This window comes from Lissotriton vulgaris, chromosome 9, assembly GCF_964263255.1.
Source record: "Lissotriton vulgaris chromosome 9, aLisVul1.2, whole genome shotgun sequence".
In the NCBI taxonomy this organism is placed as follows: domain Eukaryota; kingdom Metazoa; phylum Chordata; class Amphibia; order Caudata; family Salamandridae; genus Lissotriton; species Lissotriton vulgaris.
The window spans coordinates 938,501,902-938,646,080 of NC_141697.1; the positions used below are offsets into that span (position 1 = coordinate 938,501,902).

Consider the following 144,179-nt stretch of genomic DNA (forward strand, 5'->3'; position numbering starts at 1 on the left):
AGGCTGTCGGCAGCCCCTCACCCAGGCAATAGGCCCAACAGGAGAGTGACCAGACCCCCTAGGCATTTTGATCAATATGTTATGATGTAACCTATGCCTGTCTGCCTACAGTGAGTCGTTACTTCTACCAGGTCCGGGTCCTATGTTGTCATACATCCCTGATCTGGTTTCCTTTGGTCACCCTGTGCTTTTCGCGGTTCATGTTGTATTTAATACTTTCTTTCCGCAGGGAAGGGGGATGTGTGGTATCTCCCCTTTCATTTCCCCCCGGCGTCTCAGCGTGTGATGGAGCTGCTCGCGGTGACATCACTTAGAATGTCACCGCGACCAGCGTTCCAAGGCGAGCGCCGGGGACAGTGTGGGAAGAGGCTGTTGAAGCGTTAGGCTGTGGCTGAGGTCGCAGTAGTTATATCTTGAAAATAAAGACTCCTGTTTAAACCACCGTGACGTCTTTGTCATCTCTAACCGTCACTACAGGTGCCATTTAGAAGACCCCAGTGCCTGCCTTAGTACTGGAGTGGCCCCGGTTCCTGTTCTCTGCGGGGAGAACACGTCTTGAGAGCGGAGGTCCCGTGGCCTACAGGATGGCGCCGGCATCAGAGCTTAGACCCCGCTGCTGACTGTCCCTGCTGCCATTGCTTTGTGCGGGACCGGGATCAAGTGGCAGACCCTGCTGCGCTGCACCGGAGCCCAGCGGGTGACTTCCCTGACTGCCAAAACTGCTCCGCTGGCTCTCTGCACAAGCTGTGTTGCACTGGGGGAACTATATCCAGCCGCTACGCTGTTGGAGTGCCGCCTACGCGACACCCCGGCTTTTGGGCCTGTGGTTACCTACACTAATAGACTCTCCCCCACTCGCTCCTTTTTCGCCGTTAACCTGCCGCAATAGACCTGTGGAGCCGGGGCTGAGCCACGCTGATCTTCTCTCCTAGCCGACGGACTTCGGACCGCCTCGACTTCGGCCCGTTGCGGTCCACTCCCATCTGCAGTGGCGGCCGGATCGTCACGTCCAGAGGGCCCAATTCTTCTTTAGAGGTGCGTTGGCTGCCGGGACGGCGCTGCACCTGCCGGACACTCTGGCGCTGCTGCGGCGCCCGCATACCGTCCCAAATCGGATATCGCCCACACAGAAGCCTCTGCCGATATTGTTTTGCACCTCCCACGCAACTCCTCGGCTTCTGGGCCCGTGCCGGCCGGCACTCCGTGACTTCCCCGCTCGCTTCCCACCTCAGCCACGACTCTACTGCAGCGTGCCCGGGGGGACTGACTGCAGGGACTACATTGAGCTGCTTCCATTCTCTGTCCCCTGCCGGCGGGCCCCCGTACCTTCGCCACTTCGTCCCGCTGCGGCTCACCTTCACCGGAAGCAGGGGCCTGAAAACCACTGCCTTGAGGCCCAATCTATCACCGGACTTGCGCTGGATACAGGGACGGCACTGTAGATGTGGGCTGCATTAACGCTACTGAAGTGCCTGCGTGGTTCAAGTACTGAATATCGCCAGCAGAGTGATCCCTGCCGCTACTATTCCACCCAGAGCCCTGGCCTGCGGCCTAGTCCTCCTGTACACCTCGAGAGCCCGCTGCTGCCCTAGCTGGCGTCGGGTCCGCCCTTCTGCTGCCGGACCTATCTTGGACGTGGTGATCCTGGGCCATTGTTGACTCGCAGTAAGTCCTGGTGTTCACCTAGACCTCACATACGATCCTTGCACCTCTGTGACCCTCCTGACTCCCAAGATTCGCCAACGCACGTTGTGTCCTCCACTACTTGCTGTCCCCTGAGCGCTGCTCTGCCGGCTGTGTTTGGTTGGACCTGACGAGTCTGTACTGCCCGTTTCAACGACATAGGCCACTTCTGCTGTCACATTTCGCTTTCCCTTGAGCCCTGCACGCCTCCACCCTTGCAGCACTGTTTCTCATGGCGTCGAACAAAGGAACCAGGCCCTCCAGCCAGAGACAGCTTAATAAGCATTCCTGGGGCACTACAGGGGGAAATAAGACAGTGGCCTCCCCTGATACCCCGAACCTTGCATCCCCCTCGCCGGGAGCGAACACCCCTACCCTAGAGGACGTCATGCAGGCGATTGCTGGGGTGAGATCCTCCCTAGAGACACGGATAGACTCAGTCAATATAGAGGTGACACTGCTGCGGGCAGACCTGAGGAAAATGGACTCCAAAGTCAAGGACGTAGAAGTTAAAACTGCGGCTCTTATTGATGACACCTCTACTCTCCAGCAGCAGGTGGCGCAGCTCCAGCAGCAACAAAAACAAATGAGCGACCTCCTGGACGACTATGAAGGGAGGGCACGACGCAACAACCTTCGTATTTTGGGTGTTCCAGAACGCATGGAGGATCCGGCGGCGGACCTCTTTGTGGAAAAACTGATTACGACCCATCTCCAGCCGAAACAACTCTCAGGCTACTTTTCAATTGAGCGGGCGCACAGGATCCCGGGAGGTAAATCCAAGCCGGGGGCTCCCCCCGACCTATCATCGCAAGGATCTTCAACTTCCGGGACCGCGATGCCATCCTCCAGGCTGCTCGGGCTCCTCCTGGACAATGCTCGCGTTACGCTGTTCCCAGACTTCACCATGAAGGTACAGGCCAGGAGACGCAGCTTTCTGGAGGTCAAGAAAGCCCTACGCGATAAACACATCAAATATTCAATGCTCTTCCCAGCTAAATTGCGCGTGGAACATGATGGCAAGGCTTGGTTCTTCCTGTCGCCGGATGAGGTGTGGGACTGGCTTGAAGGCTGGCGCCGGGCTGAGAGATCTCCGAGAAACCGCGACGCCCGCGACGGCCAGGACGAACACCTGCGAGATGATCAACTGCCGGGCAGTCAGGAACTCTTTACAGGCCCGACCCAGTAGGTGAATGAAGACCCTTTGCCGTTACAAGTTCGTCATTCACCGACCTTGGCTACTACTCTGCGGATCTGCTCCTCTTATTGGGAGCTGTTTGTGAGGACAGCTCTGTGAGAAGGTGGCCTGATATGCAGTGCTCACTATTCTAGTGAACACTATGTATCAGTCCAGCAACCCTTATTGATGATTGGTTGTAAGTCAACCTTATAGACCAGCTATCCTAGTAGCATGGATACGAGCAGTCTAAGGCTAAAGACTCGAGAGTGTGTGTTAAGCCAGCTGTTTACCACACATATACCCCTTGAATACCCAGTGAAAGGACACCACACAAGTGTTATGAAAATAAACAAGATATTTATTAAGAATCACAACAACCCTGTACTAAGCACAAAACAAAACTCTTACGAAAATACTTAAGTTAGCACAGTATATACGAATGCCCGAGGGGCACGGAAAACCATATACTCTGAAAGTGAAATGCGAAATTACTAGCAGGTAAGTACAGTACTAATAGGCTTAGGAATCGCTAGGACTTGACTATAGAATCTTCAGATTACTTCTAGGAGGCCTAGGGGACTCGGGTGCAGAGTGTGCACTCTCACGCGTGATGCGGGACAAAGTCTATGGTAGCTAGTAATGACAAAGTTAGTGTTCTCGGGCGAACCCGACCTGGTAGGAGGAAAACGAAAGTGGATCCTGACCCTTGGATAGTGAGGCTATGCTGGGGCACCGAAATGCCGAAGTTACCTAGCCCAGGGGCTGCAGCTGCATATGTCTCAAAAGACGTCGGAAATCCTCGTAGACGGACCAGGAGCCTGGAAGAAAGAAGTTGCTGGCAGGCGACCAGTGAAGAAAGTTCGATGGATCCAAGCCTGGATCGAAGGAAGATGACACCTGAAAGCAGAGGGGACCAAGTTCGAGACTACTAGCCAGTAGTCAGTGGGCACCAGGAGGGCACCGGATGGTAGCCACCTCGACTAGGTGAGTGGGTGACGCTGTGCTCGCAGATCTCACGGACCAGGAGGCGTTGTTGGCGACCAGGATGGAGGAGCGAGCTGTCCCACGATGGATGAAGCTGTCGGCGTCGCTGGACCCAGGATTGAGCAACAAAGCCTTGGCAAATTCAAGCCCACGCGGTGGACTCAAAATGGCGTCTGGAGTGGACCAGGAGGGTCCGGGGTGCCTCTCTTGAAGAAGGAAGCAAGGGCCAGTCTGGAGCAACCAGACCAGCAGCAGTGATGTCGTCGGGCGTCGTGAAGAAGGCCACAAGCCAGCCGGCTAGTAGCCACACAGCGCGGTGAGCACGCAAAAGCAGAAGGGCCCCACGCAGATCGTGGAGATGCTGGAGGGCTGATCTTCGGTGCTGGAGCTGCTCAGGGTTGGGGCTTCTCGGACCCCAAAGCACTCACCAGTGGAGCACACGGTGGGCTTGTTGCAAAGAAGTCGTGCAGTCTTGGCGATCGTCGGTCCCTCGAGGTCTCGTCGCACTCACGGTTCTCAGCTTCGCTGTAGAGGTGAGTAGAGGTCAGAGGTGCCAGGGAAGCTGGGTCTCGTCGAGCTGGGTCGTCGGATTCGTGAAGAAGGACTTGCAGCAGACCGCAGTGTTCTTAGGATGGTGCCTGCGGATGCAGGGTGACTACTCCTTAGCCACAAGGGAGAATCTTGAAGAAGAAATCTTGATGTCCTTTCGCAGAAAGTCGTGTCTTGATTCCAAAGATGATCTAATTTTAACAGGGGGCCCGCTCCCATCTTTATACTAAAAAAGGGGGCTGACCCGGTGACTAGGTCCTGCCTATGGGTGGGACTAGGAGGGGGGTGGTTACACCCCTCTGCCATGCCGGACTTTCCCCAGGCCAGGGGCTGGTGTGCCCCTGGAACTGGTTCTGACCGGCCTATGCATAGTGAGCACCGGGGTGCCACTCAGCAGTCACCTTCCTGAAAAGCCCTGCCTACCCAGGATACACAAAACCATGTCTGGGACGGTGCTAGCACCGCCCCTGACAGGAAACCCTTTGTCCAGGCTCCCCTCGCTGGAAGGACTCCCAGCTGCAGGGGGTCAGACTCGTGTCTGTGGTGGCAGCATCCATTTTGTGGAGCTGAGGCTTCGTTTAACTTTAACCGGGGTTCACAGTTACATACATGTCGTGTCCCTCTAGAAGGGTGGAATGCTAACCCCGTCGCCAGAATTGGCGAGGGGTTAGTATTCCAATTCGTATGACACCTTACTCGACATGTTTTGATAAAGCAATACCAAAGATAGCATTTAACCGCGAGGATTATAATGCACTTAAGAGTATATGGTATGCGATATCATGGAACAGCTATTAGGACTTGGTTCCGCAAGCTGTAGACAGGCTCAGCTCATGCCAGAGCACCATCTCACACGATTCCAAGCACTCTGCCTTCAGGATTGTCAAGGCCTGCCATAGGAGTGACTGATAGGAATCTGTGTGTCCATTTTAGGGTTAGGTATAGGTATACTACACCTACAGCAAAGGGTGATTACACGACTTTGCCCCAGCTGTCATGCAGCCAGTTGTGTCAAATTTAGGAGGCCAGCCAGGGGTGGCATAATACATGCTGCAGCCCCTGGCAGCCCTGGGTACACCTATGCCCTGAGTTACAGGGTCTGATAAGGTGGCCCAGTACCAATTGGTAAATGCACCTAGGGTACATGTTGTAATTTAGAGAGAGAACAGCCAGGCTGTGGGTCTGATTGGCAGGCCCACAGCCAGAGAAAGTCGTAAACCAGTGAAACAAAAGCAAAAAATCTGGGTGATCATAGGATTGCAGACCCTACTCTCCTACATGACCCCCCCCCCCCCCAAACTTTGGGACAATAAGCTAACCTTGACCAGGTGAGTCTTCTTGTTCTAAGTGGAAATATCTGGAGAGCCCATTGGCATTGCCATGATCAGTACCAGGTCTATGTTCCACTGTAAAGTCCATCCCCTGTAGGGAAATGGACCACCTAAGCAGTTTGGGGTTTTCACCCTTCATCTGATTTAGCCACAAGAGGGGCTTATGGTCGGTCTGAATCTTGAAGTGAGTGCCAAACAAGTATGGCCTCAGCTTCTTCAGGGCCCAAACCACAGCAAAGGCCTCCTCTCAATAGCTGACCAATTCTTCTCTCTGGGGGTCAGCCTTCTGCTTATAAAAGCAATGGGCTGGTCTTGACCATCAAAATTCAGTTGAGATAGAACAGCTCCCACACCCAACTCAGAAGCATCTGTTTGGACAATGAATGGTTTGGAGTAGTCTGGACTCTTAAGGATAGGTGCTGTGCACATGGCCTGCTTTAGGTCATCGAATGCTTTTTGACAGCCTGCTGTCCACTGAACCTTTTTTGGCATTTTCTTACTTGTCAGTTCATTTAATGGAGTCACAATTGATCCATAGTTCCTGACAAACTTTCTGTAGTAACCAGTCAGGCCCAAGAAAGCTCGAACCTGAGTCTGGGTGGTTGGAGGAGCCCAGTCCCTGATTGACTGTATTTTGCTCTCCAGTGGCTGAACCTGGCCTCCACCTACAAGGTGGCCCAGGTATACAACCTGTGTCTGCACTATCTGGCACTTGGTGGCCTTGATAGTGAGGCCTGCTGCTTGCAGAGCCTCTAACACTTTCCTCAGGTGGACCAGGTGATCCTCCCAGGTGGAGCTAAAGACAGCAATATCATCTAGATACGCTGCACAGAAGTCATCCAGCCCAGTGAGGACTTGATTCACCAACCTTTGGAAGGTGGCTGGTGCATTTTTCAGACCAAAGGGCATTACCACAAATTGATAATGTCCACCAGGGGTTGAAAATGCTGTCTTGGGCTTGGCATCATCAGCTAACCTGATCTGCCAATACCCAGCTGTCAGGTCAAATGTACTTAAGTAGTTGGCAGAAGCCAATCTATCTATAAGTTCATCCGCCCTTGGTATTGGGTGGGCATCAGTCTTAGTGACTGCATTGAGACCCCTGTAGTCTACGCAGAACCTCATCTCTCTCTTACCATCCTGGGTGTGAGGTTTTGGCACTAGAACTACTGGACTAGCCCAAGGGCTATCTGAGGGTTCAATGACTCCCAACTCCAACATTTTCTGCACTTCAGTTTTTATGCAGTCTCTAACATGATCAGGCTGCCTGTAGATTTTACTCTTAACTGGCAGGCTGTCACTAGTGTCAACCTCATGGGTACACCAATTGGTCTGACTAGGTGTCAGAGAAAACATATGTCTGAAAGACTGAAGAACCTGTTTACAGTCTTTCTGTTGATGCTCAGAGAGGCTGCCACAAAAGACAACACCATCTACTGACCCATCATCAGGATTCTGAGTGAGCAGGTCTGGGAGAGGGTCACTCTCTTCCTCCTGTCCCTCATCTATGGCCATGAGCCAGCTCATGTCCTTCCTGCGACATATGCTTTGAGCCTGTTGACATGGAGCACCCTGTGGGGGCTCCTGGGAGTTCAAAGGTCCACCAGGTAGGTGACCTCTCCCTTTTGCTCAAGAATTGTGTGGGGCCCAGACCATTTGTCTTTGAGTGCTGCTGGGGCCACTGGCTCCAACACCCACACCTTCTGTCCAGGCTGATAAACAGTCAGGACAGCCTTTTGGTCATGCCAAGCTTTTTGAAGTTCTTGACTGGCCTTAAGGTTTTCAGATGCCTTCTCCATATACTCAGCCATCCTGGAGCGGAGACCAAGTACATAGTCCACTATGCTGGTTGCAGGCTTTTTGAGAGGTCTCTCCCATCCTTCCTTCACCAAACACAGCGGGCCCCTCACAGGATGCCCATACAAAAGTTCAAAAGGGCTGTAGCCAACCCCCTTTTGTGGGACCTCTCTGTAAGCAAACAGAAGGCAGGGAATCAGGACATCCCATCTACGCCTGAGCTTTTCAGGTAGTCCATGAATCATCCCTTTTAGGGTCCTGTTGAACCTTTCAACAAGCCCATTGCATTGTGGATGATAGGGTGTAGTGAACTTGTAGTTGACACCACATTCCTTCCACGTAGCAGTTAAGTAGCTTGACATGAAGTTTGCACCTCTGTCAGAGACAACCTCCTTAGGGAAGCCCACTCTGGAGAACACTCCAACTAGGGCCCTTGCCACTACAGGTGCTGTAGTGGTCCTAAGTGGAATAGCTTCAGGATACCTGGTGGCATGATCCACTACCACCAGTATAAACTTGTGCCCTGATGCTGTCTGGGGTTCCATTGGACCAACAATGTCAATCCCCACTCTTTCAAAGGGCACCCCACCACAGGCATTGGTATAAGGGGGCCTTTGTTGTGCCACCTGACTTACCACTGGCTTGGCAAGTGACACAGGAGCGACAAAACTCCTTGGTATCCTCATTCATGTGAGGCCAGTGAAAGTGTGAGACAAGCCTGTCCCAAGTCTTTGTCTGGCATAAGTGACCTGCTAAGGGAATCTCATGGGCCAAGGTAAGGAGGAAACCTCTCTGAAACAAGGGTACAACCAGCCTCCTGGTCATGCCAGGCTTGGGGTCTCTTGACTCAGTGTACAGGAGTCCATCTTCCCAGTATACCTTGTGGGTACCTGTGGCGTTTCCAGCAGCCTCAGCAGCAGCCTGCTGTCTGAGGGGTTCAAGAGAAGGGCAGCCTAACTGGTCCTTCCCCAGATCTTCCCTTGAGGGTCCCCCTGAACCCAAGAATTCAACTTGATCAAGTTCAAACTCTCTGGGCTTAGTTTCCCTCAATTCCTGTAGGTCAGCCTCCTCTGAGACTTGATCCTCAACCTGGGGCAAGGGGGAAGGCACAGCCTTAGCCCTACTGCTCTTCTTCTTGGGAGGTGTCTGGTCCATTGTTCCAGGATCCAGCACCTGTTCAGTGGGGCATTTCCTGACCTGTGACCTGGTCACAGCAAACACATGTGCTGGCAAGCCTAACATTTCCATGTGAGTCCTCTGCTCCACTTCTGACCATTGTGATGACTCCAAATCATTGCCCAACAAACAATCCATTGGGAGGTCTGAACTAACTACAACCTTCTTTTGGCCAGTTACCCCTCCCCAGGAGAAAGCTACAATTGCCATACTGTTATTGGTAGTGACATTGCTTGCATTGGTCACCAGGAATTCTGTACCTGGCATGATCTGTCCAGGGTCCACAAAGTTAGGTGTCACCATTGTGACACTGGCACAAGTGTCCCTATAGGCCTGAGCCATTTTTCCATTAATGAAAGGTGTCTGTCTGTATTTGCCCAAAGTATTGGGACTTATATCAGGGGACATATCCACATCCCCTGTACAAACAAGGACAGCCTGAGTGAGTGTACCAACTAAGTTGTCACACCCCTCAGAACCCAGGGTTAACCCTACTAAACCCTTGGGAGGTGCACTACCACTGCTGACTGTACTAGGGGGCACAGGTGCCTTAGGGGCTGCAGTGGCAGGAGTCTGCCCTCCTCCTTTCTTGGTGCACTCACTAAACCAGTGAGTCTTACTTTTGCAGTATTGGCACCACCTTTTAGATTGGCCTTCTTGGTTTTTCTTCTTCTGGGAGCCTGACCCCCACCCTCTTTGGGTTGTTGGGGACCTGTCGAAGACTTCTGGTCATTTTGTTCCCCCTTAGAATCTTTACCCTTCTGGTCTGCTTTCTTCTGACCACCTTGATTCTGTCCCTGGTTCTGTTTAACTCTTGTTCTGACCCATCTGTCTGCCTTCGTTCCCAATTCTTGGGGAGAGGTCAGATCTGAGTCAACAAGATGCTGATGCAACAACTGGTTCTGACAATTGTTTAAAATTTGTTTTCTCATGATCAAATTGTACAATACTGTATAATCAGTAACCTTACTGCCCAGCAACCAGCCCTCCAAAGCCTTAGTGGCACAATCTACAAAGTCAGACCAATCTTGAGACTGAGTTTTCTGGGTATCCCTGAACAGCAACCTGTACTGCTCAGTGGTTAGGCCAAACCCATCAATCAGTGTGTTTTTCAAGATTTGGTAATTGTTAGCATCCTCCACTCTAGTAGTGAGGAGCTTGTCTCTTCCTTTACCTTCAAAGGAGAGCCACAAGATAGCTGCCCACTGACTCTGGGGAACACCTTGCACAGTGCAGGCCCTCTCCAAAGCAGTAATCCATTTGTGGATGTCATCCCCTTGTTTAAAGGGGGGCACTATCTTACCCAGGTGTTTTGTATCAAAACTCCTTTCCCTATTGCTAGGTACAATGCTGCCACCAGTGGAGACTACCCCACTTAACTGTTGCTCTCTAGCAAAGGCAAGCCTCTCTTTGGCCAGGGCAAGTTCTTCCCTTTCAATCCTCAGATTGGCTGCCCTTTCTTTAGCTTCATACACTCTCCTCTGAGGGGAAGTCATCCCTCTTTGAGAAGAGTTGTGAGAGCCATTGGTTTGAAGGGATCTGCCATAGCCTCTGGATAGAGATCTGGCTCGTCCATTCCCAATGTTAAGCTGACCTGAGAGTGGCCCCAGGGGTCCCCCAGTACCACTGTCATGCCTGCTTAAGTTGGACCTGGTTAGTCTGCTGACTTCTACCTGTCCCTTGTCTGCCTCATCCCCAGAGGGATCCTCATCCTCCTCCCCCTCTTCAGTCTCAGCTGAGAGGTGGATTAGGTCAGGGTCTCCTCTGGTTCCCTCAAGGGGAGGCATACCTCCATCTGGATTAGAAGAGCTAAGAAGTTTCTCAGCTTTTCTGGCATCATAAGTCTCTAAGAGACCAATCAGAAAGGAAGTTGTGGGGTTAGACCCCTGCTTAATCTTCCTAGAGGTACACACTTGTCGTAACTCATGGAAGCTAAGCACAGTATATCTGGAAGGGAGGACCTGTGGAGGGTCCACTGACACAAGGGGAGACTCAGAGTTTCCTCCTTTGTCTGACATACTGTTTCTAGTGTGGTGTAAGTGATGCACCTACCTACACTATGTGTTTGCCCACTGATCCCTTGCTAAGAGTTGCAGCCAAGGTGTGCTAAGCCTTGAGGAGCTGCAACAGCTGGTTCAGTAGAACTCAGAGTATTCTAAGCTTGGTTATATGTACTAACAGTACTTATGTGATCTTTCAACAAGATATTCTTAGGATACGTGTGGTAAAACAACAGCAAGCTCAAATCCCAACCGCTGCTCACCAATGTGAGAAGGTGGCCTGATATGCAGTGCTCACTATTCTAGTGAACACTATGTATCAGTCCAGCAACCCTTATTGATGATTGGTTGTAAGTCAACCTTATAGACCAGCTATCCTAGTAGCATGGATACGAGCAGTCTAAGGCTAAAGACTCGAGAGGGCGTGTTAAGCCAGCTGTTTACCACACATATACCCCTTGAATACCCAGTGAAAGGACACCACACAAGTGTTATGAAAATAAACAAGATATTTATTAAGAATCACAACAGCCCTGTACTCTTTATGAGGACAGGGTACTAAGCACAAAACAAAACTCTTACGAAAATACTTAAGTTAGCACAGTATATACGAATGCCCGAGGGGCACGGAAAACCATATACTCTGAAAGTGAAATGCGAAATTACTAGCAGGTAAGTACAGTACTAATAGGCTTAGGAATCGCTAGGACTTGACTATAGAATCTTCAGATTACTTCTAGGAGGCCTAGGGGACTCGGGTGCAGAGTGTGCACTCTCACGCGTGATGCGGGACAAAGTCTATGGTAGCTAGTAATGACAAAGTTAGTGTTCTCGGGCGAACCCGACCTGGTAGGAGGAAAACGAAAGTGGATCCTGACCCTTGGATAGTGAGGCTATGCTGGGGCACCGAAATGCCGAAGTTACCTAGCCCAGGGGCTGCAGCTGCATATGTCTCAAAAGACGTCGGGAATCCTCGTAGACGGACCAGGAGCCTGGAAGAAAGAAGTTGCTGGCAGGCGACCAGTGAAGAAAGTTCGATGGATCCAAGCCTGGATCGAAGGAAGATGACACCTGAAAGCAGAGGGGACCAAGTTCGAGACTACTAGCTAGTAGTCAGTGGGCACCAGGAGGGCACCGGATGGTAGCCACCTCGACTAGGTGAGTGGGTGACGCTGTGCTCGCAGATCTCACGGACCAGGAGGCGTTGTCGGCGACCAGGATGGAGGAGCGAGCTGTCCCACGATGGATGAAGCTGTCGGCGTCGCTGGACCCAGGATTGGGCAACAAAGCCTTGGCAAATTCAAGCCCACGCGGTGGACTCAAAATGGCGTCTGGAGTGGACCAGGAGGGTCCGGGGTGCCTCTCTTGAAGAAGGAAGCAAGGGCCAGTCTGGAGCAACCAGACCAGCAGCAGTGATGTCGTCGGGCGTCGTGAAGAAGGCCACAAGCCAGCCGGCTAGTAGCCACACAGCGCGGTGAGCACGCAAAAGCAGAAGGGCCCCACGCAGATCGTGGAGATGCTGGAGGGCTGATCTTCGGTGCTGGAGCTGCTCAGGGTTGGGGCTTCTCGGACCCCAAAGCACTCACCAGAGGAGCACACGGTGGGCTTGTTGCAAAGAAGTCGTGCAGTCTTGGCGATCGTCGGTCCCTCGAGGTCTCGTCGCACTCACGGTTCTCAGCTTTGCTGTAGAGGTGAGTCGAGGTCAGAGGTGCCAGGGAAGCCGGGTCTCGTCGAGCTGGGTCGTCGGATTCGTGAAGAAGGACTTGCAGCAGACCGCAGTGTTCTTAGGATGGTGCCTGCGGATGCAGGGTGACTACTCCTTAGCCACAAGGGAGAATCTTGAAGAAGAAATCTTGATGTCCTTTCGCAGAAAGTCGTTACACCCCTCTGCCATGCCGGACTTTCCCCAGGCCAGGGGCTGGTGTGCCCCTGGAACTGGTTCTGACCGGCCTATGCGTAGTGAGCACCGGGGTGCCACTCAGCAGTCACCTTCCTGAAAAGCCCTGCCTACCCAGGATACACAAAACCATGTCTGGGACGGTGCTAGCACCGCCCCTGACAGGAAGCCCTTTGTCCAGGCTCCCCTCGCTGGAAGGACTCCCAGCTGCAGGGGGTCAGACTCGTGTCTGTGGTGGCAGCATCCATTTTGTGGAGCTGAGGCTTCGTTTAACTTTAACCGGGGTTCACAGTTACATACATGTCGTGTCCCTCTAGAAGGGTGGAATGCTAACCCCATCGCCAGAATTGGCGAGGGGTTAGTATTCCAATTCGTATGACACCTTACTCGACATGTTTTGATAAATCAATACCAAAGATAGCATTTAACCGCGAGGATTATAATGCACTTAAGAGTATATGGTATGCGATATCATGGAACAGCTATTAGGACTTGGTTCCGCAAGCTGTAGACAGGCTCAGCTCATGCCAGAGCACCATCTCACACGATTCCAAGCACTCTGCCTTCAGGATTGTCAAGGCCTGCCATAGGAGTGACTGATAGGAATCTGTGTGTCCATTTTAGGGTTAGGTATAGGTATACTACACCTACAGCAAAGGGTGATTACACGACTTTGCCCCAGCTGTCATGCAGCCAGTTGTGTCAAATTTAGGAGGCCAGCCAGGGGTGGCATAATACATGCTGCAGCCCCTGGCAGCCCTGGGTACACCTATGCCCTGAGTTACAGGGTCTGATAAGGTGGCCCAGTACCAATTGGTAAATGCACCTAGGGTACATGTTGTAATTTAGAGAGAGAACAGCCAGGCTGTGGGTCTGATTGGCAGGCCCACAGCCAGAGAAAGTCGTAAACCAGTGAAACAAAAGCAAAAAATCTGAGTGATCATAGGATTGCAGACCCTACTCTCCTACAAGCTCTGTATAGCGGATCTCCACGACTTGTTAGTTCCTGATTTCAGATGGTGCACCCCTCGGTCCTAGCCGGGGCCACATTAACTGCCTACCAGGTACTCTTTCTACCATGAGGATATAGCACTGGGAACTGTTTTATATTTTACGTATTCATATGCATGTTGGTCACTTCACAGGCGGGGGGCGGCACCGGGTACCCCTACCGTGGTTGGGAGGGCGACAGGCACTCTGCCTAGTTGGGGTGTGGATAGTTTGAAGTCCGTGGGCAGGGAAGCAGGGAGGCAGGCTGGAATGGGGGGTGGGGAAATGTGGGTCTATTCTGTTGTCATTGCATTGTTCTTTTTGTTTATTTTTTTACTTTCACGCAGATTCTTTTCTTGTCACATTGCCTATAGCTCTCGGCCCATTTTGGGTCCTATGCTGCCGAGCTGTTCACCCCGGAGTTTGCCTGGTCTCCTAGAGCTTGGTGGGCTTCCTGCTCCAGTTCGTTGTTATGATCTGCTGTCCTAGCGCCTTGGCTGGCCTTACTTCCATTTCTCCTTCCACATACTCCACTTAGTTTATCACTATGACACGTCCTCTCTCTAGAACCCTCACGATCCTGTATTGGAATGTAAATGGCCTGGGGCACAAAATTAAGAGAAGTGTGGTCCTCCAATATCTCTGGCGTCACTCCCCTGACATCGTCCTGTTACAGGAAACACACCTAGTGGGTAACTCTTGTCGACCTCTTCAACGCAGCGGCTATACACTATTGGTACACGCCGGTTTCACCTCTGAGTCCCGCGGCACCGGGATCCTGGTCAAAAAGAACCTCGCATTTATTCCCTCCAAGACATGGGCTGACCCCTTGGGTCGCTTTGCGCCTGTTGAGGCCTCCTGGGAGGGCCGCCCGCTAAACATACTCACAGTGTACATTCCACCGGCATTAGTCCAAGACTCCCTTAAGGAGCTAGGCGCTCACATGTTGGGCCTCCCCGTTGGTACACTTCTGATTGGCAGAGACTTTAACAGCACGATGTGCGATGACTTCGATCGCAGTCCCAAGCACAGCTCTCGTCGGTTGCGCTCCGACCTCTCCGACTTTACGCATGCCATGGGGCTAGAAGACATCTGGCGCCACCATTATCCGACCACGTCATATTACACACATTATTCAAACGCGCATAAAAGCATGCCCCGCATTGATTATTTATTCTGCCCCACTGCTGACCTCGGCTACTTCGTTCGCCCGTCGGGTCTTCCACGAGGCATTTCTGATCACTCACCCCTCAGCGTGGACTTGACCTATCATCGCCCATACACGCGCGGCCCTATTGTTATTAGCCCCTGGCTTATGCAAATCCCTGATATCAAAGACGGCCTCCTCGAGCGCACCGAATATTACTTCACTGAAAACGCCGGCTCGGTTGCTTCGACGGTAACGCTCTGGGAGGCGTACCTAGCAGTCGTAAAGGGTGAGGCATTGACACTAAAAATGGGCTATGTGCGTGCCCATAGAGAACAGATCCTTCAGGCAGAAACAGACCTCATCCATCTCGAAACGGTACACAACACCGCCCCCACCGACGACACTGCTCACCGCCTCCGTACTCAGCAATTGATATACAAAGCATTGACTCAGGAGAAAGCAGGGGCCCGTTTGCTCCACACACGCCACCGTGTGTATGAATTCGGAGATGCTGCAGGCAAAATGCTTGCGTGGTTGGAGCGGCGAGACCAAGGATCCCGATGGGTTCCCTTCATCCTTAGACCGGACGGCTCCACAGTTGTGGACCCGCAAGATATTGCGGAGGCCTTTGCCGACCATTTGGAGCGCGTGTACACCGCTGGTTCCTGCTATACGCCTGAAGAATCTAGGCAACTCCTGAAGGAAATGCGCCTCCCTGCCATCTCAGACACTGATCGGGCGACCCTGGACGCTGACATCAAGGTGGACGAGCTGACTACAGCACTTTTCGCCGTCAACTCTGGGAAAGCTATGGGCCCGAATGGAGTCCCTATTGAATTCCTCAAGGGCATGGCCAGAGAGATTGTCCCTCATCTATGCAATATGTTTATACAAAGCCGCGAAGACGGTATACTCCCACTTGCCCAGCGGCTGGCCTCCATTGCGGTAATCCTCAAGCCGACAAAACCACCCACTGATTGCGGCTCTTATCGGCCGATCTCCCTGATCAGTGCGGAGGCAAAGGTCCTAGCTAAACTGCTGGTCAACCGCCTTCTTCTCGTCCTCCCCTCCCTAATACAGGACGACCAATCCGGTTTCCTTCCGGGCCGCAACACGGCTTTGAATTTGCGAAGGGTCCACAATGTCATGAGCCGCCAATCCACTATCCAGCAGGATGCAGCTATCCTATCTCTTGACGCTACAATGGCGTTTGATTCGATCGAATGGCCTTACCTCTTCAAGGTTCTGGCCCGTTTAGGTTTTGGACCCCAATTCATTGGCTGGGTACGACTCCTGTATACGGACCTCTTTGCCCAAGTCAGGGTCAACAACCACACATCCCGGCGGTTTCGCCTCCACCGGGGTACCAGACAGGGCTGCCCCCTGTCCCCGCTACTCTTTGCCCTTACCCTCGAGCCCCTCGCCCACTGGATCCGAACTGATGTCTCGATCAGGGGTCTCCAATGGAAGGAAGCTGTGACAGACAAGATCTCCCTTTACGCCGATGACATCCTCATTTATGTCTCTTCCCCTCAGTCCTCCATTAACAGTTTGTTTCATGTCCTCACCAATGTCGGCAAATACTCGGGCTATTCGATCAATTGGAATAAATCTACGCTTTACATGTTGCACGGCCCCCCTCCCCGGCTGCCTTGAGGGTTCTCCATCGCGATTGCTACTGATGGCTTCCAATACCTCGGTATCTATGTCACTCCGGATGTGAAGACCATTCACGACCGTAATTTATTGGGCCCCCTGCGCAGACTCCGTAGCGACGTCACCCACTGGCGCTCCCTCCCGCTCTCCCTTCTGGGCAGGGTGGCGCTCTTCAAAATGCTAGCTGTTCCGCGCTTTCTATATGCTTTGCAAAACTGTCCCTTCTTAATCCCGGACTCCTATTTTCGAACGGTGGAGGGCGAGCTCCGTCTCCTATTGTGGGTTGGAGGGTCCGCTCGGATTGCCCTGTGTAAGCTCTTTCAAGGCTGGTACGACGGAGGCATTGCTCTGCCCAACCTCCACCTCTATTATTGGGCGTCGCAATTAGTGGCTGTTAACCACTGGATACATGGTTTGCCCCTTAACTCGGCCTTTCTCCTTGACAGAAGCCAGACCGGGCGGGAGGGGTATCTGGGGGCCCTCTACCACACACCCACTAAACACCGATACTTTGGTCCTATGGCTCACACGGTTACACTGTGGCACAGAGCCAACAAGAGTTTGGGATGGGCAGACAAGCTCACTATATCTACCCCCCTGTGGTCGTCACAACGCTTGGGCTCCCTCTGCTTCTCCCAGGGTTTCGACAAGTGGGACACGATCGGCATTTCGGAGTTGGGAGACCTAGTCCAAAAGGGTGCTAATTTGACTTTCACTGCTCTCCAGGCTAAATATTCCCTTGCATCCACGGAATCCTTCCGCTACTTACAGATTGCACACGCCATCCGGACCGCCATTCCAGACCTCTCCTCCATTCCTGCTATCTCCCCCTTAGAAGATAGATTACTTTCTGAGCCACTTCCTGAGAAAGCCATCTCCTTTACCTACCGCAAACTATGTAATAATCTTCCAAACTCCTTCCAGTCATTACGGACCAAATGGGAAATGGACTTGGGCCCATTAGATGAGGAGGATTGTCGCTCGGCCCTCATGTCCTCTAGACAATCGGCTATCTGCCACAGATTCCGACTGATACAATTGAAGGTTTTACATAGGACGTATATGTCCGCTATTACTCTGGCAAAAATTGGGCGATGCCCTGATGCACTATGCTTGCGGGGCTGTGGTTTACCAGGCACCTTTTTTCACATATTGTGGGACTGCCCGAAAGTGCAACAGTTTTGGGGTAGCGTTGTTGGGAAAATGAGTGCCTCACTGGGTAAATCGCTCTCCTCCTTGCCCAAGCCGTGTATCCTTGACATATGGGGTGCGAATGACCTTAATGATCACGAATTGTAATGGGCTGCACTAGGATTCCTGCTAGCCAAATGCTCCATCGCGATGAAATGGGGTTCCCAAGACAGACCGCTGGTGGTGGGCTGGGTGGCCGAGATGGACCGATGCATGATCACAGAGAAGACAGTGTATAAGGTGTGTGGCTGTCCTAAGATATGGGACAAAAAGGGGGGGCACTGGAATGCTTACAGGGGTGAACTTTGTGATTCTCCTACGGCTGAACTAGCTATGTCACATAATGGTCCTGTAAGACGGCACCGGCGCTAACTTATGTTTTATTTGAACTGGACACTGACTTCTATATGCAGCACTGAATGTGACTATTGTTTGACTCTGCTTTCTTTTAGTTTTTATGTTCTTGTTCTTTTGTTTACAAAAACGGAAAAATACCAAACAGTCTGCTTACATTTACCGTGATCAGATACCTGGTTATAGCACTGCATCATGATATGTAATCGCCGCCGAACCCCCGGGATGTCGGCATCTAGGCTGTGTACCATTTTCATATCTTACAACTGTTGAACTCTGCCAGCCTCAGGGTTGTAGGCACTGATCAGCTGTGTATGCTAGACCACCGGCAATAAACTGTTTTATTAAAATAAAAAAAATTAAAAAGAATGTAGCATCAGGGTAAAGATCTCCACCCTTCATCAACCCGTGTGCTTTTGCCCGCAAGGCAGTAGCCTTATCTGTCAGAGGGGTCAGCAACGGGTTGCCACCCAGAGGCATAGATGGTGCGTACAGCTTTTTTACTCCCGCTCGCCTCGCTATGCCACTCGATGCCCATCTTGTCGCCTCAACCGTGTCAATTTCACCATGGGGTCTTTTATAGCTCCGATATACTGCCGCATTTAGTGGAATCAGTGCAGTTTTATCCATTTCTATTGCTACGTGTGGTTGGAATGGTGTCGGGTCTTGCCAAAAGTGAAGGAATTGCGCCTGCGCACTGTATGCGTATAACTCAAAGTCAGGGGCTCCCAACCAGCCTTGTTCAAAAGGGAGCGTCAACAAGTTCCAGGAAACGCGGGGCTGTCTACCTGCCCATACTAGCTCGAGAACGGCCATTCTGAGTCGTCTAAAGGAATGCATCGTAAGCGGCATTGGTATATTAACAAAGAGATAGAGCAGTTTAGAAAGCAGGACCATTTTTGCAATTGCTATGCGCCCCAGTAGCGAAAGGGGAAGGTTCTTCCATCTCTGCACCTTGGTGTCGATCCAGTCCATAACCCTTCCGTAGTTAGCCAACCACAGGTCCTGCGTGGACCTACTTATGACAATACCCAAGTATCGTGTCTCTGACTCCACCCTCTGAATGGGGTAGTCTTTGTCAAATTGAGTGTTCCCTTTCGTTAGTGATTGCAAGAATTTAACATTGTAATTGTCCTGAAATGCTGTGATGTATTTTATGTGCTTTTATGATTGTTTTTTTTAATGATCGAATAAAGCTTTTTGAAATGAAATAAAATGAATGGGGTAGTCCGTGTCGCATGGGTCACTCTCGTCTGGGAGTGCAAGTATTGTGGATTTAGATCAGCTGATTTGGATCCCAGTGAGACCTCCATATCTGATCACTTCTCTCATGAGTGCTTTGAAATTGTCCTTAGGGTCAATCATATAGATAGTCATGAGAGGTTCAGTAGCGATGGCGAAAATTAGCAGCGACAAAGGGCACCCTTGCCTCGTACCGCGTGTTATGGCGAAGGAGTCTGACACCTGTCCATTTACCCTCACTCTCGCCATCGGATTAGAATATAAAATTTGGATTTGCTGTATGAAAGTGGGGCTAAGGCCCATACGAGCCAATAATACAAATAGAAATTTCCATTCTAGTGAGTCGAAGGCCTTGGTGGCGTCTAAAAGTGCCACCACTGCCTGTACGTGAGGTGCCAAATAATGTAGGACTCCGAACAACGTGCGTAGATTGTGTGACGTCGCTCTTCCAGGTATAAATCTGGACTGGTCCGGGAGCACTGTTTGCGGGAGCATTGGTTGCAATCTATTCGCTTAAAGTTTTGCATATATTTTTGCATCAAGATTTATAAGTGACAAAGGTCGATAGGAGTCGGGGGAAGTTGGATCCTTGTCTGGTTTTAGCAATGCTAAAATAGTAGCCTCTCTTAGGGTGGGGGGGTAACGTGCCCGTTTCCATTGCTTCCAAATACACTTGTAACAAACGAGGGGCCAATAAGTCTACATATTCCTTATAAAATGCAGCTGTCAAGCCATCCGCCCCTGGGGCTTTATCCGACGGCATACTACTGACCACTTGATGTACGCCTTCAACTGCAATTGGTAGATTGGTAGATTCATATATTCCCGTGCCCCATCATTAAACCATGCAAGCACAACTGTGTCTAAGTAAGCCACTATATCTTCTTCCGATGGGCACGTGGTAGTCGAATATAGGCTCTGATAGTAGCGGGCCATTGTAGACAAGATATCCCGTGGTGACCTAGCTACATCCCCATCAACTGTCTGCAGCTCCGTAATATAGTCAGCTCATTTCGGTACGCGCAGCAGTCCCACTAGCGTCTTCCCCGCCCTGTCTCCTTCACCATAGCGCCTTGCCTGTGTGTATTTATGCAAATAGGCCGTTTCCCTCTCCGCTTCTTCCTGAAACTCTGTCAGTCTTGACCTAATCAATGCAGCAGTGTTAGGGGAGTGGAGCGTCTGGAAGTCTCTCTCCAGTGTACCAATTTCCTTCTCCAGCCTCCCCAATGTATTACGTATATCCTTCAGCAGCCCAGATTTTAGGGCTATGCAGCTTCTTCTTATGACTACCTTAAAGGCCTCCCATAGCACCCCAGGCGAATCAACAGATCCATCATTTAGCGGAAAGTAATCTTCTACTTTTTCTCTCAAGCCTTCTCGAAAGACCTGATCCAGCAAGGCACCCGACAGGAACCTCCAAGCAATTAGCTGCATATATGGTTCAGGGATGCGCAATTTTACCACCACAGGTGCATGATTCGAGAAAGTGCATGGGTAATGCTCTGCGTCAGTGATCTGTGTTTGCATATCTTTCAATACCAGCCAATAGTCCAACCTCAACCACGAGTTTCTGTGGTGTGCAATGCATGTGCCTTCCCTCACTGTGGGATGTAATGTCCTCCATGAGTCAATCAGGTGGAGGTCATGTATGAGGTCTAATAAAGTCTGTGCCGCTTTGGGGTGATGCTCACCGCACACTCCCTCCCTATCAAGTGCTGGGGACAATACTACATTGAAATCTCCTCCCCAAAGAATTGCCACTGGTCCCAGTGTTAGTATCTGTTGACAAATATTTTGAAAGAATTCTGGACTATTCGTGTTCGGACCGTATACGTTCACAATCAGTGTTGGGGTATCATAGAGCATACCGTGTAGTAAAATAAACCTACCCTCCCGATCTACGATCGTCTGGTGTGTTTTCAAGTGAATCCCTTTCCGTATAAGGACGGCAACACCCCTAGAGTAGGACGAATAGCCCGCCGTCACTATCTCACCCCATCTGGCATTTCTGAGGGTACCTGCCGCTGTGTCCCGTAAGTGTGTTTTTTGGAGTAAGCATATATCCACCTCCCTCCTCAAAAGATAGGATTGGACCAGTCTCACCTTCCTCAGATCGCTTAAACCCCTTATATTCCAGGACATACATGTAAACGGAGTCATACAAGCATTGTGTCCATTAGAACCCACGTTATCAGGCATCTGTATCTTTCTTTTGGTACCTTTGTATGGTCGTACCAGTGTCCCATGTTCGTATTGATGTAAACATATCGATGCAGTATGTGGTAGATCAAATTTGAAAAACTGAACTCGCCTCCCTCCCCCACCCACACCAACCCCGCAAATAGATTGCGTTTTCGCCCTCCCCATTTCAACTACCCAAATTTCATCGGTCCACTGTTGTGAACTAGTGGGAATCATCCCTTAGGGGTATACACAGGTCTGCCAGCGGTATTCCCCTGCGCTTTTGGCAGGGTGGCCGACTGTGTGACATGCGGCCCAGGTCCAGCATCTCCCATGTGTGCACATCTCAGCCAACCCAGCTATAGCATATATTTCAGCTAACCTTACATGCAAATCTGTAACTTAGTTATTGACACATTTAGACCTGTAATCCGCCCAAGCCTCCTCTGACCACAGCATGTATAATCGTGTGTACACTTATCTGTGTGTACAGCATACATGACCTGCACCTCATTCAATATCACTGAGAGTCTTTTCAGTTTGGGAGTATGACAATGTCGCTTGCTGTTTGTGTTCTTTCGCCATCTGCTTTGCATATGCAAGTGCAGCTTTAGCGTCTGTGAAAAACATAGGTTTCCCATGGCCTTGTACTCTCAATTTGGCAGGATATATTAAGGCATAGCGGGTTCCAATCTGCTGAAAGATTTTCTTCGCTGGGAGGAACTCCCTTAGGGCGACTTATACTTGCATCGTGAAGTCCAGATATAGGTCTTTGTTGTTGCTCTTGTATTGGATATCGCCCTTCTCTCTGGCAAGCCGTAATATCGTATCTCTGTCCCTATAGTTTAACACTCTCGCCAGTATCGGTAGTGCTGGAGCACCCGGTTTCGGCCGTGGACCCAGCGACCGATGTGCACGTTCTATCAGGAACATCGCCGACAGATCTTGTCCAAATAGGTCCTGCATCATCTCCTCAATATGCTTCTCCATATTCTGCATGTCTGTGGATTCCGCAATCCCTGTGATACGGATGTTGTTCCTCCTTGATCTCGCTTCCAAATCTGTTCTTTTGCTTTACGAGTTGGAGCACGCCATCCATCCCCGCAGTTTGTCTAATTCCGTATGGCCTTCCTCAGTTTCCATGATCCTCGTTTCTAGCACGCTCACTCGTCCTTCCTGTTTCTCCATACGTTGAGTGACCCTGTCCATTTTGTTATCTATTCCTTGAAGGCTTGTTTTCAATTCTTGAAACATTGACCTTATGTCATCTTCAGGTGGTGGTGGCGTCGCTGATCCCGTGGGCTGTTCCTGCTGTCCGCCATCAGTGTCACCGGCCTGGTTTGATTTTTTATCAAAATTGATCTTTGGCTGACGCGTTTCCGGTTTCCCCATACTTTTACTACGTTCTTGTCATGTAGTAAGTAATACAGCTGCAGCAAAGGGCACCGTGACGCGTGATCCTGTACCAAACCGTTTCTGTCGTGAGCCGGGTGGCGACGGGGCAGCTCTTCCTACTAGTCGACCACCGCCCACAGCGTCAGTCGCCAGCCCTCTGGACCGCTTTCCAGACTTGCACGCTGGTTTAGACACGGCTAAGAAGGATGGCCAATTTGAGCTGTTCCTACCGACCCCCCGTTGTTTCTTCAGTCTATGCCCTCCACGACCAAGTGATCAAGTAATTATTGGTGCACTATAGAACACTTCCAGGGCATGGGGCTCCGGCCAACCGTGTTCAGAAGCAGGGTGTGTCACAGCTGGTCTAGATATTCTCCAGCTCAGTAGTCACCTTTACAAAGTGATGCGGCAAGTTCCGGTTCTCTATGTTACTTGCTGTCTCAGGCAATGTACTGCACTCAATTCAAACAGCCTATGCTGGAAATCATGTCTCTAATCGCTGGGCTGAGTAACCTCTTAGTGCTGTTATGCTGCCCGCAGTAAGCGCTGTCAGGCTGCACGATCTGCGGGTTTCCCCCCTCGTCATCATGTCTCAGCAGGGGAGGTCCCAAAATACCTGCTTCCCAGGGCTCCCGCTGCCCACTTATGTCCAGCCCGCAACGTGCAGCTCTTCACCCCGGAAAATAGGGGCACAGGGTGGAAAACGAATCACCTCCAATGATGATCTAGTACCTCAGGAACCCCGCGGGCCATAAGCCGCACCCTCTGCTACTTATCACTAGCCAATGCATTGGGCTGTTGCTTGGCTGCCTGCTGAATTTGCCAACTCCACTTACAAGCCGCAGTGTGTCCGTCCCGTGTACCCGCAGCGTGCATCAATTCTGGCCCCAACAGCAGGAAGGCTCAGAGTCCCAGCCGAGCGCGCCACAAAATGGCGGCCGCTCAAGTCAGTCCCAGGTCCTCCACCGTCACAGGGCAAGGGAGCAGGCAGCGTCCCGCACCGCAGCCTGTACCCGGAGATCGGAGTCAATGTCCCTGGTCTCCTCGACTCCGGAATCGGCTTGCAGCTCTGCGACCTCCCCCGCCTCGCGCTGACTGCGCCCTCCGGCTCCCGTGTTTCACAGCAGCCCCGCAGGGCTGTCCCGCCCACCGCTTCTCGCTGTGTTCTCAGTGGGGGCAGCTCCCGGTCCTCCGCTCTCAACTCCGCTTTCCACCGCAATGTCCTGTTCGATTACAGCGGCCACTTGTTGCCACCATTGACACGTCTCCAGTATAGTAAGGGTGCCCGCGAGCCCCCGGATGTTCACCAAACTCAAGGTCCTGGCTTCGCAAGAACCCACTAGGCCGCAGGTCTTGTCAGTGCAATAGCGTATCTCGCCTCATTACACACAGTTTTTGTGGCAGATTACCGTCAGTGTTTCCCCGGGCCACGCTCCTCAGCACACCCGCTGTGCTGGACCCCGGTCTCGCATGCCATATGCCAGATTTTTAACGGATTTTCGTTGTTGGCCGGCGGAACTGCTCTAGCAAGCAGCCATCCTGCAGCTCGGCAAAGCCACGCCCCAGCAACTTAAACTTAAAACTACACAGTCACTATCCAGGCCTTTGTCGGAATGTCCAACCTAAGCAACCCTTCTCACCTTCGTGAACTCTGTGGAGAGATGGTTCCCAAGCCCTGCTTTAGTGTTAACAAAATGGAGGGCCTTATTCTTAAGTGAGGACCAATGTTCCTGTTCTCGAAGTTGGAGTTTCGGGACATTTGCCAGTATTATGGTGTGTGATGTTGCCTCAGATGGAAGATGGAGAAAATCAACCGCCGACAAGTCCCCTCCCAAACCCTGTTATCGCCCCACTGGGCCCTTTGGCCCTTCCCTGCTAATCAATGCGTGTTGTATGGATGGTTTCTGAGGGATTCCCGAGGAAGGGGATGGGCGGACCACATCATAACGGGATGATCTAGATAAATTTCCCGTCTGACCAGTAGCTATGTCTTCACCCATGCTCTGCCACACCATCAACTGCTCCCTGGCGACCGCCTCGTTCCCCGACGACTGGATACATGCGGAGGTCAACCTCTTCCTGAAGAAACCCTCAGTGGACACCACCGACCTCAAAAACTACAGACCCATCTCCCTGCTCCCGTTCCCAGCGAAAGTCATCGAGAAAGCCATCAACAGCCAACTCGCCACATTCATTGAAGAACACAACATCCTCGACTCCGCCCAATCCGGCTTCAGAAAAAACCACAGTACGGAAACCGCCCTCCTCGCCGCAACAGACGACATCCGCACCTTACTGGACAAAGGAGAAACAGTAGCCCTCATCCTCCTCGACCTATCAGCGGCGTTCGACACAGTCTCCCACCGTACCCTAATACGCAGACTCTACAATGCAGGAATCCAGGACAAGGCTCTTGACTGGATCTGCTCTTTCGTCTCCGGCAGGACGCAGCGGGTCAGACTCCCCCCTTTCCTCTCGGACCCCACACCTACCACTTGCGGAGTCCCCCAGGGCTCCTCCCTCAGCCCGACGCTCTTCAACGTCTACATGGCTCCACTCGCCCCCATCGTCAGAACCTACGGACTCAACATCGTGTCATACGCAGACGACACCCAGCTCATCCTCTCCCTATCCAACCAGCCCAACCCCGCCAGAAGCAACTTTCGAGAAGGCATGGAAGCCGTCGCCAAATGGATGAAAAACAGCTGCCTACAACTAAACACCAACAAACCAGAAGTACTCATCATGGGCCCAAACCCCGACGCCTGGAGCGACACCTGGTGGCCCACCGCCCTCGGAAACCCGCCAACCCCCACAGACCAGGCACGCAACCTGGGAATCATCCTGGACTCCGACCTCAAAATGGACCGCCAGATCAACTCTGTCTCATCTTCCTGCTTCCACACCCTCCGCCTCCTTCGTAAGACCTTCAAATGGATCCCCCTCGAACACCGAAAGACAGTCACTCACGCCCTGGTCACCAGCAGACTCGACTACGGCAACGCACTCTACGCCGGAATAAACAAAAACCTCATCCGCAAGCTAAAGAACATCCAGAACGCCGCCGCAAGACTGGTCCTCAACCTGCCAAAACACTGCCACATCTCCCAGCACCTGCGCACACTCCACTGGCTCCCCGTCGAGGCGAGAATCACCTTTAAGATGCTCACCCACGCACACAAGGCCCTCCACGGCACCGGACCAGCATACCTGAACAACCGACTCAAATTCCACGCACCCCAAAGGACCCTACGATCAGCCCAGCTTTCCTACGCCGTGGTCCCTCGCACCAGAAAGACCAGATCGGGAGGCCGCTCCTTCTCCTTCCTCGCAGCCAAAGCATGGAACGCCCTTCCGCTCCACCTCAGACAGACAGCATCGCTCCCCATCTTCGCAAGAAACCTCAAAACCTGGCTCTTCGACAGACCCCCTCCTTGATGGAATGGAACCTGCACCCCCCCCCCCCCCCCCCCCCCCCCCAACCCCTAGCGCCTTGAGACCCTCACGGATGAGTAGTCGCGCTTTAACAAACTCCTGATTGAGACTGTCTATTCCCAGGGCAGGCAGGCAGGCAGGTTGGACCTCAAATATATGCTGCTCAATCTTGATCAATCTCTGGTTGATGGCTTCTAGTTCGGACATAACTGGTTTAATCAAGGCTAAGAGCTTTACTTCCAGTAATTTTAAAAGATCATCCTGAGCCCTTGGGGGGGTCAGGATGTCCGAGCACCGATACGGGTGGATCAAGGCTAGCATCACCCACCTTAGTGTCTTCAATCTCGGTGGGTGGAGCTTCAAACCCTCCCGTCCCAGATGCTACACTCTTATTCTTAGCCTGCTTTGAAACCGGATGACTAGCTTTAGGGGCGCTTCGAGCTTTCCTTTTCTTTGTTTGGTCATTTCCTTTAAAGGCTTGTGATAAATTTTGCTGCCGAGTACGCATATTGGAGGGGGGAGGAGGGGGTTGAGCAGGACGTTTTAACCACTGGGCAAGAATGGAGGGTTACCAGCTGTGGGCTGCCTACAATCCCAGGAGACGTTTGGGGGCTCATGGCTAAAGTAGCTCATAACTCTGGGACTGGATCGTGCCCCGTGGATGGGTATAATGGATCCAATGAACACCTCCGTTCTGTTAACTGGATCTTGTGTATTAACACGGATTCAGCCCGTAAGAGGAAGGCAACTAGGGTCCCCACCACTCCGGGCCCTGCCCCCCCTTGCGGGTAGCTTTACTCATATCCACAAATTGATAATCTAAGCAGTTTCCAATGTAAATGATTAGCGTTAATGTCAGCACAGTCCCTCAAACAGTCAATCCTTATAACATAGGTGAAAAGCCCCCCTTCTTTCCAAGTCCAATTGTGCAGGCTTACTTGGGGTTCGGATGAAAATATTGGAGGAGTGGCCCAGCCCAGCCTGTTCCGGCCACAGACGGGCCCGCGCGCGTCCCGCGCTGCGGGAGCCCTACAACGTTTTTAAGCACCTCCTGGCGCTTAGGTGTGACACTGGCGGTAGGCGCCAGTGGGGACACTGGGATTTGAAGTCCCCGGCACCCCGCGTCTTGTCAGGATCGTTGAGGAAGGTGCGAGGCAGCGGGAGCAGCAAAGGCAACGTTGCAGCCCCCAAGGACTGATTCAAACAGCAGGTGAGAACCAAAAGAAAGGCAGCCAGCAAGTTGAGCAAGGGATCGGCCTACTCATTTACCAGGAAACGCAAAGTAAGCACCCAGTGATGTCATTGCAATGTTTTTTCACTGGAAAACATTGGTTCACACCAAACCACACAGCGTCCGGAGACCAAACACATGGTCCAATGCGCTATATATTGTTGCATGTTTGCATGTTCCATGGCAAAGATGTACAGTTGGTAATTGGCGTGCTAATGGCCAGAAAATAATTAACCTTGACAAACACTCAGGTATTCAGATCTTACTGGAAGATAAAACAGCCTGTGAACGCCACTGCATGCGTAACTTACAAAGTGTTGTGAAGGTGCCCCCTGACCTAACTAGGACGTAAACATAACAAGCATTGGCCGTGAAAGTGATCGCGCACAGTAAGGGTGCCCGCAAGCGATTTGCTTAATGAGCCAGGACAAGAGAGGAAAGCCAGATGGCGCCTGGGCGCGTAATCGCAAGCTTTAGGGCAAAAGCGTGTGGTGAACTTTTTAAAGTCCCCTTACTAAAAGCCTCGCCAGAGCAGCGCATGCACTGGCTCGTGCGAGACCTAAAAAGAATGGGCAGTCGTGCACCTCCGATCCCACCCACTTTTACCACTGATTTAGGGGGACTTTAGGCTAGCCCTCCACATCCATCCGTCTGGTCAATCATCATTCACATTTGGCTCTGGTAATTAGAGCATATACCAGGTGGCAACCGATCAGCCAATCTCAGCATTTTCCTCTCTTTTGCACGGTCAGTGAAAGCCTCCTATCAAATGTGCACATCCACTTAGAAAGAGGTACACTTCAGTGCCAGTATTGGAGCCAATCGCTCTTTTCTTCCATGAGTTATCCTTTATTAGTTATCTTTGTTTAAACTATGTCTTTAGATTACAGTACTTAAAAGCAGACAGTACCTTTTCTTTGCACCAGTAAGAATCTTAATTTCCTGTGACATGCAATATTATTGAAAAGGGTTTGTATATCTGTACTTATATCACCTGCCTGCTATGAAGCACTCGTACTCTTATATTAATATATGCAATGATTAATTATCTTTTCAAATAACATTTTTATTTACAAGCAAATGGGCACCTCCTTTAGGCTGTGGCCCTTTTTATCTTTCTTTTTATTTTTGCAACATATACTTACCTTAAAAAATAACCACTATCAAATTAGCTTTTCAAGGCCAACCCATTGGCTTTGCAAATTCTAGTCCCCGTTGGGCTTTATCCTGCGAGAAGTTCTTACACACTCTGGACGTGTAAAGATAATTATATTTTTACCTCGACTGCGGTGAATAAACAATTGAAAATATCTAAAAAATGGTTTGAGGATTATAGTGTAAATTGAAATGGCTATCTCAAAGTGGCCCACGTCTATGTGAACAATCTTATTTATAAGGTTATGCTACTTAATGGCAAATTGTCTTTGACTGGTCTTCCTGCTTGACTAAAGTTGCAATGGCAGCACTCTTGGTGAACATGCCTCTGGGAGCATTTTTAAAGTAACAACTTGGAGGATTGCTCGATCGATACCTGTAGATCTTATCCCAGGTAGGTCAGGTCATCCAGGGACACAAGGTACCTTCTGCCAAACTTTATAGTGATACTAAGTATTCTATTCAAAACGTTTAGGAATGCAACGGGTATCCCATGATTGGAAGGGAAACAAAATCAATTACCCTTAATGATAGGTTTGTTTCATCGGTATCTTGCTCATCTTCCACTAGACCCACCCTACCCATTCAATTTAAGAGAAAGGTGTATAGCGAAGAATAAATTATAGCACAACCAACAGTACTTCTGAGAACATCATTATACTTTATGTAAAATGCACTTCTAGTAAGGTTTTCTGCATGCTAAAAAAGATTTACTTTCTTTTTCCATGAGTTCTGGTTATCGACAGAAGGACGATAGCTACGATGGAGAACTACCATTTCAGGTAAGTAACTTTCTTCGTCCTGGAAGCAGAATTTAAAGATCACCTTTCACCACAGTATGAATGAAGGTTTACTCGGTATTACACTAGGAGGTTTCAGGAGTATGGCTAAGTAGATTAGTGCTGTTTACTTGCACCTGGGTGGAATTCAAAGTTGGTTTATAATGCAGTCTTTTGCCATCAATGTGGTACTAACTGGAGGTATATATATGATCTCTCCACTTCATGCGACAACACATTTATTTAGAACAGGGGGGACTGATATTGACACAAGAGATTTTCATACACACAACCATCTTACTTTTATTGAATGAGAATGTATCATCTAGGGATGAACATGAAGCTTCAAATTAACGACACTCAGGACGCTGCATTTACAATAGCATTTAATAGATTACAATCTACATCAAAACTATACATACAATCCTTCTGACTCGCACTTCGTAGTAAACGAGGGGACAGACACGGTCTATAAGGCAGATCCAAAGGCACACGTTCAAATGAGGGATCCACATGGAGTAGTAAAGCAGCCTGTTAATGGGGGGGCCACCATGTTTTTTTAACAGGGTCTACAAAATAATTAATTGAAGTGGGGCAACAAATTGTGAACAATTTTCATTCTAAGCGGCTACCAGCAACCTTGTGGTAACAATGTGGGGCAAAGTGAAATCTGAGCTCCCTTCTGAACAGTCACTCTTTTGGATTGGGTGAAAGAGACCAACTCAGTAATTGATTACCCTCATGTTGTGGGATGTAGGAATCTTTTATCAAGTGAGAACTTTAGAACAATGTGTATTTACACCAATATGTTGCAGTCCTTTTGTAGTTATCCTCAAGCCTGTGCTTTACTCATACATTCTAGAGTTAGAGGTGGGGATTAAAGTCCCATGCACTGTGCACTATAGCAGCTATGCAAAACACTAAGTGCCTGGAGATTTGCACAAACATTCAATTTAAAAACAGATTTTACTGCTCAAAAACTTTGGAAAAGTTAGCCAGAGCAAGCTCTGTTCATTTAAAGGTACATAGCTCAATTGTTAAACAGAACTGTGGTTGTTGAGGGAGTGTACAGTGAGAAATGGGATGGTAAGTAATGCAAAATTTGTTTAAGATGATTTTTTTGTATTACTTTTACACTAAAGAGTAAATGGATTCTTTTTTAGGATCTTGCTAATGCTCAAACTACTATACGCTGTTTGACATCGTTTTTTAAACTATTTTCTTCAATAACCCTTATCACCCTTATGAAGTATAACATTTGATTGGAATCCTGAAAAGGCGCTTAATATTATCCACCTACTCTGGTAAGCACAAACCTGTAAGGTCTCAAAATTAGCTACATGGACGGATTGCAAAGTAAAAAAAACAAAAAACATTTTAATGCGGAATCTTGCATACAGTGGAGGTGAAGAGAGTGTTTTGGGGCCCACCGCCCAAAGGCAAACTTGCTGGGCGTCAGCATTACTTGCTCTGACAGATCTATTCATAAGACAGCAATGAGGGCTGGTTATCAAGCTGGCTGGGTGGGTCTCAGGGGAACAGGCAATTCATTTCAGGAAACTGCATCTCTGTTAGAAACCATGTGGACATTGTAACATTTATTATTAAGTCTAGTAAAGAGTTACAAGAATTTATATAAGTGAACTAAAGGCAATTATTTTCCAAATATTGTGACTAGCCTGTATTTTTCTTTCTTTAAATCAAGCAGCCTGTTTTTTGATCCAATCAGAAGTACTGAGACTAACTTTAGTGTCGCTAGGCACTGTACACCTCCATCATTCACACAAAGTCTAACATGTGGTAAGTGAAGTAATTGTATTGTAGACTGTGCTCCAACTATGCTGGACTTCCAGACTGGATAATTGTGAAATCTCCATGGGAAGCCTGAAGGGATTCCCAATTCTTCTTTGGATCCGTTTCTTGCAACATGTCGGTCTCCATTGAGACATTACCTGTCTTCTTCTGGTTCCTATATCCAGTCCTACTTTGAAGCAGCAACTAAAGAGGGTGACAGGATACTGCCCTCTAAGCATGCACAAAATACCGCATCTGAGGCTCCAAGCCTATTTCGCCTGTCCAACCATACACAAAAAGTATCTCTGAACATAAACAAGGCCGGTCGCATGTCCTCTGCAGTGCTCATGTCTTGGCCTCATGTCATGGGTTGTAGAGGCGATGAAGATGGTGAAGAGACCACCTTCCAGTGTAGTGTAGCCCAATAGGAGTCGGTTGACCACCAGCGGCTCATTCTCGATGGCGTTTTGAAGAATCAGTGCTTGAAGTTTCCCTGTTGAAATAGAAAAACAAATCAGCAGTTAGTCGTGTTTTCAATCAACAACCTTGAAAGGGAGACTGCAAAGATCTACTGGTCCCACAACAAGCTAGAAGTCTGAATGAAATGCAGGGTAAGAGTGACACTCTGAAGGAGAGTTCTAGAGTGGAGGCTAGCAAGTGCATTCTCATGAATACACAGTGCTGTACCTGAAAACAACTAGAGACTAATTTAAGTTCATTAGATTGAAAATAATTTAGTATTATGTTTTGTTTTTAATACTTATATTGAACTAAGCACTACACATCAGAGATAGCTTACAAGTAGAGTCAGCAAAGAAATACAATACACTCAATGGTCAAACAAATACAGGATGATAAATGTATTTATTTTTAAAGTTTTATATAGCGCTAATAAGAACCCAAGGGATATCAGAGCGCTTTACAATATGATGGAAGGAAGGACATAAATACAAAATTGTCATCAAGTAGGAGTAAAAGGGAAAAAAACAGGATTAATCGCAGATTCACAGACAATTTCACCATGGAGGGTAATACAATAAAACAGGTATAAGCGGGTAATGAAGGGGGTCACAGACGGAGGTAAAGAGGAGCAGAAACAAATGCTGGCACAATGGACGTAAGAAACAGTGTCTTCGAAAAGATGAACCTAGCCCAACTATAGATATTATAAATAAATATTATAGAACGACTACATCAAAAGAATGTTGAAATATATAGTAGCCAAGAAGGCGTCTCTGAATGGCAGAAGCAGCTGCCTGCCTATACATAATCATTCAGAATGTGGGAAATTCAGCCAGGCAGAGAATTTGCCCAAAGCCAGAGCCTTCACCTCTCCTCAGCAGAACACTCCAGATCGTGGACTGGTGGCATTGACTCGGGGGAGGAACTGCATCAGGGTGCAGCTTTTTCCCCTAGGTGCAGATTCTGCCTATTTACAATAACCTTTGACGGAAAAGAGAACAAAGGGCAATCATGCACTTTTGCTTTAACCAACACTGGAGGGCTTGTTTCTGGCTGTGTGTGTGTGTGGCGGATGCACTGGAAAGTGAGGGAGAACGGAGCATGTGCACAGTGTTGGCACCCCTAGAAAGCTTGGACGATGTTACGAAGACAAATGCTGGCATACAGCAGCTATTTCGGGCCTCCTTGCCATGCTGGTGCCCACTTTCCGCATAACGTTGGCCATGTCACTATGAGGTTTATTGTGGGTACCATTAACAAAATGGTGGCCTTTCTCGTCATACCATGGATATCCATGGCACAATAATTTTTTTTTGCATTTTGTGGTCCTTCATGTAATGGCAGTAGACACGTCATTATTGTTGGCTGTCTTTAGCATGATGGTGACCACCAGGGCTTTAAGTGGGATGAAAAAACTGGGGAAGGGGGTTTGATGTATTTAAGGGCGTGGACTAAAACACTTACAGTAAAAAATCTGTACTTAACATCGTGTGCTGCCCCACTAGTATTTAGCTGTTTCTGTCCATTTATCCAGCTATTTAACACAAGTAACATTACACCTACAACAAGCCAGGACTACTGGCTTGGTCAATTGTTGTAAATTGCATAAGATAAATAGGCAACAACTATCACTTCGTTGTATATAATATTGAAAATGCTTCCGATCTTGGGGCAGGGTTGTGGTGTAAGGCAGGGGCAGCCCACCTTCGAAACAGTTCGAACCTCAGATCGGCTCAACATTCTGTTATTCTAAACATGAATATGTGCTTGTGTTTTGTAACTGGTGCTCAGGTTTGCGCTATATATTACTGAAAACTGAGTCTTTGAAGCTACATCCAAAGCAGTGACGAAAGAGTTAAGCTTTTTTTTCCACCCTGAAGGTGAAAATGGAGAGCCTGATAGGGACCCTTCGGCACCTGCTTTAAAGAACTGCCGGTGCTGAGCATCGGCAGGACCCGGCCCACTTAAGGCTGGTGACCACCCATGATGCTGGCCATACACTGTGATGCGGAGCTCAACTCTGGCATAAGGACAGCGATGGTATAACGGTGGCCATTCTAGGCATTAATGGTACACTCCCCCAGCAAATAATTAGCCCTATGGCGCCCATCCCTGATGAAATGATTTCAACTGGCATAACAGAAGTCTGGCTTGGCACAGTATGGGCATCCTTTACATTGTGGACCCAAACCTGGACATAAGGGCATCCTTAGAATGGTGTTACCCAAGACTTGCATGCTTTAGGCATGGTTGTGATATTTGGGGCCAGAATGCATGTGATGGATGTCTCAGGTATGTAACTGCAATGTAATACACGGACTCCTGCTATCCCAGTACAACAAATTGTCTCATTAAAGTCGAGTTGTGACATCTCTAGGTACACGTCGTAAGAAACTTAAGTGGCAGTTCATTATTTTTTTAAGTTGAATTGTAACATTACAGTGCATGCATGCTACTAAAGTCACCAGCCAAAGTGAAAGGCTGGTCGCAGAGCATTGCAACTGCAATTTAAATGACAAAAACAAGAACTGTCCTTTCGTTCTTATGATCTTCTTTTCTAAAATGAACCTTGATCAGTAGAAAAGCCAGATTTATGGCAACGTATCCATTTTTGCACTTAGTTTATTAAAGGAACGAGATTAACTCAGCATGTTATTGCTCATTCTGGGCTAGATGTTTAATCTGATTTACATTAAACTAATTTTGATGTTTTTGCAAACAATTACCAACTGCTTTTTGGTGTGTTAAATTTCACACTTGCAATTCCGCTTTTATTCTTCAAATCTGCAAGTATACTGTCTTTTTCATATGAAGGAGCAAGACCCCAAGACTATGTGGGCATGCATTATAAGTAATAAAAAAATACCCTCTACCTTACATTAAAAGGTTTCTACTAGTCGCCTTGGCTTCAGCCTCATATCACAGGGGTGTGTATGAATTCATACAGGACAAAATTCATTCCTGTTTGCGTTAGTACATCAGACCTTTTAATAAAAATGTATAAGCTGACTTCTGCGAACATTTGAGTATTTACTGAACAATAACCAGCCTTAAAGGAACGAACAGCTCAGCTGCTGCACATCCCAGTTTCAAATCAGCTATTTTCAAAGGTGCTGTAGGTTAAAGGTCTGCTCTGGGTGAGAATGTCCCTCTGTATAATGCTACCAAGACAGTCAATTGTGCCGCCTTTTATAGTGGAGTATTTGAGCACTATAGAAACACTGTGGGAAATAGCAGCGCTCGGTCTATTGTGATTGAATCGCAGCTAAACTTACAGGAGCAAAACAATTTATTTTTATCCATAGGGGCTCCTCCACATAGTGTGGGAAGGAGGAGAAGAGAACCAATGCAGCCAGGGCTGGCCTTCCTCGATGAGCCATCAGTAGCTGCTCCTATTTGAGCTCTTTATGAGGTCAGAGGGCTAAGCACATGACAATACTCAAAAGGAAATACGCGTTCGCACAATATTTACAAGTGCGCCCTAGGGGCGCGGCAAACCATATACTCAAAACAATGGAATGCGAGGAAGGAAAGTACTGTAAGGAGATCCAGAGGCTGGAAGATCGCTGGGACTACGCTACCAACTAGGTAAGTAAGGGGCAGGAGGCCCACGGGACTCACGTGCAGAGTGGAAACTCTCACGCGGGATTCGTACCAACGTCTATGGATCGTACAGTTTAGAAAGTTACGGATTCCGGACGAACCAGACTGGATGGAGGGAAAACAACAGTGAACCTGAACACTAGGATAGGGTACACAGGCTTCAGCACCTAGCAGCTTTAGTTACCTAACCCACACGCTGCGGGTGCATAGGGCTGAAGTTGCGTCGGGTTTGCTGCGTTGACCCTGATGATGCCTGAAACAAGGAGTTGCTGGCAGGCAGCCAGATGGAGGAGTCCGGTGGTTCCAAGGATGGAACTAGGAAGAAGGAGTCCTGAAAGGGAAGGGGACAGAGTCTCGGTCACTAGGCAGTGACTGTGCTGGAACCAGGAGGGAACCACATACTGTCACCGCAGTCAGGTGAAGGAAGGGTCGATTCTCTCTGTAGCTGCGCGGACCAGGAGCTGCTCTTCACGACCAGGCTGGAGGCACGAGCTGTCCCACGTAGTCTGCTGCTGTTGGCGGTGTCGGATCGTTGATCGGGACAACAGGCCTTGGCTAATGCAAGCCACGCGGTGGAACAAAGATGGCGTCTGGTGCAGGCCAGGAGGGTCCGGGGTGCTTCTCCTTTACAAGGAAGCAAGGGCCAGTCTGGGGGACCAGACCAGCAGTGGTGAAATCTTCGGGTCGTCGTCTCAGAGGTCACGAGCCAGCCGGCAAGTGACCAGACAACAGGATAAGAAGCAACCAGGCAAAATGGCCCCACGCAGATCTCGTGGATACTGGGGGGCTGGTCTTTGGTGCAGGAGCTGCGTCGGTGTGGGGCTTCTCAGTCCCCAAGGCACTCACTCGAGGATCCCTCGGCAGTCGTGCTGGAAGCGCTGTGCAGGTTTTCACAAGATGGCCGTCTCCACGTTGCTCGTCGCACCCACGGGTCCAAGCTGTGCTGTGGATGTGGGTAGAGGTCAGAGGGGTGTGGAGGTCCGGGTCTTGTCGAGCTGGGTCGTCGGATTCCGGGATGGAAGGACTCTGCAGCAAACCGCACAGGAGCTTGATGGTGCCTGCGAAGCAGGATGGTCACTCCTTGACCATAGGGGAGATTCTTCAGTCTTCTGGATTCAGGAGGTCGAAGGTCAAGAGTTCTTCGTGGAAGTTGTCAAGATTAATCTGATTTGGAATGGGTTCAGCTCCTACCTTTATTCAGCTAAAGGGGGCTGCACTACGACTAGGTCCCTCCTCTGGGTGGGACCAGGAAGGGGGGTGGTTACACCCCCTTTCCTTTGTCCGGTCCTGCGCCAGCTCTGGGGCTGGAGTGCCCCAGGAACTGGTTTGGACCGGCATATGCACAGGGACACCTTGTGTGCCCCAGGCATGTCTCATTCCTTTCAGCCCTGTCTGGGGTGGTGCTAGCACCTGCCAAGGCAGGAAACCCTTTGTCCAAGCTCTCCTCGCTGGAAGGACTCCCAGCAGCAGGAGGTCAGACTTGTGTCTGTGGTGGCAGCATCCATTTTGTGATGCTGAGGCTCGAGTTAACTTTAACCGGGGTTCACAGTTACATCCATGTCGTGTCCCTCTAGAAGGGTGGAATGCGAACCCCGTCGCCAGAATTGGCGAGGGGTTAGTATTCCAATTCGTATGACACCTTATTCGACATGTTTTGATAATGCGATACCAAAGTTAGCAAATAACCGCGAGGATTATAATGCACTTAAGAGTATATGGTACGCGTTATCATGGAACAGCTATTAGGACTTGGTTCCGCAAGCTGCAAACGGGCTCAGCTCATGCCAGAGCACCATCTCACATAATTCCAAGCACTCTGCCTTCAGGATTGTTAAGGCCTGCCATAGGAGTGACTGATAGGAATATATGTGTCCATTTTAGGGTTAGATATAGAGATACTATATTTAAAGCAAAGGGTGATTACACCACCTTGCCCCAGCTGTCGTGCAGCCAGTTTTGTCAGATTTGGGTGGCCAGCCAGGGGTGGCATAATACATGCTTCAGCCCCTGGTAGGTCCTGGGTGCACCTATGCCCTGGATACCCAAGGTATGCTGTACAGGGACTGATAAGGTGGCCCAGTACCAATCGGTAAATGCACCTAAGGTACATGCTTGTCAATTCAGAGAGAGAGAGAGAGCAGCTAGGCTGTGGGTCTGATTAGCAGGCCCACAGCCAGGGAAAGTCGTAAACGAGTGAAGCAAAAAGCAAAAATCGGGGGTGACCATAGGATTGCAGACCCTACTCTCCTACACCCTCTACCTTACATTAAAAGGTTTCTACTAGTCACCCTGGCTTCAGCCTCATATCACAGGGGTGTGTATGAATTCATGCAGGACAAAAATCATTCCTGTTTGGCGTTAGTGCATCAGAGCTTTTAATAAAAATGTATAAGCTGACTTCTGCGAACATTTGAGTATTTACTGAACAACAACCAGCCTTAAAGGAACGAACAGCTCAGCTGCTGCACATCCCAGTTTCAAATCAGCTATTTTCAAAGGTGCTGTAGGTTAAAGGTCTGCTCTGGGTGAGAATGTCCCTCTGTATAATGCTACCAAGACAGTCAATTGTGCCGCCTTTTATAGTGGAGTATTTGAGCACTATAGAAACACTGTGGGAAATAGCAGCGCTCGGTCTATTGTGATTGAATCGCAGCTAAACTTACAGGAGCAAAACAATTTATTTTTATCCAAAGGGGCTCCTCCACATAGTGTGGGAAGGACGAGAAGAGAACCAGTGCAGCCAGGGCTGGCATTTCTCGATGAGCCATCAGTAGCGGCTGCTACCGGAGAGTAATGGTGAGCCTGGCAGGGGACGGAAGGGGTTTTAAAAAAAACAAAAGAAAAGGGGGAAAAAATAAATATTAATAAAACTTACCTTCTAGGCGGCCAGCTCTCCTGCGTCCTCTTCGTCCACGTTACGGCGCCAGGCTCCCTCCCCAAAGCCAATTGCAATGTAGAGTTTGGTCTGAGCGCTGTGGTTTGGCGCTCAGACGGGGAATGGGAGCCTCGGCATGTTCCTCACCAGACTGTGTAGCACCCTGGTGAGGAGCACGCAAAGTGCGCATGGCTGTTTGGCTGTCGCAAGACGACTGGCTAAACAGTCTGCACACTTTAGAGCATGCTCTTCACTCCTCCCCCTGCTCTGTGGCCAGCACAGCCCCACCAGCACCATTAAAGCGCATGACAATAGAGACAAATAAAATGATTATAGCATTGTTATTAGTGTGTTCTTTTTCTTGTGGTGCGACGCTCCTCCGCCTTAGCGGAGGAGCCGCCACCGTGAACCATATGTTCCTGGATGCCCGTGTTCTCTGCTGTGGTGAAAAATAACTCTGATTCCAGATGTATTGGTTTGCTGGTCTTTGGCTAGAAGATGTAGTTTTCTGTAGGGTTTTTTACCTCTGTTGAACAGATGCAAGTTGTACTAAAGCCAAAGGTGTACTGTTCCAGGAAATACAAGCAATGTGAAATCACAATCCACTCGGATTCCCGCAGCGTCCAGCTGTACTTCACCTGATCAAGAGTCCCTGCCATTTTTATTATTCAAGCAAAATGTGCAGCAAAAGAATGAGAATGCCATAGAGAGTAAGGCCTGCAATTCCTGTTCTGCGCATTACTGGTGAGTGATAGACGAAATCTGAGCCTGTACCAAAGAGCTGGAGTCTGAGTGTGTAATCGAGATTTCGGATTGATGGTGCAAATCAAGTCATGCACCCCTTACTTCTAAATGATGGTGCAAATCTGGGTTTTTGAGAATTAGGGAAGGTGAATACAAAAACAGGCACCAAACATTACAAAGTAATGAGGCAAATAGCATGTACTAAGGACAATCCAGGGCACTGCAAATCTAAGCATGCATGTAGGATGAGTGATGGTGCAAATCCAACATGCACAAAGGAATACAGAGCTGCTGGTGCAAATGTGAACATGGACTAAATGATTGATTGATGGGCAATTTAAGCACATATTGAAAATTAGCGAGTAATGGGACCATCGATTTACGCAATGAATACTATTACAAATGGGGCAGCATCTTCCGCCCTTCAATTCCAAGCTGGCAAAATCACCCTGGCAGGCCTTACTGATATCATTGTGACGATAAGCGTCCCTGGACCACCACTGGTGGGTAGGTAGATCAGTCTGGTTCTGTGTGTCATTCACTAATGGATTCACTCGCCGGGCTGTGGATCTAACCACCCACTAAATCCCTCTCTCGCATTCACACATCCAAAAATCCACCAACAAAGACCTTCATGCAGGGCCGGCCTGTAGCGTGGGCGAGCTGGGCCCAAGCCGCCAATTTTCTGGGGGTGCATGGAGCTGTGTGCATTAAGGTTATGCCAACAGCAGCTCCCTTCTCCTCTTACTCCAGCCTTGTGCTCGTCCATATCGGTTTGTTACTGATTCGCCAGTCTAAAGTGGATTCAGTCCTTCATTATCCTACTGCAGCGATGTTTTTAACACCCCTTTAGCCCCTTTTCTTGCCCTCCCTTCACCTTCTGACCCCTGCTGGCACACTACAAAACCTGTGACCACAAAAGGGACCAAACCCCTGCTACCTCATTTAATTCATAACCATCAGCAAGGGGCGCTAAGTAATCTCCGCCCACACCCAGGGCGCCATCTGAGCAATGGTCGGCTCTGCCTTCATGTATATATTAAACAAGCATTTACAATGCAATGGTCTCGGCATTATTAAAGGTAGAGCTATTAGCATTGCTCATGTCATTTTTTTTAAAATCTTAAATAAATGGCATTGTCATTTACATTGCCCCCCACACACACCCAGAGCCCCACACACACACACCCAGAGCCCCCCACACACACACCCAGAGCCCCGCACACACACACCCAGAGCCCCGCACACACACACCCAGAGCCCCGCACACACACACCCAGAGCCCCGCACACACACGCCCAGAGCCCCACACACACACGCCCAGAGCCCCACACACACGCCCAGAGCCCCACACATACACGCCCAGAGCCCCACACACACACGCATACACGTGTTACCATCCTTGTGGGGACTATGTGTTTTCACCAGCCTTGTGGGGACTAACCCTTCCCAATGTTTTAAAAATATACCAATAACAGAAAAATGTTAAGAAAAAATTCATATTACAGGATCCTGCTTCAATTTTACAAATATGTTGTTATTTAGTCACGCGCACAGAACCATCATTGTGGGGACTTGGACATGTGTTACCATCCTTGTGGGGACCTACTCCATAATTCTCATTTCTGATTGAATACACTCATTATCTAATAGATAAATGCTATTTTTCAGTGCCATACATACATAACATGATACTTTAGTCAAATTTGAATAGGTCACTATGTCTTAGGTGCACCTAGAACAGAGATGTGTCTAATAATGCATTTTACAGTAGAAAATGATCATATATATAAAGTGCATTGACAGGGATTCACGGATGTTTAGCCTATTACTGAGTGCACACAAACATTAAGGAATATGAAAACTACACATAGTTAAATTAATCTAGAGGCTTAAGATCCTGCAATGGGGTCAGATGGCAAAACCAAGTTGCCATCTGACCACCTAGTTGTTTTTCATCAACCTCACCAATTGGCACCATGTACGTATGGCTGTGCATTAATAGTCCCCAAAGAGATGGCATGATATTATAATAATATTCTAGAGCTGACAGAGTAAGTGCATGATGATGATAATTTTCAAGCCCCCACAGAGATATTGCATGATTAGATTGATGCCCAAGTCCCTACAGATATTGTGGTTTTGGTGTACGATGATAGTCATGCTGCAGTTCATGCAGAAATAACACCATTACAGTAATGCACAGGTACCACAGAGATAGTTTGTGATTATAGGAATGCCCAGGTCTCCACAGAGATAGTGTGGTATTATAGCCATGTTCAAGTCCCCACAGAGATATTGTGTGATCATATTCAAGTTCAAGTCCCCACAGAGATAGTGTGTGATCATAGTAATGTTCAAGTCCCCACAGAGATAGTGTGTGATCATAGTAATGTTCAAGTCCCCACAGAGATAGTGTGTGATCATAGTAATGTTCAAGTCCCCGCAGAGATAGTGTGTGATCATAGTAATGTTCAAGTCCCCACAGAGATAGTGTGTGGTCATAGTAATGTTCAAGTCCCCACAGAGATAGTGTGTGATAATAGTCATGTTCCAGTCCCCACAGAGATAGTGTGTGATAATAGTCATGTTCCAGTCCCCACTGAGATAGTGTGTTACTAAAGGAATGCCCGGACCCCCACAGAGATAGTGTGTGATTATAACCATATTAAAGTCCCACATAGAGAGTATTATGATAGTGTTGTTCAAGTGTTGTAGAGAAAGTGTACGATGAGTCATTCTGATATTCATTCAGAATTCGTATAGCGCTTAATTATAGTCACTCTCAAGACCCCGTTGACAAAATGTGTGATTATATTCATGTTCAAGTCCCCTCAGAGATAGTGTATGATTATTGTTATGGTACATCTCCGCAGAGATAGTATGTGATTACAGTCATGTTCAGGGCCCCACATAGAGAGTGTTATAACAATGATGCTGAGGTGCTTGCTGTTATAACAGTCATGCCGAGGCTCCTGCAGAGGTAGTATGTGATTATAATGATGCCTAGGTGCCTGCTCAGGTAGTGTGTAGTTACAGTCATGTTCAAGTGATGTTGAGATATGTTGTGATTATACTGAAGCTTAGGTCCCCAAAGCGATAGTGCATTATTAGGGAGGCCCACTAAGATGGTGATTATTGACCTATAGAGAAAGTGTGTGATACATGTAAAGTTCCAGTCCCTCTAAAGACAGTCTGTTATGTATACATGTTGATGTCCCTGAAGAGATAGTATGTGATGACAGTCATATTCAAGTCCCACAAAGTTAAAGTATATTGAACCCACGTCCCCACAGAGGTAGAGTGTAATTATAGACATGCCAGGTCCCCATAGAGATATGTGTGATGAAATTCATGTTCAATTACTAAAAGATAGCGCTTGATTGATTATATTGATGCCCAGGTCCCCACAGATATAGTGTGTGATTATAGTGATGTCCAGGTCCCCACAGAGATAGTGTGTGATTATAGGGATGCCCAGGTCCTCACAGAGATAGTGTGTGACTACAGGGAAACCGGGTCCCCACAGAGATAGTGTGTGTTTATATGGATGGCAGGTCCCCACAGAGATAGTGTCTGTTTATGGGGATGACAGGTCCCCATAGAAATACTGTGTGTTTATAGGGATGGCATATCCCCATAAAGATATGTTTGATGATAGTTATGTTCAATTACTCAAATATAGCGTTTGATTGGTTATAGTGATGCCCAGGTCCCCACAGAGATAGTGTGTGTTTATGGGGATGGCAGGTCCCCACAGAGATAGTGTGTGATTATAGGGGTGCTAGGTCCCCACAGAGATAGTCTATAATTATAGAGATGTCAAGCTCCCTACAGTGATAGTGTGCAATTATAGAAATATCCAGGTCCTCACAGAGTTGGTGTGTGATTATAGCGTTGCCACAGTCCCCGCAGAAATAGTGTGTGATGACAGTCTTGTTCAATTCCCCACAAAGGTAGTGTTTGATTGATTATATCGATATCCATGACCCCACTGAGATAGTGTGTGATTATAGACTTGTTAAAGTCCCCACAGAGATAGTATGTCTCCACAGTGATGTCTGTGATTATAGGTTTTATGAAGACTTAAACCGCTAGTCATAATCTAGTGGTTTAGCAAACTAATGTAGCCACTTCAACAGTGGCAGCTGCTCCACTAAGGTGGAAGAGCGTCGCCCCACTGCTTTAAAGCAGGGCAATGGAAAAAAGGAAATGATAATAATGGACCGTATTATCATTTTATTTTTAGTATTCCAGTTGACATGGTGTTTCTGGTTGGCTAGGGTATGCAGGTATGGTAGGGCAGAACCCATCAGTCTAGTAAGGGTACGATAGTAACACATCAAAGACAACCCCTGGCAGAGCAGTCAGGCTTATCCCAGAGGCAATGTCTAAAGCGTTTGCACAACGCACTCACACAACAGTGACACTTTAGGCACACCATAAAAGCGACTCCACACAAGGTTACATAAAAATATCTTTTGTATTATTTATTTTAAAAAAGTTAGACGACAATCACATAAATCACTGTGCCACTAGGCACTTTGTCATGACATCACATAAAGTCATACGTCACTTTTGCCAATTGGATAATTGTCATAATTAACAATGTTAGTGAACTTTAGTAAATACTTATAAGTGAACACCACACTGAAAACATAAGGCCTAACATTACAGTTAGTGTAATCAAGACAATAACGATTAGTTGAACATGTTTCCGCTTGAGCCGGTGTCACCAGTCTGACAGGGCAATCTTTTAAGATAGTTGCTTCCAGCTTTGTTAACACCCAACTACATCCCCTCTACATCCCCTGCCTCCTTCTACATGAAAATGCTCCACTGGTTCCCGTAGAAACAGGGAAAATGCCAGGAATTACAGAGACGGCCTACGGGGCAAGAAAACGCCAAAAGATCTCCTGCCTGCACAACGGGGGGAGAGCACAGTATGGGTGCTTGTGCTCTCCAGCGTGATAGGGCCACTGGCCTGCACTCTCTGCAGGGAAACACTACCGGTTTCCATGGAAGCAGGGGAATGACGGAAGTACAGGGGTGATCTGCGGGGTAAGGAAACACCAAAGGATCTTACTCCTGGAGATCAGCTCAGTGGGAGGTCTGTTTGTTGGTGCGAGCACACTATCCCTGGGTGCTCGCACTATCTAGCGTGATGGGTCCACCTGCCCCCACCATTCACAACGGGGCCAGAAGCCAAGGGGAGCCAAATGCCTCCGGTACAGCTCCATAGTGTGGCATGGGTACGAATCTCCATGTTTCGCTGCAAGCGGCCTGGTGCAGCTGGGAGGCTCTTGCCTGCCTTAGTAATGCCCGCACCCAGGGGCTCATGTCGGCCACCTAGGGTCTCACATCGGCTCCGTGTGGAAGCCTCTGAATGGACACGTGAGGCTCTGGTCACTTCCGGGTGCGGCTGGGCCACATCTTCTGACATCCAAGGGAACTCCCGGGCCGATATTCCATGCTGCTTGGGCATGGCCTCGCAGCCATGTAGCAGAGCCCCAGCTGCTGGCCCACATAAACAAAGGCAAGCAATACGAGAGGGAGAGCGTTTTGTTCCGTTCACCTCCTCCTTCTCAATGTTCAGGCCCTAGATGAGGGAGCTGTGCTGCCCATGCTGCAGGGTAAAAGCGCTCCTGTATGGGGTTAGCACAAATTGAGCCAACTCCTTGGGCAACAGAATGGAAAACGCTTACCACGCGCTATTATCAAACAGGGAGGCAAGCGCTACCTCATCCCTGGAGACACTGGGGCAGAGAACAGGGCACAGGCTGGCTAGCACGGAAGGTCCCTTAGCAGAAAGGCAGTCACTTCAGCCACCCAGCAGGCAGCAGGTTAGTTTCACAAGAAGGTATTCACAAACGGCGGTTCCTCCTGGCACACAGCAGTCATTGGGTACGTGACCCACATAGTGTCTTTTTATTTTCATGGGGTCATAGCCCCTGTATTTATAGTGCCAACGTCTTTGTTCTGAGGGAACTTCAACCACATATTAGAAGTGCACAACACTGCCGTTCATATGTCCTGGCAAAAGAACCACAATGATAAGGGTATTACTATAGACAATCAAGAGCCCTCAGCGAAGAGTAAACTATGCGTAAGAGCTCCAACTAATGTTCAAGCTTGGGCCCTTCATCGGTCGGGGGCAATAGCGCAGAGAGAAAAAGCACAGAATGCAACAGAAATGTTCACAAAGTGAATCAGGTAGTTGACCGAGAGAATGCAAAAGGCTACGTAAAAGAAGGAATGGTCAGCCTAGAACAGCTGCCCAACTACTTGGGCCATCAAAAAACAGCTATTCACAATATCCACTAAGAACCAGGTGTGGCAAGATAGGACAGGCAAGCTCAGAACAATTTCTCTCCAAATAAATCCGGAGAAAGGCTGGACGTAGTGGGTTACTAAGGCTTACCAGACCACTTAGTTTTTGGTGGCAGTCACCCAACACTGTCAAACAGCTCACTCACCCATGGACTGCAAAAGTGGTAAAGATAGAGCTTTTCTGAACTGCAAAATGGGTTTAAGGTCTCGCAAAAAAGAGTGGGTACAAAATGAGCGTTACTACATATTTTCTATTTGCTTTGTTGTTAAGGCATTAATGGCTTGCAATTACAATGTACAGCCACTTTATGGCATTTAATTATTCTCATTCTCCTGGCCTTGTAGACATAGTGTATGATTATATTGATGTTCAAGTACCTGCAGAGATAGTGTGTGATTATTGTAATATTACAGTTATTGCATACATTGTGTGTGATGATAGTTACATTGGATCCATGTGTGATAGTATGTCTTGAGAATGATGCTGTTTGCCCCCCATTTTAGTGTGTTATTATAGTCATGTTCAACGTCTCTAAGAGATAGTGACTTAAAGTCATGCAAAGGTCCCCACAGATAAATTGTTTGATATTAGTCATGTCCAAGACCCCTATGAAATAGAGTATTATGATAGTCATGTTAAATTCCAGGTAGAAATAGTGTGTTAGTACACTAAGTCCACACAAATATACCATTAAGTAAAGTTACTCTCAGGTCCCACTAGAGATCGTGTGGGGTTATATTCATGATCAAGTACCCCGAGAGGTAGTATGTGATTATAATTATGTTCAAATGCCCACAGAGATGGTGTGTGATTATAGGCTGGTTCAAGTCCTCACATAGAGAGTGTTGTGCTAGTCGTATTCAAGTCCTCGTAGAGACACTGTATTAAAATAGTTAAACTCAAGTCCCTGCAGAGATACTACGTTTTTATAATGATGGCCAGATCTCAGCACAGATAGTGTGTCATTATATTCATGCGTAGGTCCTGTAGAGATATTGTGTGATTATAGTGAAACTCAGGTTCCCATAGTGATAGTGAGGATTAGAAGGATGTCACATCCTCATAGAATTAATTATTATAGACCTCTGGAGAATTAGTGTGATGACTGTCAAATTCAAGCCTGTGTTTGGATAATCTTTTTTGAATGACATGTTGAAGACCTTGTAGAGATGGTGCATGATGATAGCCATGCTTAAGTCCCCACAAAGATAGTGTGTGATTATATTGATGCCAAGGTCCCACAGAGATAGTGTGGGATTATAGGGAGGCCCATTTCCCCACAGAGAGAGTGTGTGATTATAGGGATGCCAGGCCCCCACAGAGACAGCGATCTGATTATAGGGATATCCAGGTCCCACAAAGATGGTAGATGCAAGTCCAAACTTGCTGAACAATCTTTGGCCATCATACGGCAAATCAAACAATTGCTAATGAACATCTTCTGAAAAACATGCCATCAGAGAATGTCTAGGCAAACTTACAGCAGATCTAGTCTTATCTTGTCACATTTGCGCTGCATTCAAAGACAGAGGTCAAATTTCATTCTCTGTCTTACGAGGGAGCTTGGTGTTTACTTTTCTTTTTCTGACATAAAAGTCGTAGGATTTATGTGACAATCATGCTGGATACTAGATGTAAGAAAGTTTTTTTCTAGCACACAACAACATTTAAACTAAAGTTGCAAGTATTACTGACTATTGCAGAATTAACTACATACAAATGAAGGACATTTTATGTTAATTCTAAAGTGTTTTGGAAACAAATACTTTAATATGACCAAAACAAATCAATACACTAGGTCAGGGGTACTCATAGTACGGCCCGCGGGCCGCCCGCGGCCCGGCAAGCCTTCCTTGGAGGCCCGCGGACCTTACAGACATGTACCAGTTTAAAAAAAAAAAATCTCGAGTGTCAGTAAACACCACCGGCTGCAGCAGCCTGGACTCGGAGAGGCTCTGCTCTCTGGGGGCCGAGAGATTCCAGCCATAGAGTGGAGCTGCAGGGGCCTCAGAAGAGGTGAAACAGAACAAAGCCTCATTAAAAAGTTAATGGTCTTTAAAGACCTGTGAAATGCTCCGGCGCGGCTGTGCGCGCCAGGCAAGCTGACTCATCTCGGGCTGACAAGGGGGTGGGGGCGATTTTAAACTCAATGGGTGTTGCACGCCTGTATGTGACACATATATTTCCTTCAGGGCTTTGACCTGGCACACAGGTTTCTGGTGGTCACATACATAAGCTTGCTTGCCCCTGGCTGATGGCAGGGCTGTCCTTCACAACCTACTTTTAACAGTGTGCAAAGGGGAGGAAGAGGGAGGGAAAGTCAGGGGAGGGAGAGAGAGGGAGTGTCAGGGGAGGCCGATGGAGGGAGAGAGAGGGAGAGTCAGGGGAGGGAGAGAGAGGGAGTGTCAGGGGAGAACGATGGAGGGAGAGAGAGGGAGTGTCAGGGGAGGGCGATGGAGGGAGAGAGAGGGAGAGTCAGGGGAGGGAGAGAGAGGGACAGTCAGGGGAGGGCGATGTAGGGAGAGAGAGGGAGTTTCAGGGGAGGGAGAGAGAGGGAGTGTCAGGGGAGGGAGAGAGAGGGAGAGACAGAGGGAGTGTCAGGGGAGGGAGAGAGAGGGAGTGTCAGGGGAGGGCGATGGAGGGAGAGAGGGGGTGTCAGGGGAGGGCGATGGAGGGAGAGAGAGGGAGAGTCAGGGGAGGGAGAGAGGGATAGTCAGGGGAGGGCGATGGAGGCGGAGAGGGAGTGTCAGGGGAGGGAGAGAGAGGGAGTGTCAGGGGAGGGAGAGAGAGGGAGTGTCAGGGGAGGGAGAGAGTGTGTCAGGGGAGGGAGAGAGAGGGAGTGTCAGGGGAAGGTGATGGAGGGAGAGAGAGGGAGAGTCAGGGGAGGGAGAGAGAGGGAGTGTCATGGGAGGGAGACAGAGGGAGAGGAAGGGCGACAGAGGGAGGGAGGGCAACAGAGGGCGGGAGGGTGCCCTAGGGAGGGAGGAAGAGAAAGAGAGAGAGGGAGGGAGACAGAGAGAGGGAGGGAGACAGAGAGAGGGAGGGAGACAGAGAGAGGGAGGGAGACAGAGAGGGAGGGAAACCGAGAGGGAGGGAGACGGAGAGGGAGGGAGACGGAGAGGGAGGGAATCAGAGAGGGAGGGAGGGAAACAGAGAGGGAGGGAAACAGAGAGGGAGGGAAACAGGGAGGGAAACAGAGAGGGAGGGAAACAGAGGGAGGGAGACAGGGAGGGAGGTATGGAGGGAGGGAGGTATGGAGGGAGGGAGACGGGGAGGGAGACAGGGAGGGAGACAGAGAGGGAGGGAGACGGGGAGGGAGGGAGACAGAGAGGGAGGGAGACAGAGAGAGGGAGGGAGACAGAGAGAGGGAGGGAGACAGAGAGAGAGGGAGGGAGACAGAGGGAGGGAGAGGGAGGGAGGGAGAGGGGGGGAGGGAGAGGGGGAGGGAGACAGAGAGAGGGAGGGAGACAGAGAGAGGGAGGGATACAGAGAGAGGGAGGGAGACAGAGAGAGGGAGGGAGACAGAGGGAGGGAGGGAGTGAGACAGAGGGAGGGAGACAGAGAGAGGGAGGGAGACAGAGAGAGGGAGGGAGACAGAGGGAGGGAGGGAGACAGAGGGAGGGAGGGAGACAGAGGGAGGGAGGGAGACAGAGAGAGGGAGGGAGACAGAGGGAGGGAGACAGAGAGGGGGGAGGCAGAGAGGGAGGGAGACAGAGAGAGGGAGGGAGACAGAGAGTAAGGGAGGGAGGGAGACAGAGAGGGAGGGAGACAGACAGAGAGAGGGAGGGAGACAGAGAGAGGGAGACAGAGAGAGAGGGAGACAGAGAGTGGGGGGAGACAGAGAGTGGGGGGAGACAGAGAGTGGGGGGAGACAGAGAGTGGGGGGAGACAGAGAGAGGGAGGGAGACAGAGAGAGGGAGGGAGACAGACAGAGGGAGGGAGACAGGGAGGGAGGAAGACAGAGAGAGGGAGGGAGACAGAGGGAGGGAGACAGAGAGAGGGAGAGAGGGGGAGGGAGGGAAAGATAGGGAGAGGAAGAGAGAGGAAGAGAGAGAGAGAGAGAGAGAGAGAGAGGGAGAGGGAGAGAGAGATATGTGTGTATGCTGGATCTGGTGGGTCAGTGGACAAAGACGTCCGCTGCAGGGGCCTTTGTTCAACCTCATGGTAACAGGTTTTTTTTGGGCTCTAGCCCTGCCCCCTCTCTCACTGACCCCGCCCCCACCGGTGCAGCCCTCGGCCACAAACCACACTGCGAATTAGGCCCCTGAGAGAAAGTTTGTGAGTACCCATGCACTAGGTGATGGCATTTCCAAACAACATTGTTTGTGCACTGCCTAGCTCTATTTGTAAAATGTCTGTGAAAATGTAATGGACATTTCAATAGAAATTTTGTTGTCTGTAATGGCAGGGCGCTACCATACCATGCAGTCTCCATTCTGTTCTTTACCACTCCATGTCAATGCACTTTACTGTGCACCACTCCACTTTACACAACTCCATGCCTCTGCACTCTGTGCCACTGCACTCTACTCCACTTTGCACCCCTTCACTTTATGCCACTGCACTCAATGCCACTTCACTCTACGCCTCTCTACACTATTATGCACAACTGTTCTCTATACAGATGCACTCAACGCCACTCTGCTCAACACCACAGCAGTCTTCACCACTGCCCTCTACACCACTCCAGTCTAGCTCACTCCAATCTACTCTTCACAGCTCCACTCTATGCCACTCCACTCTACACCACTCTGCTATAATGCACTGTGCCACTGCACATAATGCTAATATAATTCATGCCAATGCACTTTACTCTGTAACACTCAACTCAACGCTCTATGCACTCTACACCAGTCCACTGCACTTTACGCTGCTGCACTTTACCCTGCACCACTTCACTCTACGCAACTTTACTCTGAAATAATCTATTCTATGCCACTGCACTCTAGTACTTTACTCCAGGCCACTCCACTATGCCACTCTACTCAAAGCCATTGCACTCTACACCACTGCACTCTTTGCCAATGTACTCCATGCTGCACCACTGTACTCTATGCCAATGCACTGTACGCCACTCTACACCACTGCACTCTATGACACTACTCTGCACTACGGCACTCTATGCCAATGAACTCTATGACACTTTACTTTGCATGTCAGGAATTTATGCCACTGCACTCTACGCCACTGCACTTTGCACCACTCTATGCAACTGCACTCTCTGCCACTCTACTCTTCACCACTACATTACACTCTGCTCTGCACCACTGCACTCTACTATGCACCACTCTAATGTACGCTACTGCATTGTATGATGTTGCATTGCACTCCAGTAAATTCTATGCTGCTGCACTCTATGCCACTGCACCGTACCCTACACAACTCCACTCTATATATCTTCAATCTGCTCTACCCCGCTGCCCGATATGCCACTGCACTATACGCCACTCAACTTCACTCTGTGCCTCTACACTCTATGGCACTTCACTTTACTCTGAAACAATCTAGTCGACATCACTTTACTCTATGCCACTGCACTTTACATCACCCTACTCCACTCTTTCCCACTGCACTCTATGCCAATGCACTCTATGTCACTGCAGTCTAAACCACTGCACTATATTCTACCCCATTGTCCTCTATGCCACTCTACTCTATGCCACTGCACTATATGCCACTCTACACCACTGCACTCTACGACTTTCTACCCTGCACCACTCCACTCAATGTCACTTCACTCTATTCTGAAACAATCTACTCTATGCCACTGCAATCTATGCCACTTAACTCCACTCTGCACCACTATACTCTATGCCACTTCACTTTACTAAATAAATCTACTCTATGCCACTGAACTCTATACCACTGCAATCTATGCCTCTTTACTCCACTCAGTGCCACTCTGCCACTGCACCACTTCACTCAATGTCACTTCACTCTATTCTGAAACAAACTACTCTACGCCACTGGACTATATGCCACTGCAATCTATGCCACTTTACTCCACTCTGCACCACTATACTCTATGCCACTTCACTTTACTCAAAAAAACTACTCTATGCCACTGAACTCTATACCACTGCAAGCTATGCCACTTTACTCCACTCATTGCCACTCTGCCACTGCACATTATGCCATTCTACTCTAAACCATTGAACTCTATGCTACTATATTCTATGCCAATGAACTCTACATCACTGTAGACTAAACCACTGCACTCTACTCTGTCCCACTGTACTCTATGCCACTCTACTCTATGTCACTGCACTCTATGCAAATGCACTCTGAGACACTCTACACCATTGCACTCTACGGCAGTCTACTCTGCAACACTGCACTCTCTGCCACTAAACTCAACTACAATCTACTCTGCACTACTGCACAACTGCCAATGCACTCTACATTTCTCTTCTCTGCATCCCTGAATTCTGCACCACTGAACTCTGCATCACTACACTGCACAGCACTTTCTGCCACTCTAATCTATGTCACTCTAATCTACACCACTGCACTCTATGCCATTGCACTCCATGCCACATTGGTCCACTCCTCCATGCACCAATAGATGCTTCTATGCATCAGTCTAATCTATGCCACTGCATTGCATGACACTGCATTGTATGCCGCTAAATTATAAACTGGTGAAGTCTACACCACTGCACTATATGTCACTGCATTCGAGGCCCCTCCACACTCCTCTGCACCACTCGGCTATGCGCCACTGTGCTCAATGCCACTGCACTATTCACCACTCTACTCAACATTCTTTGCCACTGCATTCTCCACCATTCTACACCACCGCACTCTACTCCACTGAACTCTATGCCTCTATTCTACACTACTGCATTTTAGGCCAATGCACTATACACCACTCAATTCTAACATAACGTAATGTATATTTGTAAAGCGCACATTCACCCAGAAGGGCCTCTTGGTGCTGAATAACAGATGTTTATTGTTACCCAACTCAATGGTACTCATTTTATCGACCTAAGGATGAAAGTCTGAATAGACCTGCAAGGATTTGAACCTGTGACCATGTGGTCAAACACAAGCCCCTACAGTAGACGCATCAGTCAGACACGGTCACTCTATTTTACTCCACTCTATGCCACTGCACTCTGCAACACTCGACTCTACGCTACTGCACTCTATGCCACTGCACTCTACAGCCCTATATTGTACTCTGCAACACTCCACCCTGCACCACTCCACCATGCACCACTGCATTCTACTGTTCAACACTCTACTGAAAACCATGCCTCTGCACTCTATGCCACTATACCCTGCAACATTCTATACCTATGCATTCCAGACCACCTCACTCTACGCTACGCCTCTAGTGTACACCACTCTGTGACTCCACTCTGCTGCTCCAATTCATGACACTATGCCACAACCCTCTACTCCACTGTTAACCATTCCACTCTACGACCCTTCAGTCCACTCTTTCTATATCACTAACTTTTAGCCATGATAAACAGCAGCCACGCTTGTGTACAACATGGTTAAAATACATAGGCAAATCCAATCACTCTTGCATAGGTAAGACCTATTGGCTTTGCTAATGCTTGGTTTGTGCTGTCTTACTTTTCCCACATATGTCTTTCCATGTCAACCTTCCCTTATCTCCTTCTCGGGACTCCTCATGTTTTTTCCAGGGTTTGAATGCAACTAATCAGAAAAAAGTTCTGTTGCTTTTTTTAAATTTGTAGTTGCATATAGCGCAAACTCTACCCAAAAGCATTTAAATGCTTTGTTTGAGCACCAATTCTATTACACAAAGTCACGTTCGCACAGGGAGGTTAGGTTATTTGCCCAGAATCATAAGAAGCTGAGCCGATACCAAGAGACCTCTAACATGGTTTCCCAGCTCCAAAGTCAGTAGATTTGCTAATAATAACACCACCGCCAATCTCCTTATACTTTCCTCTCCCCTTATCATGTTGCCACATAATTATTTTGCATTTGCTGAAGCTCGGACATATAATTCCAGAAATAGTGTTAAGGTGTTTAAAGAATGATTTTATGTGATAGGGACTTGGAGAGTAGAACAGTCAGGAAGGGAGATAAAGAGACTGCGCAAAATATTGTTGTCTTGTGCTGAATGCACGAATAGAACCCATGTTTTCAGGAGCAAAAGTGTTAGCAATCTAAACTTTCCTGTCACAATTTATTAGGGTCCCCAATTATTTTTCAATTTTAAATTAGCTAGTGTAAAATAAAAATGATGTTAGCAGCATTTTACAAGAAGCCAAAAAGGTCCTAACCTGAGAAAGATATTTCTTGTCATGAGACAGTCTTGCCATAGTCTTATAAAAAGATGCACTTGATATCCTTGTGTTGATCTCCGAAGTATACTTTCACATAATGCAAAATTGGGAAGTTAAAGTGATGCGTTTCAAATGTTCGTTTTTCAGCGTCAGCTTTTATGGTTTGCCCATTGAATCCACTCCTCCAGACTACAGTCTGGGATGCAGGGTTGCCCCGGGATGTCTTGCTGCTGCTGTGCACGTCCATAATCAGGGTGTGAACTGGCCAGGTCGGAATAAAGCTGAGAGCCTCCAGCTCTCAGCCCTTTGTTATGCTGAACTTGGGAGCGCGCCCATTCACACCTCATCCACGGCCGTAGTCAGGACAAAGGCAGGCAGAGGAGGCTCTGGCCTCTATATCAACCTGCCTGTGGGGGAGGGCTACCACGAAGGATGGGGCCCTTCAGAAGAAGGACGCGCCTCTCGTCCTCAGTCATGAATGATTCACACATTCTCTGCATGTTCTCTAGTTGGCAGAAATGACAGGGACAGAGGCACAGGAACTTTCATTCCCTGGTTCTTGAAAGCGTGCATTTGAGCCTTGATATTTTTACTTTGGAATCTATTGTGAAAATCCATTTGTTAATCTAAGGTACATTTAAGAATAAAATTAAAAATCAAATCGCTAAATTATATTCACATTCCTAGTAAATGCAATAAGTGTAATTTCGAATCGCATTTAGAATAATATTTTGTCTATCCGTATTAGTGAGAAAGAATTTTTGAAACTTGAACTAGTCTGTATATGTGTGGGCTTTTACCCCCATTTAAAATTTTATAGCTAGAAGTTTGTGAATATTTTTTATGTGGTGCTGGCATCGTTTCTCAGCATTGTATTGTTTTATTTTTCACATTCTGAAACTTGTAGTTTTATTTTTACCCTGACAGATATAGTATTACGGCATCACAGTGACAAAAGCAGATGAGATGAGAGCTGAATGTAGAATTACTTGATAACTATATGCACGTATGTTTGTTTATATGGATGTATGTATGTATGCATTTGTTGGTATGCATGTGTCCATGTATGTATACTTGTATGTATGTATGTCTGTATGTTTGTATATATGTAGCACAAATCGTGCCAGAGGCAACAGGGTCAAATATGAAAGGTCACAGACACAGTAAGGGCCGAAATGTTAGTATGATTTTAGGGCGGGCTGCTTTGCATAGGGAGGCAAAGGGGACTTTCCAAAAGCATTTTGTTGAAGTATAATCCACGTGCTGTCAAATATTTACACATTTCTCAGTGAAAAAGAGGATGATAGCATTGCACTTGTCTATTGAATGTGGTATTTATCTGCCTGGTCGGGGTTTGGTGAAATGGTTAATTGCCTTGAAGAGCATTCTACTTTTGTTTGCTGCATATTTATTACTATTGATGCGAATGTGTGGATTTTAGCAGAGTGAGTTAATTGAAAGGCCAGATTTTCAACCAATTTTTCTTGTTAATAAATGCTGATTGATGTCGATCTACATGGAGTACCAGGGTGTTTAGGATTTGGTTACATATGTATGTGCATTCATTCGTCCATGGATGTCTGCATAGTTTTGTAGTGAAGTCTTCAAGAAGGGTCTTAATGTGGTAAACTGAGGGCTTAGGTTTTAATGGCCCAAGAGATATGTTCAAACTGTAGCTTGACAAGAGGCCGCATTACCCTGCAGGTGCTTGGTGCTGTTCAGGTAGAAGAACAGGATTTGGACCTAGGGCCTACCATGATCCCCGGTAGAGAACAAACCAGGGAGCGCTTTAAAGCAATGCCTTGCTCTGTCCAATTTACTGGAACCAGGTCAAAAGATGCTGTTTGCTAGGAATGTGGCTCTAAGCCTAATGGAGAGCTATGGCTTTGTTAGCAGACTTTTGCAGAGTCTGATTGGTGGGAAACAATTTAAATAATGCAGGGTTTGTAGACTTTGTGGTCTTGAGCCAGGGTTGGACCGGAACGAAAAATTGGTCTGGGTACAAAAATACAAGTGTCCTCTATCAGTGAACCAGATAACCCCCACACTTGCAAATCAGGCCAGTCTGAACTTGCAAAGACATGCTGTTTGGGTATTTGGCGAAATATGGGAGACTGCATGCATTTGTGTTTGCTGCAGCCAATGCTTGCTGTGATATCAGGGAAATCAACAGTAAAAACGAGCCCAGCTTGCCATAAAACAGGCTCATATACCAAATTGTCAGGCAAGTCCATAGGGCGGCATTGCCTGATTGCCATCCATAATTGAGAAGGCTATTCCACAGGAGGGGCATTACAACTGAGAAGCAACTGTCTCCTGTAAACTGCAATTGGATTTGGGAGTATGGAGGAGGTTGAAGTTGATGAAATGCAAGGGCCTGGCTGGGGCATACTTTTGCATTATGAGCTGCTGATGAAAGGCAGCCAAACCATTTTTACATTTGAAGGTAAGGACACTTCCTTAAACATTTTAACGACATCTCTCAGGGACAGGTCGATGCATTTTAGATTTGCCCAAATAAAATTCATGTTTGGTTTTGAAGCTGGTTATATAAGTGGTTCTGGCATGTTTGAGGGAAGTGCAGGAAAACAGACGGATTCCCGTTAATGGATTTTCTTTTTTAGCAGTTCCAGCACTTTGAGTACTACATATTGTGTATATTACTTTTAGATTCCTTTAGGCGGCGGAACATGAATCAGCAGTAAGGGAAATTGTGGAGTCTATGGGGTTCTTGATGAATTGAAGGGAATTAGTGGCGATGACTGGCGAGAAACTTTTCTCCAGAATGTATTTGAATCAATCTGACTTGATTTCTTTCTTGGAGCAGAAATAGGAGGTGGGTTGTTTATTAGTGATTGTGCTGGTACCTGGAGGACTATATTGAAGAAAATAGTTGTCAAAGATAGTGCGATGGTCATACCAAATGGCAGGGGTGATATTATGTACATGGTGAACTATGATGTCAAACAATGGCCTTTGGTTTAAAGCAATGCAGTGATTGCTATTTCTAGGCTATTGAGATGGCATTTGCCAAATAACTCTTTGAAGGATGGGATCATTTGGTCTGTGGCCTGAAGTTGAATCCTCTATGGATAGCAGGTGACTGGAAGTGAGGAATAAGTTGATTAAGAGAGAAGTCTTCAAATAAGTATTGTGCAGGACTAGGTGGGTAAGAGCAAGTTCGTATTTTGATGGAAAGGTTGGGAAGGTCTTTCCAAGGGTTCAAAAGAGTTTGTCACAGATAGTAAGCTTGAGAATTTGAATATTACTCTTATGGATAGCGAGTGAGACATGCACTCTACCTTTAGTTCTGTTGGTGAGTTTGAGGGAGTAATTCTGTGGGCTAATGTGGTAAAATGTTGGAAGGGAGAAGGTAGTGACTCAGGTTTGATTAGCTATCGGATAGTCTAAAGCCAGGCTGATAATCAAGTTGAGTTGGTGAAGTTCTAGGAATGTCTGGTGATATTTCTAGCATTAATAGGGCAATACTGTACATTCTATAAGTTTCGCGCACATTTAGTAGAGAAATGGTGAGAGTTAGGAATCCCTTGATTTTTTTTTAGGGAGATTATAATGATTTCAGAGCTGGTGAAGCTGTAATAATAAAATGGTGCAGCTGTTCTGGCGAGTATTTCATAATCAAAGATATAGTATTCAGATATGGTAGTTGTACATATAGGTGATCAATGGACTCTATATGTCTATGGCACTGGAGAAGGGTGCTGGTTGCAGACCTTTCTAGGCCAAAACATTTAGTGGCAGGAGAAGGTAGTCATGTGACCAGCTAGGATTTGCTCTTTCCATCAGTCTGCTTAGAGACTGCTGATCCCAGCCCTTGCAGTTAATTGGCAGTCTTGGTATGTATTTTTAATGGGCCAATTAGACCCAACTTGCTTTTCTTTCATACTTTGCTTTCTAGGGCTGAAGGCTGCTCAAGCTATGCCTTCCAAAAGCACTGCCTCTTCTGCTTCTTTTCAATGGCCCAAGGCTCTCCAGGATACCTACATGGCTGTTCAGGCACTGTTGGACTGCAGGTTTCACAACCAAAAAATGATTTGCCAACCCCAACTGACAACTGCAGCAAGTCTCCATACCTTTCGCAATTCAAACAAGTTTCATCCACAGAAATCTAAGACTTCATTCTCACCATCAAATCAGGTTCCCCTACAGATCCTTGCCCAGCCTCGGTATCAAAACTTTTTTCCCGACTAACTATCCCCTAAACTCACAGACATCTGTAATGCCATGTTCAACACTGGTATCTACCCAGCTACCTGGAAAAAGGCAACCATCAAACCTCTGCGGAAGAAACAGCATCTCGACCCACCAGATACAAAAAATTACAGACCCATCACAAGCCTCCCCTTTCAAGCAAAAACCTTTGAAAAAATAATAAACAATCTCCTGGATGAAACACAGTTTGGCTTCAGGAAAGGCCACGGCACAGAAACCGCCCTTATCAAAGCTGCAGACGAGATTAGAGCCACCCGAGACCAAGGTTCTGAAATTGCTGAATTTGTCAGCAGCTCTCGACACGGTTGATCACGTCACCCTGAATGACTGTGTCTCAAATATGGGCATTAAACTCAAAGCCAAAGATTTACTGGAGTCGTTCTTGGCCAACCGCACTCAGCTAGTGAGTCTCGGCGAATATAACTTTCCATCTTTTACGCTCCCATGTGGTGTGCCACAAGGTTCATCCTTGAGTTCGCCACTGTTTAATATCTATGTGTCGGACCTGGCCAAGGTCTTCAAATCCCATGGGATGGGGTTGCCATCTTACGCTGATGACAAACAGCTGGTGCTCGGAATTAACGATGGAGGAGCAATGGCGGCCAGTTTTCAATTTGGTATCCTCGTCATCAGTTCCTGGATGGCCAAAAACTGCCTAAAGGTAAACTCAGAAAAAACGTAGATTATGATCTTTGGCAATCTACAGCCAACATGGTCCCCCACTTGGTGGCCTTCTGCCCTGGGCCCTCCATCCCCCCCCCTCTCCTGTACCGAAAGTAAGAAACTTGGGCGTCATGTTTGATGATAAACTAACTTTCTCAGCTCATGCCAATGCAATTGTCTCGTCCTCCTTCTACACTCTTAGAATGATCGAGAAACTGCTACCCTTCCTTCCACCAAGCTCAGGAAAAACCCTGATTAGCACCCTTGTTATGTCCAAAATTGATTATTGCAATGGCCTGCTCCTGAATGTCCAGAAAAAGATCACTAACTAACTAACTACAGATGGTACAGAATGCCGCTGCGAGGTTAATTACAGGTGCCCCAAGTACAAATCCATCTCCTTGGTGGTGCAAAACTTGCACTGGCTTCCAATCACAAGTCGCATAAAATTCAAGGCCCTATGCATGGTCTTCAAGGCCATTCTTAACACAGGTCCGGACTTTCTAAAGAAAGCCTTTTGCGCTCACTTACCTAGCAGAAACCTACCATCCTCAACCGCCATCTCATCATGATCCCACGCACAAACAAGGCCTCCTGGGGAGACAAAACGATTGACTGTTGCCACGGCCAGACTGTGGAACACCCTCCCTCAGCAAATTAAATCCTGTCCATCGCTGCCAGCTTTCAGGAAGCTAATAAATAGCAATGAGCAGCACACCACTTCACTACTGCCTCTCCCGTCTACAGCGCCAAGACACCCACAGGTATTTGCGCGCTCTACACATTGCTTAAATAAATAAATATACAACTTTATAAATAAATGGTGAAGCAACAGATGCCACTTCTCACATACTTCTGCTAATGCCTCATTCCCACTAGTGCTGTGCTTGTGTCACTCCACTTTGAAGCACTTTACATGAGCACCAGTTAAGTCATGTACTATTTCTTTAGGCACAGGGAAATTAAGTGATTTGACTAGAATCACAGGATGTCAAGCTAACGTCAAGAAATGAGTTTGAAGTTTGCAGCTCTAGCATAACGCCACATCCTCTCCACCCTTCCGACTTGAAGACCTTCTCACTCATAAGGCAGGTGGTTGAGCACAGCCTATGCTACAGCAGTATGTTGTAGTTAAACTAGTATCATCTTGGAAGGTAAACTATATTTAAATGCACAGGAAGGGCAAATTGAAGTGGACATCAACATGAGGGTGCCCATTTTACAGCAGAACTTTGCACCTTAGCTGAAGCACTATGTCCAACAGTAATACGTGTGGGTGCCAATGCAGTAGAAAGGGCACAGTGAGCCCAAACGCAAGCTAGGGATTTGGTCTCCTATACACCTCCCCTTTTTTGGCTTTTAAAACATACCCACTAATTAGGGTGAACTAGGACTCTGTGCCTCTGCACCTACTTCACTATGGTTAATATATATCAGAGTCTGCATTTTATAATTGAATAAGGCCAAGGAGGCTCTGAAAACTTCTTTATATACTGTGGTCACTAGTGGCAGCGTATATGATTTTTCTTCCCCCCCCCCCTCCGTTGATAGTGTTGACCCCTCACACGCCCCCACCCTACTGCCAGCAATAAAAATAAATGTCATTATGTGGTCTGTTTTGGTTGCATCACATTGCTTTAAAAAATGTTTTTATTTACATTTCATCCATGAGGCAGAGCAGGCATGCTGCTGTACAGCAGGGCAAAAAAACCCTGTCAAAGCCAGTAGCTGTCTCGTAGGTGATACCTGTTGGCTTTGCCAATGCTTGTTATATGACTGTTCTTCACCCCTCTATGGGAATGAAGCTGATTTAATTTGTAAAGCAATAGGAACAGTTTGAATATTAAGCAATTCAATTAAATGTAATTTCAACTTATGGCAATATTTGAATATATTTTTTAGGAATGTCACTAATGTTCTAAGAACATGCTTTTTCTGTTAAAATTCAACTTCCCATTGCTGTGGGCATGACATTACTGCAGTTCGGCATCTGAGAGAGCATAGCTGTTAGCACAATGCAACTCTAGGCACTCACTCATCTAGCCATCATCTTAAGAACGTATTCCAAAGTGCATATTAATATGTAATCAAATTTGTAATAAACGATCAGATCAGTTTATATTGTATCATGTTTTAATGCACCATCATTCTTTAATTGCAGCTGAGGATCATACCAGAATAGTGATGTAATCTGGGATTCAAATCGTATCCAAATTGCTTGTAACAATATTTTTAAACTCAAATAGTCTGAATGCAAAACTTTCATGTAAATAAAGTTTTACTTTATTAAATGGGGAAAATGTTACTTTGCATGAAAAAAATGTTTTAACCCCGGGTTTTGCAGCTTTTCCTTTGAAATATCTGTGCTTTCTGCTGCTAACTTGTGTTCCTGGTGAACAAAGTGTGTTTAAATGCAAAGTGTGTTTAAGACTGCAGTACCGCCTCCTGTCTATGGGGGCAGAGGGAGCAAAAATATAAACACACTTTCTGAAACACAGGTCCCCACAAGACAATTTTTTTAAAAGTTGTAAAAATTGACACAGATGTTCCTGAAGCCATTTTTTATCATTTAAAGGACATTACCTTGTGGGGACCTGGGTTCAGGTCCCCACAGTGCAATCAAGTCCCCACAGCGTGAGTGTGTTATCACACCCAAGTCCCCACAAGGATAGTAACACAAACCCACACGCCCAGAGCCCCACACACACACACGCCCAGAGCCCCACACACACACACGCCCAGAGCCCCACACACACACGCCCAGAGCCCCACACACACACGCCCAGAGCCCCACACACACACGCCCAGAGCCCCACACACACACGCCCAGAGCCCCACACACACACGCCCAGAGCCCCACACACACACGCCCAGAGCCCCACACACACACGCCCAGAGCCCCACACACACACGCCCAGAGCCCCACACACACACGCCCAGAGCCCCACACACACACGCCCAGAGCCCCACACACACACACGCCCAGAGCCCCACACACACACACACCCAGAGCCCCACACACACACACCCAGAGCCCCACACACACACACCCAGAGCCCCACACACACACACCCAGAGCCCCACACACACACACCCAGAGCCCCACACACACACACCCAGAGCCCCACACACACACACCCAGAGCCCCACACACACACCCACACCCAGAGCCCCACACACCCACACCCAGAGCCCCACAAACACAGACCAATCATGTCCCTAAACCCATCCAAATAGGACTACGCACAGATGCAAAAGCATTCTTGGTAGAGTTTGAAGAATGGATTGGATTGACAATAGTGAAAGCAATGGGCGCTGGCAGTGCAAGGTCAAGCTGTGAAACACGTTAAGTTCCTCGATTTAATGAGTACACAACATCACGTTTGCACTATTGATAAACGAGGTCACAACCTCAAATTAGGGGTTTCGCTTTCATGAAATAAAGTGGCCTTGTGGCAACACAGTACCAAATAGCATAATCAGGTTACATAACAGGGCAAGTGAAGAACGTAAACACTTCGTTTACTTATTCAAATAATGTCGGTCTTACCCATCAGTGTTGCAAGAAGGCATAACAAATACATCTCCTTGTCAATCTGTTCTTGAAGTTCCTTAGATATAGTGTGTGTCGCTGCAACATCGTCATGCTTTACTGTGTGAGCAGAAGAGGGCTGGATAGGTTGTTCCCTTTTACCCTTAAGGATCTCAATTGTGATCCTATCGCCATGCTGTAGAGGAACAGGCTCATTTTCCATACCGTTCTTGGGAGGCAAAAGCTCTTTGGGTGGGAAACCATAGCGTATACACAGCAGATATGAGGGAATATCGAATTCTTTTGTAATTTCTTCCTGTAACTCACAAAACGTGGTAGACGATTTAAGAGTAAGCATAGCCTGTCGGCCATCATTAGTTGTCATTCTTTTTTTCTTTTCTTTAGTAGCAGTTGGGGAGTAGAGAGCCTTCGTAGGAGTCGCGAGAGCAGAAGAGGATTCATCTCGCATCAAACTAGGTGAAGCTGACCGAGGTGGTGCTTTCTGCTCTTGCTTCAAAGAATCAGTTTTTCGTTTCTTCATCAGCGAAGCCTGTTCTGCAATATTTTGCTGAATTGCTCTTTCAGTTTTGCTCATAGTCAATTCTTCTTTATGCAAAGTTTTTCCTTTTTGACTAGTGACGATGTTTTGTGTTGGAAGGGAATTCTCTGCCCCATGCCCTGGATCTGTGATGTGGGGAGCTTGAGCACCATCAATGTTGACAGGAGTGTAGTCATCTGGATTCTTTTTGCCAGTATGGTGCAGTATCGTATTAACAACTTTTTGAACCATAATCTCACTCCCAAATTCGCCAGGAAAGTGTTTGAATAGCAACGTTCAATGAAGTTGGTGACCAATGTCACGTCGGTCTCATACTGGAGCCAGTAGACTGTCTCCCGCACCGTTCTTCCATTCCAGTCCAAGTTGATGGAGAAGGCCTCTGGTAGGTTGTCATACTCGTTCACATCCCAATAGTGCTTGAACCCGCAGCCACACTTGCCTCCTGCGGACCTGGTGTTAGTTCTGTCCTCGTTAGGAAGCATATCGAGGCGTCGGCCTGGACACGGTGCACATAGGTGGCATGGCACCAGTTGCAGGCGGTCAGGTTACTCTGGCTGAAGTCCGGCACCAGCACGTCACTGTCCACGTCGTAGGAGCAAACAATGTTGTTAAGAGGGAAGCTATAGGTCTTGTCGGACCTTAGTTGCCCGTGTGTACTCTTGGCCAGGTTGTAAAGCTTCCCCCCAGGCGACAACCACTCGGGAGCCACGTGCAGCTCTGACAGGGCTCCACACACCAGGCATCGGTGCAGTCTGCTCTCCTCCACTGCCTTCTTGGCGGCCATGGTCACATCTTCAGGCCTGGCTCCGATCACGCCAGTGCGGCGGTAAAAGTAATGGTGCACGTCGGACACCAGGCTGGAGTGGACGCCATACTTGTCCATGAACACCTCTTCCATGGCAGCCATCAGCCACAAGAGATGCTTATCTTGCAGGCCCCAGACGCCACCGATGACGCAGCTGCCGTTATCCTCCAGGTGGATGTATGTGCTGATCAGCTCCTGCGGCATCCCCCATGCCTTGGGCTGGAGCTTGGCAGGAAGACAGGGCAACGCTGTGCCCTTGACCCCCACCAGAGGGATGTAGTGGTTGCGACCAGAGCTGCTCCATGCAATACAGATTGGCTTGTTCAGCTGCCCGTCCTTGCCCATGCACTGCTCAGGGGACACCAAGCCGGGCTCGAAGGTGGCAGAGTAATCCCCGGGTCTGCGCATGCCGCTGGCCCATGTTGCTCAGCGGCTTTGCCTTGCCGGTGGCCTTATCCATGCCATAGCGCGCCAGGATCGGAGATAGGATCTTGCAGTGGTAGTTGCTCAGGCCCAGTACTTTTACAGGTTCATTGCTGTTGTTGCTCCCGCCGCTGCCTCGAGATCGGACAGCACCGTTAACACCCAGGAGCGCGTTGCGGAGAAGGTTGTGCAGTACCACGTCTGGATCGGTGTCTTCAACTCCGCTAAGCTGCCTCTGCTCATGCCGGCGACCGCACTCAGTGCACTCGATGCTTGCTGAGCCTTGGGCAGCCGGGAAGAAGAGCCGCGCCTGGCATTTGGGATCCGGGCAACTGCACGAAAAGATGCACCAGTCTTTCCTCTTGGGTCCCGGCTGGGCCATGCCTAGTGACACCCCAGGTGGGGCACCCTCACCAGCTCATCGCCCTCTGGCAGGACTTTGTTTTGATTCTCTGTCCGACCAACACGGAAGCGCCTCTTTGCCTTTTCATGCCTAGTATAGCCGTTGACAGATGTAACGGCCTTTCCCATCCCACCAGTCGACTCGCAATGCACAGGCACGTTAAGCGTGGCACTCTTTTGGGACATGTAGTTCTATTTTGCCATCTTATTCCGCTTCCGGGTTTAGCCGGTGTTTGCTGTGGACTGCAAGAACCGGCATGCAGCTGTGTCAGGAGTGTTTACCTCACAATGCACGCTCGGACCCATGGCACTAGCAACTGACGAATTGTCAACCAGAAAAGCTACATGCGAGAATGTAGGCAGAGACATAGTTAAAGGACAATGGGGGCACGGTCACAAAATAGCCATTGAAAATAGCTGCCACTATAGAACGATTTAATTTTCCTTTGAAGTGGCAAGAGTACCTTTTAACACCCAAACATGATTGCATCTTAACTATTTGCTTCAATAAATTGGGTAAATGAGTGTATCTGAACAATAATATCAGCCAGTTCGTTTTCTAATAATTCAACAACACCACCCCAAAAAAAATGGCGGCCGCAAAAGTCCTAAAATTTCGGAATCAGGGGCGTGTTTTGGCGTTCTGAGTGACGGATGACGTCACAGTCGAAAGAACACAAAAAAACACGCCCCCGAATCCGAAAGAGACGGGGCTTGGCAGGAGTGACGCCCCTCTCCTCCAATGGCAGGCCTCCGTTTAGGAAGTCAGCCAATGGAGGAGAGAGGCGGGTTCAAGCACCCATACTCAAAATCATTAAATCTCCTCCCGGAGACTGCGCAAGCGCAGCCTTCGGTCCTCAACCTAAAAATAAGTTAGACAGCTTTATCCACGCTTGTATTGAGTGTTGTCTAATAAATGTGAAGTTCATGCTGCAGGTAAACTTCTCAGACTTACTCCTGTAGGTTTTGAAGCAAGAGGAATTTAAATGGAAGAAGAGGGGAGAGATTCCGTGCAGGAAACAACTGGGAGGGAGACTAAGGAGCAGATTAGATAAAAACGGACACAGTGCATCCAGATTGTGAACACATACACTGCACAATTCAAGGCTCTGAACAGCAACAGAACAAGAGAATCGCCAATAACAACATGGAAAACCAGCACGATAGCCCAAATGATCATGACAGACAAGGCTCAATTCGCAAAATGGGAGATTAAAGCATACAAACCCAAAGAGGGAAAACCCCACACATGCTAACAGGCAGATACAGCAACAGGAAAACACAGCGCACAGCGAAAGTCCATTCTAAGAGGCACTACCGAAGTCGCCTGTCCTACATCATTCTCAAACCTGAGAATACATTTCTCATCTACCTGTGCTGCAACAGGGTATAAAATCACTGAAGGGGATAAAGTAGAGTTGTACACTTACGACCAGGAGGGAACAGCAACAACCCTACCAGGTCAGGGATCAAACTGCTCCTAGCTCAAAGAGACTCAACGGGCCTGCAAGTGGAACGTAGAAGATCATAAAAATAATCTTATGCAACGTGTTCGGGCTGAAAACCACGCTACTGAATAGGGACACCATTGAATTTTTACAGAATGGGGACCTGCTGTGTCTCCAAGAAACCTGGCTACTTGCCCCCTGGTCATACCAGGATTCGAGGAATTCCAACACCCAGCAAAAAGGCACAATGCATTTGGAAGGCCATCAGGGGGCCTATCTATATATGTAGACTTGGATATCTCCAGAACATCAGTCAAATCCCCATGAAGTACGGACATGGCCCAAGCACTACACTTGCAAGGCCTAAAACTGAAAGGGTTCCCCATAACAATCCTACTCTTGAACATTTATTTTGACTGCAAAGACAGTTCAAGATAAGGCAAGATGAGGGAACTGGTCGACACACTGGAAGTACTGCTCAGCAATTACCCAAACTTCAGGATAATAATGGTCGGCGACTACAACACTCACAACTTGGGATCAGAAACAGATTACTCCTGACCTAGGGACCACGCTGGCAACTTGCTCAATACATTTTTAAACATCTACAGTCTAAGGTTTGCACAAGAGGTACAAGTTTCAAATATTGTCATTGCTAGAGATTGCCAGGGAAAACCCAAATCAAATTTGGATCATATTTTTGTGAGCCACTGCCTCCAAGAACAGGAGGTGGAATTTCAAGAGCTAAGTACAGCAAACCAGCGACCACCTCCCATTGATCACAGCTATTTCTCTGCAAACAGTTACTCTTAAGCACACTACCCCCATGGTTGCACCTAACGGGGAGGAAATGCATACGCTCCTAAGCCGACTGAAATGGAATAAAATCAACTCACCTCGCCTGACAGCCTGGAAAAACAATTGGCCTGCACTCAACAGCGACTATGCTGAAAGGAATACACCAGCGAAAAGGTCAAATCTGGTCCCAGAGCAGTACTGCCTATTGCTAGGCTCAAAACCTAATCAACAGCCAGAATTCAAAGAAAGGGTGTGCTGCCAAGCCACGGTGTAAATTAATCTAATTAAGCAAGAAGATACGGAGACAAGCCAACCGCAACCACAAGCGGGCGAGAGATGAAATAGGATGCTAAAACACACACAGGAGAAACATATGAAACTTCAAAAGGCAACAAAAAAACTCCCAATGGCTGCATATCCATAGTCTTTTTATCCCAAGCAGACAAGCAGAATTTGGGCTATACATCAACAGGCTGTTTCTGCACTGTCACGACCGGCGAAACGGAGTTCCAAGTCACACATAGATTAACCATGCCACTTTGCCACTGCATTCAAGCTAGCTTGGCTGATGACGACTGTTTGCCAGAAACCGGTCCCAGGATGCTTGTTTCCGTTCCATTGAAGACATGGCTTGGCAGTTCGGGCTGAACTGTTCCCATGACGCACAGGGTCAAGACTGATTTGTATATGGTAATGTCTGAACTGGGTTGGCAAAATGAGTTAAAGAACTATGATGAATTCAACCCAGATCTGTGACTGGGGGTGATTGTCTAAGAAGTTTCAGCGCTCCGTCCATCATCTCCTTGTGTTTGCTTTGTTCACCCTAGGTTGGCAGGGTATGCTCAGACGTGGGTCACATGCTCACTTTGCCACTGGATTCAAGCTAGCCTGGCTGATGATGGCTGTTAGCCAGAAACTGGTCCCAGGATGCTTGTTTCTGTTCCAGTGAAGACATGGCTTGGCAGTTCGGGCTGGACTGTTCCCATGAGGCACAGGGTAAAGACTGATTTGCATATGGCTGTGTCTGAACTGAGGTGGCAAAGTGAGCTAAAGAACGATGATGGATTCAACCCAGATCTGTGACTGGCGGTGAGGGTATGAAAAGTTTCAGCGCTACGTCCATCATCTCCTTGTGTTTGCTTTTAACCATGTGAAAACACTCTACTGCAACACTTCTCACAACACCCATCAACGACCACTCACAAGCACTAACCCGCACAGTGTCAATGGTAACAAAAACCTGGTAAATCAAATAACCACAGAAGAAACAAGCGAACCTCTTGATATGTACAACTGTGTGCTAATAATACTAAAGAACATCAGAAGCAACGGAGCCCCAGGGCCCAACGGCCTCTCTGGACAACTTTTCAAAGAGGACTTCGCATTCTGGGCCACAATACTCACCCAGTTATACAAGTTTTGTATGACTAACTCAACAGTCCCTGCGGCCTGGAAAGGATCCCTACTACAGCCAATCCATAAAAAAGTGACACCAGAGATCCAACCAACTACAGGATGATAGCCCTAGAGGCAAAAGGAATATGCAAATTTGCTCCTACAAAACTAGGCTAATGAGGTTGGAATACTACCAGTCTACCAATCCGGCTTTAGGACAGGAGCATCAACAATGCACGTGCCTTGGCAGAAGAGGACTCAGGGCAGAGGGCATCACGTGGGGGCCTTGGTCAGAGGATTCTTGTAATGAGATCACCTGCCTAACCTTTTAACAGAGATGGATGTGATGAACCATACAAAGGGCACAACTGTAGCTAAATCAGTTGAGGATACAAAATTCCTATAAACCCTGCATAGAAGGTACGTACTAGTGCAACTAGATCAAGAACACAAGTGGTTGCCAGTGAGACTCACAGAACAGAATGGATTCCCATCAAATGTCTTGTGATGATCTATATTCTCATTTGGTCATCCATGGTCATGAGGCGGTCTGTCTCTTGATCGAGACCATGTGCACACCCAATCCTCGAACATTTTCGTGAGTCCAGCTCACAAGCACTGTGCTGACCATGAGGTAGATAGAATGGTATGGGAATTAGTGCAGTGCAAAAGAAAGTATAACGTGGCGAAGTAAAATAGAATGGTAATGACAGGTGTAAGGACGTTTTATTCAAAAGGCTGTCTCACCCTCTAATTAAAATCAAGAACAGTGCAAAAATGGAGGCAGTCGTGAGCAAATACTGACCGCCACAAGGAGGGCCAACATGTTTCAGCCGATAGGTAAAAAGGGGTTCCAAGGCTTTCTTCAGGGCCTCTGTTCTAAAAAGTATTTTGATACCGCTAGTGTGATTACAAAAAGAAATCAAATGGAGATATAAGTGAAAAGGATACAAATGGACATATTCGTCCATAATCATCTTTCTCCGTATCAAAACTGGTGTGTCTCACATCCAGAGTGACCGGGGACTAGACCTCACCTTTCCTGGACCCTGCTCAGGAAGATGGAGGCCCGCTCTGTCCGTCGTTGCCTCTGTTCAGGGCGCCGAGTCAGGGTGGACCCCAGGTTCTTTTGTTGTAGTATTGCTTGATGTATGGGGATACGAACCACGGAAGGTCTTAAAATATCCCTTGGACCCCCTTTCTCTATGCGGTGTTACGATAACCTTTTAACAGCTCTTACATGCTACATGGGTTTCGTTAAAAAGAACTGTGCTGTCGAGAAGGTTTACTTAGCACTGTATAGATAAAAGACAACTTCCTTCAAGATAATTTGTATGATGTTTGACATCTTAACTAAACAGGTTTCATATGCCTACGCCAAGTTCTGGGAACAAATATACTTTCTCAGCACCTGCCTCTTATACAAGAAATTGTTTGTTGTTTCACAGGTGTTTAAAGCTGTAACTTGACAACCTCTTGGTTCAAGATTGCTACTGTTGAGAAGTTGGCTGAATTTCTCAAACTGATTGGTGAACACAAGTTCCACAAGAAGTCACTCGGCCTGTTTAACACATCCCATTTAAAAGTTTAAAAATAGGTCCCAACTCACAGCAGACCAGATTATAGAATGTAAAATACTCCTTGTGCCTGGGGTAAAAAACATATTTTGAGAGCTGTATTTAGTTCTTAATTGAGCTAGCAGTGCGGGTGAGGCACATCCGCACTGATTTTTGAGGAAGGGTACTTTTCTTCATCAGACTTTGACACAGAAGAAAAAGAGAGAAAAACACAGGAGGAAGGAAAGAAAAACAGGGACAATAGGAGAAAGGAGGGATGAAAAAGAATATAAGAGTAAAATAAATGGGTCAAGTGTGTATTGTGATGTTATAAAGAAGTGTGAGCTGGAATCAAGACTATGCAGCTTTGGGATTAGACAATCCCGACGTTTGTCAGCGTTGACTAAATTTCTCAGTAAACTTTTGGGCACCAACACCTATTCTTTTACAAATAAAGCACCAACTGTATTACATTTTCTGACTATCAACTGAAAGTAATGTATTGACATTTGAAAAAGAGGTGACTTAGCAGTTAAATAGTGCATCTATTCAAGCTCCACTGCGAAATGTAAAGGACAATCAAATAATAGGCGGAAACAACCTAGTCTGAGACAAAACTAAAAGAAAGAGAAACTCTCAGGTGGGCATAAACATGATCAGTCACCAGCTAGTCAAAGGAAGAAGGGTCCCACAATTAAGTCTGTTGTTAAAATATGTGGAGGTCGGTGGACAGGAGCATCTGATGATTAAATGCAACCTTAATTATAGCCTGGTGGAAACGTTCATATATGCTTTGTAAAAAACAATTTCATGTTAAACATATCCAAGAATGATGCGTTGGCGACTGTGTGATAACAAATTTCAAATACATTTTTAGGGATAACTAAAAACAAGCTTAGGAGGTATACTCTGGACGTGGAGCAATAACTTGTATTGAATCTTACTTGTATAATGTAGGTATCCCACACATTGTGACATTTCTCAACCATCTTGCCACACTACGTATCCCTCTGACTCATAACTTCGAGCCTAGACAGCGCATGTTTAAAGCAGGAGTCAGAATATCAAGCTCACCACTTTCTTGACAAAGAGCAAATGAGTTTGGAGATTGATTAGGAAGCAACTTATTTTCAACAGAGCAAAGTTGCTTTTTTTTGTTTACAGCTGCCACTTCTCCCACTTTTAAGCGAGTTACAGGTATTTTTATGCCAAAGTTCCATAGCAGGAAAACGTTACAGTTCAGTGTGCCAACAATCTGCCAGTTGATGATCAGAGGGTAGTCCGACAAAATAATGATTAAAACTGGGGTCTCCAACAACCTTTTCTGTAGTGAGAGCTACTTCTGATCAGTGAAAATCATTGTGAGATACTGAAACAACTTGTGCATTGTTACCAGACACCCTGATGCCAAGTTTCATTGACTTTAAGCCTAATGTCTCTAGAGCCAGATACTATAGTTTGAACAGAATACTTTGACCAAGGGCACTATGACAGGGCTGCCATGTGTGTCAGCAAGTGCTGTCTTTGGGGAGGAATGAACATGTGTGCGTATGAATGGAATATATCTGTATGGGTAACAGAACCTGTGTTGTATGTACTTGTAGCACAGGACATACCTTTTGCTATGTATAACACAAACATACAATATATTTTTTTTAATTGGAGAAATTTAAAGTGCAGAAAAATGGTCAGCAAACATTCATAATTTTGAAAACAAATCTGCACTTTAAATTTCTTTCATTTTAAAAAATGACAGTATTTTTCAGTTCTACTTGTGTCACAGTGTCTATTGGCCACTGTGAGTAAGGAGCTTTCTCTTTGTAAATGCCACATTTTGAAATGGGAGAAAATTAAAATGAAGAGTTAACTTAATCATTAAGGTAACTTTCCTTTTTTATTGTCTTCCATTTTAAAGCATTCAGAAACATCAGTTTGTTTACAGCTCCAATACTGAGCAAAAATCACTTTTGTGTAAAAGTTGAATACCTCAGTGCTTCAGTTGTTTAACTCTGTGACCCAGCCTGGGTAATAAATCTGACTAAGCACTGCTCATTATCAGGCCCTGCTATCCAAAGGCTGATGATAATAATGTAAAATAAACATAGCCTTCCCTTAACTCTAAAAGGAAAAGATGACCATGTACTTATTTAGGAATTAACTCAAGCCTGTGAGCTTCTATGAATGTATCTGGGAGCTACTGTTGGCTCGCCATGACTGGTTGGAGACACCTGGTTTAAAAAGGTTTGGGAGACAAAAATGATGTGATGTAAAGAATTTTGTGGGACAGAATACAGAAAGTAAAAATATTGTGCTTTTAGGTGTTTAAAATTATTTTTTAAAATAAAGTATATAATATTGTTTTTTAAAATATCGTTGTTTAAAACATTGTTTCAATTAATTTGATACATGTAATGGATTAGAAGTTATTGTTATTGTAATAATATGTAGGTTTCATTCGTTTTTGGATATTTCATACATTTTTATATGAAATGTAATTCTTTTTACTTTATGTACACATAGTTAATTAAGTAGCTGGCTGTTTGGATTGTAAGGGAAAACGGTGGGTCATTTTTAAATATATAAATTATTATTTTTAATTATTTTTACTCAACTTATTCTAATTGACAATCATGCTACTTAATTGCAATTTTAGCTATTTGTTGAATTTTAACTGGCCAATCAATTAATTCATTTTTAATTGGATTATATAATTTGTATTTATAAACTGTACTAATATTATTTGTTGTATTTAATTTTTAATGTAATAATGTATCTTTTTTTATTGATTGTCAGTGTTAGTTTTTTATGGTAGTGAGGTGAGAAGGGTTTTAATTGAAAATATTTTAAATTTAGGTAGAATTTTAATTTTATTTTATTAAATTTGTTTTATAATTATTGAATATGTTTATTTTTAAGGTATTTTATAATCTCAACCCTTGAAGTGCAACTTAATCTGAAATTTTAAAAATGCTTTTACTAAATATATATTAGTTTTAAAAGTTACTTTAGAATGTTTGTATTCATTATTTTGCATTCATATCTTTAAATCAATTAATTTTTTGTATTAATGTTTAAATATTTTTAAATGTTATATAAATTATAAATGTGAAGATTTTAAAGAATAGAATATATTTTTTAAATATATTTTTTAATTATATATTTTCTTAAATTACCAGCATTTTTGTTGATGAATTTTCGGCATACACCCGGTCAGAGAGCTCGTTAAAAGTTTGCCAGGAAATTCCCCAGGGAATTTCCATTATAACACTGCTTTTCTGAACAATTTCTACAATATATTCAAAAGAAGTTGTCAGAGGGTTCAGCTCTTTAGAGCACTGACTGTGAGCAGTCTGAACCAACGTAAGTGCTTGAGTTTTAATATGTCTCTATGAAATGCCTCTTTACTGACGTTAAGTGAGATATTGGTGTGCTTTGGTGACTTGGAGGCATGTACAATAGCAATATGTTCTTTTCTGTCTTGTGGAGCTCAAATCTAATACCGTCCACAACCATTTGGAGTTTGAATAGAGGTGTATTTGCCCTACATTATTTCTTAATTCGCCCTACGCCCAAATAATTAATGAATATAGCTTCTGGAGCCTAGATTTAATCATAATCATGTAGCTGGCCAAGGTTTGTGATAAGTATAAATGGAATTCAATCTTCTGGGTATGAAAGGACATTGCATTCTGAATGCCACTATAGGTGGTCCAAACACTTCATATATCTTGGGCTGAGAAGATGGGCACAGTCTTTGGAAGTGCTGAACATTTAGAAAACTGGTAGTCTGAGGAAGAAATTAAGTATTTATGAATGTCTAATAAAGATGCACTCAGTCTTGATGTCGAGCACTTAGCACATGGGTTTCACTAAATATCTTTCTCTACAATTCAAGAGATTTGAGATGTAGCCTAAACATATTCAGATCCGCCGACTACAGGACTAGAGTAAATTCTGTTGTATAGAGGCAAAAAACTGTCAATTACCATATTCTGGAATAAGGCCAAAACTGTGGAACAAAATAAATAAATAAATGGAATAAGTGTGGCATAGGCAGGGTGTTTTGACGCTTCCAGTAAGAGGTTTGGTAAATCCGGTCTCATGTCTACTCTATGACCAATAGGATTTACACGATTGTAAGAACCTTCTACGCAACACTGCCTTTATGTAATAGCCTTAGTTGAAAGAAGCAAAACAAGTTTAAAGATTACACAAAACAGTAATGATTTTATTATGAGTAAACATTAGAATGCAAAAAAAAAACACGCTGTCAATCACACAATTCTGCCACATAGGTAATCAAATTGAAATGCATGCAATGCAGCTCACCATATGGGAAAGTTTGTTGTATAGTCAGGGGTCCCTCCATTCTGTCCCCCCATACCTGGAAATATAAAGGAAGAAAGGTTAGCACAAAACCACTAGTGCTGACTGGAAGATGTTGCGGAAATGGAATGGCTGCCATGGCAATAGATAGTTGCAAATTCACTCCAAGCTCAGGTCACATTTTAAAGAGGAGTTTCTCCAGCCATTCAGAACACACACATCTCACTATGAACCTTTCAGCTCAACCTTTTTTCTAAAATCAATTTTTCATTACCAATTAATCCACTAGCTCAAGAACGAACAACACTAATTAGGTAAGAGACTGTTCATCTTAATGTCACCTCCGTAAAGCAAACTTACGTGCACTACACAATTAGCAATTCAACCAATATTTCCGCAATTTGGTTCTCAAACATGTGTAATGGACCATTTAGAAGTTGTCAATTCCTGGTCAGTTATGATCAGATTCTAGAGCCAATATACCAGAATAATAATGATGTATTATATTTCCTGACAATGTCATTCCATTCCAAACAGTATTAGTCAGACAAATGCTGCGAGTTCATAATCAAAGTAAACATCATCTTGGAAGTAAACTGCGTGTTGTACAACTCCCAGCCCAGATGCATGCTTTGATAATTTTTCGCAAATTTAGAAAATGTTTTGTTAACTAGAAATAACACATTCATTATTCGAGGGTTTGAACACTGTCCCTGCCTCGTTCTCTATTTTACAACGAAAAATAGTACTAAAACAACTAAGATTTTCGTCTTGAAGACAGTTGTGTGGCATCACATATTTTCGTGTGTCTTTTTGTAAAGTACATTTATTTCCATTATGAAATTAAACAAACCTCATTTATTTTGTAGAGTGCACAAAGAGCTCACATTATTTTCTATTGTGAATTAAACAATCTATGGTCCCTCTCATTACTGAATAAACATGGCACAGACATTCTATTTCAGGAGCAACAAAATGCACATTCCATTACGTACTGAATATTGTAAGTCAGACAGCAATACAGTACCAAAATGCTGTATTATGATATGGAGTCCATATCTACAAGGGCAATTGTGCTAATCAGGTCACAGAATACTGCAGCCATGGGAGACGTGCAGCTGCCTAAGAACTTCAGAATCCGTCACTTTCCTGAACTTGGTAGTATATAGAATAAACAACCTTTTTAGTAAAGAATGGGTTCTTCTTCCTTGCATCATTTAGTCTGATATTTTTAAAGTGCTAACAGTATTAGAAAAGTGCTTAAACTGTGTGCTCTATCAAATTGTATAATTTGTTTAACAATGTTCGCTGTTTTGGATACTTTCAGTGCTGTACAATAAAGCATAGCCAGAACCACGTAATGGAATAAACTCCAATTTGTAGTGTAACAAAGTGTACTACAGCAAGTACAGTATATGGAATAAATAGAAAAGAAAACAACAGTGGGCCTCAATACCATTGGCTTACTACCAGCAGTATTATGTTCAATGAGTGTTGGAGCATGTTTTTCTATGATCTAAATAACCCTGTTTGATAAAGTCTGTTACTTATTTCAAAGTAGTTGTATAACTTTGAACATAGTAATTTATAATGGGACATTACCAAACACTTGCTTAGAGATACATTTTAAATGTAGTATTACGCATGGGCATACTTTTTAAATTCAATAAAAATGACTGACCCCAACGCACTTGAATGCAAGCTGGTGCAAAAAAAAAAAGTGAATAAGGAAACTGGAGACATAAAGATAATGGAATTCCTAAAAGTGGTCAAATTTGTTGGTCTGTATGTATATTTTGGCACAAAATGTACACGTTATACATCGGGGTCATTCTTAATGCTGCTTCCTACACCTCTAAAATATCCACTCTGAAGTAAGTGTGAAAAGGTCCTTTCCTATTTTGTCTACCAAAATGATTCAATGTTCAAATTTTAAAATCTAACAGATAAGAGGCAGGCTGCAATGTGGTTAGAATGAGAAAATGCGGAAATGTTAATTTTGGGAGTAGGTGGGGTACACTCAAACTGTTTATCTTACTAAACAATATCAGTACATAAATGACTAAATGTACAAACTTCCCATCACATTTCTTAATAGCCAGTTGAACCCTGCATCAGAAATAAACAGTAGATGCTGGGCAAGATGGCGGCCAGGTGATCTGGGCGGGTGTCACTCCCCGACCGCTGCTGCTGCGCTTTGGCGATTGTGAGAGAGGAGCTTGTGGAGGGGATTACTGGGATGGCGGAATAATCTTTGGAAGAATAGCAGAACAACAGAGGATCGGAAGAAGCTTTATGTTTGGCGATTTGGAGAACCAGAAGCTGTGGCTGCGGTCAGTCCGGCTTGTAGTAACTGATCTTCGCAGCCGCTCTCACCTGTGGACGTGGTCTGCGGAAAAGTCCGGGCAGGACGCAGACAAGAACGGCTGCTTGAAGGTTGGTATGCCGCTCCGCAAGAATGGGAATCTACCCGTTCTTAACACGAAAGCTGCAGGGTTGGCAGTGGCGGCGGCAGGAGGAAGGAAGATGCCGGCTTTGACTTCGGATGAAAAATCAGAGAAACTCGAGAAAGCGGCTGATAAGCCTGGCTCTAAAGGAATGGCTGCGAGCTCGAAGAAAGGGAATACTATCAAGGCAAAATGCGCCGAAACAACACACTCCCCCTGCCTGACAAGTGATGAGGCTATGAGAAGAAATGATGGATTAGAAACAAATACTAGGGAAGGAGACCGACCCTGATACTACTTCTGTCTTCCAAACTCCGGGTGGGGGAATGCCAGATACGGGATCCGGTACTGGTAGCTTACCAGATATACAGGACGGAGAGAGTTTAATTTCACTGGCTGAAGAATCGGATATAGACTATAGCACAGACTCGGAAAATTCTGAGGTTTTATCTGGAGAAGACAGTGAGAGCCCCCCCAACCACTGCGGATACCTTAAGAAGGGCCACACATCGGCATAATAAAACTAGGAAGACACCATCCGCTAGCTTAGGACGATGTGAGACCGGCTGCTCTGAGACTAGTGACAACCCGCAGTGAGAATATTCTACAACCAGTCTAGCAGCTACAGGAGGGTTCGGAGGGCAGGAAGAAGATCTGGGGGTCCCCGGCAGTAAATCTAACTTAACCCCATCAAATACCCAGATATATGCCATGCTCAAATCTATACAAAGCAGAGCAAGACAAGAGCATAAAAGAGCGCAGCTGGCAACTAAGAAAATACAAGGGGCAATACGAAAAAATACCAAAGTCTGTGCAGAGGTTGTTGCTAGAACAGCCCTGGAGGAACGAATTGTTGGATTGGAAGCTGGTTCAGAAAATGCGGAATCAAAAACAGCTAATGATGAAAGGTTCGCGGATATATTGTGGAAACTGAAACTGGAGGATTCCAAAAATAGGCTTCGCAGGAACAATTTACGTCTTTTAGGGATTGATGAAAAAGCAGAGGGGGACGATGTAAGAGGGTTTGTACTGAGACTGTTTAAGTCGGCGCTCCCAGAATTAGCTCATTGGTGCTGGGAAACCAAGATTCAGAGAGTTCAATGATTCCCCCTAATGATGAAAAAAAAAAAAAAAACAGGCTCTGATGCTAAACCCCAAGCAATTTTAATTTTGTTTGGCAATTTTTTGTTGAGACAGGCTATTTTTGAAAAGGCACTACCAGACGCTAGGAAATCAGCTGAGGGCCAGACTTTTTGTGCGGCCCGATTTTTGCCACGCAACAGTAGAGAGGCGGTGGCGGCTTCCCCCGATGATTACCCCTTTCCAAAAAAGGATGTGAGGTCTATTTGATGAATCCAGCGCGGCTGAAGGTTATACACCAAGGGGAGATCCGGGTAATCTCCTCGGGAATCCAAGCCGAAAGTTATTTGCAGGAACTAACAGATGGCTATTGGACTTTAGCTTAGTATGAAGTTTATATAGCCTGTCTGATTTATTTTTGATTTGCCTCGGCGGTTAGAGTTCATTTGTTTCTTAATTCTCAATTCCCTCATTGTTCTTCATGTACTTTCACTGCAAAAGCTAGAGAGAGAAAATGGGATTTGAGGGTTAAGGGGTATTTCCCCTTGTGGGTCCCCTTGGTCCTTTTCTGGTTCTACTGTGGCTGGAGTATGTTTCTTCTTAAGACTTTTTTTTCTTCTCTCTTTTGGTGTTTCTGGGGTCGGGGAGTGACTGGGCGACACTCTGGAACGTGGGAGGCATCGCCAGGGTCTGAGGACCTATTTTGCCTTTATGGTGGGTGGGGGATTCATCACAGGGAAGGGGGAGGCTTGATCTAATAATTGGCCATATTTTGGGTAAGAGGATAGCTGTGACAGGGGGGGCATATTTTTCTATGGTTTGTAGGGAATGTTTATTTATACAGGATGGCGAGCATTAGGATAGCATCTATCAATATTTTTGGGTTGAAGGATCCAGTAAAATGGCGTAGGGTAAGAGAAGATGTCCAATTCTTGAGGGCAGATATTATCTGTCTTCAAGAGACGCACATTGAAGCTAGCCGCAATAAACTCCTCGAGTTTGAGGGTTTTCAGTTGATCTCCTGTGTGAGAAGTTGGCCCGATATGCAACGTTCGCTATTCTAGCGACCGCTATGTATCGTTCCAACGACCCTTATGTTGTTTGGTTGTAAGTCAACCTATAGACCAGCTATCCTAGTAGCGTGGATACGAGCAGTCTAAGGCTAAAGACTCGAGAGGGCGCGTTAAGCTAGCTGTTTACCACACATGTACCCCTTGAACACCCAGTGAAAGGACACCACACAAGTGTTATGAAAATAAACAGTATATTTATTAAGAATCACAACAGCCCTGTACTCTTTATGAGGACAGGGTACTAAGCACAAACCAAATCTCTTTAGCAAATACTTCAAGTGCACGTTTAAACAAGTGTCCGAAGACACGGAAAGGTTAAGGCAAGTCGGAAGCGAGGGACTCGGGACCCTAGAGTAAGGAGGCTATGCAGGCACCGAAATGCCGAGTTACCTAGCCACGAGGGCTGCGGCTGCACAAGTCTTATAGGCGTCGGGTCTTCGCTGACGAGCCAGGAGCCGGAAGAAAAGGAGTTGCTGGCCGGCGACCAGTGATGAATAGTTCGTAGAGATCCAAGCCTGGATCGGAGATTGATGAAACCTGAAAGCAGAGGGGACCAAGTTCGTACTACTAGCCAGTAGTCAGAGGGTACCAGGAAGGCACCGGTTGGCCGTCACCTCGACTAGGTGAGTGGGCGACGCTGGGCTCTGCAGTCTCACGGACCAGGAGGCGTTGTCGGCGACCACGGTGGAGGTGCGAGCTGTCCCACGAAGGATGGCGCTGTCGGCGTCTTGGGTGGACCAGGAGGGTCCGGGGTGCTTCTCGAAAAGATGGAAGCAAGGGCCAGTCTGGAGCAACCAGACCGGCAGTGATGATTCTCGGATGTCGTCACAGAAGGACACAAGCCAGCGGCTCGTGACCAGACAACGTGCTGAGCAGCGAGCAGAAGGGCCCCACGCAGATCGTGGAGATGCTGGGAGACTGCACTTCGGTGCTGGAGCGGCTCAGGGTCGGGGCTTCTCGGACCCCAGAGCACTCACCAGAGAGTTACCTCGATGGTCGTGCTGGTTTTTAAGAGCGTGCAGGTTCTGATGATGGCCGGTCCCTCGAGGTCTCGTCGCACCCACAGATCACAGCTGAGCTGATGACGTGGGTAGAGGTCAGAGGTGCCAGGGAAGCCGGTTCTCGTCGAGCTGGGCCGTCGGATTCCTTGAGGAAGGACTTACAGCAAACCGCAGAGTTCTTAGATGGTGCCCGCTGATGCAGGGTGACTACTCCTTAGCCACAAGGGAGAAATCTTGAGAAGAGTCTTGAAGTCCTTTCGTAGAAAGTATTCTTGATTCAAAGATGATCTAATTTGGAAGGGTCCCCGCTCCGGCCTTTATCCTAAAGAAAGGGGTGGGTACATGACTAGGTCCTGCCCTAAGGGTGGGACCAGGAAGGGGGGTAGTTACACCCCTCTCCCCTGCCGGACTTTCCCCAGGCCAGGGCTGTCGCCCCTGGAACTGGTTCCAACCGGCAGATGCGTAGTGAGCACCGGGGTGCCACTCCGCAGTCACCTTCTCGCAAAAGCCCTACCTACCCAGAATACACAAACCCTGTCTGGGACGGTGCGAACACCGCCCTCGACAGGAAACCCTTTGTCCAAGCGCTCCTCGCTGGAAGGACTCCCAGCAGCAGGAGGTCAGACTCGTGTCTGTGGTGGCAGCATCCATTTTGTGGAGCTGAGGCTTTCGTTAACTTTAACCGGGGTTCACAGTTACGTACATGTCGTGTCCCTCTAGAAGGGCGGAATGCTAACCTCGTCGCCAGGGTTGGTGAGAGGGCAGCACCCCGATTCGTATGACACCTTACTCGACATGTCTTGATAACGCGACACCGAAGTTACCGATGTGGTACGCGTTATCATGGAACAACCATTGGGTCTTTTCTCCGCAAGCTGCAACCGGCTCGGCTCGTGCCAGAACACAGTTCACACGAGCCCATGCACTCTGCCTTCAGGATTGTCAAGGCCTGCCATAGGAGTGACTGATAGGAACTCGGGTGTCCATTGTAGGGTTAGATATAGAACTACTATACCTAAAGCAAAGGGTGATTACACGACTTCGCCCCAGCTGTCATGCAGCCAGTTGTGTCAAATTTAGGAGGCCAGCCAGGGGTGGCATAATACATGCTGCAGCCCCTGGTGGCCCTGGGTACACCTATGCCCTGAGTTACAGGGTCTGATAAGGTGGCCCAGTACCAATTGGTAAATGCACCTAGGGTACATCTCGTAATTTAGAAAGAGAACAGCCGGGCTGTGGGTCTGATTGGCAGGCCCACAGCCAGAGAAAGTCGTAAACCAGTGAAACAAAAGCAAAAAATCTGGGTGATCATAGGATTGCAGACCCTACTCTCCTACATGACCCCCCCCCAAACGTCGGAACAACTAGCTAACCTTGACCAGGTGAGTCTTCTTGTTCTAAGTGGAAATATCTGGAGAGCCCATCGGCATTGCCATGATCAGTACCAGGTCTATGTTCCACTGTGAAGTCCATCCCCTGTAGGGAAATGGACCACCTAAGCAGTTTGGGGTTTTCACCCTTCATCTGATTTAGCCACAAGAGGGGCTTATGGTCGGTCTGAATCTTGAAGTGAGTGCCAAACAAGTATGGCCTCAGCTTCTTCAGGGCCCAAACCACAGCAAAGGCCTCCCTCTCAATAGCTGACCAATTCTTCTCTCTAGGGGTCAGCCTTCTGCTTATAAAAGCAATGGGCTGGTCTTGACCATCAAAATTCAGTTGAGAAAGAACAGCTCCCACACCCAACTCAGAAGCATCTGTTTGGACAATGAATGGTTTGGAGTAGTCCGGACTCTTGAGGATAGGCGCCGTGCACATGGCCTGCTTTAGGTCATCAAATGCTTTTTGACAGCTCGCTGTCCACTGAACCTTTTTTGGCATTTTCTTACTTGTCAGTTCATTTAATGGTGTCACGATGGAACCATAGTTCCTGACAAACTTCCTGTAGTAACCAGTCAGGCCCAAGAAAGCTCGAACCTGAGTCTGGGTGGTTGGAGGAGCCCAGTCCCTGATTGACTGTATCTTGCTCTCCAGTGGCTGAACCTGGCCTCCACCTACAAGGTGGCCCAGGTATACAACCTGTGTCTGCCCTATCTGGCACTTGGTGGCCTTGATAGTGAGACCTGCTGCTTGCAGTGCCTCTAACGTCTTCCGCAGGTGGACCAGGTGATCCTCCCAGGTGGAGCTAAAGACAGCAATATCGTCAAGATACGCCGCGCAGAAGTCATCCAGCCCAGTAAGGACGTGATTCACCAACCGTTGGAAGGTGGCAGGTGCATTTTTCAGACCAAAGGGCATCACCACGAACTGATAATGCCCACCAGGGGTTGAAAATGCGGTTTTAGGCTTGGCGTCCTCAGCTAATCTGATTTGCCAATACCCAGCTGTCAGGTCAAACGTACTTAGGTAGTTGGCCGAAGCCAATCTATCGATAAGCTCGTCTGCCCTTGGTATTGGGTGGGCGTCAGTCTTAGTGACTGCATTGAGACCCCTGTAGTCTACGCAAAACCTCATCTCTCTCTTACCACCCTGGGTGTGAGGTTTCGGCACTAGAACTACGGGACTAGCCCAAGGGCTATCCGAGGGTTCAATGACTCCCAGCTCCAACATTTTCTGCACTTCACTTTTGATGCAGTCTCTAACGTGATCAGGCTGCCTGTAGATTTTACTCTTTACGGGCAAGCTGTCACCAGTGTCGACCTCATGGGTGCACCAATCGGTCTGACTGGGTGTCAGAGAAAACATATGTCGGAACGACTGAAGAACCTGTTTACAGTCGCTCTGCTGATGTTCGGAGAGGCTGCCACAAAAGACAACACCATCTACCGAGCCATCGTCAGGATTCTGAGTGAGCAGGTCGGGGAGAGGGTCACTCTCCTCTTCCTGTCCCTCATCTAGGGCCATGAGCAAACTCATGTCCTTCCTGTCGACATATGCTTTTAGCCTGTTGACATGAAGCACCCTGTGGGGGCTCCGGGGAGTTCCCAGGTCGACCAGGTAGGTGACCTCTCCCTTTTTCTCCAGGATGGTGTGGGGCCCGGACCATTTGTCCTTGAGTGCTGCTGGGGCCACTGGCTCCAACACCCACACCTTCTGTCCGGGCTGGTAAACAGTCAAGACAGCCTTTTGGTCATGCCAAGCTTTTTGGAGTTCTTGGCTGGCCTTAAGGTTTTCAGATGCCTTTTCCATGTACTCAGCCATCCGCGAGCGGAGGCCAAGCACATAGTCCACTATGTTGGTTGCAGGCTTTTTGAGAGGTCTCTCCCATCCTTCCTTCACCAAACACAGGGGTCCTCTTACAGGATGCCCGTACAAAAGTTCAAAAGGGCTGTAGCCAACCCCCTTCTGTGGGACTTCTCTGTAGGCGAACAAGAGGCAGGGGATCAGGACGTCCCATCTACGCCGAAGCTTTTCCGGTAGTCCATGAATCATCCCTTTTAGGGTCCTGTTGAATCTCTCAACAAGCCCATTGCATTGTGGATGATAGGGTGTAGTGAACTTGTAGTTGACACCACATTCCTTCCACATAGCAGTTAAGTAGCTCGACATAAAGTTTGCACCTCTGTCGGAGACGACCTCCTTAGGGAAGCCCACTCTGGAGAATACTCCAACTAGGGCTCTTGCCACAACAGGTGCTGTAGTGGTCCTAAGGGGAATAGCTTCAGGATACCTGGTGGCATGATCCACTACCACCAGTATAAACTTGTGCCCTGATGCTGTTGGTGGTTCCATGGGACCGACGATGTCGATCCCCACCCGTTCAAAGGGCACCCCCACCACAGGCATTGGTATAAGGGGGCCTTTGTCGTGCCACCTGACTTACCACTGGCTTGGCAAGTGACACAGGAGCGGCAAAACTCCTTGGTATCTTCGTTCATGTGAGGCCAGTGAAAGTGTGAGACAAGCCTATCCCACGTTTTCGTCTGGCCTAAGTGACCTGCTAAGGGAATCTCGTGGGCCAAGGTAAGTAGGAAACCACGCTGAGACAAGGGTACGACCAGCCTCCTGGTCATGCCAGGCTTGGGGTCTCTTGACTCAGTGTACAGGAGTCCATCTTCCCAGTATACCTTGTGGGTACCTGTGGCGTTCCCAGCAGCCTCAGCAGCAGCCTGCTGTCTGAGGGGTTCAAGAGAAGGGCAGTCTAACTGGTCCTTCCCCAGGTCCTCCCTTGAGGGTCCCCCTGAGCCCAAGAATTCAACTTGATCAAGTTCGAACTCCCTAGGCTCAGTTTCCCTCAATTCCTGTAGGTCAGCCTCCTCTGAGACTTGATCCTCGACCTGGGGCAAGGGGGAAGGCGCAGCCTTAACCCTACTGCTCTTTTTCTTGGGAGGTGTCTGGTCCGTTGTTCCAGGATCCAGCACCTGTTCAGTGGGGCATTTCCTGACCTGTGACCTAGTCACAGCGAACACATGTGCTGGCAAACCTAACATTTCCATGTGAGTCCGGTGCTCCACTTCTGACCATTGTGACGACTCCAAATCATTGCCCAACAAACAATCCACTGGGAGGTCTGGACTAACTACAACCTTCTTTTGGCCAGTTACCCCTCCCCAGGAGAAAGCTACAATTGCCATACTGTGATTGGTAGTGACATTGCTTGCATTGGTCACCAGGAATTCTGTACCTGGCATGATCTGTCCAGGGTCCACAAAGTTAGGCGTCACCATGGTGACGCTGGCACAAGTGTCCCTATAGGCCTGAGCCATCTTTCCATTTATGAAAGGCGTCTGTCGGTATTTGCCCAAAGTATTGGGGCTTACGTCAGGGGATACGTCCGCGTCCCCTGTACTGACAAGGACAGCCTGAGTGAGTGTGCCAACTAAGTTGTCACGCCCCTCAGAACCCAGGGTTAACCCTACTAAACCCTTGGGAGGCGCACTACCACTGCTGACTGTACTAGGGGGCACAGGTGCCTTAGGGGCTGCAGTGGCAGGAGTCTGCCCTCCTCCTTTCTTGGTGCACTCACTAAACCAGTGAGATTTACTTTTACAGTACTGGCACCATCTTTTGGATTGGCCTTCTTTCTTCTTTTGGGGAGCCTGACCCCCACCCTCTTTGGGTTGTTGGGGACCTGTCGAAGACTTCTGGTCATTTTGTTCCCCCTTAGAATCTTTACCCTTCTGGTCTGCTTTCTTCTGACCACCTTGATTCTGGCCCTGGTTCTGTTTAACTCTCGTACGAACCCATTTGTCTGCCTTCGGTCCCAATTCTTGGGGAGAGGTCAGATCCGAGTCGACAAGATGCTGATGCAACAACTGGTTCTGACAATTGTTTAAAATTTGTTCTCTCATCATCAAATTATACAATCCTTTGTAATCAGTAACCTTACTGCCCAGCAACCAGCCCTCAAAAGCCTTAGTGGCACAATCGACAAAATCAGACCAATCTTGAGACTGCGTTTTCTGGGTATCCCTGAACAGCACCCTGTACTGCTCAGTGGTTAGGCCGAACCCTTCAACGAGTGTATTCTTCAAGACTTGGTAATTGTTAGCGTCCTCCACCCTTGTGGTGAGGAGCTTGTCTCTTCCTTTACCTTCAAAGGAGAGCCACAAGATAGCCGCCCACTGACTCTGGGGAACACCTTGCACAGTGCAGGCCCTCTCCAAAGCAGTAATCCATTTGTGGATGTCGTCCCCTTGTTTAAAGGGGGGCACTATCTTCCCAAGGTGCTTCGTATCGAAACTCTTTTCCCTATTACTAGGTACATTGCTGCCACCAGTGGGGACCGCCCCACTTAACTGTTGCTCTCTAGCAAAAGCAAGCTTTTCCTTGGCCAGGGCAAGTTCTTCCCTTTCGATCCTCAGATTAGCTGCCCTTTCCTTAGCTTCGTACACTCTCCTCTGAGGGGACGTCATCCCTCTTTGAGAAGAGTTGTGAGAGCCGTTGGTATGAAGGGATCTGCCAGAGCCTCTTGACAGAGATCTGGCTCGTCCATTCCCCATGTTAAGCGGACCCGACAGTAGCGCAGGGGTTTCCCCAGTACCACTATCGTGTTTGCTTAAGTTGGACCGTGTTAGTCTGACGACTTCTACCTGTCCCTTATCTGCCTCGTCCCCAGAGAGATCCTCATCCTCATCCTCCTCGCCATCTTCGTTCTCAGTTGCGAGGTGTATGAGGTCAGGATCGTCCCGGGTTCCCTCGAGGGGAGGCATGTCTCCTTCTGGATTAGAAGAGCTACGAAGTTTCTCAGCTCTCCTGGCATCATAAGTCTCCAAGAGACCAATCAGAAAGGACGTTGTGGGGTTAGACCCCTGCTGAATCTTCCGGGAGTGACACAGTCGTCTTAACTCCTTGAAGCTCAGCACAGTATATCCTGAAGGGATGACCTGTGGAGGGTCAACTGACACAAGGGGAGACTCAGAGTTTCCTCCTTGGCCCGACATACTGTTTCTAGTGTGGTGTAAGTGATGCACCTACCTACACTATGTGTTTTCCTACTGTACCCTTGCTAAGAGTTGTAGCCAAGGTGTGCTAAGCCTTGAGGAGCTACAACAGCTGGTTCAGTAGAACTCAGAGTATTCTAAGCTTTTAGTTATATGTACTAACAGTACTTGCGCGATCTTTCAACAAGATATTCTTAGGATACGTGTGGTAAAACAACAGCAAGCTCAAATCCCAACCGCTGCTCACCAATGTGAGAAGTTGGCCCGATATGCAACGTTCGCTATTCTAGCGACCGCTATGTATCGTTCCAACGACCCTCATGGTGTTTGGTTGTAAGTCAACCTATAGACCAGCTATCCTAGTAGCGTGGATACGAGCAGTCTAAGGCTAAAGACTCGAGAGGGCGCGTTAAGCTAGCTGTTTACCACACATGTACCCCTTGAACACCCAGTGAAAGGACACCACACAAGTGTTATGAAAATAAACAGTATATTTATTAAGAATCACAACAGCCCTGTACTCTTTATGAGGACAGGGTACTAAGCACAAACCAAATCTCTTTAGCAAATACTTCAAGTGCACGTTTAAACAAGTGTCCGAAGACACGGAAAGGTTAAGGCAAGTCGGAAGCGAGGGACTCGGGACCCTAGAGTAAGGAGGCTATGCAGGCACCGAAATGCCGAGTTACCTAGCCACGAGGGCTGCGGCTGCACAAGTCTTACAGGCGTCGGGGTCTTCGCTGACGAGCCAGGAGCCGGAAGAAAAGGAGTTGCTGGCCGGCGACCAGTGATGAATAGTTCGTAGAGATCCAAGCCTGGATCGGAGATTGATGAAACCTGAAAGCAGAGGGGACCAAGTTCGTACTACTAGCCAGTAGTCAGAGGGTACCAGGAAGGCACCGGTTGGCCGTCACCTCGACTAGGTGAGTGGGCGACGCTGGGCTCTGCAGTCTCACGGACCAGGAGGCGTTGTCGGCGACCACGGTGGAGGTGCGAGCTGTCCCACGAAGGATGGCGCTGTCAGCGTCTTGGGTGGACCAGGAGGGTCCGGGGTGCTTCTCGAAAAGATGGAAGCAAGGGCCAGTCTGGAGCAACCAGACCGGCAGTGATGATTCTCGGATGTCGTCACAGAAGGACACAAGCCAGCGGCTCGTGACCAGACAACGTGCTGAGCAGCGAGCAGAAGGGCCCCACGCAGATCGTGGAGATGCTGGGAGACTGCACTTCGGTGCTGGAGCGGCTCAGGGTCGGGGCTTCTCGGACCCCAGAGCACTCACCAGAGAGTTACCTCGATGGTCGTGCTGGTTTTTAAGAGCGTGCAGGTTCTGATGATGGCCGGTCCCTCGAGGTCTCGTCGCACCCACAGATCACAGCTGAGCTGATGACGTGGGTAGAGGTCAGAGGTGCCAGGGAAGCCGGTTCTCGTCGAGCTGGGCCGTCGGATTCCTTGAGGAAGGACTTACAGCAAACCGCAGAGTTCTTAGATGGTGCCCGCTGATGCAGGGTGACTACTCCTTAGCCACAAGGGAGAAATCTTGAGAAGAGTCTTGAAGTCCTTTCGTAGAAAGTATTCTTGATTCAAAGATGATCTAATTTGGAAGGGTCCCCGCTCCGGCCTTTATCCTAAAGAAAGGGGTGGGTACATGACTAGGTCCTGCCCTAAGGGTGGGACCAGGAAGGGGGGTAGTTACACCCCTCTCCCCTGCCGGACTTTCCCCAGGCCAGGGCTGTCGCCCCTGGAACTGGTTCCAACCGGCAGATGCGTAGTGAGCACCGGGGTGCCACTCCGCAGTCACCTTCTCGCAAAAGCCCTACCTACCCAGAATACACAAACCCTGTCTGGGACGGTGCGAACACCGCCCTCGACAGGAAACCCTTTGTCCAAGCGCTCCTCGCTGGAAGGACTCCCAGCAGCAGGAGGTCAGACTCGTGTCTGTGGTGGCAGCATCCATTTTGTGGAGCTGAGGCTTTCGTTAACTTTAACCGGGGTTCACAGTTACGTACATGTCGTGTCCCTCTAGAAGGGCGGAATGCTAACCTCGTCGCCAGGGTTGGTGAGAGGGCAGCACCCCGATTCGTATGACACCTTACTCGACATGTCTTGATAACGCGACACCGAAGTTACCGATGTGGTACGCGTTATCATGGAACAACCATTGGGTCTTTTCTCCGCAAGCTGCAACCGGCTCGGCTCGTGCCAGAACACAGTTCACACGAGCCCATGCACTCTGCCTTCAGGATTGTCAAGGCCTGCCATAGGAGTGACTGATAGGAACTCGGGTGTCCATTGTAGGGTTAGATATAGAACTACTATACCTAAAGCAAAGGGTGATTACACGACTTCGCCCCAGCTGTCATGCAGCCAGTTGTGTCAAATTTAGGAGGCCAGCCAGGGGTGGCATAATACATGCTGCAGCCCCTGGTGGCCCTGGGTACACCTATGCCCTGAGTTACAGGGTCTGATAAGGTGGCCCAGTACCAATTGGTAAATGCACCTAGGGTACATCTCGTAATTTAGAAAGAGAACAGCCGGGCTGTGGGTCTGATTGGCAGGCCCACAGCCAGAGAAAGTCGTAAACCAGTGAAACAAAAGCAAAAAATCTGGGTGATCATAGGATTGCAGACCCTACTCTCCTACATCCTGGACAAAGCTGGAGGCAAAGACTAAAGGGGTAGCGATACTGGACCGCCTGGGGTTGGTCACTATAACTCGCTTTTCTGCGGATGAGTTTGGTAGGTGGGTTATCATTCATGGTAATATTCATAACAAAGTATTTACATTGTGTTCCATCTATGGTCCGGTATTGGACGACCCAGAACTTTATAATTGGCTCAATCTAGAGCTTGTCGGTTGGTCTGCTCCGCTTATATTATGCGGCGATTTTAACATCAACATAGCGGATGAGCTCGCCAATCGCCCAGACTTAGGGTATTCTGGGCGGAAACCTAAAGTCTACAGGTCCCTGGTTCAAATGCAAGAATTATACAGTTTGATGGACACATGGGCTTTTTTTTTTTTTTAGGAGAAACTATCCTGGGTTTACTTTTTTTTCAGCACCACATAAGACTCATTCTAGGAGGAGGAGCTTCGTGGGCAACCAAGATGGCCGCGTAAGCTCGGAGCTCCGCGGACCTTCCGATCCTCCGCAACTATCCTGCCCGAAATCCTGATCCACGAGGGTGGATACTCGTTGCTGAGAGCCCACTGAGGCGAGAACCGTTTTCAGATCTCGAATCGGTGTCTCCTACGCTGAGCTACGTCGAGTGGGACTCCGTGCCAGCTCAGTGCCATTGTCTCTGCGGATTCCGCTGCTACGCTCTGCCGATCTGCGGAGTGCCTGCCTGCCCTCACCAGCGGCGAAGAGTACTGGACAGCGGTGCTATTCGGACGGCGGAGTGAACCTGGGACGGTGTTCTAGTGTCCCCCCGGACGAATCTCCGGCTTTCTGGGCTTGGACTGACCTGGCATAGCCCTTTGTTCTCTTTGGACCTAACATGGCGGGCAAGAGGGACCTCGACAATCCGTCTAACAGATAAGTGCGCGGTAACTCGCAACAACAGCAGAATAGGATTGAGCGCTATACCCAACCGAAGACGCCGCCTGTTACTGGACCCTCTGCTAAGGGCAACCCGCACTCGGGCTCGCCGGACGACTCTGAACCCACTTTGAGCGACATCATGGGAGCCATCACAAACTTCCGGGCGGGCATGCAGCAACAGCATGAAGTCCTCACGCACAAGGTGGACGGCATGGCCGTTGATCTGTCCCTCATTAGAGCCGACCTAGGCAAAACTAATGATAGGGTCAAGAATTTGGACATCAAGATGACCAGTCTCACGGGGGATGTCTCGGACTTGCAGACTGAAGTTCGTAACCTGCAGAGGACAGCGGAGCAGTTCGCGAGGCGGCTGGAGGATTTTGAAAGCCGGGCCAGGCGGCAGAACGTCCGCATTGTTGGTGTACCGGAGGGTTTGGAGGAGGCGGCGACGGACCTCCTAGTTGAAGACCTGATCAGGACTCATCTGGCCCCGCCTGGCCTCAGCAACTTTTTCTCGGTGGAGCGTGCCCACCGAGTACCGGGTGGCCCGCCGAAGTCGGGCGTGGCACCTAGACCCATCGTGGCCCGGCTGCTCAATTTCCGTGACAGGGATGCTGTCCTACAGGCCTCCAGACGACATGGGCCGCTTAAATTTCAAAACGCCGATGTCCATTTCTATCCAGATTTCACCAGGACAGTTCAGCGACAGTGCCAAAGCTATGCAGGGGTTAAGCGAAGACTACGAGAACTGGGTTTCAAGTACTCTATGATGTTCCCTGCTAAGCTCCGGATCGAGCACGAAGGTCGTGCCCTTTTCTTCGACTTCGCTGAGAACGTTAGTGACTGGCTGGACACTCTACCGCCGCGCCGAGAAGCACAGGAAGAACATGAGGGTGGCGCGGCTGGCAGTTCGGACCTATGAGACTTGGTTCTATAGTGGGTGATACCTTGATTATCCTTGATTATCCTGCTTGCCTCAGTGGTCTATCGTATGTAGCTTTGATAAGCCGTACTATCTTTCCTGTTAATACATGGAGGGTGGCGGGAGGTGTTCGCGGAGATTCCTCACTCCTCTGGGTGTCTTTTTGTAGAGTAGTTATGGGGCGACAGGCACACTGCTGGTTGGGGGGGCTTTTTAGTCACATGCAGGGGTGCAGGGTGGGGGGTGCAACTATGCAAGTTTTGCTGTTTGTTTGTTCTATCTCTTTTTCTTTCTTGAGGCAATGGACGGTGTGTTTTAATGTGCAATTGACGTCTGAGTTGGATGGAGTCGGGTGGGGCGGTTTGTTCGGGGATGGGGGGTAGGAAATTGAAAGTGCTTAGCTGGAATGTCAATGGATTAGGTGACCGGGTAAAGAGGGGGGTGGTGATCCAGCTGATAAAGAGACACATGCCTGACGTTGTACTGCTGCAAGAAACGCACTTAGTGGGGAACTCCTGTAGGGCCCTGAATCGTAAGGGTTACAAAATGGTCGCCCACTCTGGGTTCTCCTCGGGCTCCCGGGGGGCGGGCATCCATGTGCGTGCGTCCCTTCCTCTTGAAATAGACGTCACACTACTTGATGATAGGGGACGCTACGCAGCTGTGGCGGGAAGATGGGAGGGGCGTTCCTTGGCCCTGCTTTCGGTTTATGTTCCCCCTGGCCTCCAATCTAGCACCTTCCAGGACCTTGGTAGCGCCATCTTGTCCCTGCCTTCGGGCTTACTGATCCTGGGGGGCGATTTCAACTCAGTCTGCTCTGGCACTCTTGATCGCCAGCCACCGAGAGACCTCCTGGGTTCCCAAACGTGGCTGCCGGCCTTCCTTGACTCTATGGGTCTGGTGGATTGTTGGCGGTTATTACATCCTACGCTCCGCCAGTTTTCGTTCCTCTCCGGGGCTCATGGGAGCCTGTCCCGCTTAGATTATGTCCTCACCCTTGCGGCGCAGTCACCTGCCATCTCTGAGGCACGTTTTTTGGCGAGGGGCGTATCCGACCACTCGCCGCTGTGGATCTCCTTTGATTTCGGTGTCCTTCTGTCCAGCCGCCCCGCTGCGGTGAATCCCTGGTATTTCCGCAACCATAACACGCGAGCACTCCTGGCCAAGGCCATCGGCCTCTACTTTACTGAAAATATGGGATCCGTGGGCTCTGCGGTCACCCTGTGGGAAGCATTTAAGACGGTGTTGCGGGGTAAAGCCTTATCTCTCATCGCAGCGGCTAAACGAGCTCGTGATGCTGATCTTCTGCATGTGGAGGAGGAGGTCTTGGATCTCGAGTCCCGTTTGGGGCCTGGGCCTGACCCTTCTCTCCTGCACGAACTCTCTCTGAAACAATCGGAGTATCACGATCTCGCCACGAACGCAGCCCTGGCCTTGGCGAAGGAGCAGCAGGGCCGCATCTATGATGTCGGGGATAAGGCTGGTAAACTGTTGGCCTGGTTAGACAGGCGGGAGATGGCAAGCCGGGTGGTCCCGGAGATCCTGGGCGAGGACGGAGTGGTGGTCACTGATCCGAGTGCCATCGCTGAGTCTTTTGCAGACTATTTTCGGGGTGTTTATACTTCCGGCTCGGACCGCTCCGAGGCCGACTCGTCTGAGTTCCTTTCGGCGATAGACCTTCCTTGCCTCTCGGAGGAAGACAGTGCAGATATGGACCGAGACATCACTGCGGACGAGATTGCTTTGGCGATCCGCGCTCTGCGTGCGGGTAAGGCAACCGGACCAAATGGCATACCGGTTGAACTATACAAGATTCGGCCGGATGTAATCTCCCCTTGTTTGAGAGATATGTTCCTCCGTGCCCGTGAAGAGGGTGTCCTTCCCTTGGACCAGCGACTGGCCACCATAGTAGTTATCCATAAAGAAGGCAAACCGCGGGACGTCTGCAGGTCCTATCGCCCCATTTCTCTTCTCAACGTTGAGCCCAAGATTCTGGCTAAACTGCTGGCCAATCGGTTGGTCGGGGTTATAAGCGACTTGGTGCACCCGGACCAGTCTGGTTTTATTCCTCGCCGTAATACTGCCCTCAACCTGAGACGCCTGCACGGGGTTATGGCCAGAGCTCACACCCTTACGGAACCAGCAGTACTGGCCTCCCTCGATGCCACGATGGCCTTTGATTCCTTGGAATGGAACTATCTATGGGCGGTGCTGACAAGACTCGGGTTTGGACCAGGTTTCCTGGGCTGGGTGCAACTTCTTTATGCTAGCCCGCTGGCTGCTGTCACGGTTAACGGCCGCATGTCTGCTCCCTTTGCGCTCCAACGCGGCACCAGACAGGGCTGCCCCTTGTCTCCGCTACTGTTTGCGCTGGCTCTGGAGCCTCTCGCGGCTCTGCTGCGCTCGCACCCTGACTTGCATGGGATCTCCTGGTCCCCGGGCTTTGAGGACAGGGTTTCCCTGTACGCAGACGACATCCTGCTCTACCTCACCTCCCCTTGCAAGTCGCTTATTGTGGCGTGTGATGTGCTCAGGTTGTTTGGGCGCTACTCAGGCCTGATTATTAACTGGGCCAAATCCTCCGTTTACATCCTTAAGGGTGACACGCCGCGCCTCCCCAGAGGTTGCAATATACAACTGGCCGGGCAAGGCTTCAAGTACTTAGGGATTTACATCTCGAGCAGCCCTAAGGCGAGGTATGACCACAACTTACTCCCCCCGCTCCACCGGTTGCGGCGGGATGTGGAGAGTTGGCGTAAGCTCCCTCTCTCTCTCCTGGGCCGGGCGGCATTATTTAAAATGATGTCCCTGCCCAGGTTCCTGTATGCCTTGCAGAATACTCAGGACCTTGTTCCGGCCCGCTACTTCAGGGAGGTTGAGAGCCTGCAGCGTGCTCTGCTTTGGGATGGCCAGCCTCGTGTCGCTGTCCAGAAGCTCACCATGCCATGGTACGACGGGGGCATTGCGTTACCAGACGTACGGAGGTACTACTGGGCCTCTCAACTCACCGCCATCAATCATGGTTTTTACGGTCCTGTTGACAGCCCGGGCTATGCTATGGATCGATGGCTCTTGCAAGGTGGGAACTACTACCGCGCTCTCTATTCTAGATCCTTCGATCGGAGCCTCACGGGTCAGACCAAGGCGGCGGTCCACACGTGGCGAACGGTTAACAAGATACAGGGTTGGCAGGGCAGACTGACGAAATTCACCCCTCTTTTCGATTCCGACATTTTAGGCAAGCTCTGGCATACCAAGGGCTTCGACAAGTGGGACCTCATAGGGATTTCGAGAGTTGAAGACATGCTGGCCAGAGGGGATGTTAAGACTTTTCCGCAGCTGCAGGCAGAATACCAACTGAGTGGAACGGAGTTCTTCCGGTATGCCCAACTTAAGCATGCAATAGCCGCCGCCAGACCGGAGGAGGGTGACATCCCCGAGAGCTCTCCCCTGGAGGACAGAGTACTGGACGGTCATATGCCGGATAGTGCCATCTCTCTGTCCTACAAGAAGCTGATCAATGTTCAGGTCGACCTCCTCCAGCGCTTGCGGGAGCAGTGGGTGGCCGATGGGCTGGAACTGGACGACGAGGACTGGCAGAGTGCTGTGTCCTCCCCTAAGGAGGTCGCCATCTCCTCGCGTCTGCGGCTAGTCCAGTTCAAAATCCTTCACCGGGTGTACGTCACCGGCCCCCGGCTTGTGCGTATGGGCTTCTCGCCAGATGGCCTTTGTCGTCGTGGCTGCGGAGCCCCTGCTACTTTTCTGCATATATTGTGGGAGTGTCCCGTTATTGCCCCTTACTGGGAGAGGGTACACCGAGTGATGAGGGAGGTGACTGGAGTGGGGTTGGTTGCGGAGGCGCGTAGGTGCCTCCTCAATGTCTGGGAGCCGAATGATTATAACACGGCACAGACCCGGTGGGCTACACTGGGCAACATGGTCGCTAAACGGGACATAGCGCAGAAATGGGGATCCAATGTGGCCCCCCTGGTGGTACAATGGAAGGCCAACATGGACTGGTGTATGTTGCGTGAAAAGACTGTGTACACTGCCAGGGGGCGGCCTCAGACGTGGAATAAGGTGTGGGGTGCTTGGAATGCTTACAGAGGAGATTTGTGTCTGCCACCTGAACCGTTGCCCCGCGATGAACACCTATCACCGTAGACGTTGACAACGGCTATGCTACTCACGTTCTGCTTCTCCTGTTCTTCCTTCTCCCCCCCCCCTTTTTTCTACATCCTACTTCAGCTCTTTCTGAAGCTTCTCTAGCCTCTGACGCCTCCTACTGGCTCATAGTCATTTCTCCTTCCATTGCCTTTTCCGCGCCCTCGGGCACTTCTGTTCACGTTTCTGTTTTGTATATAAAATAAAAAACAAACCTGCATTGTTCTGTCATGAATCGCTTGGCGCTGTGACCGTTCTGAGACTTTGCTGCCTTGCCTCCGGGATGTTAGGCTGAATAGCTGTGTGCTTTACTATAATAAAGGTTTTAAAAATTTAAAAAAAAAAAAAAAAAAACTCATTCTAGGTTGGATTATTGTTTTATTTCTCCAAGCTTGACACAGGGAGCCAGTATAACTGCATATCCGTGAGTAATGCCGGACCACAATCCGCTAGTACTAGAGGTTAATATACAGTCCAGGGGGAAAAAACGAGACACATGGACTTTTAACCGGGGCTTGTTAAAAGACAGTGCCTATATTGATTGTATGGCGATATGGATAATCAGTTTTTTTAATGAAAATATTGGCAGCACCAATATACAGAATGTGTGGGATACGCTTAAAGCGGGGATAAGGGGTGAGACCACTCGGTATGGATGGGAGAGTCAGAAAAGGGAAAAGGTGTAGGTACAGGGGTTATATAGAGAACTGGAAGAGGCTGAGATCCATCTTGCCAGGGTTATGTCGGGCGGTGGAGAAGGTGACTCAGCACAAACAAGGATAATAATTGCCAAGTAGGCCATAACCGAAATCTCACAGGCCAAAGCCGCAAGTAAATTCCTAGCCTGGCGATCTAAATTATATGAGAACCATGAAAGAGCCGGTCAGATGCTAGCTGTAAGGACTAGAGAAAAAGTGGCTGTCTCCCGTATAGACATTATGGACCCAGATGTTGGGTTGGTTACTGAGGAAGGGGCAATAGTGCTGGCTTTCCAGAAATTCTACCAAAATCTGTATGCTGAAGATATTAGAGATAATCATGGGGTTCAGGTGAAAATACAAAGATACCTTAGTAAAATCCAGGTAGGCGCATTGTCATTGGAAGAGCTGGGTATGCTTGATGCCGCGATCGACTCTGATGAGCTATCTTTAGCTATCGATTCCCTTCCAATCGGCAAGGCTGCGGGGCCAGATTTTTTACCTGGAGAATTTTACAAGATTTTTCGACCCCAGCTTACTCCTATTATGCTTGAGATGTTCCGAGTGGTTCAGACGGGGATAAGCCCCCTGAATCCTGGCGGAGGGCTAGGATAGTAACATTTCTAAAGAAAGGAAAGATATCGACTGATACTGGGTGTTATAGGCCAATTACACTAATCAATAGTGATATCAAAATGTATTCAAAGATTCTCGCAAATCGGCTGGCAGCGGTTATTAAAAAATTGGTTTCTCCGCAGCAACATGGCTTCATACCTGGCAGAGAAACTATCGACCATATACATCAAACGATTGTGCTATTCGACTACACTAAGGTTACAGGAGACCCTATGGCTTTAATTCTGTTGGATGCGGAACAAGCTTTCGATAGGGTCTCCTGGCCTTTTTTATGGGCCACATTGAAGAACTAAGGTCTTGGGGAGAAATATATTTGAGCTATACAGAATATGTATATTCAACCAACAGCTCAAGTATCGGTGATGGGGACTCAATCAGCAACAATAAATATACTCAGAGGAACAAGGCAGGGGTGCCTTTGCTCCCCTCTATTGTTCGCCATCTATATCGATCCGTTAATTAAGAAAACGTTTAACAATTCATTAATTCAACCGGTACAGGCTAAGGGTGGGGATACAAAACTTTTAGGCTATGCTGATGGCTTAGCAATTTTGACTGACTCCCTGCAGGTAGCGCTACAAGAAATCAAAATCTTAACATCGCAGTTTGTTGAGATATCAGGCTATCATTTAAATGAAGCAAAAACTCAAATAATTTGCAATGACAAAGTCAGCTTAGCAGATCCCCGCACAGTAGACAAATCCAAATATTTAGTGATAGAGATTAGATCAAAATCAGAGGAAATAGTTGAGATCAAAATGAATCCCCTAATACGTAAACAAGAAGCGGATGATCGCCGAATGAATATTTTGCAGCCGACATTGATGGGTAGATGTAACGTCATCAAAATGATATTTCTCCACAAGATTCTATATTGCTTTAGAGCTATCCCTTTGCTGATAGATCAAACATGGTTCAAAAAACTAGATTGGATTATTTCATGGTTTTTATGGACTGGGAAACGCCCTAGAAGGGCTTTGAAATTCATGACCTTGCCCAGAGATAGGGGAGGTTGGACAGTACCCAATTGACAAATATATTATTGGTCCATAACACTGAGACAGCTAACTTATTGAATGCAGGAGTTTTGGATCGTTCAGATACTTCAATATATCATTTAATTTTTAGGGTAGAGGCTAGGGGACTTTTGTTTCGACATATAGATTTTGCGTATTTTAAAAGGGTGAGATTTAAGGTGTTGCTCAGTGTCATTAAAGTTTGGACGGCGGTTCGTAAAATGCTTGAAATTTCACATATATTCTCCTTTTGCAAGGAATATTCTCTTCCCAGAAATTTTTCGGGATGCTTAAGAGTGGTCAGCTCAAGGGGTTAATACCATAGGGGATATTATCTCGGATTCTAGGCTCATGACCTTTGAGGCCATAAAACTGAAATTTGGGATAGGGAATAAACAATTCTTCAAAATTTTACAGATTAGAGATTTTTTTTGCAAAAGAACTCACTTGGATACACATTCCGTTAGTGGAATTGATTAACTGGAACTAATCGACTATCTTCTATATACAAATTAATAAATGAGAAAAGAAGCGATGATTTAACCAAGCATTTCGATAAGTGGCAGGAGGGTCTGCAAGCAGGACAAGGTGTTTGTGAAGATTCACTTGTGTATAGCCAATCTACTTGCATCTCTGCTAATCTTCAGGTGCAATGTTTCAAGACTTGGCTCAATCTGTATACAACTCCTGCCCAAATTCATAAATGGGGAGGGACTGTTGGGATAAATTGCTCACGATGTGGGGAACTTGTGGGTCATAGTATACATATGTTTGCTACTTGCTCCACTCTGGGCCAATTGTTGAATAAAATAGAACAGTGTTGGGGCCAAGTTTTGGGATTTACTGTATCATTGGCACCTCAGGTTATTATGCTGAGTGTTTCTAACCAAAACATGGTTGAATCAGAGCGGAAGCTGCTTTTCGTAGCAATGGCAGTGTTGAGGCTATGATTAGCCACAGTTTGGCTGGAACCGGTCCCCCCGACCCCACAGGTATGGTTTAGTAAATTCTTATGTGTATATAAGTGGGAAATGTCTGTATATAGGAGAAGAGGATATAGGGTTCGGAGGGAGGGTGAACGGATCTGGGGATCTCTTTCTAATTGGTTGAATTCAGAGCAATAATTCTCATTATTGATCTATACGTATGTTTTTATCTATGGACGATTGATATTGTTGACAATTGTCCTCTTTACCCTGTGAGGATCCCTTTGGGGGGGGGGGGGGACTGGGGTATAATCATGAAAAAGAGGACTTAAAGCATGGCGATTTAATGTTTGCTTTTTTCTTTCTGTATGATTTCCATCTATGTTTTATGTCCTAATAAAAAAATGTTTTATAACAAAAATAAACAGTAGAATTATATGCCATATTTGGTTAAATTAAGGCAGTCTGCAAATAGCAAGTGCAGTGTATTCCATAGTTTAATGTTTATTGATATGGAGTGCAAGTGTGCCTCCCCTTGCATTTAGAATATTAGCATTCTAGCTCTCCTTTGGAACTGTGTGGGGAAGCTACAATGGTAAAGTATATACTTTGCGCAACATATGAGATGTTTTGTTTGAGATAGATAAGGACGGTTTTTAAGAATATACAGAAAATGTAACTTCATTTCAGCTTTCTGGACCAAAACCTATAACTACCATTTAAAAAAAGCAAGTGAAAATAATTTTTTTCCTCTTCAAGATGGAGGCAAATTAGATTTTTGACTTAGGCTACAAAGCAAGAGTAAAAAGCAGGGAAGCATTGGACATTGATGCTTGGTTAGAGTAGCTCATCACCATTTCATTTACCAACATGGATTAGCGGGGGATCATTGTACATCGTAGGCAGTGCCCTCTACCATGCAAACAGGTGCTGCCTTTCCATCAGCAAACAACTTCTCTGTGTTCAGTACCTTAAAAAGTTGCTATCCATTGAGTTAACTCTTGGGAGAGTAAAGAGCCCTCAGAAACCTTCTCAGATCATTTGATTTTGGGAGGACAATTAATGAACTGTGTTTGGTCATGATTTATTAAAAACAGCCTGGCTTGTTAACCTATGAACCAAAGTGTATCTGGTGTCTTTTCATTGCCTGGTATAAGAGCATGACCAGGAGCATGTGAAGTCAACTGGGCTTCCTTTAATTGCGATTGTAAGCAAGTTTTAAGCTGAATGGATACTTTTGGCTAGGATATGGACGTGTGTCTATTTCAAAGTTTAAAAGCAGTGATGGAATGAATAGGGAAGTAAGTGCTTGCAGACAGCAGTGAGGTGGCAGCCCTCTCACTGGAGATAGCTTCCTGCATTAGGTAATGTTATCAACTGGTCGGCCACACACTGCTACTACTTCAACAAAAGACTCATATGTTGAAATAGTTCTCTACCATAGCAATCTTATTTGGAGTCTTTTGTGATCATTATTTACTGCCATCAATAAACATATATGTATTCCTTTATACACATTAACGCTTCAAAAAGGAATAAAAGAGCTCTTGTGTGGTTTCCTTTGATGATGATTGGAAAAGAATCAAGCAATACCGAGTTTCTTAAGTTTCTTAAAATCAGCTATCCAACACTGGAAACTATTTAAACTAGTTTGGAACTCAAACTGTAGAATTCTTCTTAAATAATTACTGCCGGTAGCAAGTATACCTTATTCAATAATGCACTTTGACCTCTCTATTGAAAAGCATTTTCACTTAAACCATATAAAAGTGACTTTTCTTCACAAATGGATTCGAATCTATGTGTAGACATAAAGAATATCTTATTTCAGTTATTTGTATTCATTTGTTACCCCCACCCCCCAGTATGTCGACTTGCAGCCATTTCTCAAGTGGAGAGCAGCACTAAAAATCACCTTGTATCCAGAGCAGGTTCCATTGATCATGCTGATTTGATCACCTAACCCTAGAAAAGCCAGTGAGTCATTAAGTCTTTATTGCGATTCTTCATCATAAAAGACAATCTATAACAAATTAATACAAATTCCATACAAGATAAAATTCTTCATATACAAGGTTCTAAACCCATTTCTAAAATCCAATAATACATAAATACATGTATATTTACATTATTAAACCATCCCTAAAATAGAATTAAATATATGAACAAGCAATAGACTTAATACATATCTAATATAAAAGATCTCTAGTGTGGACTCTCCAATCCTGTACTAATTTCCAACAGCAGCCCCTACTTCAAATAACCGTAACTTCAATCATTCTGCCGGATATAACCCCCCTTTTTTATTCCGAAGAACCCAAGCCCAGCTCAAAAACTTTGCTACTCCAATTACAACTAAGTTTGAAGTATCATTTGTCAGTAGTCTACTTGCAACCAATGCTGATCTTGTTCCCATAAGAGAGCATATAGGCTTTAACCAGACACGCCTTGGTTGGTGGTACACAGGGCATGCAAATAGGAAATGATCGGTGGTTTCAGTGAGATCTGGGCAAAATGCACATTTATCGCTACCAGCAGAGTTCCATCTACTAGATAACCATCGTAGGGGTAAGGTGCCTACTCTGAACTGGTGATAAAGTTTGCATCGGATAGCTTCGTAATAATATCCCAGTAATCTTCCAGGAAGGGTTCATCCTTAATATCGAGGAAAACTGTTGTCAAAGACCTCCTGACATGGGAGGAGAATCTCTTAACTTTAATTATCTCCCAGTACACAGCGCTGTAAACTTTTTTTGATGGAAACTCAGCTGTGTCCGGATGGGGCCAGGGTTCCCCCATCCCCATATCTGTCAATGACTTGATTTCAGACAGCTAAGAGATCTAACAACCCAGCCCCCTTACTTCCGACAAGGCTTTGGCATACAAGGAGAGCTCTGGAGTAGTCCAGAGACGTCTCCAGAATGCCAAGGGTCTGAAGCGTGCTACATCCTCAAGAGCCTAGCAGCTGAGGTCTAACAGTAGAGGAACACGCGGTGATGATTGGGGTAAGCCTGCTGTCGACTTCAAAAATGTGTTCGTGGGGACAGATCGCTAAAGCCCCATATTTCTGAACCATGCATAATCGCGGGCAAAATTTTGGAAGCATATATTTTAACAATGGGGGCAAGGGGCTTAGTTAGGGACAACCTGTGCTCTTTGATCAGTGCACCAGATAGCTGGGTGTGCTTTAATGCTAGCATATCAATTTGGGGCTTCCAGCTCAATTTATCACTGTATGTGACCTCCAGGTAAGTAAAAACATCTGCTCCGAAGGGTCACCACCCATGTAAACACGTGCTCTAACAGACTTCGACCCATGGAGCACCATGAACTTGGTTTTCCCTACATTGGCCTCCAGCTCATGTTTACGGCAGAACACCTCAATACGAGACCGTGCCAGTTGTAATCCCAGTCTCGTTTTGGATATAAGCAAAGTGTTGTCCGCAAACATGAGCAGGGGGACTTTCATGCCAGTTAGTATTGGCGCGTCAGTTGGGAAGTTTACGAAGTACTGGACCACCCCGTTTATAAATAAAGAAAACAGGGTGGGAGCCAGCACACACCCCTGTCTGACGCCTTTACACACCTCAAACATGTCTGTGACCTCCCCTGGTTTACCCCAGCGGACCTGGGCATAAGTATGTTGATGGAATTTAACCAAGATAGCAACCAGTTCATTAGGAATCCCCTGCTACAAAAGTACTTTCCACAGTTTTGCCCTTGGCACTAGATCAAAAGCAGATCTAAGATCCACAAAGGCCGCAAAAAGCATGCCCCCACCTAAAAACACCTCCTTCCAGTACAGTAACATAAATCTGAAGGCCTGATCCAGGGTCCCTATGTGTGACCGGAAACCCGCCTGTAAGGGAGTTAGGATGTCAGCTTCAGTCATCCAGCACTGTATTCTCCCTAATACTAATCTTGCTATTATTTTCTGCACAGCATCGATTAGACTGATCGGTCTATAAATAGCCGGAGCAGAGCGATCACCTTTCTTGTAGATCGGTAAAATCTCTGCTCCGAACTAAGATTCGGGGACTGGTGCACCACTAACTAAGGCATTTGCTAGTACTGTTATGTATGGGACCCATAAATCTTGATCGTGCTTGAATAAATCTGCCGGCATGCAGTCGGGCCCAGGAGCTCTGCCACTCGGAATCACTTTCAGTACAAACTCCACCTCTTTATGTGAAAATTCCAATGGTTCATCATAACTGGGGGACGGGACAACCTCAATATTACTATCAAGTATCTTAAATTGATTTTCAAAGTAGGTTACCCAGTGCTGTGGCTCGACGTGGTTACTCAGTCAGTGATTGCGGGCAGTTCCCCCACTTTTATAGGTGCCAAAAGTGGGTCATATTGCGACCATTGCAGGCCTGTAACAACTCTTTCCAGCGGTCTTCCTCCCACCATATTTTTTGCTTGTATCTGCACTGCTCTGTAGGCGACCCTGCATTGCTTAATGTTATCCTGCGATCTAGATTTAATAGCTTTCACCAAAGCTTTTTGGGACTGTCTACAGCTATTGTTGTACCACGAGCTAGGCCTCAGCAGTTTATCCTTTTTACAGGGGTTGTTTTTAATAAAATACTTTTTAAGGCCCATAAAAAGATCACCGTGGATGCTCAATAAATTAACATTCAGCACCTCTTTTGACTCGCAACCGTTAAGTTTTAGCAGAGAGCTTGAGGCCAAGTCCCTAATATCAGCACAGGTCCTCTCATTAGTGGCTACCCTAGGCCACCGTACCCTTCTTTGGTCATTGGAAATAGTTACCATCTGCTGGTCTATTACAATTTCCCTCATGGAGGAACTACTAAAACTACCATCATTAAATGTCAGAATCAGAGGGTTGTGGTCACTTTCTGGCCTACTCTCAACCACCATATCTAAAATATTAGGCCACATCTCCACATTAACAAATATATAGTCAATGCGGCTGCCAGATCTGCTGTTATCAAACGTCTTCGCACCCTGCCTATCTGACTGAGTCCTGCCATTGACCGCCCTCAAACCCTTGTCCAGGCACAAGCCCTTCAATTGGAGTGCAGCCTCAGACGATTTCCTTATGGGTTGTAGGTCCAGATAGGGAACACCCCACAATACATCCACATCTTCGGTGAGCTTACCATCATCCAGGTCTAGGGGATCAAAAGACGTGTTAAAATCACCAGCAATAATCCGGTAACTAAAATGATCCTCCTGGTTCAGATGACTTTCCAGGATTGAAACAACTTGAGAGCTCCTACCACCCGGTAGGCCCCTCGAATAAACATTATATATGGACACCTCGAGGCCCTTTGATGATCTAACCCGGATAGCCATAATATTGGGGCTATTAATAGAAACCTCTTCCACCTTTATCCCCTCACGGTGCCGCACCCAAAGGGTCAGGCCACCAACTGGTCTACCCCTCAGTCCCTTGACTGCTGGTTTGGAAAAATGTAAATAACCCACATGAATAACTCCTTCCACAGGCCAAGTCTCTTGGAAGGCCCATACATCCGTGTTCTCTATGAAACTTGCCCAATCTAGTGAGAGTAATTTGGATTCCAACCCCGCAATGTTCCACGAGGATAGAGTTACGAAGGATCTCGTTGAGCAAGGGCTCACCAGTGGGCGAGCCTCATGGACAACATAAGTCTCCAGCTGATTAGGGCCCCGACACGTGTTACCTGTTCTGCCAATACGTTTTGCCCGAGAGAAATCACTCCCCCCACACAACTCCTTATGGGTACCAAGTGTATTCCTTCCAACCATCTTCTTAACCCCATGACCTTCGACTTGCAGTGGGGTGACACATCCACTCAATCAATGTCTTCTAACGTGGATAGTAACTCAAAACGATTGCTGACATGAATCGGATAATAAACCAAGTTGTAAGCCCTATGGGGAACCAAGCTTCCTTATATCTTGGGAGTCCTACGAGGGTTATAAAAAAACCCTAAGGGTAGAATTCTGATATCATCAGCAGGGAGGGGGTAGTGGGCAGCCGTCTCAAGGATATGTTGTACAAATGAAGGAGACCTGAAACTCAATACCACACCGTCACCCGCCAAGGATTTATGTGAATGGCCAACCCAGTTGATACGCCTCACCATTTTGAATTCATCAAATAATGCCTTGCTAATGCCAGACTTTTTCCTCAGAAAATAAAGAGCTTTGTTTTTAAGGAGTGACCAGTGCTCAATAGTACCCAAAGGGAGTGGGGGCACGTTAGCTAGGATAATAGTGTAGGGTGTGGCTTCGGGGGGGTGTGGAGGCTAGGAAGCATATTGGGACCCCCTTCTAGCCCTTCTTCATCCCTCCTCCCGTTACCTGCTGCCTCATTCCGCTGCACTGGTGGAGCCATAGTGCCGATTTTTTAATTCGGCCGGGCTGGATCTACAGCACTTGACACCTGAGGGACCCAGGCAGAGCATACTTGGGCGTTTGGTATATCACCAGTTTGCACTGTGGTTTCTACCCCTGAAGGTTTACTTGGGCCCCCCCCCCCCATTATCCTGCGGAATAGAATGGATTGGAATCCTTTGCTTACTACTGGAAAGACATTGTTCAATTTTATTGAGCCTCTCATCTACTGAGTCAAGTCTTTTAAGGATGGGGGCGATGAGGGCAGCTAACTGATCCTTTAGTATTCTGCACAGATTTTCTTGGGTAAAGTGGGCATTAGCGCCAACAGTAGAAATAACTACTGGAGCATTAACACCTGTATTCCCAAAAACATACACCCCACTAGTTTTGTTAGTGGCCACAGATACGGCTTGTTTCGGTGGGCAGCGACCTTTACTTTTTTTATAGGCAGTTCGACCCCTACCCCGCTAGTGATTTCCTCCCCCTTGTCTTAACCATAGCCGGACTCTGGATGCTACAATGGGGTAACAAAGCACCAGGAATCGGCGGCATGGACACCTCACATATCGAACTAGGTGGGGTAATCTCAACAGAGTGATCCACTTCAATTCTCGTTTGAGAGTGGGGTTTCTTGAAGGTGAAATGGATGCAGCGGTGGTCGGTCCAGTAGAGTGGTCGGTGACGTGGGAGCCTGTGGAGAAAACGGGGTCCAGAGTGTGGCCGGTGGCGTGGGCAAGTGCGGTGATGAGTTGTCGGAGGCCGAGGTTGTCGATGAGGGTGGCGGAGTTGGCCTTGTTGTTGTTCTCGAGGTGGAAGTTCAGGTCCTCGAAGAGGATGTAGTCCATGGAGGCGAGTGTGTGGGTGCTGGCGAGGTCGGCGATGGAGTCGCTGAACTGAGCCCAGGGTCCGGGGTGTCTGTAGATGAGTGTTCTTCTGAGGGTGGTGTTGGGGTCGGCGTGGATCCGGAAGTGCAGGTGTTCGGGGGTGTGGAGGGTGTCGTCTGCGTGGGTGGCGCCCTTGAGGATGAACTTGTGGAGGATGGCTATTCCGCCTCCGACTCCGTTGGCGCGATCCCTGGCGGTGATCTTGTAGTCGTCTGGGATGGCTATGGCGATGTCGGGTGCCGAGGAGTCATTCCACTAGGTCTCGGGTCAGGAAGGCCACGTCTGGGGCGGAGGTGTCGATCAGATCCCAGAGCTCAACGGCATGTTTGCGGGCGGAGCGGGTGTTGAGGATGCAGCGGAGGTGCTTGGGTCCAGTCCTTGGAGGTTTGGTGGTTCTGTCGCAGGTGTAGGTGCAGGTGCGGCAGGAGAAGTGTCCGTGGGTCAGTTCCGGGGCGGCCTGGAAGCAGGTGTGGTTTCGGCCGGTGTTGAGTGCGAGGAGGGTGGTGGAGTGGCGTTCGCGGGATCCAGGGGTTCTGGCGCTGTTCAGGTGTGGATGGGCGCAGATGGGCTTGCCTAAGGCACGCCTCTGGCGCGCCAGCAGCGCGGCCGCGCAGCAGCCGCCATTTAGGTCAAGGAGGGATGGAGGAGCAGCTGGGAGCGGGGCGGCGAATGGGAGAGCGAGGTGGCGGGCCACAGGGGAGCAGCGGCGGGAATGGGACGGTTGGGATACAGAAGAGAAAAGGGGGAGGGAGCAGAGAGCAGAACGGCGATGAGGGCACGACAATTAAACAAAACACGAAGGGGCAAAGCGGTTCAGAAGCACAGTACACTTACAGCAGTGAAGTACAGTTATGGCAATAAAATCAGTTATAGCACAAACCAGGCAGCAGGGGCACTGGGGACAGCAGTTGAAAACTTGCGGCAGAATCGGCAGCCCAGGGGAGGGCACAGACACACTGGTGGTGCTATGTGGCGTGGGAGTGACCTGGCCTGCAAGCAGGTTCAAGGGTCGCTAAGAGAGAACGTGTCCTGCCTGCAACATCAGGCAGGCAAAGCGATTTGAGAAAATAGTGCTCAGAGGCTTAATTAAAGCCTACCGATTAACAACACACGTAAAAGGGGGTGTCGCCATGGGAGATTAAAAAATTACACATGGAGGGACTACTAAGCCTATTAACAAATGAACAGCTACAATTTACAGTGGACAATGACACAAATCAATGAAAAATATGGGCGGAGCTTCAAGTCCCTACCTGAATACAGCATGCCTCGCAGACCAGCGCATTCACTGCCCAGGCTTGACCAAAAAAGTTAATGGTTTGACAGAAACTTAGAGACGGAAAAAATGTTTCATCACAACATTACCAGGGTTTCTATTTCTGAAAGAAAATGTAAATCGGGACACAAAATGCTGCCATTGAGACAGATTGTGGTCCGTAGCCATCCTACACTTCTACTTGAGGATAAATACTAAAACATTTCCCCTTTGGAGAAGAATACTAGCAGCAAGTTTAATTCGCTCAGATCAGTGAAAAGTGCATGTTTTAAATGACTACTCGATTAACTGCCTGCTTGTTTCACAATGTTTTCACTCTGGATCACTTTTAAGCTGACTTATCCCTTTACAGGTAAAGGAGATAGATGTGATTTACAACCGGCGAAAGTGACACTGAAAAGTTATCTTCACATATCTGTGTGTGATAATATCAATTTCATTTGTTGACTTTATGTGGAAAAGGATTCTTTACAGTGCTAATAAAAACAAAACATGAGCACAGATCTTGTTTTTTAAAAAGCAGCCATAAGAGGATAACCATACAAGAGCACATAGCTTCTTTAAGCATACTTTTCATTCCTCTACATCGGTTTTATTATTTTATGCTTTATCATTAGTTATAAATGTTTACTCCATTCTCTAAATATGGGCCCACCTGTTGCCTCAAAATGTTCACTGATTTGCAGTCACAAGTACGTAGACTTGAAAGTGTGACTTTACATAAATAAGAATATGTTTTTCTTTTGCGGTACACAAGTCCAAAGATATACCAACAAGGACAGTGGTATTAAATCTGCAGTTACCTTGCTAAATACATTGTTACTATTTACCCTATGATGTAATATAAATGTTGAGTAAATTGTTGAGAGAGAGACAAGTGTGTTTATATACCGGCACACTGGTAAGAAGGATATGTGGCGAGCATGTCTGGGCATTTTCGGAAAAAGGCAGCAAAAAAACTCTTCGGCTGGCACTGATTACCCAGTCCGATTTTATAGCCAAGCCAAATTATCATGAAACTGAAGGAAGTGTGTCTGCCAAAACCAAACGTGTCATTTTCTCTCTACTGTGAATAAAATGGCCTGTCACATGTGAAAGAGTGAGGCAGAGAGAGAATGGGGAATGTGCTAACAATGCTGTCATTACATTTTCTCTTTGAAAGAGCATGTGGCCTTTCAATCTGCAATGTGACCCCTGTTGGTGGGTATTTTAGAGGCATAAATAAATATCATTGCTTCAAAAACATACTCGGAGTTGTCTTCCTCTGGCAGACAGAATCTGATCATCAAGTATTTGAAAGCAGTATACGTAAAACTGGCATGTAGCAAATAAAAAAAAATTAAAACCAGCACACCCAAAGCAAATAGGTCTGTCTTAGGAAAATGGAAAATTATGCCCTATTATACTTTGCTCACTTTGATTAACGCAACAGTCTGCCCTTGCTAATTACCGCCATTTGTTTGCATTTATGTATGTTTAAAGTAGCTTAAAGTGCTCTGGAGCAGACAAAAGACATTATTTTGCAACTGTTAGAAAAGCCCAACCAGCTCTACTCTTCTGTCATTTATCTATTTTTCTCGTCGGTCTACCAACTTTTTTGTAACATGTAGCCTCAAATCTCTCAGACCCATTGGGCCACAGGTAGAAGAGCTCTTCCTTGGCTCACCAGCTACAGTTCTAGACTTTGGTTTTCATGGGCGGAACCCCGGAGTACAGAACATTCATAAAGTAGTCCTGTAAAATAGCTTATGCCTTCATGGTGTGTCCTTTTTAAAACTGAAGCATGCCCCTTATCCAATTTGGAGCTGGAGCCCTTTCCGATAGCCTAAAACGATAAACTAATACTTGGAGACATCCAGACAGTATTTTAAACAGCTCTCGTCTCAAGAAGGATACTCTGCAGAACACATGCCCCAGAGGAGTGTTGCTGTGGAAAGTTGTAATTTCCAAGAACTGGGTGCTGCTCCTGCTCACCTTGACGGTAGTACATGTTGTTGACGGTGGGGCCGTACACCCTCCACGCTAAGTGAATGGCCAGCAGGCTGAGCAGTAGCCAGCCCAGCAAGAACTTGAAGATGGCAACCCTCATATCATTCTGGTCCCAGTCTTGCAGGAACTCCGTGCCCAGTGAGGACAGGTACTCCAGCATCCTTGATCCTAGCTCAAAATCCCAAGGCTCCTCCATTGCCAGCAGCACCGGCTGTCAGGCCAGTACTCCCATCCACCAGCTGCTACGGTGGAACACCCATCTGTGCAACCGTACCTTGTAATAGACACAAAGAGAGGACTAGCGTGACAATGGTAAATATAGAGAGGAATGAAAGAAACTGCTAATTCACCTGTGGAATTACTGCCACAAAACGAAAGAGTAGCGCCGACACAACCACAGTAATTATCTAGGCACCTACGCAAAGATACATATAGATAACTACAATATGCAGGGTTGTTTCTAAGTGTCTGCGGATAATTACAATAATTTGCTGATTTTAGTTTTTGTTTGTGCAAATGTAAGGGTACTATTAAGACTTGGTAAACGTTGTTGAAAATATAACTGTCAAAAAGAGGTAATGATGAATAAGGCGTTCTGAGCGAGCTACTTATACATTTCCCGTTGAATGTCCCATTCCAAGATGTCTGCCTTGCTTGCATCATTTCAGAACGGAGTGAAAAATATGAATGTAACTACTTCTCCTTCTATTTAGACATTGGAAAATTGCATTTTTGTTGCTTTGTCCGGGATGGCAAATCCACCTTCCCGTAAACTCAAAACATTTGAAAACACCCGCCAGATTTCCTTTCAGGAGGCTTTGTTTGGTTTAGTCCTTTTTTTATTTCGCGAAAAGGTCTCACCCTACTGCTCCTGTAATCGACCACAATAGGCCATTTGTGGGGAGAAACCTTTCTAGGTGGGTGGGCGAATTCTATGTCAGGACGGAGGCGAGGATTATGCAGTCCTTTCTTCTCTTTATTATAATCAGCACTTCAAAGAAAAACCAATCAAAACATTTTTCTTGAACCACAACTCCCATGAGCACATGGGAAAACAGTGTCCATAGCAACCAGCAACCAATGATGGCTCCGTCCGCCGTATAACTAGCCATGACGTCCTCTTCTATTCCTCTTTCTTCTCTGCTCGTCAGATAAGTCAAACCTTTTATCTTCCTGACGTTTGGTGTCTTGTGTGGATTAAATTGTTTTGCTTGTGCAATAGCGCTTGCTTTGCGGTGCGCTTGATTTGTTTTAGCCCCTCGGCAGTTCGACGTGCGTCAGGCGCTGCTTGCGCCGTCTCTGCCGTTTCCCTCATCGCGGGCTCTGTGGAGAGCGTCTTCGCTTCCCCTTAGATCCGTTGGGCGCCGCTGTTCGGGTTAAGGCTGCGATTGCGGCGCTTGCCCCTCGGATCGGTGCGCTGAGGCAGGTTTTCACCTGACTCACCAACCCTCGCCTGACACCGGGACGGTGTACTTGCGCGCCCTCGTGTGCGTCGCCCTCTAGTGGCGGTTGTCAGTCACCGCACCTTTAGTTGACAGCGGTACTGTCTGAGCACCGGCGAGGGGGCTACCTTCTGTAATTGAATAAAGGTGTTAGTGCTCTCACCCTCACACGATGCAGACTGCTGATCAGTCGGCTCCCCTCACTCAGGGGACGGAGGAACCTGGCTGTTCCCAACCACTGCCGCCGGCGGTTGGCCGCGCGTTGTCACAGGCGCTGGATTCGGTGCTAGCTCCTTTGCGGGAGAGTGTGGAGGCCCTCACTCAGAGTATCCCCGGGGTGTTCAGTGGCGCAGTGCCTGCGACCCGCGGAACTAAAGGCGTGCAGGGGGGAGGAAAAAAGTCGGCGAAGCGTCACGCGGGGCACTTGGAGGAGTTCGACCGCCTGAGGGAATCCTTCCATAAAAGTGCGCGGACGCTTAAAAATCTACCCTGCCGGGAGGGATTCTTCCCCGGAGATGATGGCGACGAGGTCGCCCCGAATTCAGACCTGGATGATGGTTTCCCCTTGGAGGGAGAGGGTGTAACCGAGGACGAGTCCCCCTCGGACGATGAGGATGAGGGCTCAGGACGCCCTTGGCGTCCTGCGTCGCACTCCTCTGGGTCCCTGGCAGGGGATGACAAAGTCCCGGACATGTTCGACCCGGCGAGGATCTATCATCCGCGCTCGTCGGAATGGACCCCGGATCCCAAGGTGGCGGCGTACGTAGCCAGTAAAGTGCGCCAGCCCCTGGAAAAAGAGATTAGGACCCGCATGCGGGGTGAATGCCCTCGACCTAAACTGGAGGGCAGAGTGGCAGCCACTCCTGATATTGACGAGAAGCTGTACGCGTTCTTCGCCAAATTTATGAAAGACCCCAGGAAGGGTATTGATCGCTCCTGGCGCAGCTGCCAGGACAAGCTCCTGGACGCCGTGGGCCCCGTCACCCAGATCATCCAGTTGGCCGAGAGGGCCAAGGAGTCGGGGTCTCCGATGTCCACGGAGGTCGTGGCAGGTTGGGCTCAGCGGGCCCTATGCTTCCTGGGGAACGCAAACTGTGCGTTGGCGGCAGAACGGAGGAGATCCCTCCTCATCAAAATAGATCCGAAGCTAGGGGATCTAGCCACGTCAGAGGCAGGCCCTGTTGCACAAGGCAGGCTTTTTGGTGAGCCGTTTATTAGGGAACTCAACAAGTTCGTAACAACTTTCTCTGCACTCGACAGAGCACAAACGTCCATAAAGAAGATTTTTCCAGGACGGGTTTTTGCTGGGGCCGGACGAGGACGGGGTCGCTCCTCCGGCCGTCAGCCCCAGCAAGGCCCTAACAACAAGGCCCAGCAGCGCCGTAATAATGGCTGGACGGATGGACGCCAGGGGAACTTCTACCCTAGCAGAGGTGCCGGCCGAGGGCGCGGCAGAGGTTACCACGGTGGTGCAAACGCACCAGGAGGCCCCTCCGGTGAGTGTTACCCTTTTTTCCCCAGTCGTTCTGGGAGGGAGGCTTCGGGATCATCTCCACAATTGGAGCAAGATCTCCTCGGACCCGTGGGTACTTCAGACAGTCAAGGGGTTCAGGATAGAGTTTTACGGCACTCCCCTACAGAGAGTTCGCCCTCGTCCCTTGGTTTTTTCCTCAGAGGACAGACTTCTTGTCGACACAGAAATTGCAGATCTCCTCAAAAAAGGCGCGATTCGCAGAACGCGCCTGCACCCTTCGGGCTTCCTCAGCAATATTTTCCTGGTCCAGAAAAAGGACAAAGGCTTTCGCCCAGTTATCAACTTGCGAGAATTCAACGAGTGGTTGGTCTACCGCCATTTCAAGATGGAGGGCATCCATCTTCTCCGAGACATTCTCCTTCAAGGGGATTGGATGGTCCGTCTGGACCTGAAAGACGCGTATCTCACGGTACCGATCTTTCCCCCTCACAGGCGCTTCCTTCAGTTCATGTGGAACGAGAACGTTTTCGAATTTCAAGCCCTTCCGTTCGGCCTCTCGTCGGCCCCATGGTGCTTTACGAAGCTCCTTCGGCCGGTGGTGGAAACACTACGCGAGAGGGGGGTTCGGATGATCATATACCTCGACGACATCCTGATCATGGATCAATCGTCGGATCGTCTGCGGTCACACTTGACCATGACTATTGCCCTGCTCCAGGACCTGGGGTTTGTGGTGAATGCCCCGAAATCGGATCTCCTCCCGAAGAGACAAATCTCTTTCCTGGGCTTCCTCATAGATTCCGAGGCGGCGAGTCTCAGTCTCCCGCAGCAGAAGGTGAACAAGATCCGCAAGGAACTTTCACAGACCCTGAGGAAGGACAAGATCTCCCTTCGACATCTGGCCCGTGTTGTGGGCCTGCTCTCCTCCTCGATCCAAGCGATCTTTCCGGGCCCACTACACTACAGGGCTCTTCAACGCCTGAAGGCACAACACCTCCGGAAAGGCCTGACTTATTCCGAACTCATCTCCCTCACGGAGGAAACGAGGACGGAACTGCGATGGTGGATAGAACACATGAGTGCGTGGAACGGGAGAGCGATCTTCGGATCCAGCCCGGACCTGATCATAGAATCGGACGCCAGCAGGGAGGGCTGGGGAGCCCGTTGCGGAGAGATCACAATGGGAGGCCGTTGGTCGGAAGACGAGCTCCGTCTCCACATCAACTGCCTGGAGCTTCTGGCGGGCTCCTTTGCGATCAAGTCCCTGACGCAGAACAAAGTATCGTGCTGTATTCTACTACGCATGGACAACATGTCAGCGGTTCAGTATATCAATCGCCTGGGTGGACCTCGGTCCAAGGCCTTAGCGAACATGGCGAAGGACTTCTGGCACTATTGCCTGGAGAAACAGATTTCTGTCTCGGCGGAATATCTCCCAGGCACGCAGAACTCGATAGCGGACTGGCACTCCAGAAACTTCCTGGACTTCAGCGATTGGAGGCTGCACACAGCGGTCTTTCAGGCCCTGCAGGGAGCTTGGGGTCCATTCACGCTGGACCTGTTTGCCTCCAGGCTCAACCGTCAACTTCACAGGTTCGTGAGCTGGAGGCCGGACCCGGAGGCGGTCGCGGTCGATGCCTTTTTACAGGACTGGGCGACGGAACAGGCGTACGCCTTCCCTCCGTTTCTCATGATTCCTCGAGTAGCGGCTCAAGTTCGCCGCCAGCGAGCTTCCCTGGTTCTAGTGACCCCCTTTTGGCGGGCTCAGGCATGGTTTCCCTCACTGCTGGAGCTGTCTTGGGACTGTCCAATTCAACTGCCCTCGTTTCCGTCGCTACTTTCGGGGCCTCTGGGAGAAGGGCACCCGCTAGTACTTCAAGGGACCCTGGTCCTCATGGCATGGAGGATTTCCGGGGTCGGTGGCAGGACGACCGCCTTTCGGCGGGAGCAGCAGAGCTCATCAGCAAGGCCTGGGCCCCGGGTACGATCAAAAGGTACCGATCGGCTTGGCAACGGTGGCGTCGTTGGTGTCTGGGAAGACACGCCGATCCGGTGGGGGCCGACATTACCCTCGTTCTGAATTTCCTGGCTGAACTGTCCGACTCGGGTTTGGCGTATCGGTCCATTAATTCTTTCCGGTCCGCCATTTCGGCAGGACATGTTCACGTCGATGGACGCCCGGCGGGAGAACACCCTTGGGTTTGCAAACTTATGAAAGGCGCCAGGCTTTCGGTTCCTCCCGAGCCCAGGTACTCCAGTCTCTGGGATGTCAATATCATTCTCAGGTTCCTTACCTCTTGGCGGGATAATAGCTACCTGTCTAGGAAAGAGCTGTCAGCGAAGCTGGCTATGTTGCTGTGTCTGGTTTCGTGTAAACGAGTCTCTGACGTGCGGGCGCTAGACGTCTCGGCACGCGTATTTACTCCGGAAGGGGTAACGTTCACAGTGGCTAGGCGTACAAAGACTAGCATCAGGTCAGTATCGTACCCATCTTTCTCAGATCACCCTAAATTGTGTGTGGTGCGTTGCCTCAAGGCGTATGAAGACATGACCGAGGATTGTCGCCCACCGGGAGAGCGTCAACTCCTCATTGCTCTGAGGAAACCTTTTAAAGCGGTTTCATCCCCGTCTATTGCCCGATGGGTCCGTTGGCTTATGGCCGAGGCGGGCATAGATGTGACCACGTTCGGAGCTCACTCTGTTAGAGGTGCCATGGCTTCTAAAGCCATTCAGGTAGGTGGTAGGTTGGAGGACATTATGGCGGCAGCAGACTGGTCCTCGGAATCTACCTTCAAAAAGTTTTACTTCAAGCCTATCTATGGCGCAGCAGAGCTTGTTGTGGATAAGCTTTGAAACTGCATAATCCTCGCCTCCGTCCTGACATAGAATGCGAAATTTCCTAGCTAACGTAACGGAAAGTTTCAATTCTATTAAGGACTAGGAGGCGAGGATTATCCCACCCGAGCCGGGGCGGCATCGTCCCCCCCATGTACCATCGTATTTCAGTAAGTACTACTTTTTGAAGTGTATTGCAACCGTGTTATACTATGCATTGTGAAGATCACTGTCGTTGACCATGTCAGTTAACTGATTTGCTAACTATACTGTTTATGCATGAGCCATGCTTCGTAGTTTTCTACATGCTATGTATTGATGTGCCTCGCTTCTGGTCAGAAGGACTGGATAACGTTTTCCTTATTTACTTTAGGACACGACCAGAAAGAATAAGGTGTGTTACGAAACGGTCTGCCTCACAGAGAAGACGAGGAATAGAAGAGGACGTCATGGCTAGTTATACGGCGGACGGAGCCATCATTGGTTGCTGGTTGCTATGGACACTGTTTTCCCATGTGCTCATGGGAGTTGTGGTTCAAGAAAAATGTTTTGATTGGTTTTTCTTTGAAGTGCTGATTATAATAAAGAGAAGAAAGGACTGCATAATCCTCGCCTCCTAGTCCTTAATAGAATTGAAACTTTCCGTTACGTTAGCTAGGAAATTTCGCATTACAGGATGTTGAGCCGAGGCTATAGCTGACCGTTACGCCACATACATCTCCATGTCTGATTATAAAACTTAATCGGGGAGGAGGTGCTGAGAGAGCCGTACTCCCTATGAATATCCCAGATTATAATCATGCGCTGCATCTTTTTTGTATTGTATTAGTATATTGCAGATTCTGCTAGCCAGTTCATGAAGGAAAGTTCAAAAATCGTTAGAAATAAGAAAGTCCGGATTCTCTGTTTCCCAAAAAACACACTGTCAATTCTATGTCAGGACAGGAGGCTCCGATTATGCTTTTCTCATTTCTTTAATGAAATGCTCAGCAGCCAATAAGATAACTAAAAAAAAACTACATTTCCCATGAACACTAGGGAATAACCATAGAGTCTACAGTATAAAAGGTCCCAATGCTAGTCCTTCTTCCTCTTTCTTTGCTGCTCCGCAGCCAGTTAAGTGCCTTTACCAGTATTTGCATGTCTTTACTGTTTGCTCGTTTATTGATTGAGTGTATTTACCTTAATTGATTTATCGCTTTGGTGTTTGCAGCGCGCTGTGTTGCGCATTGTTGGAGCACTCCGGCTCCGTTGCCGTTTTCTCTTCTCGTTCCGTCCGTTCTAGGGGCGTGTTCGGAGTGGGAGCGTGTGTTCACCTCCCTGTGCCTGGACGCCTGTGTGTCGCCTTGTCGCTGTGTGGAGCGGGAGAAGGGGTTGCCGGCTCGTGCGGGGAGCGCGAGCGCTCTTGAGCCGTGTCAACACAGGCGGCAGTGTCGCGCATGCGCATTTGCCACATTTCCGGTTTTGTGTCATTCCTCACAGCGCCGGTTGAGAGAAAGGTCGTTTCAACACCCACGCCACAGCCTGTGCAGTTTAACCCCGTTTGACGCTAGAGTTCAGTGAGAGCTTCGATAGTTACTTTGTTGCATAGGCTTTGCCTAGAGTGTGTTTGGTCTTGGCAGGCTTATCTCCCTCCACGTTCTACTTTGTTTGGAGTCAGGTTTGTGCCTGCTCTTTTGGCCTGCTTTGGGGTTCTCACACTCCCCCTGCATTGTGTCTTTGGCACTCCATATTTCTTACAGTCATCTTGTGGGCTCTGAATTGCTACCCTTGTGTATCATGGCGGAATATTATGACGCTGAAGATGACTACTATTATGGGGATGAGGATGATGGTTCTTTGGAACATAATTTGGTGGAGGAATTGGACAAAGGTGTCCAACAGTCTGTCAATAAAGCGCTCGTACGCGCCATTAATCCTCTCAAGCGTCACCTGAACAAATATGCGCAACAACAAGGTTGGTTGCCTGCGACGAAGAAGTCCACCAAATCTCCTGTCAATCCCCACAGGTCTGATTTCCAGAAACTGTCGAAAACTTTGGCGGCTGAGGCTTTCAAGTCTTCTGCGCCTCAGGATACCGACGACTCTGAAAACGTCCATTCTTCCGCTTCTTCGGAGCATGATTCTCCCCCGCCAAGAAAACATGTCTGCAAGGAACATTTTGTTGACGCTCCTGAGCGTCCCCCGGTGTTGAACTTTGAGCCCGCCGATATCCTCCATCCTAATTCCTCCTCTTGGTTACCTTCACATGGAGTCGCAGCTTACATTCAGGCTCACATCCGTCAGCCGTTTGATGCCAGTGTCAGAGCCAGGCGCTGCTCTGAATGTCCACGGCCAGATCTCGCGGATCATTTGGCGGATACGCCAGAGGTCGATCCCATGATGGTCACCTATTTAAAGAAATGCGCTAAGGACCCTAAAAAGGGCCTGGACCGGTCTTGGAGGTCTTGCCAAGACAAACTGCTTGATATGCTTGGTCTACTGACCAAAATTCTTGATCTTGGGTTCCAGGCTAAAGAGACCTCGGCTCTTGTGGACCCTGATGAGTTGATAGAATGGGCTCAGAGAGCTGTCTGTCAGTTGGGTAACACCAATTGTGCTATTTCTTCGGAAAGGCGCCGGTCCATTCTTTTGAAATTGGACCCGAAACTAGCGGAACTGTCGACCTCTGAGTCGGGTCCAGAGGCGCAGGGTCTTTTGTTTGGACAGCCTTTTTTGAAGGAACTTACCAAATTTGTCTCCACCTTCAGTGGCATCGATAAAGCGCAAGCTTCATTGCGCCGGGCTATGCGTCCGGTTTTTGCCAAGGCCGGACGACATCGTGGACGCTCGTTCGGCCGAGGGTCTCATCAACAGTCCCAACGAGGTAACACCTCTCAACGTGGAGGAGGACACGAGTCGGGATACTCCACCAGAGCGAACTTTTATCCCTCCCACAAGGGAAAAGGACAATATGGAAAAGGCCGTTCCGGAGGACAACAGAGCCATTACCAAGACTCCAACTCTGCAGGTGAGCCTAATTCATGCTTGCGATGTGATTTTGGGGGGCAGAGTACAGTTTTTCCTCAACAACTGGCGCATGATCTCCAACGATGCATGGTTGCTAGAAACCGTTTAAGGGTTCAAGATAGAGTTCTATCACCCTCTGCATCAGACCCGTCCTCCCCCTCCTTTAAGTTTTTCCCTTCAAGATCAAGCTTGCCTCTCCGAGGAAATCGACGTTCTTCTCCGAAAAGGGGCAATTCTTCCAACCGTCCGTCATCCGACGGTGTTTGCCAGCTCAGTCTTTCTGGTCGAGAAGAAAGGAGCGGGGTCTCGCCTGGTTCTCAACCTGAAAGACTTCAACGGAGGGGTGGTGTACCGGCATTTCAAGATGGAGGGCATCCATCTCTTGCGGGATCTCCTTTGCGAAGGGGACTGAATGGTCCGTCTGGATCTCAAGGACGCATATCTGTCGATACCGATCTTCAAGCCCCATCATCGGTTCCTCCAGTTTCAGTGGAAGGGTGTTTGGTACGAGTATCAGGTTCTCCTGTTCGGTCTTTCGTCAGCACCATGGTGCTTCACGAAGCTTCTGAGACCGGTTGTAGAACATCTTCGAGCTCGGGGTGTACGGCTGATTATTTCTTTGGACGACATTCTCCTTATGGCGGATTGTCCGCTCAGGCTCCTGACGCATCTGGAGTGGTCCATCGGTCTTTTGCAATCTCTCGGTTTTCTGATCAACATTCCGAAATCGGTTTTGACGCCGACTCAATCCATAGATTTTCTGGGTTTCAAGATAGACTCGGTTGCTTGCCAGCTTCTCTTGCCCGGCCAAAAGATTTGTTACATCAAGAGGGAATTGACATCTGTTATTTGCAGACAGACTGTGTCATTGAGATCGTTGGCACGTGTAGTAGGTCTGTTAGCGTCTTCCATTCAGGCGATCTTTCCGGGTCCTCTGCATTACAGGGCAATGCAGCGTCTAAAGATCCAACATCTCCGGAAAGGCCTCGGGTACTCAGATCAGATTTCTCTGACGGAGGAAGTGAGGTGGGAGATGCAATGGTGGCTAGACCACATGGAGGCCTGGAATGGTCGAGCTCTCGTCGGTGCGTGGCCGGAACTAGTGATAGAATCCGATGCCAGTCGCTGGGGTTGGGGAGCCTGATGCGGTCCTGTCTCGACGGGGGGTCGTTGGTCCCCTCAAGAATTATCTCTCCACATAAACTGTCTGGAACTCCTAGCGGGTTCCTTTGCGATCAAGTGCTTCTCTCCCCATCAATCCAATTGCTGCATTCTTCTCCGGATGGACGTGTCCGCAGTCCGCTATGTCAACAAGCTGGGCGGGACTCTGTCCAAGGTGCTTGCGGAGATAGCCAAGGTTTTTTGGCATTTTTGCCTGCAGCAGAAGATCACTGTTATTGCGGAGTATCTTCCAGGTCGCCACAATCAAATTGCGGATTGGCACTCCAGACATCTTCGGGATCTCAGCAACTGGAGGCTTCACCCTCGAGTGTTCTGCTCCATTCTTCGGCGTTGGGGCCAGTGTCACATAGACCTGTTTGTTTCTAGCCTCAACACGCAACTTCCGCTATTTTACAGTTGGAGACCGGATCCGCTGGCCCTAGCCACGGATGCCTTTCTTCAGGCTTGGCCATCGACTCTGTGCTATGCGTTTCCCCCATTCATGATGATTCCCAGAGTTTTGGCTTACCCCAAACGGTTTCGAGCGGATCTAATTCTGATTACTCCGCTCTGGAGGGCTCAAGCATGGTTCCCGGCTCTCCTGGAAATGTGTTGCGGGGCTCCTCTCCTTCTTCCCCAGAAGTGGAATCTTTTGCTGGATCCTCTCAAAGATCTTTATCCCCTGATTCTGTCCGGATCTCTCCAGCTGCTGGCGTGGCGGATCTCGGGGACCGCTGGACGATCCCAGGCATTTCTAGCGACGCTTCCAAATTCATTAGTGAGGCATGGTCTCCCAATACTCACAAACGATACAAAGGTGCTTGGAAGCAGTGGTGTGATTGGTGTGTTCAACGGGAAGTTGATCCCGTTTCAGCAGATGTCTCTTTGATCATTAACTTTTTGGCATCCCTAGCCTCTTCAGGTCTGGCTTATAGGACAGTCAATAATTTTCGTTCCGCTATTTCAGCTGGCCACATCCAGATTGATGGCAAGCCTGCTGGTGAACACCCCTTCATTTCCAAATTGCTTAAAGGTATTCGTCTCTTGAAACCGCCCACTCCTAAGTATGTTTCTTTATGGGATGTTTCCATCGTTTTGCGGTTCTTGGAGGCTTGGCCTTCTAATCCGTTGTTGTCCCGCAAACAGTTGTCTGCTAAGTTGACCATGTTGTTGTGCCTTGTCTCTTGTAAACGTGTGTCGGATGTCCGCGCATTGGATCTTGCGGGTCAAAGTTTCACGCCTGAGGGTGTTACTTTTTGTCTTTCTAGACGTACTAAGTCTAATACTACTTTGATTACGTATCCATCTTTTCCCACTCATCCCAACCTTTGCGTTGTGCAGTTTCTCAAGGATTACGAAGTAAGTACTGCTTCTTTACGTTCAGATATGCAGGGTCAATTGATAATTGCCTTACAGAAACCTTTTCGCCCTGTCACTCCAGCTACTTTGGCACGCTGGGTGCGTTGGCTCATGTCCGAAGCGGGCATTGATGTGTCTGTGTTTGGTGCACATTCTGCACGTGGGGCGATGGCTTCTAAAGCCTTCTCCATGGGTGTCACCCTTTTTGACATTCTGAAAGCCGCAGATTGGTCTTCTGATTCAGTTTTCAAAACGTTTTATTATAAACCAATCGATCATATTGCTTCTGTGGTGGTGGATCAGCTTTGAACAAGCATAATCGGAGCCTCCTGTCCTGACATAGAATTCAAAATTTGCAAACATACGTGACAAGAATTTCCAATTCTATTAAGGACAAGGAGGCTAGGATTATCCCACCCATTGTAATTGATTTGCATTGTTATTTGCTGTAATCTGTATTGATGCTGTTGCAAATCTCTCTTATTCCTTGTTTCCCCCCCCCCCCCCCCCCCTGGTTTGCATTTTTATTTTCTTGCACTATTTGGATATTACGGCTATATATCTCTTTCAGGTTCAGACCCAAAGTAGAGTTTGCCGATTCCATCCGCCTGAGTTTCATCTCTTTCCTGGTTCGGGGACCAAGAGTTCTTCTACTGCCTTCTTCCAGTTCCTTTGGATATCTGCGGCGTGTTTAGTTCTGTTCCAATTGGTCTACGTTGGATTGTCTTCTGGACTTGAACTGTTTCCTCAACAAAGAAAGAGGAAGAAGGACTAACATTGGGACCTTTTATACTGTAGACTCTATGGTTATTCCCTAGTGTTCATGGGAAATGCAGTTTTTTTAGTTATCTTATTGGCTGCTGAGCATTTCATTAAACAAATGAGAAAAGCATAATCCTCGCCTCCTTGTCCTTAATAGAATTGAAAATTCTTGTCACGTATGTTTGCAAATTTTGAATTGGGCCTAATTAGACATTTTCTGTTGATTGAAAAGGTTCACCAACATCTTGTCCTGACATGAAGACCAGGCTCTATCCACTCCCCTACTGGGATCCTTTCCTCCCCTGATTAAAAAGTAATGATTTTTGGGGCTAGATTGGGCGTAAAGCTCCTTGTCTGCTGTAATTGGCCTATAGCATTCAGCCCTCATCGTGGATCTAGTTGCCTTGTCAATATAATTCTTAACCCAAGACTTAATAAACTCTTCCACAAATGCTAAAGGGAACATTCAGAAGCGTTAGGATGTTGTAGTAAACCTGGGTGAAACGCAGGAGTGCCTCCAACATCCAAAATTACAGTTTGTGGTTTATCAACATTTCCAATTTCCTAGGCACATTAATCACATCAGCCTTATCATTAAAGTAAGCATCATCATCATAGATATCTCCCAAAATACAGTCTTTTCCTGAAATGGTCTCTTATTTTAACCACTAATTGGCCCCAAGTCTGGGGCCTGCCACAGTGACCACAGGTCATCCGCCTTCTGTGGAATATAACTCCCCCCCATAAATTATCATTGTCATTATGGATGGAAATTCCAGGGAGTACAACATACTTGTTTTTGTCACTATCTTACCACTTTGCCTGTACACCCCCTCTGTCTCCTCGGGGGAGGGGGGAGGCCTGTGACTCCCCAAAGGCTGGGTCAGAGAACGGCATATAGTATTTGCCACTGAATTGCCAATATTAGTGGCCACACATTTAAAGGATGTGGTTACTGCTATTTGAAAATAATTGGCCCCTGTGTCTTTACCACCCTACAGTAGGAATTGCACATTTGTGGACAGCATAACCTTTGGGATGGTGTCAGACGGATTCCATGCACACCCTCAGGATATGTTGCTCTATGGGCCACCTAGCTCACAGTGCCACCATTAATCCCCTAATCCGTGGTGGGTAGCAAATGGTTCTGGCAACCATTGAACATGACAACTCTGATCCCTCAGGAGTCATGGTAACAGATCTAGAACTCTTTTGCTCAGTCACTTGTACTCTCCTCTCAGTGAAATATACAAGGAGTACACAGTACGATGCTTTCAATGTTTATTGAACCAACATGATTCTTGTATAAAATATGTGCTGCAATGATCAATAGACAATGATTAATCTGTGATTGATCTTAAGGTTCAAGTAAGAGATCGAATCAGGCACAATATTTTCAAAGAAAACTGATAGTCTACCAAGACAGTCCATCCCTCAAGCAGTGACAGATGCAATGTAACCAATTTTACCAACAAATTAAACTCAAGTAGCAAGTCACTTCAAACACTCGCAATGCAATAGCAGATATCACAGAATGCAATGTAATGGAGTACATGAAAAACGCTCCTTTGCAAAACACAATACGTAGCAACAAATAAAGAAGAAGTAATTAATAACTAAACCTATTTATACCACATGTTGTCGTTTGTTTTGTGCTGTTACTTCCTGTAAAGGGGAGGATTAAGATAAATGTAGGTTACTTTAAATGTGCTGGGATTACTAAACAGCAAGGAGAGAGACTGCATAATACAGTCTTCTGTCTATCAGTAATACAAATTCAGTTTCTTAGATCCACGTGCACAGCTGTTAAGCTTTCAGTTTGCTTATGAGTGACATTTCCAGGTTTTTTTTACTGTGCTTTTCAGTAACATTTCTATGCCAGTCAGTCAAATATTTGTAATCAGCTATTATAGCTATAAAAGACAGACAGACAAATTAAACATTTCACAGTTGTTAAAAGGATATATTAAAAACATAAAACATTAAAAACATAAAGTGTTATTGGAACATTAAAATGCTTATATCGTTGCCACAGAAAGAGATTAACACATTCAAACAGAAACTGATTTTCCATGAATATTACATTATACAAACTTTTTGTATGTGACATTACCTTGGCCCCAAAATGGTAGTATTTCAGCTTAAAAAACGCGTAAAAGTAAAGAAAGATGGCAAATGAATCTTACAATACATAGGATATGAGGGGTTTTTATGGAACATTCCGTTATCTCCAAATTCTCGATGCATGCCAGATATAACCAAGAAGTGCATGACATATAAGGATGGAATCTAGCTGCTGTAAAAAACAGAGGATAAACCTGCAAGTTCTTTGGTTATTCGAGCGCAGAAAAGGCCTTAAAAACTGAACTCTGGTCTGGTTGTAAAAACCACAAAAAACATAAAATGAATAAGGGATTGCTTTAGGAAGTAAAAGGGACACGTAAACATCTCATATCTATGGAATTGGCACAATTAATATTTCAATTCACACAGGAGGCGGCGCCAGCGGTATCACCAATGGCCTCACAGTCTCAATCCCAGACTCCACCCCTATCCTTATGGGACAGACAGTAGCCAATATAAGGCAGAATCAGGACGCATAAAGACAATGATATATCTGGGCAATACCAGACAGGTTCCTCCATCTCATGCAGACGGTCTCCCCGACCCCTCTCCCCCCTACACACACAGCAGCACACTAAAAATGGACCATAGCTAACCACACAACTGATCATCACCGATATACATTCCAACGGCTCCCCAACTCCCCCCCCGGTTTACCCCCCCACAGTTTACAGTACTGTTTTTCCCCCTCTGTATCTCCGAAACTGACCTATTCCAACTGGGAATGTAATCATGAATCCAGTTTGAGATGACACACAAAGGTAGAGGTGGGGGATGAAACACCAACCCACAGCCCCGGGAAACCCACTCAACCAGGCTCGACAAAGCTTACTAATATATGCAGAGATAAGCAGGAGGGTACCTCCCAGAATACCTTACTGTATCTTATCCAATGTATTTGATATGTGATAGGGTTTTGGATTTCTTCTACACAGGTATCCTCCAAACGCCAGCAAATGCATGTTAATATATGTTAATGGTGATGTATCAACTTGTAACATGAAATGCAAAATCCCAATAAACAAATTTAAACAAAAAAATGAATAAGGGATTGCTAGCTAATATTCCAGCAGGGACAGCAAGGTAATGAGGAAAATCATGTTCCCTGTTGCGGAAAAGTTGCCAAAAAGTGTACAAAGCACAGCCTAAAACTAAATAGATAAAATCTGCGATCAATATTGGAAACCCATAACAAATATGGTTCATTCCCTTCAACTGCCATAATCGCTACATTTCTAAGCATTGTGTGACACTTTGAGCAATGCTTTATCTGGGTTGAACAAACAGGCAATACAAGAAATTACCCAACTTTCTGTAGCATAATTATGGATAAATGGACCTACGAAAGCTGCAACAACCCTCAATGGCCACATGCGGGAGTACTTGTATGCCATAACCGCATCCCGGTTAGTGGTACTTTCTTTGTCCTCGCCAATATCTCACGAGGTTTGGCGAGTTTACTGGTTGTAATGCGTATTTAAGTCGCGTCCACGATCCCGGCACTGCTTCACTTCTCATCCCAAACCGCTGAAGACGTGCTTAGATGCTTCCTGTTTAAATGAAGCATGTGCTTGGGAGTATGTTAACTTGCAGAAGCCAGGCTGTATTTACCGGCCTGAATCTGTGAGTGCACGCGCATGGAGTACTTATTTATTTATAAAGTTTTGTATAGAGCAAACGTAACCCTAGTGGGTATCAGAGCGCTTTACATAAAGGGAGGTAGGGTATCAGTTGGACTGGTAAAGTAGTCACATGTATGAATGACAAATACAACAATGAAAATAAACAGACTAATAAACTTGATCTCTAATAATAGTCGGTGATGAGAAGGTCAAGCATAATAAAGAGTAGCTAGTAAGTTTTAAAAAAAACTTTATTTTGTTCAATTTTATTAACTTAACTGCAACGTGGTTATACACAGGCTTTTACAAATCTCCATCTGGGCAAATTACAAACATTAGCAGTTCCAGTGACACATCTGTCCTGTTTTTCCAAGTATAACAATATCTACACATAAGCACTTGTCATTCTAGTGAACGCATAGGGTACCCTACATCTTACATGTCAGCCATACAATAAGAACTTAATTTTACGTTTCACTATCACTATTAGAGGAATTGTTTTGACTATTTCCATTTTCCCATTGGGTTAAGAAGCTCCCTGTATAATTCTGTCCAGGTTGCAAGATCTTCAAATAGCTTTTAGTTTTTTCTACAAGTTTTCATGTGCAGTTCCTCTGCAAGAGACCACTCACTTACATCCCTCATCCAGCTCTCCAATGTCTGTGCATGTTCATCTCATCCACCATATAGCCACCCTCCTTTTGGCCAATGCCATGGCTAATTGTAGCAATCTGTAAGCCATTTCACATTTCCTAGGCTTCGGGAATCGCCCATAGAGACAGTGAGCTGAACTGTCCTCCACCTGGATACCCACCCTCCCACGCACTTTCACTACCACACTAGCCCAATATTGCTGCGCCAGTGGGCATTCCCACGCTAAATGTCGAAACCCCGCCTGAGTCCTGCCACATCTAGGGCATTATTGGGGACGCATCAGACATATACCATGTAGCCTCATAGGGGTCATGTACACCCATTGCAGAAAATTATAATGTATCAATTTTAGACGTGCATTACAGGATACTTTGCATGTTAGTGCACATGCTCTCGCCCAGCTTTTTTCAGACAATGGAGACTGTAGGTCCACAGTCCATGTATACCATGGCTTGAGGGCTAAAGATCCTGAATCTACGCCGATACCTTTATGTTAGACCTGGCATCATTGGCTTGAGTTTCCCTTCCATTTTGACGGAGTGCCTCCTCTGTTTTGATATGTTTTTGCTGGTTTTATGCTTTGGGCACTGTGCCACTGCTAATCAGTGCCACAGTGCAAGTGCTCCCTAAGTTAAATTGATGTACTAATTGGTGATTCCATGATTGGGTTATTTGATTTACCTGTCAGCCCCTAGTACACTGCACCGTGTGTGCCCAGGGCTTGTAAATCAAATGTTGCTGGTAGGCTTGCAGCACTGGTTGTGCCACCCACAGAAGCAGCTTGTAAAGTGTGTCTCAGGCCTGCCATTGCAAGGCCTGTGTGCAGTCTAGCACTGCCATGTCGACTTGGCCAAGTGCACCCACTTGCCAGTCCCTAAAACTTCCCTTTGCTTCATATTAGACACCCCTATGGTAGGCGTAAGGGCAGGTTGCATGCATTGTAAGTATAAGGTAGAACATGCTCTGATGTGTGTAGCATGTCCTAATAGTGAACTACAGCCATTTTCGTTTTTCATTATTGAAGGCTACCTGTTCTCCATAGGCTAGAATGGGCAGTTAGATTATTACATTCTTATAATCCTAACTGACCCAGGGAACATGGTAGAAATTCGAATTTAGTATGCCTGAACATCTTTTAGTAAAGTTGGTTTATTATTCTGTGTTTGAAAATACCACTTTTAGAAAGTAGGTATTTTCTTGCTTAACTGTCCAGGCCTGCCTCTGCTAGGTTGTGTATTCCTTGTCTGGGTTTGTGAGTGACAGGGCTGGGGGATTCCAGGAGACAGGCTGGGGCAGCCCAATGGTGAATAGAGAGATCTGCATCTAGATGGGAGGGAGGAGTTGCACCTGGGACCTGAATAGGGCTGGGTCTTCTCTCTACAATGCTGGCTCCACCTCCTGTGGCTTGTCTGATGTCTCTGCCCTGCACTGTGAAAGGAGAGGAGGAATCATGTCAACAAAGTGCTTCAGAGCGGTATCTTCCCTCCCCTGTGCTGGCTCCACCTTCTGTGGGCCGGCTGATGTCCCTGCCCTGCACAGTGAAAGGAAGAAGAGAGTCAAGTAAACAAAGTGCTCAGGAACTGGTTTGGACAAGGCAGAGGACTCTCTGCCCAGAGAACAAAGGATTTGGGGGTATAAATATGGGGACCCAGTCCCAATAACTTTAGATCACTTCTGGAACAAGAAACCTTTTGCCCAGGAGAAGAACCAAGGAAGCTGAAGGAGTCTTACTGCCCCTCTGCCAGTGTGCTGTTTTCCGGGTTGGCCTGCAGTGGTTGCTTCATTGCCAAGGAAAGGAGGAGGACTTTTAAAGGACTTTCCTCATCTTCAGAATATTATCCAAGGGCTTGAACTGTGCTTGCCTCCTGCTGAAGTCTCAGGGACAAAAGACTTCATCTCCAGCTCCCCTCTAAATTTCCTTGCTAGGAATTCTCAACTCCAGACATTTGCGTGTCGCTGGGAGCTGAAAGCGTGATCCATCGAGAGGAAGCGTGTCGCCGCCGCAGCTGAAATCGTCACATCTCTGGAGAAGCGAGCCTTAGCTGCATCTCCCTGGAAGCGTGTGTTCATCAAAGCTGCCTGCTGTCACATCACCGGAGAAGCGTGACACCATCGAGAGAGTCGCCATCGCATCACCAGAGAAGCGTGTCGCAGGGCCTGTCACGGCTCAAAAGTACAGAGTTGTCACAAGGCTGCCAGGGCGTCTGCGCATCGTCATCGCATCGCCGCATCAAGGGAGCCATCTTCTCGCATCACAACCGGATCATCGCATCAAGGCGCCATCTTGCGCACCGCACAGGCTGAGAATCTACGCATCATCTCCAGACCGGTATTACGACGCATCCCCTACTCTGCGCAAGCATTGAGGCATGACGCATCATTTCCCCCGGATCACGGAACCAACGCATCTCCCCTTTTGTGAGCCTTTTGTTTACTTTGCGTTACGCATACAGGTACTTTGTTGAGAACTTTGTCGCATCTATCATCCACTTGAACTAAGTAACTTTTACCATCTTTCAAGCTATCTTAAGTGTAGTATTGTGGATTTTTGTCGTTTGTGGTCTTGTGTTAAGTCTATATGTGTTGTGTCCATCTGTAGTGTTTTCACTGTATTACTTTGTATATTCACAAATGCTTAACACACTACCTCCGAGATAAGCCTGTCTGCCCGTGCCAAGCTACCAATGGGGTGAGTAGGGGTTATTAAGGAGTGTAATCCCCTTATCCTGACTTAGAAATAAGGGTCCCTATTTGGACAAAGGTGAATACCATTGCCAACTAGAGACCCCCAGATCTAACATTGGTGGCCAGCGGTGAGGATTTGAACTTTGCATTTGTGTTTCATATACAGTGATTGGTGTACACTACATGTGAGTGCAGACCAAACACGACCACATACTTTTTTTTAAGAATATTTTTTCCTTGAACTGTTAGTTTTTACTGAAAACTCCCAATTTTTACTACCATGAGTAAACCAGCATCTGTGGCAACTATGGATCTTGAATTTGAGGAAGAGAGTTGGATACCTACAATGTGAAACAGCTCAAACATCTGTGCAGGGAATTGAAAGTTGCTACACCAGGCATTTCTAAAAAGGATGACTACCAAAAGGCGCTGAGGGCCTGGGTAGAAGCAAGAAATGCCCATGATCTTGTGGTGTAGCCAGTTGTAGATGCAGATGCGCCCATTGAGAGGCCAGTGTTTTCAGCTAGGGGAGGGGGACTCTCTCCACCTGGCAGCAGTATCTCTTCCAAAGACCTGTCCCCCAGAGAGTTGGAAGACAGGGAGAGAAATAGGGCACTCAAGCTGGAGTTGGCTAAGCTTAAGAGAGTCAGAGGGAAACAGAGAATAACAGGTTGTCTTTGGAAGAGAGAGAATGAGAATGGAACATGAGAGGATGTTGAGGGAGTTAGAAATCAAGGCCAAGGGCTTAGAGATCAATCCCTCTGGTGGCAGTGCACCATCTGTGCCTTCAGAAGGCAGGGTACATATTCCCAAGGATGTCATCAAAGATTTCCACCAAAGTGAAGATATTGGGCAGTGGTTTGCAGCCTATGAGATAGCAATGTTGGCCCACCGGGTCCCTGAGAAGGATTGGGGAGTGGGGTTGTGGGGCCGCTTTTTAACTGAAGGTAGGGATACTTTGTTAGATTTGCCCAGTGATCATAGGATGTATTATGCCCACATGAAAGGAGCACTGATGACAAGGTATGGGTTAACTCCAGAACTCTATAGACAGAGGTTCAGGAATTGGAAGAAGTTGGAGGGAACCACTTGGGTAGAATATGTGTCTTTCTTTTGCAGAGCTATGGATGGTTGGGTGAGGGGTAGCAATGTTGATAATTTTCAAGCGCTCTATGTTTTGATTGCTAGGGAGCACTTGTCTGCTAATTGTTTTCCAGAGCTACACCAGCACCTTATTGATAGCAAGTTGACTAACCCTAGAAAGCTTGCTGAAGAGGCAGACCCCTGGGTCAGTACCAGGGTCCACAAGGGTCTTGTGGGAGACTCCGCCAAGGGTGGTCAGGGTCCCCAGCAGAAAAGTGGGGGAGACAAGGGTTAACAGAGGGAGTTCTAGAAAGGGCCCCAAATTAATTCCCAAGGGAACCAAGGTAAGGGTTCCCAGCCTCCCCCTGAGAAGAAGTCAGGATCCCGTACAGGTAAACCTGTTCATAGGGGGCCTGTTACCTGCTTTCAGTGTAAGCAGGTGGGACACCGTTGGTATGATCCTCAGTGTCCCCAAAAGGGTCAGTATGTGCCAACCCGTGCACCACCCCGCCAGATGGCCAGTGTAGCCCTGGGTCAGGAGGAGATGGGTGCCCAAGGTGGGTGGGGTGCTGCAGAAATGTCTCTTGTCTCATTAGGAGACTTTGATATGGTCCCTAGAACTCAGCTGCCTGATAACACTAAGAAACACAGGCAGAGGGTGACCATCAATGGCCATAGAGTGGAGGCTCTGAGAGACACCGGAGCCAGTTTGACAGCTGTCAAGTGTCACTTGGTGTCTGAAGAGCAGGTGGTCCCCAATGCATTCTTCCCAGTAGTTGCCGCCGACAACACAGAGAGCCGCTGCAAAGTGGCTCAAGTTCCCTTTGAGTGGGGAGGGGGTCTCTGGTACTCTTCAAGTAGCTGTGAGACCAGGCATGCCTGTTGATTGTCTGTTAGGCAATGATCTGGAAAGCTCCCCTTGGGTTAAGGTAGAGAAGAAGGCTCATTTAGAGATGTTGGGTCTGCCTGAGTGGGCACGTGACCACTCGGACTATGGCAACTAAGGGTGTTCAAGAGACCCTGGAGCCTGAAAGTATGGCCCAGGGACCTGCCTTAAGGAGAAGAGGTAGGGGGCATGGGAAACCATCCCTCATTGTTTCCACTGTCCAGGAGGTGGCAGGCCTTGAGGGGGATGCCCTGGAACCTACAGGGGAGCAAGTTTCTGAACTGGGTAACCTACCTGAGCTGACCCATTGCAGCAAGAAGGGGGTCCCTCCAGGGAGGAATTTTGTGAAGAGCAGCAGAAGTGCCTTTCTCTTGTGGGTTTGAGGCAATAGGCCACAAACCAGGCAGCAGGTGATCAGTCTGGATCAAATTGGATCTACTGGGAGAACGGTCTCCTGTATAGCGAGCCTAAGGTTGCTGAGCCTGGGTCAGCCCGTGTGCTGGTGGTACCCCAGCGCTTCAGAGCCTTCCTACTGGGTTTGGCTCTTGATGTTCCTTTAGCTGGTCATCTGGGGCAGAACAAGACCTTTTAAAGGCTTGTCTCCCACTTTTATTGGCCCCAGATGCGGAAGAGTTCAGATACTCATTGTAGGACCTGTCAAACTTGCCAGGCAAGTGGGAAAAGTGGAAGGAGGCACAAGGCCCCTCCCCAACCTTTCCCTGTAGTCAGTACCCCTTTGAACGGATGTGCATTGACATTGTGGGGCCACTGGACCCCGAGACAGCCATGGGCAACAGGTTTATCCTGGTCTTGGTGGGCCATGCTATCCGGTACCGGAAGCCATTCCCCTCAGGTCAGTGACGGCCCCTGTGGTGGGACGTGCACTGATGGGGATCTTCTCCCATGTGGGGTTCCAGAGAGAGGTGGTGTCTGACCGAGGTAAAAACTTCATTTCTAATTATATGAAGTCTCTGTGGAAGGAGTGTGGTGTTACCTACAAGTTCACCATTCCTTACCACCCACATGGTAATGGGCTGGTTGAAAGATTCAACCGGACCCTCAAAGGCGTGATCATGGGTCTTGAGGAACCAATGAGGCGTAAGTGGGACGTCCTCTTGCCATGCCTTCTGTTTGCCTACTGTGAGGTGCCAAAAAAATCCCTAGGGTTCAGCCCCATTGAGCTTTTGTATGGACACCCGGTAAGAGGACCTTTGAGTCTGGTCAAGGAAGGCTGGGAGCAATCTCCCAGGAAACCTCTGCAGGATGTATATAGTTACATGCTGGCCTTCAGGAACCATACTCGGCAATTCAGAGATCTCGCTCTGACAAATCTGGAAGCCAGCCAGGAGGAAATGAAGCGGTGGTACGATCAGAATGCCACTCTGATTGAGCTTCAGCCTGGACAGAAAGTTTGGGTCATGGCCCCTGTGGAGCCTTGTGTGCTCCAGGACAGGTGGACCGGTCCATATGAGGTGGGAGAGCGCAAGAGTGATGTCACCTATCTGGTGAACTTGTGGTCTCCCAGGACCCCCTTGCGGGTCCTGCATGTTAACCGCCTGAAGCCCCACTTAGAAAGGTCCGAAGTGGGCATGCTCCTAGCGACAGATCATGGAATGGAGGAGGAGACCGAGCCTCTTCCTGACCTCCTGTCTGCAACAGAGCAAGATGGGTCAGTGGATGGTGTCAGCCTCTCTGCCACACTGACCCCTGATCAGCAGCAAGATTGTCGCCATCTGCAATTCTCTGATCTATTTTCCTTGGTTCCTGGTGTACCAGAGTGGTGCATCCATGATGTGGACACTGGAGACAGTCCTCCTGCGAAGCACAAGGCTTACAGAGTGACTGACAAGGTTAGGGCTTATATTAAGGAGGAAATCTCCAAGATGTTTGCTTTAGGGGTTATTGAGTCCTCAAACAGTCATTGGGCTAGCTCAGTGGTCTTGGTCCCAAAAGCTGCCTCGCCGGGAGCCACACCTGAACTCCGGTTCTGTGTGGACTATAGAGGGCTCAATTCAGTCACCAGGACTGACGCACACCCCATACCCAGAGCTGATGAGCTCAGTGATCGGTTAGGGGCTGCCCGGTAACTCGGCAGATTTGATTTGACGTCTGGGTACTGGCATATCACCTTGACTGATGGGGCTAAGGAGAGGTCAGCATTCTCCACATCAGATGGGCACTACCAATTCCAGGTTATGCCCTTTGGGATTAAGAATGCCCCTGCCACCTTCCAGAGGTTGGTTGTTGGACTTGGCCCTTTTTGCAGCGTCATCCCTGAGCTTTTTGCCTTCCCCCTATATTTTTTCTGACCTATTGTTGGCTATTTTATGACTCTGAGCACTTTACCACTGCTGATCAGTGCTAAAGTGCATATGCTCTCCCTATTCGTGTAAGAGGCTGTTGATCCACTGAGTCTATGCCTACCCAGTGACTGGTTTGGAGTTGGCCATGTCCTGTCCCATGGAGGATGGTGAGTCCGGCTAGCCGTCCTTGGTGAAATCCTGACCCTGCAGCCACTGGGTGAGTCAGAAAGCCTCACAGCGCCCCCGGGCTCTGATTACTACGGAGACTGCAACCTTAAGGAGCCATGCACCGTCATCTGTATCCTGACCCCGAAGCCGCTGAGAAAACGGATCCACCAAAGTTTGCCATCTTAGTCGGTGAGTCCTTCCCCTGCTCCCCCCTGCCAGGTCGATCAATGTGGGGCACTCTGGGGCTGGGGAGCGAGTTCTCGTCACCTGGGCTTGCGCTCGCCTGAACAGACAGAGTCCCCCGCCGCAAGAGCAGTCTGAAGCACGGCTCCATCAGAGCCTCTCCGGTGTGGACCACCTCCCCACCCTCAGAGAAAAAAGTAAATAAACAAATTAACAAAGAAGTACCAAGGTACCTGGTAAACCGAGGCCCTGACCAAGAGTGCTGCCTCCCATCGCCTTGCCTGCCTAGCTTCTCTCCGCCTACGCAAACAGCTAGCAGAACCCTTTTTGCTCAGATTCAGCCCTCCCACCTACTATTCTTTGCCCAACTCAGATGCCATTTCTGAGGTCGGGGGTACAAAAGGGGGTGGTGATGGACGGAGCATCTGAATCAATCAAACACTCACACCCAGACAAAAGATCTGGGTTTAATCCATCACCGGTCTTTAGCCCACTCTGCCACCCCAGTTCAGACATGGCTATATGCAAATCAGTCTGACCCTCTGCCTCACGGGAACAGTCCAGCCCGAACCGCCAAGCCATGTCTTCCCTGGACCGGAAAAAAAGCTTCAGAGGACCGGTTTCTGGCATTACAGCCGTCGTCAGCCCGGCTTGCTTGAATCCAGTGGCAAAGTGAGCAAGGGACTCACGTCTGAGCATACCCTGCCACACTGATGGCGGCTAAAAGCGGTACAAAAGGGGGTGGTGATGGACAGAGCATCTGAATCAATCAAACACTGACACCCAGTCAAAAGATCTGGGTTTAATTCATCACCGTTCTTTAGCCTACTCTAACACCCCAGTTCAGACATGGCTATATGCAAATCAGTCTGACCCTGTGCCTCATGGGAACAGTCCAGCCCGAACTGCCAAGCCACGTCTTCCCTGGACCGGAAAAAAGCTTCCGAGGACCGGTTTCTGGCATTCCAGCCGTCTTCAGCCCGGCTTGCTTGAATCCAGTGGCAAAGTGAGCAAGGGACTCACGTCTGAGCATACCCTGCAACACTTATGGCGGACAAAAGCGGTACAAAAGGGGGTGGTGATGGACGGAGCATCTGAATCAATCAAACACTCACACCCAGTCAAAAGATCTGGGTTTAATCCATCACCGTTCTTTAGCCCAGTCTGCCACCCCAGTTCAGACATGGCTATGTGCAAATCAGTCTGACCATGTGCTTCATGGGAACAGTCCAGCCCGAACTGCCAAGCCATGTCTTCCCTGGACCGGAAAAAAGCTTCAGAGGACCGGTTTCTGGCATTCCAGCCGTCTTCAGCCCGGCTTGCTTGAATCCAGTGGCAAAGTGAGCAAGGGACAGGGTCCCATGAGGCACAGGGTCAGACTGATTTGCATATAGCCATGTCTGAACTAGGGTGGCAGAGTGGGCTAAAGAACGTTGATGGATTTAACCCAGATCTTTTGACTGGGTGTGAGTGTTTGATTGATTCAGATGCTCCGTCCATCACCATCCCCTTTTGTACCGCTTTTGGCCGCCATAAGTGTGGCAGGGTATGCTCAGACATGAGTCCCTTGCTCACTTTGCCACTGGATTCAAGCAAGCCTGGCTGAAGACGGCTGGAATGCCAGAAACCGTTCCTCTGAAGCTTGTTTCCGGTCCAGGGAAGACATGGCTTGGCAGTTCGGGCTGGACTGTTCCCATGAGGCACAGGGTCAGACTGATTTGCATATAGCCATGTCTGAACTAGGGTGGCAGAGTGGGCTAAAGAACGGTGATGGATTTAACCCAGATCTTTTGACTGGGTGTGAGTGTTTGATTGATTCAATTGCTCCGTCCATCACCACCCCCTTTTGTACCGCTTTTGGCAGCCATAAGTGTGGCAGGGTATGCTCAGACGTGAGTCCCTTGCTCACTTTGCCACTGGATTCAAGCAAGCCGGGCTGAAGACGGCTGGAATGCCAGAAACCGGTCCTCAGAAGCTTGTTTCCGGTCCAGGGAAGACATGGCTTGGCAGTTCGGGCTGGACTGTTCCCATGAGGCACAGGGTCAGACTGATTTGCATATAGCCATGTCTGAACTAGGGTGGCAGAGTGGTCTAAAGAACGGTGATGGATTTAACCCAGATCTTTTGACTGGGTGTGAGTGTTTGATTGATTCAGATGCTCCGTCCATCACCACCCCCTTTTGTACCGCTTTTGGCCGCCAAACGTGCTGCAGGGTATGCTCAGACGTGAGTCCCTTGCTCACTTTGCCACTGGATTCAAGCAAGCCGGGCTGAAGACGGCTGAAATGCCAGAAACCGGTCCTCGGAAGCTTGTTTCCGGTCCAGGGAAGACATGGCTTGGTAGTTCGGGCTGGACTGTTCCCATGAGGCACAGGGTCAGACTGATTCGCATATAGCCATGTCTGAACTAGGGTGGCAGAGTGGGCTAAAGAACGGTGATGGATTTAACCCAGATCTTTTGACTGGGTGTGAGTGTTTGAATGATTCAGATGCTCCGTCCATCACCACCCCCTTTTGTACCACTTTTGTCCGCCATAAGTGTGGCAGGGTATGCTCAGACGTGAGTCCCTTGCTCACTTTGCCACTGGATTCAAGCAAGCCGGGCTGAAGACGGCTGGAATGCCAGAAACCGGTCCTCGGAAGCTTGTTTCAAGGTTCAGGGAAGACATGGCTTGGCAGTTCGGGCTGGACTGTTCCCCTGAGGCACAGGGTCAGACTGATTTGCATATAGCCATGTCTGAACTAGGGTGGCAGAGTGGGCTAAAGAACGGTGATGGATTTAACCCAGATCTTTTAACTGGGTGTGAGTGTTTGAATGATTCAGATGCTCCGTCCATCACCACCCCCTTTTGTACCGCTTTTGTCCGCCATAAGTGTGGCAGGGTATGCTCAGACGTGAGTCCCTTGCTCACTTTGCCACTGGATTCAAGCAAGCCAGGCTGTAGACGGCGGAATGCCAGAAACCGGTCCTCGGAAGCTTGTTTCCGGTCCAGGGAAGACATGGCTTGGCAGTTCGGGCTGGACTGTTCCCATGAGGCACAGGGTCAGACTGATTTGCATATAGCCATGTCTGAACTAGGGTGGCAGAGTGGGCTAAAGAACGGTGATGGATTTAACCCAGATCTTTTGACTTGGTGTGAGTGTTTGATTCATTCAGATGCTCCGTCCATCACCACCCCCTTTTGTACCGCTTTTGGCCGCCATAAGTGCTGCAGGGTATGCTCAGGCGTGAGTCCCTTGCTCACTTTGCCACTGGATTCAAGCAAGCCGGGCTGAAGACGGCTGAAATGCCAGAAACCGGTCCTCGGAAGCTTGTTTCCGGTCCAGGGAAGATATGGCTTGGCAGTTCGGGCTGGACTGTTCCCATGAGGCACAGGGTCAGACTGATTTGCATATAGCCATGTCTGAACTAGGGTGGCAGAGTGGGCTAAAGAACGGTGATGGATTTAACCCAGATCTTTTGACTGGGTGTGAGTGTTTGATTGATTCAATTGCTCCGTCCATCACCACCCCCTTTTGTACCGCTTTTGGCCGCCATAAGTGTGGCAGGGTATGCTCAGACGTGAGTCCCTTGCTCACTTTGCCACTGGATTCAAGCAAGCCGGGCTGAAGACGGCTGGAATGCCAGAAACCGGTCCTCAGAAGCTTGTTTCCGGTCCAGGGAAGACATGGCTTGGCAGTTCGGGCTGGACTGTTCCCATGAGGCACAGGGTCAGACTGATTTGCATATAGCCATGTCTGAACTAGGGTGGCAGAGTGGGCTAAAGAACGGTGATGGATTTAACCCAGATCTTTTGACTGGGTGTGAGTGTTTGATTGATTCAGATGCTCCGTCCATCATCACCCCCTTTTGTACCATTTCTAAGGTCGGAGCACCCTCCGCATATTAGAAACTGCAGGTAGCAAGGGAACTGCCCCCTTTTTTGCTAGTCTGCCGACCTCTCTCCCGTGGTGACACCAACGCGTAGTTGCACCATCAATTGCGACCGAAAATCAAAATGGCAACACTACACGATCACTCACCCTCCAAAATAGCCCACGAAACGCCCACCCTCAGGAGAGCAGGATGAGGAGGATGGTTCCGTCTTGTCCACACTTCCGCCCGAGACTCAATCTCACTTAACAGGGAATACTTGCCTCTTACTGCTCTGCTCGACTGTCTTTCTCTCCCTCCCCTTGGGCTCTGCTCCACACTCATCGCCGCCTGACTTCCTCAACGGTGCCGCACCGAGAACTCCATTGCCACACTGCAGATGCCCTCAGGTTGGCCACCGATGAATCAAACTGAGTATGAGACTCTTTACCCCCCTCCCCCCCCAGCCCTCCCTACTGCCTCCCGACTTTGCCACCAATGGGTTTCCCACTGCCATCTCTCCTGGCTTGCCTCCTGTCGAACGCGTGAAACAACATGGAGGTTTTATCCGGAGGTAAGAAGAAACTATTCCTCTGGACTTTTGAACTACATCGCCCCCCACCATTTTGGGTCCATCTCCAATGGTCACTCTGGTCTCGCACCGCCATCTTGCAACTTGGTCCCTACTGCCGGCCCCACTGACCCCTCCCAAACTATTACTGTTCTTCTCTACTCCCCACGGACATTCACATTGTATTAAAATGGTTATTGATACCTCTGCTCCCCCATTCTCTCATGTTATGTCTCCCCCCGATTAGTTGCATGTTTTAATACTATGGTTCGTATTGTACTGCACTACTTCTTTCCTTTACACTCTCTGTTTAATTTTGTCTCTTACCATTACCCCTGCTTGCACACTGACTCCTCTGGGTGTTTTGCCAGCTCCGATGACTGTTCCCTGTTGAGCCTGCTTATACCGGCCTGTCCTTACTATGGCAGCTGAATCTCTCTCCCCAGGCCACATCTTCCCTTTCTCTCCGCATTAATTTTTCCCAAGGTGTCCACGTTTTACTTCTCTGCCCACGCTCTTTTTCTGCTAGCCCCTTCATTTTAGACCTTGAGGGTGAACGGATTTTGATCTATTTCCCCTCTACCTTCTAGGTTAGCTGCTTTAGTGATGTAGGCGCCTTACGGCCTCCTTCAATATGCCTTTTGCCTAAGCGCTCCCTCTCCCCTGGTTGGGGAGGGACCCAGCATCCTTGCCCCAGAGTCTCAGATTCCCCTCTGAGAGAGTCCACAGTGCTTGGGACTCACATATTACTGGAAAAGGCCTTAATTGGCCTCCTTTAAATGTACTCCTTACCAAAGTACTCCTTCTCCCCTTGTTGGGGAGAGATCCTGCATTTTTGTCCTGGAGTCTCAGGTAACCTTCTGAGAGAGTCCACAGTGTTTAGGGAATCTCACATTATTGGAGTTTTAGGAATGTTCCCATTATCGCTGGGAACCCATTCACCTTGCTACGTGATAGGCAATCACCCTGTAACTTTTGACGATCCACCTACCCCGGCCGTCACCTACCCAGCCGGACTTTGGGCAGATGTTACTTTGTCTCTCCATCGTATCAAACTCCTAACCCTTCACCCTAACCCCTTTCCCCTCTATGCTCCCTTATTCTTGCCTACTATACCTTTAATGTTTTTCTGTTGAGACCTAGCAATTTGACCCATGTCCGGTGGAGTTACCCGATAGCTGTAGAGGATATTGGCTGTGGATTTCCCCTCAGCCATCACCTACCCAGCGGGATCTTGGGCAGACTTTCCCTTCGCCTCGCCATTATATCTATACCCTACCCCTCTCTCCTCTACCCCCTTACCCTTCTCACTCCATTTTCCTTTTCTTCTATGCTCCTTAAATGTTTTTACTGATATCATTTGTAACTTGTAACTGATGTAATTTTGCAACCATGTGGAACCTTATGTAAAGCGCTCTGATACCTTCGGGTCTAGCCAGCGCTATATAAAACTCTTTAAATAAATAAATAAATAAATAAATAAATAAATAAAATATAAAATAAATTTTGTAAATTAATGTATGTATTATTTGGTGATTCCATGATTGACTATTTGGTTTACTTGTCAGACCCTAGTACAGTGCACTGAGTGTGCCCAGGGTGTGTAAATCCAAATGCTGCTGGTGGGCTTGCAGCACTGGTTGTGCCACCCACAGAAGCGGCCTGGTAAAAGGTGTCTAAGGTCTGCCATTGCAGAGCCTGCGTGCGGTCTGGTACTGTCATGCTGACTGGGCAAGTGCACCCACTTGCCAGTCCCTGAACCTTCCCTTGTCTTTATATCAGACACCCCTATGGTAGGCCAAAGGGCAGGGTGCATTGTAAGTATACGGTAGGACAAGCCCTGATGTGGGTGGCATGTCCTAATAATGAATTACAGCCATTTTCGTTTTTCACTATTGCAAGGCTAGCTGTTCTCCATAGGCCAGAATGGGCTGATAGATTATTACATGTTTATAATCCTAACAGACTCAGAGAACATGGTAGAAATTCATCTTTTAGTGAAGTTTATTTTAATATTCTGTGTTTGCAAATACAACTTTTAGAAAGTAGGTATTTGCTTGCCTAACCTTTCAAGTCTCCTCTGCAAGGTTGTGTATTCCTTTGTCTGGAGTTTGAGTGACAGGGCTGGGAGATTCCAGGAGACAGAATGAGTCAGCCCAGTGGTGAATAGAGAGATCTGCATCTAGATGGGAGGGAGGAGTTGCACCTGGGACCTGAATAGGACTGTGCCCGCCCCCCACAGAGCTGGCTCCACCCCCTGTGGTGAGTCTGATGTCTCTGCCCTGCACACTGAAGGAAGAGAAGGAAGACTGTCAAAAAAGTGCTCCAGGGGTGTACTTGCCTTCCACAATGCTGGCTCCACCTCCTGTGGGGCGTCTGATGTTCCTGCCCTGCACTGTGAAAGGAAAGGAGAAGTCTGGTAAACAGAGTGCTTCAGAACTGGTTTGGACTGGGCACAGGCCCCTCTCCCCTCAGAGAACAAAGGATTTTGGGGTGTACATTTTGGGAACCTGATCCCAAGAAATTAGATCACTTCTGGACTTACAAGACGAAACCTCTGCTGAGGAGAGGAACCTGAAGAAACTGAGGAGAGACTAGTCCCAAGCTGAAGTGCTGCTTGGGCGATTGGCCTGAAGTGGTTGCCTGACTGGCAAAGAGAGGAGAAAGAACTTTGTGGACTTTACTTTCAACTTGTGCAAATGATCTCCAAGGGCTTAGAAGAGAGCTTGCCCCCTGAAAGAAGTCTCAGGACCAGTAGACTTCACCAGCCTTTGTGAATTGCTGCTGGAAATGCTGTTTCAGTGGCTACAGAGGCAGGGAGCTGTGACCGACTCTCATGACCTGCCTGGTGTCCTGTAGGCACCGCATCAAGCAACGTCCGCCTTGAACAACGCAAGCTCTGAGCTCACCCACTCTGCCACCGAGCCATTGCCTGCACCGCGACTGGTGGACAACGCGACGTGCAACGCCTCGCTACACCGACTCGTACTGGTCTGACCAACGCGGTCACTTCTGCTGACTTTGAGTCCTGTGAACGCACCGGAGTTGGGCACCGCCTCGCACGCTTCTGGACGCACCGCCTGACTCGCACCGCTGTCCGGACTGATCGACACCAGCTCCCGAAATCCAGCTCTGTCGCCGCAGCGCAAGCTGCAAGCACCGCATTGAAGCACCGTCTCGCCCTGCAACGCACGCCTTGGATACACCGACTCTGTGAACGGGCCGCTGCCTGCACCGCATCGAGGGACAACGCTTCCTTTCTGCACCGTGACGAACACCGGAACCGGCTCCCAAATCCTTGCCGGCCGCCTCAAGTAAAGGTACTGTGACTGAGTCTGTCGACATTTGAGTGGGACCGTACCAACGTGGTCCGCTGGATTTTCTAGACTCTGTGTTATTTCAACAACGCTGTAGCCAGACAGGGCTACCGACTAGCACAGAACCTTGATCTAAGCCTTTTAACCAGAACTCTTGAAGTCTAATAGTACTGTTCTGCTCCACTAGTTTGAATCTTATTTCAGATCTTGAAGCTCTTAACTTGCCTTTATGAAATTCCGGCCCCATGCATAATGCAGGACATTTGTTAGACCCCGTCTTTTCCAATGTTAACAACTTAACATGTGAGCCTAATACACCTCTACTCTGGTCAGACCACTATTTAGTTAGTTTCAAAATCAAGCTGGCAATGTCACAGAAAGCAGCACTGGCCGACGCAACCTGGTCCAGGAATTGGAAAAGGCTTAACTTGGACCGTTTAAATGCTCAAATACTTAACTCGATGCCAGACCTAAAAGAGGTTAGAATTGCAGACACAAACATAATTAAGAAGTGGCTAACTGAAGCAACAGATACCATCATCCCACTAACTAAGAACAAACTTAGGTATCACCGACCTCCAGCTCCATGGTTCTCCGAGTCACTTAAAGCTGAAAAAAGTAGATGCAAGGTGCTAGAGAGTCAGTGGAGAAAACATTATGAACCGGTAGAAAAATTGGTATATAAACAAGCTATCAAGGCCTACCAACTATCATGTGTTGGACCCGGCCTGTTGGGCGGGTTCACCCCTAGACTTTTTGCTTTTTCCTAGCCTGTTTATGGAACCTGGTGTTGGTGATTTTAGGCCTCTGCGCACTTTTTCACTGTGGTACAGTGTAAAGTGCTTGAGCTCTCTGTGAATGAGTGGAATGAATGGGGAATATGTATGCCCATGGTTGTTCCTGATGTGTGGGGAGTTCAGGGGCGAGTTTGGTATGTATGAACTCGTGAGAATGAATGCTGCAAAATGATATATGCGGCATGACTGTGTCTAGTCTAGAAGTACTACTTTTGGAAGTTGGCATATTTGTGTAAGTTGGTGCTGGCGTGTGATTGGCTGGTGAGCCTGGCCCAGAGTGCCTGGGCCTGCTTGTGGATTGACTGTCTGGTTTGAGGGTGACAGGGGCTGGAGAGCCCAGGAGGTTGTCTGAAGTCAGCCCATGGATGAAAGGCAGCATCTGCTGCCAGGGAAGTGGGAGGAGATGGCACCTGATAGTGAAGGGCTGTGCCTGCCTAACTACAAAGCTGGCTCCACCTCCCGCTGGGCGACTGTCACCTCTGTCCCTGATACTGAAGGGACTTCCCTATACCCAGTTCTAGCTGGTTCTCACACTGCCTGCTTCAAAGGACTTCAAAAGACTTCAAAGACTTTTCTGTGTATAAGAAGGGGCTGTGTCCCCTTCCAAAATGTTCTTGTTTTCAACTTGAATCTGCCAGGGGCATGCTGTTGCTGGGGCCCTGGGGAATCCCTGGGCCCTGTCCAGCTCCTGGACACCTGATGGACTTTCCCTGGGGGACCCTTTGCCTGTGGTCCCCTGCTGCAGACTGCTGGGGACTTTTGCTTGCTTTTGCCAAGGCTTATTACAGCCTGGAAGTGCCTGGAGGACTTTGCTGCTGAGAGTGCCTGGAAGCGCTTTATTTTAAAACCTTCTTGGTCCTTGTAGCGCTGGGGGAGTGCTGTATGTTGTCTCTAGCGCTTAAAAGCGCTTCATATTGCTGTAGCGCTTGGAACGCGCTGTATTTGGATTGTAGCGCTTAAGAGCGCTTCCACCTGGCCCCCTGGCGCCTGGAGGCGCTTCTGTATGTGGCCCGCATGTTTATTTACTTTGCGAGTGCCCACTTCGCTTATTTTTAACTTTACTTTATCTTCGGCTGCCCACGCCGATATTTTGATTGCCTACCCGCCTGCCTGCCTAGCGAGGGCCGCCGCGCTGCCCGCGGCGACCCGGAAGTGCTTGGCCAATCACAGCGCGGCCGGCCGGAAGTGCCCGCCCCTGGAGGCGGAGAGGAGCGGCATGAGACAGGAGCGGAGGGGGCGGGAGGCACATTGTCGGTGCCTGCCCCCACCGCGAACGCAGGAGAGCCCCTGCTGCCCAAAGAGGTCGCCCCCCGGAGGAGCCCCGCCCCGGAGACAGCCCGGTGAGTCAGAAGGGCTGGGGGCTTGGAGCGGCTGCTGTTGGTGCCGGAGAGCGGCACATGGGGCGAGAACAGAGGTAGGGCGGCCCCAGCTGGCAGTGGGCCGCCCCAACATTTCGGCGGAGCCTAAGGCTCCAAAGCCCACATCGGTGTGCACGAGTCCTGAGAGGGCTCCGGGGGCATTTCTGTGTTGACGAGTCCAGGAGGGACTCCAACGACGCCGCACATCTTTGCTGGGGCCCAGAGAGGCTCTTGAGGGCCCAGTTGGTTTCTGAGCCTGGGGGCTCCAAGGGGGCATATTGCTTCAGAGCCTGTGTGGCTCCAACGTTCTGCACCATGGGGCTGTGTGATGTGCCCAGAGCCTGTGTGGCTCCAGCAGTTGGCCGCAGTGTGGGGCAAGAGCCTGTGTGGCTCCCACAGTTGGCCGCAGTGTGGGGCAAGAGCCTGTGTGGCTCCCACAGTTGGCGCAGTTCGCGCCTAGGGGGCAGTGAGGGCCCTGTCGCAGTTTCTCCAGCTGCCCAGCAATTAGTGGGCAGCTGCACCGTTTAGGCGCAAGATGGAGAGCGAGTCCTGAGAGGGACAGAGATGGCACAGAGGTGCCCGGCCAGTCACAGCTGCGAGGCACTTAGTGCCAGCTGCAGCGTTTAGGTTTTGTGATTGTCCTCAGGTGCCCAGCAAGTAGTGGGCACCTGCAACGTTTAGGTTTTGCGCCAATGGCATACCCTGGACTGGTGCTGCATGGCAGCGCGCCCTGACATTGGACACAGGGCATCTGAGCCCCAACAAGGCCAGTTGGCCTAGGGACTGCCACAGGTGGTGGCCTATGTAAGTTATGCGCAGTGTGATTCCTGTGTTTTTAATAGTGATTGCCTACTGTGTGTTTTTGCGCTATTGTGTTGTTCTGGCACCGCTGAATGTTTAGTCATCATGTGTCTTCTTGCGCTGCACCCCTGAATGTAATTTTATTGCATCATGTGCTTTATTCCTAACACCTCTGAATGTTTTAGGCATCATGTTTCTCTTTATTACTCCTCTGAATGTGGGTTATGCATCATGGGTAAGGTGTTCTGGTTTATACCCCTAAATGTGTTTATTCTTGGGTGGTTCTTTTTTTAGTACAGGTGGTCCTAGTAAGGTCCTGGTTCCTGTTACCAGTGGTTACTGGTTGTTATCTTTGATTATTATTTTATGTTACATTTATTCTTTATTCTAGAAGTGATTTTACATTCTACATTTGATCTAGAAGTGCTATATCTGATTCTGACAGGCGCCCATGTGGCCCTGTCTTGTGTACATAATCCCTGTGAATATTGCCCGTGCCAGTTGGCACCATGTATATGTGTGATTTTATCTGATGTGTTTTTACAATACAAAAGTTATTTTTATAATAACCTTGTGTGGAGTCTCTTTTGTGGTGTGCCTAGTATGTTGTTGCTGTTGTGCGCTGGCGCAAATGCTTTACACATTGCCTCCGAGTTTAGCCTTACTGCTTGTGCCAAGCTACCAAGGGGGTGAGCAGGGGTTATCTTGACGTGTGACTTCCTTGCCCTGACTAGAATGGTGGTTTCTGCCTGGCTTTGGCGTCAGCCTTAGCCTACCAGAAATAGCCAGTTCTAACATCATGCAAGATGGATAAGGCAGAATTTACGAAAAAAACCATCCTTGCTGCAAACAACAATCCGAAACTTCTTTTTAAGGTGGTACAGGATTTGTCCGGTGCAGCACATCAACCAGAACCCCCTGAACTATCGGTCTTTCAATGCAACCAGCTGGCGTACTATTTAAATGATAAAATTGCGAAAATTTACACCGACTTTAGGACAAACGAAGTACAGAGCCCTGCACCCTCTCTAATGACTTCCAGTTACATCAAGGACCTGGTAGAATCTTCCAGGAATCTTCTTACCAGCTGTCAATTGTTAGATCCTACACACTTTATGGGGATTTTAAAGAGCATTAAGTCAGGATCCCCGAATGATCCTATCCCGGTACATATTCTAAAACAACTGGACCCACGCATCTTAAACGAAATTAGGGAACTCCTTAATGCCTCATTAGAGGAAGCAGTGATGCCAGACACATGGAAACACGCCATGGTCCTACCATTACTGAAGAAAGCTAACGGGGACCAAGAAATGTTCGCTAACTTTCGCCCTGTCTCACTTTTACTGGCTTTCTCCAAACATTTGGAAAAGCATGTGAATAACCAATTGTCGGAATTTGTTAATGCCAACAATCTTCTGCACCCGTCTCAATCCGGGTTCAGAGCAGGCTACTCAACAGAATCTACACTCCTGGGAGTGACAGACACAATTCGCCAGAGACAAGACAGGTGTGGCACGGTGGCACTCATATTATTGGATCTGAGTGCCGCCTTTGACACCATGTCCCATGCAACCCTTGTCCAAACTCTGGAAACTTAGGGTGTTGGTGGCTCTGCCCTGAAATGGCTAGGGAGCTTTTTATCTAATCGATCTTTTCAGGTTTTCTCTAAGAGCAATAATTCAAGGACTTTGGTCTCCCCTTATGGAGTGCCTCAGGGTTCCATCTTAAGTCCGCTGCTTTTTAATATATATATAAGTACATTA

The 144,179-nt window shown here is 48.0% G+C and overlaps 2 protein-coding genes and 1 pseudogene across 2 annotated transcripts; 1 reads left to right on the forward strand and 2 right to left on the reverse strand.

Annotated features, from left to right (window-relative positions):
• Nucleotides 1–29,725: 29,725 nt before the first annotated feature.
• On the reverse strand, nt 29,726–108,266 carry TCTA (T cell leukemia translocation altered). Its single transcript, XM_086938788.1, has 3 exons — nt 107,952–108,266; nt 73,582–73,636; nt 29,726–31,643 (listed from the first exon to the last, which is right to left on the reverse strand). The coding sequence occupies exons 1-3, from the start codon at nt 108,160–108,162 to the stop codon at nt 31,601–31,603; spliced, it is 309 nt and encodes a 102-aa protein (XP_086794914.1). The 5' UTR covers nt 108,163–108,266; the 3' UTR covers nt 29,726–31,600.
• LOC147692568 (deubiquitinating protein VCPIP1 pseudogene) lies at nt 61,865–63,638 on the reverse strand (annotated as a pseudogene).
• A 1,314-nt stretch (nt 108,267–109,580) lies between the features above and the next one.
• On the forward strand, nt 109,581–113,735 carry LOC147692569 (uncharacterized). The gene is made up of 3 exons (XM_086939536.1): nt 109,581–111,245; nt 111,601–111,792; nt 113,418–113,735. Exons 1-3 carry the CDS (start codon nt 109,581–109,583, stop codon nt 113,733–113,735), a joined length of 2,175 nt encoding a protein of 724 aa, XP_086795662.1.
• Nucleotides 113,736–144,179: the final 30,444 nt, after the last annotated feature.

What these genes read in the sequence shown, in the direction of transcription:
- LOC147692569 (XM_086939536.1), top strand. Translation starts at nt 109,581, where the DNA reads ATGCAGACTGCTGATCAGTCGGCTCCCCTCACTCAGGGGACGGAGGAA. An exon ending in TTGCGAGAATTCAACGAGTG is followed by an intron (nt 111,246 to 111,600) that starts GTTGGTCTACCG and finishes GCCCTGCTCCAG; the next exon opens with GACCTGGGGTTTGTGGTGAA. An exon ending in TTCGACATCTGGCCCGTGTT is followed by an intron (nt 111,793 to 113,417) that starts GTGGGCCTGCTC and finishes CGTTGCCTCAAG; the next exon opens with GCGTATGAAGACATGACCGA.
- TCTA (XM_086938788.1), bottom strand. Translation starts at nt 108,162, where the DNA reads ATGGAGGAGCCTTGGGATTTTGAGCTAGGATCAAGGATGCTGGAGTAC. An exon ending in CAACATGTACTACCGTCAAG is followed by an intron (nt 73,637 to 107,951) that starts GTGAGCAGGAGC and finishes TTATATTTCCAG; the next exon opens with GTATGGGGGGACAGAATGGA. An exon ending in ACAACAAACTTTCCCATATG is followed by an intron (nt 31,644 to 73,581) that starts GTGAGCTGCATT and finishes CTATTTCAACAG; the next exon opens with GGAAACTTCAAGCACTGATT.